Source organism: Polypterus senegalus, chromosome 11 (assembly GCF_016835505.1).
Source record: "Polypterus senegalus isolate Bchr_013 chromosome 11, ASM1683550v1, whole genome shotgun sequence".
NCBI classification, from domain to species: Eukaryota; Metazoa; Chordata; class Cladistia; order Polypteriformes; family Polypteridae; genus Polypterus; species Polypterus senegalus.
In genome coordinates, this window is record NC_053164.1 from 38,868,306 (window position 1) to 39,012,484 (window position 144,179).

Below are 144,179 nucleotides of genomic sequence, written 5' to 3' on the forward strand. Positions count from 1 at the left end.
CAGGTGAACGCATTAAAAAGGAAATGAAAGCAATCAGCATCTAACACAGTTGCGTCACGCCACTTATTTGCATTGTTGCCATTTTAATTTCTTACTGAGATAGATTCTGTAATGTTACCTTACAACAGCGGCTGTATTCTACGCACATCACAATATGAACATTTAATTTCGTAACTTAAAGCCACATTATAAATGTACCCTAAAAATATTCGGACAACACTATGTACTATAACGTCGCAAGTGCAGATGCTTAACGTCACTTTACAGTGATAACTTGAATCTATTTATGAGAAAGGCAGCGCCCTGATGAGGATTTTTTTTCTTTTAACATTATTCAAAAAAAAAGATGAGGGTTAGTTTTAAATACATTCCAATTTTCCAACGTGTTCAATATGTTCTAGAAAGTTCTAAACAAACGGTTTCCAGTTTTCGGTAAAATCTCTCCCTTACCTCGTCTTGCAGGAGATCGACTCCGACTTCTCCCCATAAGTAAACAAAATAACTGCGCAAGCTATTTCAAATAAATAATAAACACACAAAATATAAAAGGAGATGTAGCACAAATGCCACTCCTGCGCCACCGCTGCACCACCGTAAACAATCCCCACATATCCCTGCAACACCGCAATTAAAGTTCCGCCTGTAGCTAAGCGAGTTAGATTACGTTATGTATAAAAGAATCTGTATACTCCCATCTGCTGGACGGAGGATGTCAAAGTTATTCAACATCACAAATTTCCCATTGCGTCGATGCATTGACATTCCCGCTTAGTTCACGTTGCACGTTGAAGGCTGCTTCGGGGACAAGGAAGAAATAATTCACTGAATTATAGATATATGTATATAGCGTCCAAGATTGTCTCGACTACAACTGGGAAGCCTTCGGACTTCCTGGGCAACGCTTGCTAAAATTTAGGAATGTGTAAAACGCGACATAACATTTATCTTCAGGATGACATGAGCTGGGGCAGCTTTTCATTTTTGTTATAGCTAACCTGCAAACTCGTCGAAATGGCGGGGTGGTCTTCTCTCCCGGTTCGGTCATGCTGAGGTGGACAAGGGCACATCAGCAGGGTTTTGGGGCGATGTGTTACCAGATGGCGCAGCAGGGATGCTGCGTGTTACTGGAAGGTGATATAAGCGAGATGTTAACTGTTCGGTGTAGCGTGGCGTGTTCAGCGTTGGTCAGATGTAGGCAAACAAGCGAACCTCCTTGTGTGGGGATGCAGATACAGTATACAGTACCAGTTTCTTTGCTGCTTTGCTTTTTTGAAGTGGCGTAGCAAAAGTGATCCAGGTCTGGATCTCAGCTTTGAGACTCTCCCTTCACAACACCTCTACGATCTACCTTGTCTTTTACCTGCTCATTTTTACCACCGACCCTGCTTCTCACAGCTCACTTGGGGTCATTGGCAACTCGATCTGCCACACTTTTCTCCAGCTCCATTAGCCTGGAACTCCGCCGGTGTCCGTGCACCCGGTCTAATGGCCCTTAGCAGATGGAGAAGCGGTTGTGGAGCTGCAGATGTGTCTGTCTGTCAGCTGTCACCATCCCTGTACTGCTGCTGCACTCCAGATTATGGATGTAAACCAGGAGACTCTTCAGCACCTCCCCCGAAGTGCCAAGCAGGTTCGTTTTAGGTCTTCAAAGCATTCGACGCTCTGCTAAGTAGGATTCTAGGTCTCTCCATGTCTCACTTCTGACACCAATGTAGCTTCGGCGACGAGCACCGCAATGGATGGATTCTCTGCTTTTTACATGGCTCTTTGAGGTGACTCCCTATCTTTAAAAGGACTGCTTACATTTTGCCACACTCGTTGGAAAAAGTGCGTGCGACTGCGAGCTGCCGTTCATATAGGTGCTCTTGCTATTTATGTTGTAATGTCACAAGACTGTTAAGATTCTTTTGGTGACTCACCCTTGGCTGATGTATGGCCAGTGGTTTGCAAAATATTTATCTTCTTCTTTCAGCTGCTCCCATTAGGGGTCACCACAGTGCATAATCTTGTTCCAGTAGGAGTTCAAATTTGAGATGATATCATGAACTGAAAAAACGGCAGTCAGGATGACATTCTTTAGTTTCCACGGAAATCATGACACTTTGTAGTTTAGTGATACTAATGCTAAGGCTTCATTGCCATTACACCTAACCTGCACATATTTGGACTGTGGGAGGAAACCCATGCAGACATGGGGAGAACATGCAAACTCCACGTACGGAGGACCCGGGAAGCGAACCCAGGTCTCCTAACTGCAAAGCAGCAGCACTACCCACTACGCCACCGTGCCACCCACCAGAAAGATAATAATAATTAATAATAATATACAAAGGGATGTTCATCGATCCATCCTCTTCCGCTTATCTGAGGTCGGGTCGCGGGGGCAGCAGCTTGAGCAGAGATGCCCAGACTTCCCTCTCCCCAGCCACTTCTTCTAGCTCTTCCGGGAGAATCAAGGCTTCCCAGGCCAGCCTGGAGACGTAGTCCCTCCAGCGTGTCCTGGGTCTTCCCCGGGGCCTCCTCCCGGCTGGATGTGCCCGGAACACTTCACCAGGGAGGCGTCCAGGAGGCGTCCTGATCAGAAGCATCCTGATCAGATGCCCGAGCCACCTCATCTGACTCCTCTCGATGCGGAGGAGCAGCGGCTCTACTCTGAGCTCCTCCCGGATGACTGAGCTTCTCACTCTATCTTTAAGGGAAAGCCCAGACACCCTGCGGAGGAAACTCATTTCAGCCACTTGTATTCGCGATCTTGTTCTTTTAGTCACTACCTATAGCTCATGACCATAGGTGAGGGTAGGAACATAGATCGACTGGTAAATTGACAGCTTTGCCTTACGGCTCAGCTCCTTTTTCACCACGACAGACCGATGCAGAGCCCACATCACTGCGGATGCCGCACCAATCCGCCTGTCGATCTCACGCTCCATTCTTCCCTCAGTCGCGAACAAGACCCCAAGATACTTGATCAAAGGCATGTAAATACATTCAAACAGAAGGTTTATGCCACTCTTATGAAGTACTTTAGAGTCATGTGTGGAACAAGGCTATTTGCAATAATATCAAGAATAATACTGTATTGAGCACCAAAATAGAAAGATTTAAGCCTAATAATGGGCACATTTATTTTGCAATGAATGATCCACACCTGTACTTTCAGAAGAATCCGTTTCCCTCTATTATGGCCATGGAAAATGCCTCATAAAGTAATAGTTATACTTAAACTAGCCACATGTATTCCTTGTGCTGTTTCTGAAGTTGCATTCTCTCTTCCACTGTACTTTCCCATGTCCCTCTCCATGACCCTCCTTTAAATTTTGTGAGGCTCTGTTCCTTCAATGCCCCAAGAGCCTGACATATACATGCCTGTCCACATTTGGGGTAATGATTTTTATGTGCATCCCAATTTTCATGAAAGCAACTTGCTTTAACATTACCTGACATGGAGTGGTGGGGACATGTATACTGTAAATCTGTGCATCATTTCACGAATTGTAAGGGCATAAAACTAAACTGCTCTTCCCCTATGGTGATCTTTTTCCTTGTGTATATGCTGTCTAAAAGTGCTTTGATTTTAAGTTTGATCCATCTTTTAATTTTCTTAACTGCTTTCTTTAGTTATCATGCATATCATCTTTCCACGATTGGAGGCCAGTTGACTACAGTGTATAACCACTCAGATCAATCCAATTTGAATTGCCTCTTTAACAGTTTCGGTATACAGTATGTTTGAGAAGTGGGTGGAAATCTCAGTCACCAAGAAGAATTTAATGCAAGCAGAGGAAGAACTTTATAGTCCACATGGACAACAATGAGACATTGTGGGGTCAAAAATTAGAGTCATTTGGAATATTCTTCTCAGGTATCAAAGTAAAGCAACTATTATTTGACTTTTATTGAACAATTAATTTAAAACAAACATACAATGTGCTGTGCTATACTGAATCATACAGAACTCATTATATAGGATTGAACCCCCAGCCAAATGTAAATCACAGTTAAGGTCTGTTTACCTTACTTTACCAAAATTCAATCAATTAAAATTTTAACTATAATTGTATAAATAAATGGTAAGAAAAAAGCATGCATATTTGTACTTTATTTGTACTCAGTGTCCTCATTTTAGTTGGAATTCCCTAACAAAATTTATAGCCTGGAGCTTTGCACTGAATTTTATTTTCACAACTGTTTAACTGCATACATTATATTATGCAAGAAATGCTTTGTATTTGGCATTTTTAAAACTGTAAAACTGCATCTTACATAAAAACAATAGAAAATTATGTCTCTCAGAAACAGTTTAAATAATTAACAATAATGAATTTCCTACCCTTAGCAGAGGTTGATATCAGACAAACAGAGACAATAGCCATTACGTCTAAAGCTTAATATCAAGGCATGGGTATTAAACTCAGGACAGTGGGCCCAGGCATCAGTGCCACGTTGCTACCATGCTGCCTAGAACAAATTGTTGATTCTCAAATTTTTTTAAAGAAAACTGTACAGTGGTAATTCACTTACACAAAAAAGAAAGTTCTGAAAACCTGGTCACTGTGTGAAGTGCAGGCAAATAATGAGCAGTTGCCGAGCCTTGGTCTTTGGAGTTCATGATGCAGTAGTGCTAACCATTGTGTCACTATGCCACCCTCACTTTTACTTCATAATTTGCCACAGTATTTTTTGTTGTCAAGTCACTTTTCTGTTCAGGTCAACCTGACACTTTTAGGCATTTTTATGAACATACTGCATAGCTGTTACAATAACAGATCAATATCATCCACATAGTCAATTCAACTGAAAACAAGAACAAGCCGTCATGTCTTTCAAATAAAAGAGTGGAGGCGGATACCTGGAGAGAGTGAGCCAGAGGCACTGTGGAGGCGCACTTCAATTAATGACCTAGCTTGAGTGCAAAAAATAAAAAATAAAGACAATGAAAGCAAAAATCCTATGTTAGAATCACAGCCCCCACAGTTTACTTATAGGTGGTGGCCTATGAATTTTTAAAATGATTAAACCAAAATGTAAAATTCAAAACTGGGCAAATTGAAATAACAATTTACCACAGGCAAGTACTACATGCAAGTTAAAGGGAGACTAATTAGAAACTCAAAACAGGCAACAAACCTACAGGCAGGAAAGAACTAGTCGTTCTCAAAAACTGTGTCACCCCAGGGCTGGAACCAGTATCCATGGTTACATTTGCTGGCGGCAAAAACATATGAGTAAGGAAAGTCATAATCAAATAGTGACATGTCATGTCAGGAGCAGAGGTACCTTTGGAGAAGGCATGGATTTCACCTTGTGATACACTCTAGTATGACATGGAGCTGGCTAGAGATCGGTAGTCCTAAGCAATTTACTTGACTGTGCTGCTGGCAGAGAGCACTACACATGGTGGAGAAGTTACACTTCCATTGGCATGAGTATGTGACATTGGTTTTTATACCATGAAAGAAAGTTTACGGGTTTCTCTCAGCACACTTGAATTAGTGGAAGGGCCCACCTCGGGAATGGTGGCTGTCTGCTGACTGAAGGCAGGTAATTGAGGTATACGTCGTGAGAGAGAAATAGTTAGGCTATTTGGGTTCACAGGAGTCCAGTTAAAAGTCTGGAGTAGCAGGTGGTGGTAGGTGGTTCTCTGCTATCTGAGATAGCTGGGACTTTGATTGAGAGAGAAAGAAACAACGTTACCTGTAGGCAATCTGGGGAACCATTCCTTGAAAGGAAAATAATGTCTGTGGGTTTGGAGACACTTGCACCAGCTTGACCCTGAAAGATAACCTGAGGCGTGGCTGGAAGTGACACCAGGAATTGAAACACCCAGTTGGCCTGCAGCAGGAATAACCTCCTTAAACCTGGACATCGATAGTCATAACTAGGACACAAAACAGCAAAGGCTGGTACAAATCAGTGCATTGAGCAGTTTTCTTTAAACTATATCTGTCCAATAAATAAATAAATTGTGGCACAGTTAAATTGTGACAAGAATAAATAATACAAATAAAACACGCTTCATCAATCAGAGTAAATTTCAGTCAATAAATCCATAAATAAATTCCAATAAGGCCTAAAATCAAGCAAAAAACCAAGGAGATAAAGTTGATTTAAATTTCTTTCCCCATGAGCCTCAGTGACTTTTCTTTCTGTTATTATGTGGTCAACCATTAAAACAGCTTGCATCCCAGCCACCTCAGCGGGTCACCACTGGGACGCCCAAGCCTGATTCCATCATCCCACCATCTTCTCTCTCAGGTACTGTATCAGTAGGGCAATCTCTTGAAACCCATTGGTTGCTTCTGCTGCACATCCTACCCAATGAGTGCCATCTCTCTTCCTCACAGCGAGGCCAATTCCTAACCACCAAGCTTCCTGATTTTTGTTCCAGCTTACATGCCTGATCTTTCTCTTTAGGTCTCTCTTACACCAAACTAACTCTCATCCTTAATTTATATCCCACCTCTTTTCTTTACCTTTTTAATTTCTTGTCTATCCTGCTCAGGCTCCTTTATACCATGTAGGTGCAGGTGCTTTGCTTAATGACCCATAGAGTGTCAATGGAGAACAGCTACACACTAACAAGCAATCAGTTCACCTCCCATTGAACACACCTGAGCCTGAGTCATACCATTTTTATTTTAAAATTCTTCACCACCATGGACCCCATACTTGCTTTGCCACAAGAAGCAATTTATGTGTGCCCTATAGCATAGAGTTCGTTAATTTTGAAGCAGAAAGAAGAATCAAGAGGTAGGAGGAGTAGTGGGGCTTCTGTATTAAGAGCCAGGTGCAAAGTAAGTAGTAAGCTTGCCTCATAAATTTTACTTATTATTAAAATGTTTATCTCCTCCTTGAACCGTCACCTTATCGTGGTGGAGGGGTTTGCGTGTCCCAATGATCCTAGGAGCTATGTTGTCCGGGGCTTTATGCCTGGTAGAACCACCCAAGGCAAACTGGTCCTAGGTGAGGGATGAGACAAAGAGCGGTTCAACAAACCTCCAATGATGAGCGAAACCTTTGGACGACGTTTTCCCTTGCCCGGACGCGGGTCACGGGCCCCCTCTGGAGCCAGGCCTGGAGGTGGGGCTCGATGGCGAGCGCCTGGTGGCCGGGCCTGCACCCATGGGGCTCGGCCGGGCACAGCCGAAGAGGTAACGTGGGTCCTCCTCCCCATGGGCTCAACACCTATGGGAGGGGCCAAGGAGGTGGGGTGCAGTGTGAGTTGGGTGGTGGCCGAAGGCGGGGACCTTGGCGGTCTGATCCTCGGCTACAGAAACTGGCTCTTGGGGCGTGGAATGTCACCTCTCTGAAGGGAAGGAGCCTGAGCTAGTGCGAGGTCGAGAGGTTCGGCTAGATATAGTCGGACTCACCTCGGCGCACAGCTTGGACTCTGGAACCAATCTTCTTGAGAGGGGCTGGACTCTCTACCACTCTGGAGTTGCCCCCGGTGAGAGGCGCTGAGCAGGTGTGGGCATACTTATTGCCCCCGACTGGAGCCTGTGCATTGGGGTTTACCCGTGGGCGAGAGGGTGGCTTCCTCCGCCTTCGGGTGGGGAAGGGTCCTGACTGTTGTTTGTGCGTATCGCCCGAACAGCAGTTTGGAGTATCCACCCTTTTTGGAGTCTCTGGAGGGGTTGCTAGAGGGCATACCTTCTGGGGATTCCCTCGTTTTGCTGGGAGACTTCAATGCTCACGTGGGCAATGACAGTGAGACCTGGAAGGGCGTGATTGGGAGGAATGACCCCCCCGATCTGAACCCGAGCGGTGTTTTGTTATTGGACTTCTGTGCTCGTCACAGATTGTCCATAACGAACACCATGTTCAAGCATAAGGGTGTTCATATGTGCACTTGGCACCAGGACACCCTAGGCCTCAGGTCGATGATCGACTTTGTGGTCGTGTCGTCGGACTTGCGGCCATATGTCTTGGACACTCGGGTGAAGAGAGGGGCGAAGCTGTCAACTGATCACCACCTGGTGGTGAGTTGGCTTCAATGGTGGGGAAGATGCGGTCAGACCTGGTAGGCCCAAGCGTGTTGTGAGGGTCTGCTGGGAACGGCTGGCAGAGTCCCCTGTCAGAAGTAGCTTCAACTCCCACCTCCGGCAGAACTTCAACCACGTCCCGAGGGAGGTGGGGGACATTGAGTCCGAATGGGCCATGTTCCGTGCCTCTATTGTTGAGGCGGCTGACCGGAGCTGTGGCCGCAAGGTGGTGGTGCCTGTCGTGGTGGCAATCCCGAACCCGTTGGTGGACACCAGCGGTGAGGATGCCGTCAAGCTGAAGAAGGAGTCCTATAGGACTTTTTGTCCTGTGGGTCTCTGGAGGCAGCTGATAGGTACCGCAGGCCAAGCGAACGCGGCCGGTTGTTGCTGAGGCAAAACTTCGGGCATGGGAGGAGTTTGAGAGGCCATGGAGAGCGACTTTCGGACGGCCGAGGAGATTCTGGTCCACCGTCCGGCGTCTCAGGAGGGAAGCAGTGCAGTGTCAACACCGTATATGGTGGGGATGGTGCGCTGCTGACCTCACTTCGAGGCGTTATGGGTCGGTGGGGGGAGTACCGAAGACCTCCTCAATCCCACTAACATGCCTTCCAATGAGGAAGCAGAGCCTGGGGACTCTGAGGTGGGCTCTCCCATCTCTGGGACTGAAGTCACTGAGGTGGTCAAAAAACTCCTTGGTGGCAGGGCCCCGGGGTGGATGAGATCGCCGGAGTTCCTTAAGGCTCTGGATGTTGTAGGACTGTCTTGGTTGACCCGTCTCTGCAACATCGCATGGACATCGGGGACAGTGCCTCTGGATTGGCAGACCGGGGTGGTGGTCCCCCTCTTTAAAAAGGGGGACCGGAGGGTGTGTTCCAACTATAGAGGGATCACACTCCTCAGCCTCCCTGGAAAAGTCTATTCGGGGGTTCTGGAGAGGAGGAACCGTCGGATAGTCGAACCTCAGATTCAGGAGGAACAGTGTGGTTTTCGTCCTGGTCGCGGAACAGTGGACCAGCTCTTCACACTTAGCAGAGTCTTGGAGGGTGCATGGGAGTTTGCCTGACCGGTCTACGTGTGTTTTGTGGACTTGGAAAAGGCATTCGACCGTGTCCCTCGGGGAATCCTGTGGGGGGTGCTCCGGGAGTATGGGGTACCGGACCCCTGATAAGAGCTGTTAGGTCTCTGTACAACCGGTGTCAGAGCTTGGTCCGCATTGCCGGCAGTAAGTCGAGCCCGTTTCCAGTGAGAGTTGGACTCCGCCAGGGCTGCCCTTTGTCACCGATTCTGTTCATAACTTTTATGGACAGAATTTCTAGGCGCAGCCAGGGTGTTGAAGGGGTCCGGTTTGGTGGACTCAGGATTGGGTCACTGCTTTTGCAGATGATGTTGTCCTGTTTGCTTCATCAGGCCGTGATCTTCAGCTCTCTCTGGATCGGTTCGCAGCTGAGTGTGAAACGGCTGGGATGAGAATCAGCACCTCCAAGGGGAAGACCAGGACACGCTGGAGGGACTATGTCTCCCGGCTGGCCTGGGAACGCCTTGGGATTCTCCGGAAGAGCTGGAAGAAGTGGCGGGGAGAGGGAAGTCTGGGCCTCTCTGCTTAAGCTGCTACCCCCGCGACCCGACCTCGGATAAGCGGAAGAGGATGGATGGATGGATGGATAAAATGTTTATAACATTCTTCAACTTTATTTTTTGTCATGTACTCAATTTAATTTCTTATCTAGAAGAATTTTGTTTTTTTAGGTATATCTGCATAAAAAATTAAAAGCAACTACTGTGATAGCCATGTCTGTCTGTCCATCTGTCTGCATGTCATCTCTGATGGAGGATTGCAGGAATCGTTCGGTAGAGGGGTCCTTTCATCGGATTGGCTGGCCCAGCGCTGACTCACCTATGGAATGGCCATCATGGGGAGGTAGCTTGATGGCTGAGGTCTCCAGGGCGCTAAACAACCCCAAATCATATTATGCAAAAATTAAGCAAAATACCCGCGCTTTGCAGCGGAGAGGTAGTGTGTTAAAGAAGTAATGAAAAAGAAAAGGAAACATTTTAAAAATAACATAACATGATTGTCAATGTAATTGTTTTGTCACTGTTATGAGTGTTGCTGTCATATACAGTATATATACAGTACAGGCCAAAAGTTTGGACACACCTCCTCATTCAATGTGTTTTCTTTATTTTCATGACCATTTACATTGGTAGATTCTCACTGAAGGCATCAGAACTATGAATGAACAAATGTGGAGTTATGTACTTAACAAAAAAAGGTGAAATAACCTGTGAATCTAAGATGTTTAAGAGGCATTGGCTTGTTGGTTGTCAAAAGGTATAAAATATTTGGCCATTTCGGTACACTTGAAAGCGACAACCGAACAATTCAGCGGCAGCCATCAACTCACATGCAGATGCATAGGTGAAGGGCTTAAGCATTTCACTCTTATAGTGCTCCTGTGTATAATTATCTCCTGTACCGTCATCAGTCCACACCTTGAACCTGTCCCAGTCATTCAATACATAAGGCACAATGTTCCTCCAATTATCAAGAGTGAGCCTGATATGGCCGTGCAATATGTAACACAGAGAATGGAAAAGGCAGGTGCCATCTCCGGGCATGGAAACCACTCGGTAAGTGACAGTTCTTTGATCGATGGTGATCACCTCGATAGACATGTTAATGGGGGTACGGTTGGAATGATAAAGGAAATAGGTACCTGAACAATGTAAAGTAAGTCAAAAATACCTACATAATAACTATAATCGTAATAAACGAACAATAAAACAGCGGAGAAGCCGTGGATTAAATAAAAAGGCTGCAGTTATCAGCAGGGAGACGTGAATTCCGTGGCGAAGCAAGGAAGGGAATGTAGAGACCGGAGCGACGGACGGCCTTATATAGGCAGGCAGCCAACAACGTGGGAGGCACTGGGATGGGGGACCCAACGCCACCTCACATGGTGACCAAGCTGCAGGCTATGGACGTATATATGTATGTAAGTAGGATTCGGTTAGCGTTGGGAACCCGCGTACCAAATTTCTTGAAGATGGGCCCATAAGTAACAAAGACCGTTGGAAAGTTCAATATGGCAGCTGATAGTGGCATCATATCACTGAAATAACTACGTACATTGGTTTCGGTTAGCGTAGGGAAGCCGCCTACCAAATTTCGTGAAGATGGGGCCATAAATAAGAAAGTTAAACATGATGGATGTTGTCGGCTGTTATGACCGTTACGCGTAGAATTTCGAAATGAAACCTGCTTACCTTTTGTAAGTAAGCTGTAAGGAATGAGCCTGCCAAATTTCAGCCATCTATCTACACGGGAAGTTGGAGAATTAGTGACGTTGGAAAGTTCAATATCGCGGCCGACAGTGGCATCATACCACCGAAATAAGTACGTACATTGGTTTTGGTTAGCGCAGGGAAGCCACCTACCAAATTACGTGAAGATGGGGCCATAAATAAGAAAGTTCAATATGGCGGACGTTGTCGACCATTATAACCATTATGCATGAAATTTCTAAATGAAACCTGCTTAACCTTTGTAAGTAAGCTGTAAGGAATAAGCCTGCCAAATTTCAGCCTTCTACCCACATGGGAAGTTGGAGAATTAGTGATGAGTGAGTGAGTGAGTGAGTGAGTCAGTCAGTCAGTGAGGGCTTTGCCTTTTATTAGTAAAGATAGCAAAATACCCACGCTTCGCAGCGGAGAAGAAAAGGAAACATTTTAAAAATAACGTAACATGATTGTCAATGTAATTGTTTTGTGTATTTGGCGGCAGCGTCACAAAGTTGTTTTTGTCTAGCTGCATCAGAAAATGTACCATGACATCTGACACGCCTTCTTTTTAGTGTTTTCTCACAGCTTGGATTGCTACTGTCATAATCAGTTGGGGTCTACACATACATATACATATATATATATATATGTATATATACTGTATATATACAATACAGGCCAAAGGTTTGGACACACCTCCTCATTCAATGTGTTTTCTTTATTTTCATGACCATTTACATTGGTAGATTCTCACTGAAGGCATCAAAACTATGAATGAACACATGTGGAGTTATGTACTTAACAAAAAAGGTGAAATAACTGAAAACATGTTTTATATTCTAGTTTCTTCAAAATAGCCACCCTTTGCTCTGATTACTGCTTTGCACACTCTTGGCATTCTCTAAATGAGCTTTGTAACAAGAAGAGACTCGAGGCAGGGCAAGGTTTGGGGCAGCCACCTGTTTAATTCGGTTTCCTGGCTGCAAAAGCAAATGATTCATGTAGACAAGTTTACACGACAGAGTCCAAAACAGAACTGCCTCCCAGAGCAAAGGCGGGAGGCTTTATTGGACGTTGGGCAGAAGTGACGTCGTCCTCAGGGTCGGGACCGGAAGTGATGTCGTCTTCGGGGCCGGGACCGGAAGTGATGTCGTCCTTGGTGCCGGGACCAGAAATGATGTGTCCCGCTTCGAGGTGGTGGCTCCTGGTGGGATTTCCCGGGAAAGACCTGTAGGGAACTTAGAAAGAGTGTCAGCGTACCCCTCCCCTCCCTGGGCAAATGTATAATCAGTCCTCTCTAAGCCCTTCAGCTGCTTCCTATGCACACGTGTTTGACAAGACTCTCCCCTCAGCCCAGACCCGTCGGGTCGAGCGTCCTGCACCGAGAGGTCGTGGGCCCGGGAGAGGGCATCAGCGTTGGCATGAAGAGACCCCTGCCGATGAACGAGCGAAAACTTGTACTGCTGCAGGTCAAGAAACCACCTTGTGACCCGTGGATTCGACACCCTGTGAAGAGCCATCCACTTTAGAGGTGCATGATCCGTCACCAGAGCGAACACCCGACCCAAGAGGTAGTACCGCAGCTGATCACTGCCCATGTGATAGCCAGAGCTTCCTTCTCCACCGCTGCATACCTGGTTTCCCGGTCCAACAGTTTCCGGCTCAGGTACATTATGGGGTGTTCAACACCGTCGACGCTTTGGCTCAACACGGCTCCCAAGCCTGTGTACGAAGCGTCTGTCTGGAGGACAAATGGAAGAGAGAAGTTAGGGGAGATTAATACAGGTGCTGAAGTCAGAGCCCTTTTCAAGTCACTGAATGCAGCCCCCGCTTTGTCAGACCATACCACTATGTTAGGAGCTCTTTTCTTCGTCAAGTTGGTCAAGGGCGCCGCTCTCTCGGAGAAGCGAGGCACAAACCGGCGGTAGTACCCAGCCAAACTGAGAAAGGATCGGACCTGCTGCTTGGTCTGCGGACGGGGCCAGGTCAGTATGGCTTGTAATTTGGAACACTGTGGCCTCACAGTACCCCAGCCCACCAGGTAGCCCAAATATTTGGCTTCTCTCAATCCGAAGAAACATTTCTTGGGGTTGATTCGAAGCCCGGCCTCCCCTAATGCCCACAATACTGCTGTGACCTGCTGTATGTGTTCCTTCCATGTGCTGGAATGGATGACGATGTCATTCAGGTAGGCAGCACAAAACGAGTTATGGGGTCGGAGCACTTTGTCCACCAGACGCTGGAAAGTCGCAGGCTCCCCGTGTAACCCGAATGGAAGGACACGATACTGCCAGTGTCCGCTAGGAGTTGCTAAACGTGTTTTTTTCCTTCGCGGACTCCGTTAAAGGAACCTGCCAGTACCCCTTTGTCATGTCAAGTGTGGTCAGGAATTTGGCTGGTCCCAGCCTCTCGAGGAGGTCGTCCACGCGAGGCATGGGATAAGCATCAAACCGGGAAACCTGGTTAAGCCGACAGAAGTCATTGCAAAACCTCCAACTGCCGTCGGGCTTAGCAATCAAGACGATGGGACTGGACTCCTAGTTCCAGCATACACTTGATTTCCAGTTCCACCTCCACTTTCTTTGCCTCCGGGAGTCTGTAGGGCCGCTCTCGGACTATCACCCCCGGGTCAGTCAATATGTCATGTGCAATCAGAGAGGTCCGACCGGGCTGTTCACTCACCACCTCTGGGACGGAACGGATAGCTGCTTCGAGCTCCTGCCTCTGTCTGAGGTGTGGCAGAAAAGTAATGAGACTGATTTTTTATTTACCAAAGTTTTTATTTTGTGCAAACATCAATGTTATCCCCTTCAAAGTAGTTCCCTTGGGCAGCTACACAACGATGAAGAAGTTGTTCCCACTGTTGGTAGCAGCGCTGGAAGTCTTCAACCGGCATGGTCTTCAGCATGTCCGTTACACTCTTTTGGATGTTTTCTAAAGTCCCGAAATGACGTCCTTTGAGGACATTTTTCAGTTTAGGAAAAAGGAAAAAGTCACACGGACTGAGGTCAGGTGAATAAGGGGGCTGGGGAACCACAGGAATGCCTTTTGAGGTCAAAAAATTCTGTTATGGAGAGGGTAGTTTTTCGGCACCATTTTGGCACAGACCTTTCGCATGTGCAAATGTTCAGTCAAAATTTGATGAACGGTAAATCTGTTCAAATTTAATTGTTCATTCAACATTCTTAATGTTAAACGACGGTCTGATCTCACAAGAGTGTTCACACGTTCGATATTTTCATTGGTTTTCGAAGTTGAAGTCCTCCGTGAACGGTGTTCATCTTCAACGTGTTTTCTGCCTTCTAAAAATGATTTGTGCCAGCAAAAAACTTGAGCTCGGGATAAAGAATGTTCCCCATAGGCCTGTTTTAACTTTTCAAACGTCAAACTTGCCGTTTAATGGCACAACATTGCTCCAAATTCTGCTGTTCCATTATGCATGACACACAACCAAAAACACAACTTCGCTAATAGCAGTCACAAAAATCACGTAGTTAACGGAAGGAGTTGAAACTCGCACTGAGCTATGGGAGGGTACTGATACACGTGCTCTATCAAGGACAACAGCGCAGCGTTGCCAGATCGTGTGCAGTGTTGCCAGTCTCATTACTTTTCTGCCACACCCCTGTTCGCTGCTCGCCAAAATTAAGGGAACTTACTTGAGCGAAGAGAGAGCGGGACTGACCTGAGGAGGGATCGGGGTCCCTCTCCTTCCACGGTTTCAGCAGGTTTACATGATACACCCGCTCGCTTGCTCGACGATTGGGTTGTTTCACCAAATAGTCGACCAAACCTTTCCTCTCCTTAATTTCATAAGGGCCCAGCCAATGTGCGAGCAACTTGGAGTGAGAAGTAGGCACCAACACCATGACGCGATCCCCCGGGCGGAACTCCCGGAGAGTGGTGCCACGTAAAGGCGGGGCTGTGCTGCTTGCGCCTCCTCCATATGACTTTTTAGAATGGCTCTAATTGCATCAAATCTATCACACAATTGGGCGATATATTTTAGAATATTTGTTGAGGGAAGTGCCTCTCCTTCCCAGCCCTCTTTTAAGATATCTAATATACCCCGGGGCTGTCGTCCGTACAACAATTCAAACGGAGAGAAGCCTGTAGAGGCTTGGGGAACTTCCCGGTAGGCAAAGAGGACGAGGGGGAGGAGTTGGTCCCAATTTCTCCCATCCTCGCTGACCACCTTACGTAGCATCTGCTTGAGAGTTTGGTTAAATCTCTCCACTAACCCATCGGTTTGAGGATGATATACCAAGGTCTTTAAAAGCTTTATCTTCAGTAACTTGGCAGTCTCCTTGAATGTTTCCGAGGTAAAAGGCGTCCCTTGGTCCGTTAGGACTTCTCTAGGAACGCCCACTCGCACAAAGACTCCTACTAGTTCCCGTGCGATTACTTTAGAAGTAGCCGAGCGCAATGGAATGGCTTCCGGGTATCGGGTTGCATAATCCACGAGGACGAGTATATATTTATGTCCTCGGGTTGAGGGTTCTAGGGGTCCTACTATGTCGACCCCAATCCGGTCAAAAGGAACGTCAATCAGGGGGAGGGGGACAAGAGGAGCACGGTCCCTCCTGGGAATTTGCCGCAGTTGACACTCTGGACAGGAAATGCAAAAGTGGCGAACCTCCTCATTAATCCCCGGCCAAAAAAAACGGAGCTTGATTCGCTCCAGTGTCTTGTCGGAGCCGAGATGGCCTCCAAGAAGGTGGGAGTGTGCTAACTTCGCAGACCTGCCGCCGGTAGGTTCGCGGGACTAGCAACAACTTCCGGACCTTCCCCTCATGCTCAGCGACCCGATATAATAAATCATTATCAATGACGAAGCGAGGTCTCTGTGGCATGGGCTGATGGGTGCGTTGGCCGTTAACGAGGACCACTGCATTCTTTGCGTGTTTCATAGAGTTGTCATTCCATTGTTCCCTCGCTGCCGGGTCGCTGGTAGATGACGTAGCACCCTCGACGGTCTGGGAGTGCCTGTGTCACTCTCTTGGCCCTCCGCCCCACTCGCTGTCGGCTGATTACACGGCGTGGAAGCAGCTTGAGATGAATCTTTGTCACCTATAACGAGGCCCAAAGCTTTTCCAGGAATGCTCTCTAGTCTACCGCTGTTACTTTCAGACCAGTCCCACTCGAGGATTACTGGAAACGGAAGATCTGGGTGAATCCGCTACGGTGAGTTTTCGAATGGTCCCTCCGAGACACATATAACACCGGGAGGATTTGAACATGTGGATGTCTCCGTGTATACATTTTAGGCTGGTCTTTCTTTTAGTCCACTGTTGCGGTAGAACAAAACGGCGAGCAACGACAGACACGTTACTGCCGGAGTCAAACAGGGCCATCACTTTATGACCGTTAATGAGAAGCTCCCCCGTATGGTTGTCTGTCAGAGGATTGCTAAGGGCCCACAAACAACACTGCCACGGCCCCCTACAGTCTGCCTTGTTCCCTGACAGGTCGCAGGCCAGATGGTCCGGCGACTTCGGAACAGGCTCTGGAGTGCGTGGCAGGGACTTCCTCAGTGGGACATAGCTCCCGTGTAGTCCACCAAGGGGCTGTTCTTCCCTCCCAGGTTTCAAAGCCTGCCTTGGGGTCTTTAGGAGCTGTAGGAACTCCTGCATGGAATGAAATTCACCCCAGGCCAGCTGGGCAAAGTCCTGGGGTAGGTGCTGCAACAGCAGAAAAGAGGCAACCTGCTGCACGATTTGTAGTGAGGTCAACTCAAATGGCCGTAGCCACAGACCCACCTGCTGCCAGAGAGCCATAGCTTGTTCTGGGAGCCCTTTATTTGGGTTAAACAACCAAGTTTGTAACTCCTTCACCTGCTGGCCTGGGGAAAGCCCATCCTTATCAGGGACCTTGGTCCTGATGGGCGGCTCGGCTCTCCTGCCCAGGAGAGCATAATGAGCCCCTTTAGTGTCCTCCCCAGAAACCAGCCCATGCCTGTGGGTCCCTTCCACCTTCTCCATCAGATAGGGCTTCAGCCCAGGGTTGCCCTCGTGGAGCAGAGCCTGCACCGGGTCCTTCTTGACCCCCCAGCGCACTCCCCGCTCTGAAACTCGGCCGCAGTACTTTCCTACCTGGTTCTTTCTAGGGTTGTGTCCCGGGTTCTTCAGGGACATCATCCTGCCGACTACGCCACTGTAACAAGAAGAGACTCGAGGCAGGGCAAGGTTTGGTGCAGCCACCCGTTTAATGCAGTTTCCTGGCTGCAAAAGCAAATGATTCATGCAGACAAGTTTACACAACAGAGTCCAAAACAGAACTGCCTCCCAGAGCAAAGGCGGGAGGTTTTATAGGACGTTTGGGCGGAAGTGACGTCGTCCTCGGGGCCTGGACTGGACATGATGTTGTCCTCGGGGCCGGGACCGGAAATGATGTGTCCCGCTTCGAGGTGGTGGCTCCTGGTGGGATTTCCCTGGAAAGACCTGTAGGGAACTTAGAAAGAGCATCAGCGTACCCCGCCCCCCCCGGGCAGATGTATAATCAGTCCTCTCTAAGCCCTTCAGCTGCCTCCTATGCACACGTGTGTGACAGCTTCAAGAGGTAGTCATCTGAAATGGTTTTATTTCAGGTGACTACCTGTTGAAGCTCATCGAGAGAATGCCAAGAGTGTGCATAGCAGTAATCAGAGCAAAGGGTGGCTATTTTGAAGAAACTAGAATATAAAACATGTTTTCGGTTATTTCACCTTTTTTTGATAAGTACATAACTCCACATGTGTTCATTCATAGTTTTGATGCCTTCAGTGAGAATCTACCAATGTAAATGGTCATGAAAATAAAGAAAACACAGTGAATGAGGAGGTGTGTCCAAACTTTTGGCCTGTACTGTATGTATGTGTCTATATGTGTGGCTTTGGTCACTGAGTGCAAGGAAAAAAAAATAAAATGTAGTCTATAAGTTATTAAACAGTAAAACATTAACGTTTTAAGAAGTAAAGATACATTGAGCACTACTGGAGTGGTTTCGAGTAAACTACATTTTAAAGACAGTATAACATAACAGTCAAGTAGTACTAACAGCAGCTAAAATGTATATGGATCATCTCTCAGTAGTTGATCCCTTTTGAAAGATGCTACATGATGACTATGGTATAGAAATTAAATTTTTTATGTGAACGTCCAAATTTCTGCCTGTGGTAATGTGCCTTACCGGCATTACCAGCAATTAAAGAAAATTATTTTTGTGTCCTCTGCAGTGTTAAGAGAGAAAGGCTTTGGTTTGGGATAAAAGGAAAAAAGGTGTAAAGAAAGAAAACTTGCCTTTTTCTTTTATATAGTGTAGAGAGACGTCTTCACTGACGATATGAGTGTTGCAGCGGGTCTCGTGTAGTCTGGAAAGACGACCCTGCCATTAACTGGCTGGGATGGCACTGTCGGTCCTCCACTCCTGTGCGTGTCTTCATAATCCAACCTGACGACCTAATAATCGTATACGTGCAAAAGAAAGTGTGAAGCGCCTTAATATTAGTTTGCAGCGGTCTAGAAATGGGATCCCGTGTTTGCAGTTGTCTGGGCTATAGCTCAGGGGAAGGAGGAAATAAATTAAAAGTGTTTACTTTCACTTAAGGCAGAAGCGCAGTCAACGTCTCAAAGGCCGGCACAGCTACGCGCGTGCGCGCCGGATGCCTGACTTTTATAGTATTTTTGCAGTGCAGGAAACGCCACTTTTTGCAGACACGTTGACGTGATCAAAAGTGTCCGCGCTCTTTAGTAGTCTTGCTTGTTCTCTGCGTACTGCTTTCATAGTCAGTTCACGTGAGCCGCTCGGAGTACATGCATCGAAGCTTCTGAGCTGTCTCTGTGCTATCTCGTGCGATCTTGCGATGTTTACGGCTTTATTTAATGTTAGCTAAGACCTGGCACTTAAAAGTTTCTCTCACAGTTTCACTGAGTTTGTGTCAAACACCACCCTGACCATCTCATCTTCATCTGAATATTTAGTGGCAGAGTGTTTCTATTGGATTGCCTCTAAGGGACAGCCTTATATGAGCAGGCACTCAATTATGTGGGAGCCGTGATGATGCGAGACGCAAGACGCAACTCCGCCTCCCACGGCCATCGAGCTGCAGTCTATCTATACAAATAAAAGGCAAAGCCCTCACTGACTGACTGACTCATTCATCACTAATTCTCCAACTTCCTGTTTTGGTAGAAGGCTGAAATTTGGCAGGCTCATTCCTTACAGCTTACTTACAATAAGCTTACAGTAAGTTATACTTCATTTCAAAATTCTACGCATAATGGTCATAAGTGGAACCTATTTTTTCGTCCATATACTGTAATAGACTGCAGCTCGATGGCTGTGGGAGGAGGAGTTGCGTGTCGCGTCATCACGCCTCCCACATAATTGAGTGCCTGCCCATATAAGGTAAATATTCGCAGGTGAAGGACTGTGCTTAGCATATTCATAAGTAAAAATATCTGAATCACAAACTGATGTTAATTATATTTTGTCCATGAATACTTATTAAATAATTCCAAATAGTCTGTCCGCTTCCTTTCATAGCTTTTCTGATGGTTGTTCTGCTTCCAGGCATGTATTTTCGTATTAAAGCATTTAACCAATCACATTTCAGCCATCATTTGTTGCCAGGCAGAGAGGACTTTACAATCCGTTGTGCAGGCACTCTAACACAGAATAAATGTCGATTAACCTGTTGCTTCAATCAATCAGATTTTGAGTTGGTGTCAGTACGGCAGTGTAGCAGGCGTACGGCGACGTCACCGTATTCAGACCCATTGATTGGACAGAAGCCGCAGGTTCCATTTTCAGCATTAGCTTCGATGGAGATAGAAAGGGACTTTTTGATGGAACTGAGGCGCACGGATAATCCATACGACAGAGTGATTGAACTGTTTTTGAGGAAAGAGAGGAGGATGGATTTTGTTTACAAATAATCCGAATTTTTGGTGAGTAAAACGTTGAGATTCTATTTGTGATGCAGTGGCTCTTTATACTGTATTTCTGCATATTAAGATGGTTTTTATAACCATAAATTAGTTTCTTGCGGGGTGGGTTGGGCGGTCCTAGGTGTGAGATGCACGGTCCGCCAATGGATCAGATGATACGTAAAATTAATGAACATTACAACCCGAAAATAAAAAAAACTGTAGAGAGGCCCATGATTAAATGAAAGGTAAAATTGTAAGAGCGAAGCGATGGTGACTTATTCAAGCAGGTAGGCCAGAGCACAATAGCACGGGGCTCGATGTAGTGCGCATTAAGTCGATCTAAAATGCGCGCTCAGTTTTAAAAAAATATATCTTTTCAAGTTCTATTTGGATATAAGTAGGTTCTATTTAGTCGACAGAAATATCTTTGGTAGGAATGTAAGTTGAATTTAGTCTTTACATTTCTATGGTAAAAAAAAAATGACTAATGGATGGATTGATGACTAAATTTAACTTACATTCCTACCAAAGATATTTCTGTCGACAAAATAAAAATTACTTATATTTAAAATTTAAATAGAACTTGAACAGATATGATAGTTCATAATGCCCACGCAACACTACATGCACGTAAGAGCAGAAGTCATCCATTTTAACAAGCAGCATATTGCACTGATACAAAATAGCCTGCCCATTTAATTATTTAGGAATGGATAGATAAATTAAGAATTTGTATAAATAATGTTTTTCTGTTTTCTTCCTTGATGGATTCTGGCACACCCAGCAACAGCTGCTCGCACCCCAAAGGGTGTAATATATATATATCTGTGTGTGTATATGTATGTGTGAATATATGTAGATATGTGTGTATATATATGTGTATATGTATATATGTACATATGTATGTATATATGTATATGTGTATATGTATATATATGTTTATATGTGTGTGTGTGTGTATATATACAGTGACAAAATAATTACATTGACAATCATGTTACGTTATTTTCAAAATGTTTCCTTTTCTTTTTCATTACTTCTTTAACACACTACTTCTCTGCTGCGAAGCGCGGGTATTTTGCTAGTTACAGTATATGGACGAAAAAATAGGTTCCAGTTTATGACCATTACGCGTAATGAAACCTGCCTAACTTTTGTAAGTAAGCTGTAAGGAATGAGCCTGCCAAATTTCAGCCTTCTACCTACACGGGAAGTTGGAGAATTAGTGATGAGTGAGTGAGTGAGTGAGTGAGTGAGTGAGTGAGTCAGTGAGTCAGTCAGTCAGTCAGTCAGTCAGTGAGGGCTTTGCCTTTTATTAGTATAGATTTCATCTACTGTTAAATTCTGCTCTGTACTGTATAATATTTTTTATTTTACTATTATATTGTATTGAGGATTACTTTTGTTGTGTTCTGTATATTGTATTGTATTTAACCCCTTCTTTTTGACACTCACCCCAACCTACCTGGAAAGGTTTCTTCCATTTTATCCCTACTAAGGTTTTTTTTTGGGAGTGTTTCCTTGTCTTCTTGGAGAGTCATGGCTGGGGGGCTGTCAAAAGGCAGGTCCTGTTAAATCCCAATGTGGCACTTCTTGTGTGATTTTGGGCAATACAAAAATAAATTGTATTGTATTGTATTGTATGAAATAACACGGCTCCCCTTGGACTGACTTTGGCACACTTTTGAAGGAAAATTTTTAGGACAGTTTTATTTTCATTTTTTGAATTGACATCTCCCAAATCCAACATTAGTGATGAGTGAGGACCAAAGTGTTCCGGTGTCCGAACAAATCACGATGTTCTTGTGCTCTACCGGGCACACGAGTATAATGTAAGTCAATGGAAGACAACCAGGCACCCCCTGCTCTGAAGAGGGGAGGGTGTCTGGTCCATTGGAAAAGGTCAGAAAGTGACAGAAACACCACCCAAATAGACCGGGAACAGCATGGGGACGATGTGTGGATGCATCTTGGACTCCCAAGTCGCTGCTGGGAAACCAGTTTGTCCGAGTTGTATGGTACTTTTACAGATTAACAAAAACACGCCCAAAACCACCCAAAAAAATCAATTTTACAGGAAAAATGACGCTTTAAAACATTATATGCCAGTGCATGCAGGTGAGCTGACGCTCTAAAACATTATATGACAGTGCCTGCATATATAGCACCCGATGACGTGTTCCGGCCAGCCAATGACTGTAACATCAGCACCTGACATGGCTACTGGCTTTACAGTGAGGGCAGTACTTACCTGCCCCTTGATTGGCTGTCTCCAACCCGCGAAACATGTGGGGTAGAGACTTGAGCATGTGGTGCTTGTTCGAGTAGCGCCATGCTCCGAGCATAGCGATGCTCGAGCAGAACACATGTTCGGCCAAGCATGCTCGTGTGAGCGCTGAAGTCGGGAAAACAACTGAAGAACTTAAACCCAATTAAAAAAATAATTTCTTTACTCTTAATTCTTGGTGAGTAGAGAGAATGTGAGACTGCCTCTTTCCAACTCAGTCAACTGATTTGGATTTTGTCAGAATATCTAAAGTAAACCTGTTCTCTCTTTTATATATTAGAAAAGAAAAAAAAAAAACCCTAGCAGTTCATTCTGAGGTTATACATAGCTTAGGTTAAATCTTAATTTATGATATACTGGAATGTTCTTAAACCTGAAACAAACAGCCATTTGCATTCCTAAGGAATACACCCTTCTAATTATACACACTTAGAATCAATTTAAACATTCTTATAGTCCATAAAGATCTTACATTCTTCACAGGGTCCTCTGTTAGTATCAGAGGTCAGCATTTCTTATAAATGATAAAAGTTAGTCCCTTAATTCTGTGCACTCAGCCCAACTCCTTTTCTGCATAAATCAGGAACAAATCATATAGCTCTCTGCAGCATGATCAACTCAAAACACAGTCCTTGATATCTGTGAGTTAAATAGATAGATAGATAGATAGATAGATAGATAGATAGATAGATAGATAGATAGATACTTTATTAATCCCAATAATGTTTTCTCTTCCTCACTCGCTCATCACTATACAACATGCTTTACATTGTTTTTGAAATTTCCAGATTTTTCATTGAAAAGCATTGGCAAGTTTACAAATTCATCTGTCTTAAAACAAATAAATATGTTATGTTACTTCAAATACAGATCAGTTTACTTCAACTTGTGTATTTTTTTGAGATGTTTAAAAGCTGCTCCTCACAGTAGAACAGTGAAACACCTATAATTGTTCACACTGAAGTGATGGGGTGGAGTCAGATGTAGGCGGGGTTGGATGGCTGGATGTTGACATATAAAGAAAGCACAATGTGAGACTTGTATTTATTTTTTCAATTCATCAATAATGATACCCTTTATTGATTCTGTATGATAGTAATGATATTGTTTATTTATTCATCACCATACAAAATACTGTCCCTCATTGTACCAGAATGCAGTGGTAGGTCTTGTTATCTGCTAATAGTCTGCCCATCTTCCTCAACACCATCCTGTGCTCATCTCTGTGGGTACGTTGCATCTTGAGGGACCCTCAGTCATAGCAGCTGAATTCTCCTGCTCCTTGAAAGTGAAATGGTTCATGTTTATAGAAGTAAAAAACAAAACAACTAAACTCATGTAGAAATGCATGAAAGACACTCAGTGACATAACTCATACTCAGTATTTCACTAAAAATAAACTCATATCTGCATTGCCTAAATATTATAGTGATTCAATATTTCTCCATTATAAATGTAATCTATTTGCAAAGATCCACACTAATCTGCAGTCTACCATATTCTGATGCAGTCAACAGTTTTAGTTTGATGCTTCACAACAGATTTTAAATCTTCATCAGGTACTTCTTTGAAAAATGTTATGTTTAAGAAAACTGAACTCCAATTAGCCACAGGCCCTCCACAACCATCAGCAACTAACAAGAGCACAGGAACCTTTTCATCACTTGAGATGGAATCTGCGGTCTTTGAAATAATTTTCAGCTAACTGATAATGTAAAAAATATTTTATGTATCCTTATGCATTTAAATCACAGTCATTGCTTTTGAATAGGACACACTGTTATAAAAATATGTAATATAATTGTGATAACAAATTATATTATATTCTTCCATGAAATTAGTCAAAATGCTGTAACTAATATGAGCAAAGCAGTTCTCCAAACACACCTGAATGTTCAGCCATACGTACGTTTTCTTACTTTTTGCTTTACAGTATATGTTATTTAGCAAACTCCTGGCTGCAAGATGGACAGCCTCCGGCTCTTCAGTCTGAATTGTGCTGGGTTTTCCTTTTTGACCATCAAATGTCTTTTGATTCTAAACTTGATGTGTTGATGTTTCCACGTCTAGGCAGTTCAGAGCCAATAGGTCTTCCTGGACAGCATGTGGTTTACTTAATGTTTACATTTTTACATCTGTACTTGTCAAATGATGGTGACATCAGAGGGTATCACAATGACCTGATGCCAGGCAGTTGATTTTATGTGATTCGAACTTGATTTGTGAACTTACATGTCGCACAAGTCAACTGCAACAGAGGAACAGATTTTTTTAGTTAGGTAAGTTAATAATCCCTTCAAGAAGTCAATGCAGATAAAGAAAAAATCTGGTATGGATAAACACTGCAGGAGAGGAGAGTAAAATTTCAAACTCACTTAATCCAGACCAGGGCTGCTAGGGCTGCTGTAGCCTATCACAGCTAGAACAGGGCACAAGGCAAGAACAAACTCTGGACAAGGCACCAGTCCACTGCAGGACAAACACACACAAGAGCCAATTTAGTGTCTCCAATTCAACTAACCAGCATGTCTTTGGACAGTGGGAGGTAACCCACGCACACATGGGGAGAACTTGCAAAGTTTATGCAGGGGTGACCCGGGCTACCAATGCTGGCCTACTTACTGCACTACCGTGAACAGAGCAAAAGGATAGAATTTGATAGGAAGGTTAACAAGTGTGCACGCTACCAGTATACTACTGGCAGGAGAGACGTCTCAGACCTGAAAGGAACCGCTAGGTCTTTATTGTTTTGTGGTGTTTTTTTTTTTCATCATCCATTATTTTGACTATTAAAGGCACTTAAGTGGAGATATTTCTGGGGAACGTGCCCATTTACAGTCGTGGTGAACTAATCCAGGCAATTTTAAAATGGAATTAAGAAGGCAAATCAAATTATCGTTTACTCACTTCCTGGACCCTTATGAGTGTTCTCCTGCTTTTTTCATGTGGAGTAGTGTCATCATGCATAAAGATGCATAGCATCTCCGTGCCTGTTGGCACATACCTAGTGAAGATTTAAGCTAGATCAAGATTTTTAAATCAACTGATTGGTCTGTGTGAGAATGAGATGTTTGGGAGTAGTTGGGATACTCAGGTCTATATAGAAAGTTCTATGGTGAGATGGTGAGGATAGGATCACCATCAAACTCTTTCACAGCTAAAAACTGATGTGTTTCTTTCCTCTGTTTCCATACCCTTATTCAGTTATGCTCCCAGTTCCTGAACCCTGCTGGAAGAAAACCCAAGTATCATGGTTTTTGTGATATAACTTTAAAATTTTACATGCCCTGTGCAAGTTAATGACTATTTCATGTGAAACAAGCATTACGATTAAGGAACAATGTCTAATCAAACACGTAGGAGGAACTGTGAGTAGTCTGACACTTAATATTTGTATGCTAGGAATTCTCTGAAGCTAATAAAAATGTAAAACCATTTAAATATTGACACAAAGTGAAAGCTGAGAATGTGATTAAGAAACTGTTCAACAGCCTGAACTTCTTTAAACATATTAAGTCAACAAGTCAAGCTGTTTGTTCATGAATTTAACAAAACATTGGCACTTATAAAGGAGAAATCTTTTTTTTCATCTATAAGATCCAAGAGACACTATAAACAATTGTCTTCCTGTTTGAGTTTAAGCATTTAGACAACTAACCCAGCTGAAGCCTCCTTACAGTGCTTTGGTGTTACATTTGCCATGTAGGAGATGCCATCTTGCTTACATTTAAAACCAATCAATGAATAGAATGGCAACATGCAGTAGCTAAGAATGTCTGAAGCATTTATCTCTTTAAAGTTTTTTCTCGCTTACCAGTTTTTTTAATTAATATATTTGATTTTCCATGCTGTACTTAAGGCCTTGGAACATCTGCAGATTTTTTTTTTTTCTTCAACTTCTTCCGGGTTTTTATTTTATTTTATTATCATCAGACTTATCTTTAGAGTCTTCGTATACACTACCATATAAAGACACTGCCTTTCTACCAATTATATTTCTACTTTGTGTGTATTGATGTTTTTTATATTTTTTAATCATTATTATTCTTATCTAATATTTGTTTTTTTTCTTTTCTTGCATCTATTTCTTTCTGACATTTTGTAAAGCATTTTGAGCCACCCCTTCGGTATGAAAATGTGCCATAGAAATAAATGTTATTATTTGCTGGAAGCCTCCAAATAAACCATTAAAGAGATGCCTGTCCATTTTTCCCCTTTCACACACATCGACATGCACCACTTCCTTGTACTAGACAAATATTGTTTAAAAATGACACACGTGGATGCTATCCAGCTCTCTGCTACTTAAGGGTTTCTTATAGTGCCTCACTTTAGCAGTTATGTGACAATACTACACAGACTGAACCCAAATAAATAACACTTTGACAGGCTTGGGTGACACCTGCAGTATCCCCTTGAAATAAACCTCCAGTTTATTATTATACTATAGTTCTCATTACAGACAAAAATAAGTTTAATGCTCAGCCTTCATCACACACTGGTGCACATAGCATCATGTTAGTCACTTTGCTGAGGCCAAGAAGATGGAAAAAGTGTAAACAGGCTGAATAAGGTCAGTGCTTGCTTTAACAAAAATTATTTTTATTGATTAATAGACAAAGCCAACAAGTTAAGTTCTGGGTGGAGAGTTACTGTATTATATAGTTAAAGGAGGAAACAGGGTGGTCAGAATGATAAGGCTGTACAAGTGGAGCCATCTCAGTTAGCATTTATTGGTATGAGAAGAATTTAGATGAATTTAAAGCAAGAAATGATCAATCATGTACAACCTAGAATTAAGTGCATGTGAACAACTGTGTATAATCCGGCAGCCGTGTATGTTTTAAGAATGCGTGTTAGTCACCTCCAGAGATGCATTGAGATTTGGGTGACCATGCTGGCGTATTCTCATTTCAAAAACACTTCTATTTGCCACAGTATCAACTTGTTTTTCTAATTATCTACTTAACAGCTATTACATATTTATTTCAACTTACTTGTATTTACAGCTGGCAGTGTGGCTTGGCGGTGTAGAGCTAACTACAGACTGATCCCATGACTGACCGGAACACAGGGTTTTGTATTTTCTTCTGTTAGATATCACAGTAGCATTTGATTATTAATTTGGTCTGTTTTATTCAATGTCAAGTGTCTTTTAAGATAGCAAATTGAATAACTTAATACAGTGCCTTTATATCCCTGCACCTTTGGGTGATTTTTTTGCTAAATAATTTCTAATGTTAATAGTGCACTTTAACAAAGCCCAAGCAAATTTTCACCCATTTCCCTATACAGCACTATATTACATTCTGTGCGAGTATATTATTTAGACACAGAATTCAATAATGTCACTCCACAAAAAGTATTACAGAAAGAAAAAAAAAATTACATACAGTTAAATTGTTTTTACATGACCTCCAAGCAGGTTCTATGATACACCATAGAAGACCGTGATAGACAGTGCACTGCCCAACTCCATGTAAAGACAGCAGTTATATACAGTGTTATAAAATGATCCAATCGGCAGATATGGTGGAGTGCTGTGTAATAACTGCATCAATTTATAGCAAAAGGGTAAAATGCAAATTCCATACAAATCATCATATCCATCCATCTTTCATACCCACTTATCCACAAATTTTCACATGACTGGTGGAATCTACTAAAATGCAAAAGAGCAGTAGGTCTGCTTCTTCTGAAGAGACACGCCATTGAGATATACAGTTTAATGGGTTAATGTTCCTTTGAAAATGATGAGAAAAAAAAAAAAAAAAACTACTTATTTAACCACATCAGCTTGCCTCAAAATCCAACTTACACACATCATTTACAGCATCACAATCCACTCTAGCAAAGCAAATGGGAATTAAGGCCAGCACTTCCACCTTTGTAGGGCCAGCAGAAGGATCCATTTCAATCCAATAATTTCCAGGATCAAGAATGTCTACATTGGACAACTGCTGAACTCCCTTGTTAGTATAACCTTTGTGTGCACAGCAGATGAAGACAGGTACTTGACTGATGAAAATTAGACATCTTAGTAGCTGTAAATGTTACCCAGGGCTTTTCAGATATGGGGATTTTAACAGCCTACACCTTATCTCAACTGATGACGAACCTACAAGAAATGTTGCTTCTCTTGTATTCTAGCAGGAAGTGATGGGCCTTATTGGACATTATTCCATTATTCAGTATACAAATCTAACAGGGAGGTGGTTTCCAAACCATTGTATGAAAAGAATAAAAGCAATCCAACGCTAAGAATCTGGCATGTATTGCAAAAAGGATGAGCAAGTGTAAGGATTTTATATTCCAAAATATGTGTGAAACAGAAAAAGGCTGATGAAATTATTTCAGCAATTCATACCTAGTATAACATAAAAGAATAAGCATTAAGATAACAATTATATCAAAACATTATTTAAAAAGTTTACTACAAAAAAATTGCTTTTTCCTATGATTTTTGTGAAATATTTTCCCTGATCAAATGAATAAGCAAAAGTTGTCCTTATAATGATTAGAAATAAGAAAGAAAAGGCGAAGGAGACAAAATTGTAGACACTGTGTAAGGACAAATCTGTAAATAAATTAGCTTTTGTGTATAATTTAACAAACAGAAAAGGAGTTGCAAGAGTGTGTGTATATTGTATATACTTAGCGGTCCTACAATTTCACAAACCCCCTGTTAAGTATGGATATCCTGCATTAAATGCATATTTGAACAAGTGATTCTGGGTATTTACATCCACTAATCAGTTTTCTGCACTCATTTTTTCCAGGTCACGCTCTGAGCAGCAAATGGCGCAAGACGGGAGTCAACCCCAGTCAAGCAAAAGCCAATTCGCTCACATCAGGCCAGTTTAGAGGCTCCAGTCTATCCAATAAAAAGGATTTGGGCTGAAGGGGAAAGCAACAACATTTGTGAAAACCACAAAGACATAGGGAGGAAAGAAAAACTTCACGCAGAAGTCACCCTACTGGGAATCACAATTCCAAGGGATGGTATGTGTACTAGTATGTCTATATATATTCACTTTATATTTTATATATAAACACACATTGATATAAAAAGTGCAGTGCTCTCCGTGGCTGTTAACAGGTTTATGGCAGTGCTCTTCAAAGCCATTTAAGCAGGTTAGATAGCTAAAATGAAACCAAGGGTTCAGGCATGACACCCAACAGCTTGTTTTTTCTCTTGACATCACTAGTCTGGTTTAAGTTCAAAGTGTGCAAGTTTCCATGTTAAACCCTCCCGCCCCAAAAGTTAGGTTTGACCAGTTTCAGGGTGCTCATAAGTGAAGTACTGCCTAACTAATCATCTCAAATATGCAATTGCTTGTATTTCTTTCAGATTTTTAGGAACTTTAAGGGCCCATAGCTACAGTGTAAACAGCTCTTAGGTATAGGCCCCAGATATGGACGAAATCCGCCAGTGGTCCCTGTTCAATTCATGACTCAGTCTCCTTTTTTTTTTTGCTCTTCTTTAGGAATGATGGCGCTTTGAACTTTTTCTTTTTCTTGGACGGAGACTTCGATGGAGAGCCTTCGGGGGATAGTGGGCCACTGGTTACGGATTCAGTTTTGTTCTTGGTCTGTTCATTTTCATTTTCACTTTGTGTTGAAAGTTGCCTCATGCCTTTGGACAGTTCTTCATCTACAGCCTGGTCCTCTTCCTTTCCATTAAATACTGCTGGCTGTTGCTCTTTTAATGGTTTAGTGGAAACATCTGTCATCTTGGAGTCTTTGTCTAAATAATGGAGTTTCAAAAAGAGAGAAAACCATTACAATATTATACACATAATGATGGTAAATGGAATTGGACAGATAACTTCAATAATTAACTGTCTGCATCAAAGCAAATTAGTTAGAAGTTAGGTATTACAATGCAACAAATTGCCTGTACACAAATATTTCTAAAGATTGTTACCTGCCAGGACCGTATGAATGCTGAAACACATAAAAATAGTACAAATATAAAAACCTAGAGCTTGCATCAAACCGAAGAATTCATCTCTCAATGGCCAGATAGAATAGATTTGTCTAGATGTTCTTCAGTGGAAAAACTGCTCCGCACAGCAAGAACTTTGAACACAACCAGCAGCCAACAGGCTTTAAGGTGTATGAGAGCATAAAACATTTGAACGTTATGTTTTGTTACAGGTAGTTTTTCATATTTTCTTTTCTATATACAACTGTTCAGACATTTACATCTTAGATACTTCTGTGAGCATGGATGTTGATAATCAACTAAATATTTGTTAAACAGACCTTCAAACTTTCCTGGCAGGAAATTCTTTAGACAATGTTGGCAACCTTTCATATAATTAGTAAAAGAAAATTACATACCAAGATATTTTACCACATACACACATATTAATAGTGGTTAGCAAAGGGAAAAGCAGCCCAAGAAGCCAAAATAATGAACAAAATCTTTAGTCCGCTGAATCTTATTATTCTAATATAGAGGTTTATTTCATTCTTATAACATGCAGAATATTACGTTTTCATTTTCTCTCACTTCAGTCTTTACACATTCATTTCTTCTTCCCATATGCCTAATGCAATGTGCAACTACTACCAACAAACTCCAGTTTCAACTTGCCTGCACCTGACCGTGTTTCCTTAAGCCAGACTTTCATGAATAGAGTGGTAATTACAAAGTATACTTTGTCCTGCACACTGATGTTCAATTTCACAGAGCGTATCCCCAAAGGAAAGGTCTCACACATTTGATTCCGAGTGTTCCTTTAGATTCAGGTAAGTTATTAAAACAGGAACATTACACGGAAGGAACATCTATAAAAATGCTACTTATAAACGTGTTTTGTTTGTTAGAATAACGGAACCCGCAATGTTACCTGAAGAAAAAAAAACCTGAGAGTGCTGATCAGTGAATTTGCAGTTTACTTATTGTAATCTGCTAGTCGATTCCATGGTAATATACTGTACATTGCTTATAAAAACGCCCAGCAAGAAAGACACTGCTTTAATGACTGGCTTGAAACTTACTATGAAAGGATACATTCTAGAATTTAGTTGCATTTAACAATTTTAGGATGGCAAAAGTAATCGTCTTACAGACTCTCCTTTTATCCTGAAGATGAAGATTTACTTGGAAGATCTTCATAAAGATTTTACCTGTAACTTTTATTTGAACTCTAACTTCAAATTGTCAAAAAGATAATGCATGTTCAATCATTCTGGAGTCCTCATCCTTTTAAAACTGATCTACTTCTTCCTTGTCATTCTCTCTTTTATAGTTAGTAATATTATTCAATAATAAAAGCATGCAGATAAAAATACGTTAAGAGGAAATGCATAGGAAAATGTAGCAATATGACATGCACTTTAGTATTTGACACAAAAAAAAAAACAATATTGGAAGAAATCTGTGCTGCTCTGATTCTGCTACACAACAGCAAGAAAGAGAAAAGAATTAACTGAAGCTAAGTCATGTTTAAATATGCTGGATAGATATTAAATGTACCTAAAAGGAAGTGAACTAAATTGGACTAGATTCACACAAAAAATAGAAAATGTGAGTCTTGCTTTACTTAATCTGACATTAGTTTATATTTTTTGAGAAACATACTTTAGATCTGTCTTATGTGTGGAAGTAAGAAACAGGGTAGTGGAGCCATAAAAATTCTTCTGCAAGCAAGCGCTCTAGAATATTTCATAAAAGGTCCTTCATACTTACTACAATGACAAGAACTCAGTGTCAGAAGAAACTCCTAACAGTAAAGTCAGGAAGGAAGGAAGAAAGAGAGGTGGAAACAAATGGAAGACAAAACAAGACAAAACAATGAAGACAGGAGAACACAGATATGCACTCTAAATTATAATTGGGAATCCCCCTCCTGCACCAAAATGATTATAAATGTTTGTACTGAATGGTTAAGAAATTGGTCAAACTGGAAGAACAATCTTATTTTATGGTACTTCCAGCACTAAAGATTTGATAGTGCACTTTGACACCTGACTATAAACTATGAGGTTGCAGGTCACACAAAACAGACTCATGGTCTAATCCTGAATGAGTCAAAAAGGACGCTAATGTTCAAAATGTGAAATTACTGTTAGTCAATCAGCAATTCTCAAACCTGCTTAATCCAAGGTAGGGTCGAAGGGCTTAAGTCCATCCCAGGTGTAAGGCAGGAAACAGTCCTCAGCATGGTGGCAGACCATTATAGTGTCCACTTACACATATATTGGGGACTATTTGGAAATGCCAATTAACCAGACCTGAATGTGTTTGGGAATGTAGGCAATGTGCAAACTCTACATGGACAACATCCAGGAATTGAAGTAGAAAACTGCATCTATAAAGCAGCAGTGCTAACCATTGTGCTACTGTGCAACACGTAAGTAACTGTATGATTGTGACTTGTAACTTTCTTTGGTCTATCTCAGTCTTGGACCGTGGGGTAAATAGTCATGATATTTTCTAACCTGGGGTTGTGTGTAGTTGGAAGACTGACGCTAATCCCAGATATCATAGGGCACAAGGAAGGAACAAACCCTGGACTATCCATTTGAGGGGGAACACACATAAATGACATAAAACACCATCGTTCATTATATATAAATTGAATGATCTATTCTTCATTTTCATAGAAATCACCATGGCAACCTATTTTCAGTGCATTGCACAGTATTTGCAGCTCAAAGTGTGTCAAGGAAGAGAACAGAACTTGCAGCTTAGACATTTACAGTTCAGCCCCTAAGCTACAGGGCTTCTCCGTCTGCCAGCACCTTACTGCAGCTAGGAATCCTACACAAGCATAAAAAATAACATGCAAGTTTAAGGGTAAACCACTGGAATATAAAATATTTTGATCTAATCTTCTATTGAAATGTGGTTTATTTTTCTCTCTCTTTCTTATTGGTTTTTTAAGTAATTAAAATCAAAATCTCGTTTTTTTTCCCCCCCCATTTACACTTTACATGAATTTAATCTGTTTTCTTAGGACTGTGCAATCTTATATAATCATCACCTTTACGTACCTCCATTTGACTTTGTTGGTGAAGGAATCGGGCTCTTAGACACCACAGCTGATGGACTTTTTGTAGGAGAGGTAACACCTTCATCCATTGACTGATCCTCCTCTCCTGGTTTAAAAAATAGCAAAATAAACTAGAAACTAGGCAGCAACCATGCCTATTACAATGTACCTTTAGAAAACATTAATAGCCAAGTATCATTACTGTAAAACCCTCAAAAGTACAAGATGCAACATACAAACATACTTTTGTATCACTTTGTGTAGTGAAAGCAGATCTCCCAAAATGTATATATACAGTACATACATATACAAATACTTAAAGCTTGATAGATAGTGTCAGTCCATCGGATCACATATCATTAGCCTTTAGTGCATCAACAGATATCACAGAAAAGGCACAACTGTGTTGCCCAAAATTTTGATGGAGCAGAATTCAAAGTGGAAATGCAGGCATGTGTGGAGATGTGAGGGATGTTAAGAGTGCCTGCACACCTGCCCACTTTGTTCTAACTGCTACTTTCAAGGCCTGTTTTTGAAGGTGAGAATTAGCACTTCTTGCCTCCGACTTCATTGGTGACAGAGGGAGGATTCCTGCATAGTACTTCTAAAGAATGATATGATCATCATGGACTACCCTTATTTACCTTACCAATTGCATTTGCTAAATGTATTCAATTGGATTTTCTCTTCAGTAACCAAACAATACATACAATACATACGATACTTATAATCAATGCTAAAAAATAAAAATGTAAACATATTATAAAGTGCAACATAAAGTGGTGAATACAAAGATTGTTCAGGATATGTTCATTTATGCAACTCTTTAAAGCTTTTTAACATCATAACTGTCAAACCAAGTTTGTCAGAAAATCACACAGTCAGATTTGTGTTATTTGCTGTTGTGAAATTGATGTTTGTGTTTGCATCAGTCTATAGTAGAAGGAAATATTAGTTGGATAAAATTACTTAGTATTGAGTAACATTTAATTGGCAAGTCCATCTGATCACATATCAATGCAAATTTCAAGTGTCAAATTCCAAATGTCATGATCTCTTGATACTTCAATGTTATGTCTCCTTCCTTTTTTTTTTTAATTTATTTTTTTTATTTATAAATGTGTTCCAACTTTGAGATAAGTATTAAGACATTATTGCTTAGCTTACATACTAAACCAGAAGTAGATATTTAACTGGACTGCCAGTTCTTTCTGTGATTACTTAAAACTGGAGATGGCAGTGTAGCAACTAAAAGCAATATTCCTTTGGCTTCAAAATTCCAATAAACACAAATTTAGTGCTTGCTGATTGAAGTATGTAGTTTTAATACTGTAAGCCTACTAACCACGCGACTCCATGATATAGGCACTTCCCTTAACAAATTTAAAAATCATATCCTCAGAGTGGTTCACCTTGTGCTACAAAGTATTATGAGCTGAGACACATCATTGTCTGGCCAATGTGGATATTTTGAAACAATAACTAAAGAGATTATATTTTTCAACAAACATATGGAGCAAATTATTTGTTAATTTTATACATGAGTCACTGGTATAGATAAGCCAGTAAAAATATGGATGACTGTTTGATGGAAAAGTGTAGCCATGTCCATTACATTCTGAAAATGAATGCAAAATTTCCAATTCTTTATTGAGTCTACTGTATACAAGAAGTGACATTAAAAAGCAATTAAGTTTGCTATCATTGCTAACTAACTTATTTAGGTGCATGAGAAAAGTTAAAATGATTACAGCTCAGCTGATTGGTAACAAAGTCACATCATTATGCTCTCAAAGAAAATGGAAATCTTGCATTTTTTATTTCAGAACGAAATCCATAATAGAGTGAAAGGAGCAATAACAAAAGACGTTTCTGCCTTAAAGGAGCAGCAGGATTTTACCTTAATTAAGTTAAACCAGGAAGAATTTTAAAATAATCAATGCAATACTTGCAGTTGTGCTCAGAAATGCAAGCTCTATCTAACTGAAGTTGCAAGCCTGCAGTGAATTATTTAATTTCCTTATGAACCCGGGCCTTGTGGGTCTTGTTATCCTGACTGTAGCACCTGCTCCTGCCCCTTTCAAACTCTCTGTGCATGCCAGATTTTATAGATACAATATCCACAGAATGTACAGTTTCACCAGCACCCTGTAACTCTAAAATTGGATAAAGCAGGCTCAGTAAATAGATGAAGAGTTTATATTAATAAAACACTGCAACTAAGTTTTTAAATAGAATCATGGTGTGTATATATATATATATATATATATATATATATATATATATATATATATATATATATATATATACACACACACACAAACTATATATATATATATGTGTGTGTATATGAATCATGCATATGTTTCAGCCATAAACAAAATGAGTGGAACTTCATCACATTCCCTATGAATGTAAATGGGATGAGGTTTTCTTTGTTCTAATCTATATGTTTAAGAATTGTACCCTTGTTCCAACTAGCTTCTGTATTTAATCGGAATCCTAGTCTTAATAAGAAAGCTATTATTTTCCAGTTTCTGTGTTTTTGGATCATAGTAGAAATTAGACGTTTGTTAAATTTCTATTAGAATCTACCAAACATTTATGTTGTTTTACCTGGTTTTTAAAATTTTCAGCTGCTTTTCTAGGTTTTTGGGTTATTTAATTTATTATTTACTAATTTGCTATCAGACACACTAACATACTCATTAGTAAAAAGTTAACAGTCTTTCTGCATTTTTACAATTTGCTGTGGTATCTGCTCTACAACAATTAAATGAGCAAACTACAAAGAAAACATGGAAAAGTTAACAGAAATAATCATGGTGGATATTCATTTACCACATAAATTGTGTTTTAAAATGAAGCATTTTTTATAGGTTTTACAAAATCTTTATCTGTTCTTCCAGCATACAATGGGGCTAAAAGGAACAAAGTGAATAAGTAAAAACCTTAAAACGTACTGAATACACTCATTGTTCAAGCCAAAAATAACAGTATTGATCTATGTTTTGAGATTCCATACATATTTCCATGTCATTTTAACAAGGGAAAAAAAATAATCACAAACCAAAATATTGTTGTGCCATTCAGTCATTTTAAAAGAAGACTGTGCAGTTTACTCAGCTTCCTCTGTGACATCTTTTAAAGCTGGGGCATGGATTCACCTCGGAAAGTCATCGCCAACCATTGTTAATGACCTAATTCAATGTTGATGATCTGTTGTGAATTTCTTTATCTGTTCTGTACACAACTAGGCAATAATAACTGAAAAAGTTACAATTGCCTATATTCTTGACTATATGGAAGCTGGATCGATAATGTATGTCTCACTGAGAGAATATTGTAATAACTCGGGGCCTGAGAAATGGAATTAGTGACTTTACGCTGACTGCTGGTGTGGTGGCCCTAAATCTACTTTGTGGTTCATCTTTTTGCACGCTCATGTATGCTACCTGGCTATGCAACTCTTTACTTTAGCTCCTTCCCAAAGGCTATACATCTGGGCTGATGGACTCTAGCAAACGAAAAATGTATCTGAAGTAGTCTGTAGTTCTGTGTCTTTGCGCACCCCCTCCACTGTCAATGCTGCTTGCTAAGCTCTTTTCATGCTGACTTCACCAGGTCATGCAGAGCTGTCATTCCTGCATCACAGCGCCAGGATCTGCACGAGTTTTACATATTCACCCCATACATGTATGGGGTAATTGATATCAGTGAATGTCAGTGAGCTTACTCACTCAAACACATTGTTTGAAGTTCTTGTATTATGATAAAAGCAGCAAGAGTGACTCCTCATGCGTTCAAAAAGTCAATGATTTCTTTGTGTTGATTCAATCTGCTCCACTGCACACCCTTGCCTCTTTCTTTTTAATCATGCATGTGCTGACCATGAAAACTGATGTGCAGGTGGTTTGGCTCCTTTAAAAATTTAAGGCTTTTCTTAAAAGTGCAGTGTAATCAGTTTACTTCAGATGTATTGTTGTTTGTACAAAAAATACAATGACACGCCTATGTGCTCTTTTTACTGTGCTATCACCTGGCATAAATCTCTCTCTGAAGACTTTGTAAAACAGCACAAAATGTAATTAGCTAAAAGTAAGCACCATTTGGAAAAAATAAGCATATGATGTGAGAGTACATCTGTCTGTTATTACTTGCTATGGCCGAACATGACTGTTGAAAAAAATAACTGCAGAAGCAGAAATAGCATAACAAGTGGCCTATAGGTTGGCACAGGGGGTTTGTTGGGGTTGTCAATTCCACACAAAGTCTGTGAGCAGACACAGCAAAGAGAAATTATATTCTTAATTTATAGTTCCAAGAATCCATGATAAAATAATTATTTCTAGTTTCCTTTTGTTATCACAAGAATGCCTCATAAATGCGGAAAGCACATTTTCTTAAATTGAAGCATTTGCTGCTTCAAAGTGGACATATTTGGTAAGTTTCAAGGTTTTTTTCATTCACCTATGGACCCATGTACCATTTACCACCATTCTAAACTGCAAGAACAGATGAAGTATTTTTGAAATTTATATTAAAAAAAACAAACTTTATATACCATGATTGTAAAGAAATACAAAAAAAATACTGAACTTATCCTTTAAGCATTTAAAGCAATGGCAAGCTTACAAATATTTCTAAAATGTTTTCTTAATGTAAAAAAGCACACAGTGGTGCTTTTCTGATTACACATCAAGAGGGAAAAAAACAGCAAATTAAATTAGATCATCTAGAGATAAAATAACTCTCCACGTGCCTGACTGGTTGGAACAAAAAACCTGCAGGCACATGGGATTCCCAGGGCTTATTTTAAGACTAACTGTATTTTATCAAAAGGTACTGTTATTTACGGAATGTATTAAGGACACAAATGTTAAATCTTTACAAATTTGGTGTAAAAAAATTCAAGCATTTAAAAAGAAAAAAAATTAAGAGCATCACTTCAGCAACTTGCTAAAAAAGTACGACCTAGCTCTTGAATTGATGTTAGTTTTACTGTGCATTTTTCTAACACAGAGGATTAAACATGCAAGTCCATCAGAAATAGCAAACTGAAGCAATCATTTGCAAATGTAACATTTAGGAGCAGCAATGGACATTTTCACAACATATTATTTTGGCATTTAAATATAACTTTATAACTTTTAAATAGGAACAGACTTACTCCGATATCATGTGTTCTGTTTCAAAGTGAATTTGGGTCTATGGCTATAATTAATACCATCAGGCATACAATATAATAAAGGCTAAAAGTCCATTTTTAAAATTGACTCTTCATCTACTAGTTCTGAAGTAATAGATCTTATTCTGGCAGCACCAAAAACTATTCTGATTAACTAAATAGGACTTTGGGATGAAGGAGCAATCCAGAGCTCTTCATAATATAAAAGCTCCATACTTAGAGACCAGGCCTGGATTTTAACCAAATTATACTGTGCCAGGACCACATCCTAAATGCCAAACAGTTTCCCATTATTTCATTAGACTGTTTTATTTTCTTCACTTAACACTTTTGAAAATTCCTGTACTATGAGAAAAGATATTTTTTTTCCTATGTAATTCTATGTTAATTTATTATAATTACAACCACAGCAATTTGCCTGCCTGATTCTTATACACTAGTCACCATATGTAAACCTAATATCTGAAAATGTTCAGCTACTGCATATTTTATTCAATCAAAATTTGATTATGTATTTGCAACAGTATATGTCACAACTGGGCTTCTCACCCTCTATGCCAAGTTGTTTCCTTTGCACTTCCTTCTTGTATTCCTCCAGTTCCTGGTCAGTAAGTTGGCTAAAAGGGTTTGGTGGTTCTGGTTCAGGTGTTGTTACTGTGTCTGGCTCCTCAACAGCTTCCTTCTTTCCTCCAGACTCTCCCAATTCACTGTCTGCAGACTGACCCATGGTAGAAACAGAAGGAAAACAAGGAAAGGGGAATGTTAACAAAATAATACCAAGGAACTCTTTCTGTTGTTAAAAATGTCAAATGCAAAAAAAAACAAAAATCTTTTGAAAATGATAAAGTAAGATGATTAAGTGTCCATTGATAAGCACAGATCAGATTTTAAGTACCTACAATATTTGGACATAGACTTTTGTTTTTGCTGTTACCATAAAGGGTTGTTGTTTCCTGGATTCTGGAAACCTCAGGTCTGACACAAGCACTCATATCTCATTCGCACAGGCCATGCGCTCCGCCCAGTATAACATCTGTTTAAGAAAGTAAACCTGTTCATCATGTATGCTGTATGATATATTGAGTGGCATATGAATGGCTGTTTCAAGGAGTAGACTATCTGTGTTGACCAATACATACATAACAAACAGACATTCAAAGGCTGTTGAAAAGTTTTACACCAAGCAAGTAAGGCCAATGATTACCATGAAGAGTGCTACATGAATGAAACAAAAAGCATAGTTGATAAAGGATTACCACACAATGAAACACCTGAAAGGTTTCTTGTTTAGTCCATTTTTCAGTTCTATGTTGTACAGCATGTCTTTTTCGTAACACAGTAGGCAGGTTAGGCTTCACCCAATTGTACCAAATGAGACAATAAGCTGGTAGCATAGAAAAAATTATAATGTTAGAGTGCCAATTAAGTAATGGTGTGCCATTTTAGGAAATGGATTCATATAGACCTGATGTTGCTTGATAAGTAGGCAAGAAGTTTAGTGCAGTAAGTTACAACCAAACGCAATGGCAGAGGGAAGTGGGATTATGAAGCCATCTCTCCCAGAAGCAGAGTCTAATCCAATGTAATTTCTTGTCAGTCCAAATTAAAGAGATATATACAATGTACAGTTTTGAATTAGACCATCTACAGTACAAAATTAAAGAACATTGTATTCTACCTAGCCTAAACTTGCATTCATTTTGAAAATGTAATTGAAAGCATTGGTTTCCAGTACTGATTCTCAAAGGGGTTATTACTTTGAAGTCTGCTATACAGTTTAACAGTTGCATTTAGAAACTTAAAAAAAAAAATTACAGTTCTCTTAATTATGTAGCTATTGAATATAAGAGTGCATTATTTATTTGTTGTATACTATTTATTCATTATTATTTAATTTTAATTTTTTTCTTTACCATTTTACAAAGCACTTTGAGCTACACCCTTTTGAAAATGGGCTCTAGAAATAAATGTTGTGAAAAAATTCAATATATTGTCAATATACAAGTCTGTAAAAGTTTTGATAATGTGTCATATATTGAATGTTGTTTATTATTTGCTTGTAGCAGATGACAGTAACACAAAGGTTTTGCCTTCAGATATCACAAGCATCAATACCAAATCTGAACTGCTGAACTGCAGTATTTTTACTACGTTTAGTTTGTTATTACATTTGCATGTGTTCTGTATGTAGTACAGTACATGGAAATACATACAGAAACATACAAGTTTCAGCATTGTCTTACATGTAAGCCACATGTAGTATTAGGGTGTTGTACTGTGTTAGCCATTATGAATCTAGTGAAAAGTCAAGCAAAATGACATATTGGAATCTTTTTAGGTGGCCAATAAAAGATGTCATTTTGCTCCACTTTTTACTACATGTAAGACACTTGTTATCCAGAGCCAGAACATTGTAAAATCTACTCACATTAGAAAGTAAATTTAAAATGTAACTGCATGTTTTAATACATTCCTAAAATGTTTTGCACAAATATACATTGTCTGCATCAACTAGCCAAACCATACACAGATATAATGTGAATACATTAATATTACAGTAGATCCCAGCTTGTATCCAATTGAGAAACAACACTCTATGAAAATGTGATATAAAAAAAGAGGAACCTCAGAGAAACTCTGATTTTCATAGGGTTCTGCATTTTTCATTACAATGGCAACATCTGGCACAAAGTGAGAAACTGGTCTGAGCGGGTCAGCTGCTTGGCATAGGGCACAATGCAAAACATATCTATACTCACTCATGCTGAGCCATTTAGAGTTGGCAATCAAAATAAGTCAACTGATTTAATGTGTTATGTCTTTTAAAGTTAGTCAGAGAGAGAATTCAGCAAGAAGTGCAACTCTCCTAAGGCTGGCATCACACTACAGGAGGTGGAGAGCAGGTCACCAGACATTCAATAATGCAGCAGAACAAGTAATTGGCAGATGACAATTAACAGCTCAAAGGGATCTTCATAAAGTATATGGACAGTAAGAGCAATATACATATTAAGCTGAACAATAACAACCAGCAGCTATGGAAGATAGCAACTCCAACCTCTGTCAAACCTATAGAGAAGCAACTCCTAGTACTTTTACTACTGAACACTAACTTGAAATTAAACTAACTAACTAAAACAAAATACCACAAAGTCATCTGCAGTTTGTTACTGATGTCCACCTGTCAGTGTGTTCAGCAGTCCTCTTATTCAAAACCTTACTCAGTGCTACCTCACCCTCTCCTGAATCCTCCATTATTCTCATCAGTTTTGCCTGTGTCCCTAAAAGACTGTTTTGTGTGTTCTAATGGTGTTAATCAGGTGGTTTCCAAAGTTGTGCCTAATCTGTCTCATATTATGACCAAGTTTCCCTCTTGTTTTTATGTACTTAAATAATACTGCTGTAAAAATTATACATAAGGCTGCATCAGACAAAAACATATCCCAGCAGTACTGAGCCCAAATCAGGTCTCCATTCCACTGCAGGGCATACTACTTACTGTATATGCCCATACACTAACAACCAATGCTCACCTACTGAGCACTACTTTAATTGAAGCCACAATGGAGCTCTAAATTCAAAACTGAAAACTCTTTATTTAAACAGTCATTCACAATAACACTGTATGGGTGACATGGTCAAAACCCTTTCAATCTAATAAATGCAAATTGGGGATCATGTACAAACGTCTCACAGGTGCCTGGGTGTTTTGTCTTGTTTCACTGTATTTGGAGCAATGCAGTACTTTCTTTATTTTCACTTAAAAAAACATTAATAAAATATTCATTTTGAATTAGTTTTTAGATCATAATATTAATATATAAAAGAAAAAAATTGAAACATAGTGAATCTTATGTATGGGATTTTTATTTTTCTTAATTAGCACTGTGCTGCTTAGCATCTCGCACGAGTGTCCGAGCATTCTAGGCCCTCCATTGGAGAGAGTCCTGTAATACAGGTAAAATGATCAGTGTTGCTTACTGATAATAAGAACAATTTACATAATTACTTTCTTTTAATGATAAATATTTTAACTGAGAGACAATTTGGGTGCCGATCAACTAAGTTAGACACTACTGGCCAAAAATTGTACACACCTTTTCTCCATACCCTTCTTTTATAGTAATTAAGGTCACTAATTTTTACTTATTACTGTAAAAGCACACATATACAGCAGAACCTCTTTGATTATATTATGCAATTTACTGCTGATAAGCATATGGAAAGTAATGAAGCCTGTTTAAAGATGATGCTTTCAAAGGACCATAAGATAGGACTTTTGGGTAATGTTGTAAATGACAATTTGACAAGCTACGTAGACATGTATGACTTACTGTATTAACATCATCAGATAATTTTATAATTTTTTCTAATTTTAAGCAGTGTAGGGGAAAGTAAAATAAACCATATTCAGCTGGCTTAACTCTGGCTACTTCCATATATACATACCATTAACTAGATTAAATATTTTAAAGTTTGGTTTGTGCTATGCATTTTGTATGATCACAGCTTTATGCATATCACTACAATATGTATCCATTTTTAAACGACTGGATTATTAAACATGTAAAATGAAAAAAAGTCAAATAAAAGATTCTTCCTAGGAATATGCACTGTATGATTATTATTTCTTAAAAAATTATAAAAGACTGGAGGTGCTAAAGATTTCAGGGAGGTGTAGGATCAAAACAGACAAATCTAAAACAGATCCTAATCTCACCGGACTCCGACTCTTTTCTGTAATGACACTGGCCAGAAGCTGTGACTGTGGTCCTGCTGACTTTACATCCTGACGATTCTGTTCTCGGATCTGTAAGTAAAGAGAAGGAGGAAATCTGACTTTCAGGATAGAGTTAAATTTAAATCTGTGCACAATAATTAAGCAGAATAGGAAAGCAGGTAGAAAGAGAGAGAGTTTGAATAAAACAGTTCAAATAGGATTGGCTAACAATGACTGCAAAGCAGACAGGTAGAAGTCTCATTGTACCTTGTTTCTTGTCTCCAACACCTCTCGAGGATCTGTGAAGAGGGGTACAAACTGGTTTGGGTTTTCAATCTTAATGGCAGATCCACTAGTCATCTTAACCTCTTCTGCTTTCAGCCACTATACCGAGAAATAAGCATAGTTAAAAATAATCAATAGCTTCGGTTACCAGGTATTTATATTACATTTACTTATTTGGCCGATCCCTTTATCCAAGGTGACTTATAACATTTATGATATAGTTGGTTACATTTCTTTTTGGTTTTCCAATTACAGCACTTGCTTATGATCACACAGCGTCAGTAGCAGGATTCCAACACATAACCTCAGGATTTGAGATCCAAAGCCTCAACCACTACACCACACAGGCTGCCTACCAGGCAGCTCCATTAAAATTAAATACTAAAGACCTGAAACTATTTTTAATCTTATTACTTTAAACTAGTGTATCAGCTGGTTTCAGGTCAGATAAAAAAGGGAAAAAATTGGGAATATTTTAGCCTATTCACAAAATGGCATTGTTAACTTGTGTTTTTATGACAGCTAAAATCAACTATCTGGCAAGTATATGCTTGTGTATTCTATATGCAAGCCAACGAACTAATACATTTCTGTTTTGTCAGTCAATTAATATTTGTAATATCTTGTGTCTTTCACGGAACACATCATTGCAATACGCTATGCAAATCACAAAAAATACATTCTAGTGCAACAAAATAATGTGGTAACGGATCATGGTTCTCTCTCAGGCACTTTACTTTTATCCAATTTCCCAGCTAGCAGTCCAAACCACATAAGACCTATATTTAGAAATATGTTTAACATTAAAGTGTCTGTCAAGTAAATATAAGTAACATAAGTTCATTTGTCAGCTTTATGGGCTGTAAATATATATAGCAGCAAAACTGTTTTAGGTTATTATGCCTTACATTCTGTTTAAATGTTTATCTTTAGGAAAATTACTTTTTCTGCTTATTTTATTTTACTGATTGATTGATCGATTGCGCACATGTTTGTATAAATCATCCAGTTTTCTGAAACTGATCAGCTTTGATGCGAGTTGTTATAAAACTATATGAGGCGCATGAAGAATAAAGAAAAAAAAAATCTGTAGTGCGGTGCCTGCCAGTAGATGGCAGCAAAGGGCTCCGTTACCCCTCTCTGCAATGCAGACAAAATACAGTGTGACGTTCAGTAACGCTGGGCAGCTTCTCCATTCTAGAATTGGAGAATGAGCTGGAAATATGGTGTATGATACAAATTCCAGATATGAAATAGTAAAAATTTATAAATAAAGATGTCCAAAAAATGGGCGATCAATACAAGAAAACGCGCTCACTCTTCACCTTGTTTTTTCTGCCTGTATATGCTTTAATTATGCAAGCAGGTTCTTTTTCTCAGTATTGACACATTTGCCCTCACTAAGTCATTCTGTTATTTAGGCACATCAATTACGCAGCCCTTTGTCCTTCACTGCATTAAAAGTTAACCTATAATTCACTATTGAAGCAGTTGCTTCTCTGCCACTGATAACTCACTGTGGTTTTAGTGCTGGGGCTGCCTTCTGACTGGCTCACACGCATGTATGTGTTAGGTGTATTTAGCCAGCGAGTTTTCTCTTGTTGTTGTCGATGTGCATGCTGCTTCAGAGCTGACCGGGGAATTGGGATATCTTCAAAGGTGAATGCTGTAACTGTAGCAGGAATTTCCACTTCACTGCGTGGCTTTGTTCTCTCTTGCATGAAAGGGTGGCGGTAGGCATATCCTGTCCGATATCCCTAATAATAATAATAATAATAAAATCATCAAAAGTATTTTAATACATTTTAGATTTTAATAAATTCATAAATGATTCCATACATAAAAACATTGACAAACAAGACCCAATATTTAAATACAGCTCACCAAATTATCTAACATCCTCATAAGTGCCTCAAACTCATGTTCACCAAGACGACTCTTCTGCATGGGTCCAAAGGTAGATCCTGCCCACCCCACTGAGCCAGCCTGATAAGGGCGATGTTTCTCCCTGTCCAGAAGAATAAGATCCTCTACTTTTCCTACACTGCAGAGACTTGAGACCTGGAATGACAAACAGTATTAGGAGAAGTACTGGATGCAATTTTCTTTGAAAGGGTTCCTGCGTCTTTCAAAATACACCACTAAATTACTAAACCTGTTTTGAGGTGATTGTCTCACAGCTTACCTGGATCTCACAAGCGGACTGGATGTGATATACACGGTAGAAAGCTTCCTCCACAGTATCGCCCAGTGCTAAAATCCCATGGTTCCTCAGTACCAGCACCTGAGAACAAGAGCACAGAAAGAAACGTTTCCAGCACTGGTGAGATGAGCAAGCATTACTCTTTATTAATCTGTGCACATATTTCCATAAATCGTACTTGGCACTGAGCCAGGTTTATACAACTCCAATGTACTTAATGAGATGTTTATTTTATTCTAGCTTTTCAAAAGCAGCACACTTGTTTGTCATTTTACAAGCATGAAGTAAGATGTTTGATATTTTGCATTGTCAAGGCATTTTAGATGCCTAACTACACACACTTGAAATATATGATTGTATATCAAGAGTCAATTCTTCTTTCTTCTGAAAGAGTACATATAGTCCTTCAACCAAACTGGAATACATTTGTAAAATATTTGAATACAAAAATGTCATTCAAGACAAAAAGTGGAGAATAAGCCATTGGATCTTTAGTTGCACTTCTTTGATAAATCAAAATGCAAATGCAGTCAAGATTTCTTTGAGAAAGATGGGGGCTTTTAACAGCAATGCTGGTCAGAATGGAAGAAAGAGGTGAAGATTTACTAGAAAAACAATAAATCTTAAAAAAATAACAAACATTGTATGAGCAAGACAAAGGAAAACTGAGGAGATTAAGACGTGGGGAATTATTTGAGGAAGTGGGTGTATACCCCTAAATAAAAAGTATCACATTAGCCAGCATCATTATATGTAAGATATATTTTATGTACTGTATGTATGTATGTATATGTGTATATATATATATATATATATATATATATATATATATATATATATATATATATATATATATATATATATATATATATATATACAGTATATAATCTCTTTTAAGCTGTTGTGTTATTTCACTGATTAATAATTTGTTTGTGCTAATGCGATCTTTACTATCATTTTTTTGAGACTTTTAAATTTTTGTACTTCCATTAGTTCTAGCCTGCTTTGCATGTGTACCTTGCCAATGTTTTTGAATTCTTCACGACATTCTACTTTGTCATCTACTCTGTCTTTTATTTCCGGCCCCAGGCATGGTTAAATCTTTTGGCACAAAGACTCATTTCACGGGACATGAAAGTGTCTCTGCAAGAAAATCACATCTTGTCTCCTTCCAAGATTTTTTATAATAGAGATATATTATTATATATAACTATTATAAAAAATGACTATTATATATAATCTTATCTCTCTGCTTAGATTGAAAATGTGTACACTGGGGTTAAACTGATATTTTACATTATTTACAGCATAATGTATTCTTAGGGGACGGCACGGTGGCGCAGTGGTAGCGCTGCTGCCTCGCAGTTAGGAGACCCGGGTTCGCTTCCCGGGTCCTCCCTGCGTGGAGTTTGCATGTTCTCCCGTGTCTGCGTGGGTTTCCTCCGGGCTCGGTTTCCTCCCACAATCCAAAGACATGCAGGTTAGGTGGATTGGCGATTCTAAATTGGCCCTAGTGTGTGCTTGGTGTGTGGGTGTGTTTGTGTGTGTCCTGTGGTGGGTTGGCACCCTGCCCAGGATTGGTTCCTGCCTTGTGCCCTGTGTTGGCTGGGATTGGCTCCAGCAGACCCCCGTGACCCTGTATTCGGATTCAGCGGGTTGGAAAATGGATGGATGGATGGATGTATTCTTATGGAAGCAAAATTGATTTAAAGATTAATTATTTTTATTTTATGAATTGTGCAAAAAATAATTTTTCTTTTATGCAGTGTCTTCAAGGTAGGCATTTAAAACTTTAGATGTTAGCTCTTTTGTCTGATTGAAAGAGCACAGTGGTCTGGAGTATATACAGTACAGCACGTGGATATGCAAAACAGCAGCCTGATAGGCAAAACATAAGCAAAATATATGATAAATGAGGTGCAGACCTATAAATATCTGGGAGTGCAGCTGGATGACAAATTGGACTGGACTGCCAATACTGATGCTCTATGTAAGAAAGGTCAGAGCAGACTATACTTTCTGAGAAGGTTGGCATCCTTCAACATCTACAATAAGATGCTGCAGATATTCTACCAGACGGTTGTGGCGAGTGCCCTCTTCTACACGGTGGTGTGCTGGGGTGGCCGCATAAAGATGAAAGACGCCTCACGCCTGGACAAACTTGTTAAGAAGGCAGGCACTATTGTAGGAGTAAAGTTGGACAGTTTAACATCTGTGGCAGAGCGACGGGCACTAAGCAAACTCCTGTCAATCATGAAGAATCCACTGCATCCACTGAACAGTGTCATCTCCAGACAGAGGAGTAGCTTCAGTGACAGACTGAGGAGATCGTTCCTCCCCCACACTATGCGACTCTTCAATTCCACCCGGGGGAGTAAATGCTAACATTACCCAATGTTATTGTCTGCTTTTTTATTTATTTATTTATTTTTTCATTTTTATTACTATTTAATTTAATATTGTTTCTTTGTATCAGTATACTGCTGCTGGATTATGTGAATTTCCCCTTGGGATTAATAAAGTATCTGTCTATCTATCTATCTATTGTCACACACGTGTGCATGGGAAGCAGCTGAAGGGCTTAGGAAATACTGTTTATACATCTGCCCAGGGGGGGTGCACTGACGCTCTTTCTGAGTTCTCTGCAGGTCTTACCCGGGAAATCCCACCAGGAGCCGCCATTTCCAGGAAGGACACATCACTTCGGTTCCGGCCCCAAGAATGAGGTCACTTCCGGTTCCGGCCCCAAGGATGATGTCACTTCCAGTTCCGGCCCAGAGGACGACATCATTTCCGCCCTCTGTGCTATAAAGCTCACTGCCTTTGCTTAGGCAGGCAGTTCTGTTTTGGACTCTGTTGTGTAAACAACTGTTACAATGCCTCAAAGACTTTTGCAGCCGGGAAACCGTAATAAACGGGTGGCTGCCCCAAACCTTTCCACGTCTCTGGTCTCCACTTATTACAGTGGCGTAGTCGGCAGGATGGTGTCCCGATGAACCGGGACACGAACTATCACGGAACCAGGTGGGTGAGTACCGGGGCGAGTTTCGGGGCGGGGAGTGCGCCAGAGGGTCAGGAAGGACGCGGTGCAGGCTCTGCTCCATGAGCATAACTCGGTGGGGACCACCCATCTCGTGGAGAACGTAGAGGGGACCCACAGGCGTGGGCTGGCTTCTGGGGAACACACACGAGTGGCTCAGTATGCTCTCCTTGGCAGGAAAGCCGAGCTGCCCATCGGGACCAAGGTCCCAGTTAACGATGGGTTGTCCCCAGGCCGGCAGGTGAAGGAAATCATAAACTGGGAGTTTAACCCAAGCAAAGGGCTGTCAGAGCAGGCTATGGCTCTCTGGCAACAGGTGGGTGAGTGGCTACGCCATTCGAGTTAACCCCTTACAAATAGTGCAGCAAGTGGCCTGTTTTTGCTGCTAAAAGACTCCCCCAGGAATTTGCCCAGCCGGCCTGGGGCGAATTCCATTCTATGGACGAGCTGCTGCAGCTCTTGCAAACCCAGAGGCCGGCTGTGAAACCTGGGAGGGCAGAACAGCCGCTCTGTGGACTACCGGGAGCTATGTCCCACTAAAGCAGTCCCTTCCACGCATTCCAGAGCTTGTTCCAAAGTCGCCGGGCCGTCTGGCTTGCGACCTGTCGGGGAACAAGGCGGACCGTAGGGGACAATGGCGGGGTTGTTTGTGTGCCCTTAGCAATCCCTGGCGGATAAACATACGGGGAGCTTCTTATTAATGGACATAAGATAACAGCGCTGTTCGATTCCGGCAGTAGCGTGTCTGTCGTTGCTCGCCGTTTTATTCTACCGCAACAGTGGATTAAAAGAAGACCAGTCTAAAATGTATACACGGAGATATCCGCATACAATACCGCCCGGTGTTACGTATGTCTCGGAGGAACCCTTCGACAGCTTACCGTGGCGGTGCATCCGGATCCTCCGTTTCCCGTAATCCTCGGGCGAGACTGGTCTGATAGTAACGCGTAGTTTAGAAAGCATTCCCGAAAAACTTATGGCCTCGTTATAGATGACAACGATTCATCTCAAGTTGCTTCCACACCGTGTAATCAGCCGACAGGGAGTGGGGCGGTAGGCCAAGAGAGTGACGAAGACACTCCCGGACCGTCCGGGCTACTACGTCATCCACTAGCGCCCGCAGCGAGGAGGAATCTCCGCCCCTTGAGGTCAGACCGACCCGCTCTCTGAGTTGCACTTTCAGTTTAGAGCGACGCCGGCTTCTTTCAAGAGAGAACAGTGGAATGACGACTCTCTGAAACACATAAAGAATGCAGTGGTTCTCGTTAACGGCCAACGCACGCATTTGCCCATGCCACAGGGACCTCACTTTGTCGTTGATAATGATTTGTTGTATCGGGTCGCTGAACATGAGGGAAGGTCCGGAAGTTGTTGCTAATCCCGCGGACCTACGGCGGCAGGTTTGCGAGTTAGCACACTCCCACCTTCTTGGAGGCCATCTCGGCTCCGATAAAACATTAGAGCGAATTAAGCTCCGTTTTTCTGGCGGGGATTAATGAGGAGGTTAGCGCTTTTGCATTTCCTGTCCGGAATGTCAACTGCGGCAAATTCCTAGGAGGACCGTGCTCCTCTGGTTCCCCTTCCCCTTATTGCGTTCCCTTTGATAGGATTGGGGTTGACATAGTAGGACCCTAGAACCCTCAGCCGAGGATATAAATATATACTCGTCCTCGTGGATTATGCTACCCGATTCCCTGAAGCCGTTCCGTTGCTCGGCTACCACAAAAATATTGCACGGAACTAGTAGGAGTCTTTTCAGTAGGCATTCCTAGAGAAGTCCTGACGGACCAAGGAACGCCTTTTACCTCGGAAACGTTCAAGGAGACTGCCAAGTTACTGAAAATAAAGCATTTAAAGACCTCGTGTATCATCCTCAAACCGATGGCCTAGTGGAGAGATTTAATCAAACTCTCAAGCAAATGCTACGTAAGGTAGTCAGCAAGGATGGGAGGGATTGGGACCAACTCCTCCCCCTTGTCCTCTTTGCATATCGGGAAGTTCCTCAAGCCTCTACGGGTTCTCTCCATTTGAATTACTGTACGGAAGACAACCCGGGGTTTATTGGATATTTTAAAGAGGGCTGGGAAGGGAGGCACAGCCCTCCACTAATATTTTGGAATATATCGCCCAATTGCGCGTAGATTTGATGCAATAAGACCGATTCTAAAAGTCATATAGAGGAGGCGCAATCAGCACAGGCCGCCTTTATGACCGTGGTACGACTCTCCGGGAGTTCCAACCGGGGATCGCGTCATGGTATTGGTACCAACTTCTCACTCTAAACTGCTCGCCATTGGCTAGGCCCCTCGAAATTAAGGAAAGGAAGGGATTGGTTGACTATTTGGTGAAACAGCCCAATCGCCGACCAGCTGAGCGAATATATCATGTAAACCTGCTGAAACCGTGGAAGGAGAGGGGTCCCGATCCCTCCTCCGGACAGCCCTGCTCTCTCTTCGCTGAAGTAAGTTCCCTTAATTTCGGCGAGCAGCTATCCCCCAGACAGAAACAAGAGCTCGAAGCAGCTATCCGCTCTGTCCCAGAGGTGGTAAGTGAAAAACCCGGTCGGACCTCTCTGATTGCGCATGACATATTGACTGACCCGGGGGTGATCGTCCGTGAGCGACCCTACAGACTCCCGGAGGCAAAGAAAGTAGAAGTGGAACTGGAAATCAAGCGAATGCTGGCACTAGGAGTAATCGAGGAAAGTAGTAGTCCCTGGTCCAGTCCCATCGTCTTGATTGCTAAGCCTGACGGCAGTTGGAGGTTTTGCAATGACTTCCGTCGGCTTAACCAAGTTTCCAGATTCATGCTTATCCCATGCCTCGCGTGGATGACCTCCTCGAGACTGGGACCAGCCAAATTCTTGACTACACTTGACATGACAAAGGGGTACTGGCAGGTTCCTTTAACGGAGTTCGCGAAGGAAAAAACCGCGTTTAGCACTCCTAGCGGACACTGGCAGTATCGTGTCCTTCCATTCGGGTTACACGGGGCGCCTGCGACTTTTCAGCGTCTGGTGGACAAAGTGCTCCGGCCCCATAACTCGTTCTGTGCTGCCTATCTGGATGACGCGTCATCTATTCCAGCACCTGGAAGGAACACATACAGCAGGTCACAGCAGTATTACGGACACTGGGAGAGGCCGGGCTCGAATCAACCCCAAGAAATGTTTCTTTGGATTGAGGGAAGCCAAATATTTGGGCTACCTAGTGGGCCGGGGTACTGTGAGGCCACAGTGTTCCAAGTTGCAAGCCATAATGGCCTGGCCCGTCCCAAACCAAGCGGCAAGTCCAATCCTTTCTCGGTTTGGCCGGGTACTACCGCCGGTTTGTGCCTCGCTTCTCCGAGAGAGCGGCGCCCTTGACCGATTTGACAAAGAAAAGAGCTCCTAATACGGTGGTATGGTCTGATAAAGCGGGGGCTGCATTCAGTGACTTAAAAAGGGCTCTGACTTCAGCACCTATCTTGATCTCCCCTAACTTCTCTCCCTTTTATCCTCCAGGCGGACGCCGGACACAGGCTTGGGTGCCGTGTTGAGCCAAAGCGTCGACGGTGTTGAACACCCCGTTATGTACCTGAGCCGGAAACTGTTGGACAGGGAGACCAGGTACACGGCGGTGGAGAAAGAGGCTCTGGCGATCAAATGGGCGGTAACTCAGCTGCGGTACTACCTCTTGGGTCGCGTGTTCACTCTGGTGACGGATCATGCACCTCTGAAGTGGATGGCCCTTCACAGGGAGTCGAATCCACGGGTCACGAGGTGGTTTCTTGACCTGCAGCAGTACAAGTATACGCTCGTTCATCGACAGGGGTCTCTTCATGCCAACGCCGATGCCCTCTCCCGGGCCCACGACCTCTCGGTGCAGGTCGCCCGACCCGACGGGTCTGGGCTGAGGGGAGTCTTGTCACACACGTGTGCATGGGAAGCAGCTGAAGGGCTTAGGAAATACTGTTTATACATCTGCCCAGGGGCGGGTGCACTGACGCTCTTTCTGAGTTCTCTGCAGGTCTTACCCGGGAAATCCCACCAGGAGCCGCCATTTCCAGGAAGGACACATCACTTCCGGTTCCGCCCCAAGAATGAGGTCACTTCGGTTCCGCCCCAAGGATGATGTCACTTCCAGTTCCGCCCAGAGGACGACATCATTTCCGCCCTCTGTGCTATAAAGCTCACTGCCTTTGCTTAGGCAGGCAGTTCTGTTTTGGACTCTGTTGTGTAAACAACTGTTACAATGCCTCAAAGACTTTTGCAGCCGGGAAACCGTAATAAACGGGTGGCTGCCCCAAACCTTTCCACGTCTCTGGTCTCCACTTATTACACTATCTAAACAACTGAAGGCATTTAGAAAATAGGCATTTCTTTAAGAAGGCATATGAATATTGAAATTAATCCAATCTAGAAATAATGATCAACTGTATTAGAACCATTTAATTACTTCAGTAGCTGATTGTGATTTGAGCCCTTTAACAGAGATTTGATCATTTAATTTAAATGAGACACATATGAGCTAGGATACCCTACTTTCCCTTTTTGTATTGCCATTTCTTAAAATAGCCAGTGACGGCCTCTTGATTTTTTGCAGTATAATTATATCCAGCGACTGTCTGCTTCGATTTTATTCAATTCAGTGTCACATTCCGGAGTTGGAGACTATCCTAGCAAGAACAGATAAAAAGCAGCAGCAAAAATTTTAAAATAAGTTAACTCACACAAATACAAGTTTCATTATCAGGTCAACCTAGCATCACATTTTTTTGGACAGAGGGAGAAAAATGTCATGTATATAAAGAAATGCATAGGAAAACAGAGAATAGTGGAATTCTAACTAAAAGAAACTCCAACAGCACCTGTGATGCAAAAATTCATTTTGTTTAAGAACATGATTTGACTACACGGAATACACTGAATAGGTAGGCAAATCAGGCCCACAACAGAAAGCTTTAAAAAGTTAAGTTGGAAACTGTTTCATTTGGTGTTCTACTCAAACAAATGAAAATCTGAGGTTAATTACTGCTAAATGAAATTACTGTTTATAGCAAGGATTGACAGTTTTTTGCAGTATTACTTTAAGGTTTGCAGCAGCTTAATTAGTCTTAATTGTTTTGCTTTTGCTTCTGTGGACTGGCGCTCTGCCCGGGGTTTGTTTCCTGCCTTGCACCCTGTGTTGGCTGGGATTGGCTCCAGCAGACCCCTGTGACCCTGTAGTTAGGATATAGCAGGTTGGATGATGGATGTTTTGCTTTTGATTTAGTGATGGTTTGGCTAACGGGGAATGTATTGCCTGGCAGGAGAAGGTGGCATGGACCAAGGCCAGGATCCAGCAGAGCTTAAAAAGAGAGCGGGACATGATCCATTGTCTGGGGAAGCACATGTTGTGAAGGGATTGGTTGGAAGGGAACCATCAAAGGCTGGTGTGTTAGAGTAAGAGGTGTCCCAGATGGGCGTAGACACAAAGGGGTGATCAACAGAGAGAGATGTGTGATAGAAGGAATTATTCCCTTAGAATAAGACAACAAGGAGACCTGGCAAGTATTGGAGGTTGGCAGGAGGGCAGTTCACCTACTGCACCCTCAATTGAAGAGCCCATCAGGCTTAAAGTTAGGTAATAAGCTGGGGCAAATGTTCAATGGTGACAGAAAGAGACCAGGATAGGAAGAATCTGTGTGTGGAAAGACAGGAGGTGAAGAGAGTGCTTTATGGAGCTTTGAGGTAAGCAAGTGTGTGAGTCGTAACATCAGTAAACAGGGTTTAAGACTCATATAGACAGTAGAGTTCATTTCTGCATTGAGCATTATTTTCAACCAAAATTTGAATTTTGTTAAGTGGTTTGTAGACAACAAATAAACAAAGAGTGGCATATCTGACTTTAACCAAATAAATCTCTTAAGACTAAAACAAACTTATTTTATAGTTGTGGTCTGATTTCTATTTTGGAAATATTCTGGAAAACTGTTTTTGTCAGTAACTGCATTTTTTTTTTTTATGTCACATCCAAAATGGTGGAAATAAATATATAGAGACAAACTGTAAATCTGTTGTTCTCATGTAGGACAGAGACATTGTCCTGATAGTTAAAAGTGGGAGAGATCAGTTAAGGTCTTTTTTTAAAGGATTTTCAAAAGAACAATTAGGCCGGTAAAAGCAAAGGTTTAAACAAACAAATTTGTCAAGTCTCCTGTGAAGTTCAAGGGGAACTTGAAGTCAAAGCTGAAACATAACTTTAGAATTCTACTCCTAAATAATATATTTGTTTGCACTTCTTTAATGTCTTAATGTTCAGACACGTCTCTTTGTGCACAGTCTTGCTTTATAATCTAGCAGTGATGATGTCCGACAACATGCAAAGACCAAACAGGGCACCAGGCAAGTGCGCTGCATCCACAGAAATAACACAAAATGATGCCACAAGAGTAATGCTAAATATATAAATGAAAAATAAAAGATATGACAAAAATGACAACACGGTACTGACATGTACACTGAAATGTTTGTTTTAATATGATGCCATTATAGATTTCCAGAATTGTAAGGTAATAATTTCTCTTTGCATAAGTGCCACCATGACTGCCTGAGACAGTTAAAATATTTAATTAGTTTACTTTTATATTTCCATTTAATTTTAAACAACTACTCCACAACTAACTAACAGGGTCATCTGTCGGAGAGGCTATGTGACATTAGCTGTCATTTTAGACTTTTGGTGTGCTTCACGACGGACTCTTTCTGAATAAGATGCAGCACAGTAGAGAGATACATTTACTGCACTTGTAGGGTGTGTAGTGCTTTATTGTTCATAACAACAACAACAACAACATTTATTTATATACTGTAGCTCATTTTCATACAAACAGTAGCTCAAAGTGCTTTACATATTAAAGAATAGAAAAATGAAAGACATAATTATAAAACAAAATAAATCAACATTAACATCGAATAAGAGTAAGGTTCAATGGCCAGGGGACAGAAAAACAAAAACTCCAGACGGCTGGAGAAAAAATAAAATCTGTAGGGATTCCAGACCATGAGACCGCCCAGTCCCCTCTGGGCATTCTACCTAAAATAAATGAAACAGTCCTCTATACTATCTAGTACCTTTCTGAACCAGCTTATTTCAATACAGGAACACATTGGCCATCATGTTTTCTGGAAGAATTAGGTGCTAAGCAGGAATCAACCATGGATATTTATGATCACTTAATATGAATCAACACCACACATTTTAAATGTTTTACAATTTTTAAGTGAGTGTTTGACAGCTGAAGAAATTTCTGATCTGACAGGACGCAAACTGGAACAAGCCATCTAATTACATAACATGTCCTTTTAACAGCACATAATGACTTGCTTTATTTGACTGGATTGACAACCTGCAAAAACAGCTTCTTGGGTAGTTTCATAAATCATCTATTTTGTGATAAAACATATGTTATTGTATGAGAATTAGGTCATATGGGAGAATATTTCCTAAAGCTGGCAAACAATACGAAAGACACGATAAATGAATGCATGACATAACTCAAAGCATATTATTTGTTTTAATCACGATGCCCAAGACAAAAAAAAATATTTCTTTGTACTGTAAAATAATGGAAAAACACAAAGACACTGCCAAACAGAAATAAATAAAATATACAAAACACACAGGCTAGTTTCACATTTGCACTCTCAGCTTTTAAAGCAGTAAACATTACTGGTCCATTAAATATTGCCAAATGTACCAGTCAAGGCAGATTCATGTGCCATTTTCCCTCTCTGGTATTAAATTTAAGATGCTGACACAAAGTGGGAAAGTTTTTATTTTTCTTTTAAATGTATTCGTCAAAATTAGGGAACATTTTTTTTTTGACAATTTCACTATAAAAAAGTTAAATCTAGATTTTTATAGTCTTTAAACTATATATTAAATTCTGCTTGTGAGCTGCATTTTAAGTGATCCTATATAAATAAGGTACGTTTATGGTCTTACACTGATACATCAATATAAGAAGCGATAAATGTACTGTCAAGAAAGATTGAGGACAAAGCAGAAGATAAAATTGACTGCATTACAAGGGTCCATCCATTTTTGATTAAAACCATTTAATAACTTGGAATATATTATGCTACTTTACAAGTCTACAAAGTACAATTTACTAAATGATATTAAAACGTAAGGTATGTCCAAGAAACAGAAAAGGGAAAAAAGGTAAAAAGGGCTATAAAACCTGCATTATACTTATATGAGGTATTGAATGGTATGTAAATTACAACATTTTGCCACAATGAGAAATATTTTTATCCAGATTTGTGGAAAGCACTGCATTTTATAAACTGACAGAATCAAATTAAACTTTCAAGATGCATGAACAGTTTTGCACAAATCATTTTAATAAATATTTTTTAAATTCACATTAGCTTTTACATTGAAATCAAAAAGCTTCTGCCTCCACAGTGAATATTTCCTTTGATTGGAGCCTTACCTTAGCTGTGGGCCCTAAGCTCTTCTGGAGCTCCACTCTGTCATTCTCATCTTCCATAGAGCCATTGTAGTCAAAATAGGCCACATCTCCAATCAGCAAGGCTTCATGCGAAAGGGGTAGGATTCCACACTTCATAGAGGATACCTGTCAATGAATTAAACTTTAAAATTTATGAAGGGATATTTTATAATGGGTACTTTGCAAATCGAATAGCAAAATTTAATTAAATGAAGGTACAAATGACTAGATAAAAAGGTACACTGCCATATTTGGAGAGTATTAGAGGGGATTTGGCTCCTCAATATGTATGTAAAAATAACATAAAATTACACAGGAAACTGAGTAGGACTACAAAGCAGAAACATTAAACATTTGGATAATCAAGATTTTTGCTTTTATGCTAGTAACGGTGTCCAGTATGTTGTAATCATACCGCTGCAGTAGCAGGTGTTTGTAGGTGAAGAACACAGCGCACATCTGGCCTTGCTGAGTAGATGGCAGAATGGAGGTGAAAGCCATTGGTATCCACAGAGAATGTGGTGCTGCCTTTCTCCACCAACTCACCAAGAATATTGACCTTAACCTAGGAAAGTAGGAAGAAAACACAAACAAGTCGGAACTAAAATCAAACTATTAAGACATACCCTTCACAGCATAAAGTCAAGTAAACAAGTATAGTAATGGTAACCCCTACATGGTTTTCTTCAGGAAAGGCTGTTAACTTTAGTTTTTGTTTTGCTCTTCTCCGCTGTAATCTGATCATGTTTTGTTAGCTGAAAACTCTATTAGCATAACTTTAATAACATTTGGATCTCTATATTATTGCTTATCTAACTTGGTATGTATGTTTATGTCTAAATATTTTTAATAATGAGCATTTCACTTTTTCTTTATTATAGTATATTTGGAGATTTGCGGACCGGTACTCTTGGTGAAGAGGACTATATGAGAAGAAAGCAAACCGATGTAGCAATTGCTCACTGTGGAAGTGGATAAAGAAGGAATAGCTTTGTTGGATATTCTAGAGTACAAGCCATACAAACTGAAATTCAGGACTACCAATAATGTAGGAGCTAAATGTGCTTCTGTGCTGCTTTAACTGACAACAGAGTGTATGCCTTAAGCTGGTAAGATAACAACCGCTTATCTTATCAAGTCCACCCTCCCAGACCTCCCTTTTGATGCGAGAAACCAAGCACAGACACTCTTGTTTCATTTGTCTTGAGAAGCTAATACTGGCCATCTTCAAGATGATTTGTGCTGTATGGTTCAAATGATCGGTTGCCTCATTCAGTTGGTATGGAACAGACAAGTCAAGTAGGGAAAATTCACATGAAAGTCTCACATCCACAGCAATAATTGGAATTAGCCAAGTGATTACACAATGTTGACCTCTTATCTCTGTCAATAATCTATATAAATTAAATCATAATACCCTTTGTCTATGTTGTGAATCTCCCACTTAATGTAATGATATTTATACATTTTACACACTAAGGGCTTCATTTTAGCCTTAAGATCACATCTTTTCTGTTTGTTTGTTAGTCGGTCAATCACTTAAAAATGGATTAATTGATTTTCAAGAAGCTTTGCAAGTAAGTTGGATCACGGTGGCGAGCTGAAGTGGGGCAGGCACTTTTCAAAATAGTGTCAATCTTCATGAAATATTGCATATATAATAAAGCTGAACCAACTTAAAAACCAGTCCGCATGGTGCTTCAAAAATGTAATCACGAAGGGTAATTGAAATGTATGGTGGGGGTCCGGGAAGGAGGGGCTCGACAGGGTGAATGCATCAAACAAAAACAGTTGAGTCAAACGTTCATGAAAGTTTACAAGTATATTAATGTGGATACAACTTAAAATCTACACTTTAAGATCTTTGAAAAGTTCCATCAAGAAACAGGGTTTCAATAAGTGTGGTGCAAATCCAAAGCTGCCATTATTAAACCAGAATGGTTCAGTTGATGTTAACAGACTTGGTATATTATTGTATACTGGCTCAACTTACTGCGAGGGCTACATTGCAACTGGGTGATTCAATGGCAACAATGGTTTGGGGTGTGATGGGAGACCAATTGCATCACTCAAACACAGCTATGTCTGCTTTCACAAAAGTCTGTGTTTACATCAGTGTTCATGACATTCAAAATATAGACTTCATAGGGTTTAAAGAATTTCTTTGAGTTGCCATAGTGGGAAGGCCAAACACCACAAAAAACGCGCCTTTCTTCAAAACACATAAGTACTGAGCAGATATTTATGGAATTTTGTATGACTATTGTGACAGATGGCCGGCCAATCCCGGCCAATTCCCCCACGCCACCAGGTGGAGCCCTCCCTGCAGCATGGAGGTGCCCCGAATGCCAGCAGGGAATTATGGACATTGGAGTTTTCTTTTACAGCCCTGCTGGATACAATGGGGGCCACTAGAAGGCGTTGCAGGGAGGAGCAGTGACTATTTTCCCTATGCCCTGGAAGTGCATATGGACAAGGGGAATGACGTGCTTCCGGGGTAAAGAAAAATGATTTTTATTTGACCTGTAAGTGTTCCTAGTCACGTGGACAGAGAGGGCAAAACACTTCTGGGACAAGGACTATAAAAGACTGAGAGAGACACCAGAGCGTTAAGCTGAGCTGGGTGGTAGGAGGGCAAAGCGTCTGGGAGTGGTGGATTGTTTATTGTATTTGTGATTAGTGATTATTGATTTGTGTAAGAGTATTGTGGAGGAGAGGGTGCTTTCTGCACTTTATTGTCCTAGTAAATCAAGTATTTGGACTTTTACCTGGTGTCTGAGGAGTGGTCTGAGGGTAAAAGGGGTCAAGAGAGCCCCAATTTGTCACACTATTAAAGTCAACCCAACTTAACCTCTAGAGTTTCTGGAGTTTCAAAAGCTTCATCCTGAATAAGATATTCAACAAAAGGAACAACGCAAAAAAAGCAGTAGTTCTGCTCAACTTACAGGTCTTATCAAAGATTTGGTTATTCAAAAAGCCTTCCCATGTAGATGTATAATCCACTGTTAATACTTATGAAACCACAGTAAACCAGGAAATACAAACAAGTAGTGCTCATCATTCCATTGAGTTATCGCAAGTATGAATTATATATTATATAATGAATTGATTAAGAAGGAGTGTAGATGACAAGTGGGACACTTGCATTTCAGAAAGTAATAACAGCACAATCACACAAAAAAAACCCCAAAAACATAAGCATTTGCTTTCTTACTTTAAACAATTATACAGAAAAAAACTGGGAACCGTTACTGTAGATACTTTGGCTAATATGAAATAAAAAAAAAAAACGACCAGATCAGCAAGAAATTGAATTTTTCTAGCTAAACTGAATTTGAAGCAATGTGATACACACCTAATGTATTTGCGTTTATTTCTATAATCACTGTTTGTGCCGACCATTTGGCATTTCAGCAGCAACTTTAATGCAACAAAGTGGAAAAGTGAGATGTCACAAGTGGGAACACTGAAAATAATTACATTATATGAACACAGCATACCCTTACATTGTTCAAATCAAACTTCCCAGTCATGACAGGAAGAGAACTACACTCAAAATTATGCATAACTGACATAAATTAAGACATGTGTGTGTGTCCTGTGTCCTGCAAGAAAATCTCATCTGAATTTGTTACTGCCGGACAAACCAACTGTGAAACTTTCTCAGTATCAATTCAAACTCCATAGGGAAGAATTATCTATCCCAACAACCAATTGTTTGCAGCACAAACCATCACACTAGAATATTTTACACAGCACACATTAACAAAGCAAACAAGAATGGAATTCAAAGTGGCAAGTGTATTGCTTCATTCATTACTCAAACGCAATCATTCATACAGTGTCACAGGAAAAGTAAGGTTCAGTGGAATAGAATTCCATACCTTATGGACAGGTTACTGCAGAACAAGGCTTAGAGGGGGAAATGTTTCATGATGGCTTAAATACATTATAAAGCATACCAGTGTTTCAATTCCATGATTGTTCGGAGTATAACCTTTTAGCTGAAGTATAAACAGATTCTCATGGATTGTAATATCTGTAGGCTAGTTGGACAGTAAATGGCCATAGTCAGAAAGGTTGTAGAGTGATATGCTCAACAGAAAAGGATTGTAGGCAAGAAGGAAATATCAATTGTTATATGATGTGCAAGTAGAGAACCTATCTTGTCCAGGATTGTGGTAAGGTTAGGGTTATTATTAAGCACAAGGCTACACTACATATACAGTATACTACCCTTCATGACAGTGCAGACCAAGTGGAAGAGAACAGTCTTAAAAAATGCTGTGTGACAGAAGAGTGAGACCTTAAATTGCTTAAGCAGATGCTTATTGAATATCACAATATATACAGCATAATACCAAACAGGAAAACTGAACAGATATTCATGTTTTAAGGGAAACTTTGCATGCCCTCGTACCTCTGTCAGTCGCTAGAATATGCCAGACTGGCCCAGTTTTCAGCCCAACAAAAAGAGAAAATGAAATTAAGTAAATAAAATCTGCAATTTGCATTAAACTTAATTTATTCTTAGTGTATTGCATGAATAGACCCACACTGCTGTACATATTTACAAATACACTAAAAGTACAATAACACATAATCTATAATCACACCTATACAATGCAAAATTGACCGACTCGTTTAGTCACTCAACAACAAAACACTGTTTTAGGTTTAGTTAAAATGCTGAAATTTGGCAGGATGGTGCATCTAGTGCACTAGGTAACCACTAAGAAAGGACGTTTCGATATATAAATATTTAGGGGTAAATTCCTCCCTCCAAATAAAAAAATCTAAATACCCCAAAATCTTAAAAAAGCATTGATGTAGTTGAATAAAATTTGGTGACATTGTAGAAAAAGGAAAATTAGCTAACACTGTGCTCTTTTATTTGTCGATACTTAGTAATACTATGCTAACTTCTGTGCTCTTTACTGCACTGAAAGTGTGCGTTGTGCTAATAAAGAATGTAGCAGAAGTGTTTGATAGGCCACACGAATAGCATCAGTAACCAATATGGTAGATGGACAACTGCAGATAGGACAGTGTCCTGGACAGGAAAAAGGAGATGTGATCTCGATGTTATTTAAGGGGGGTGGAGTTTGGTGAAACTCAAGGAAAATACCAAGCACAGTGGTTTGCAAGCACTGTTTTTTGCTGTTGACTACCAGCACTCATCTTTGTTATCAGTTCTGCTTTGTTGACTCCATGTGAGTGGTAGATCTGGTAGGGAGATAGTTGATTCCCACTTGGGTAGATTGCACAGCACTGTGAGGTGTTGTGGCAGACATTGTTGGTTTCAGCACATATCAGTAACTGAAAGAGCATTTTTTCTTTCCCTCATGTGCTGACACCCCAGCAATGGTCACTCATGGCACACACTGACATAGGGTATCGCAACTTCTGTATATCCACTTCAAACACTGCTTTGCATATAAATGCACATTTGAAAATGTACAACTGACAAAATAAATACATAATACTGTACTTGAGTAAATTGCATAAACAAATGAAAATAATCAATAATCTAATAATGATAATAATGAATACTTTAATTTCACATTATTTGACTTCCAAAAATGCCAGAAATGACTACACCATTGGGCCCCTGAGCAAGGCCTTTAACCTGCAAATGCTCTGTCCTGTGTATGACGTTAATCTTCACCCAACCCTACAAGCAGGTCCTCCTACTTGGGGGTTGGTGGCAGGATTGACACTCCAGCCACTGTTTTAAAAAAAAAAAACCCTCACACTGTTGTTCAGTATGATTCTGAGGTGTCACTTGTTGCACGGCTGCATTCAGATCTCAAACTGGGCAGTTTGCTGTGTGCGGCAACATGATGTAATCAGCGCATGCTCCCAAAGTCCTCCTCCTCCTACTGATTACCCATTTCATTAACAAAATACACTTTCCTGTAAAATGGTGTTTTACAGTGACCATCAACAAAAGCAGTAACTAATCTAATACAGAAACGTTTTAATCATGTGAAATTATGTATAGTATGTTCAAGAGTAAGCAGCTCCTGTGACTTTGTAATATCATTAATTAATGCTTATTTGACTGATGCCATTTTCCAAGGTCATTTACAACATATCAGTGAAGTGATTTGATCATGATCACACAGTGTTAGTAGCAGGATTGAATCCACAACCTCAGGGTTTAAGGTATTATACATAAACTGCTCAAAAATATTAAAGGAGCCCTTTCTAATCAGAGAATTTCATCAAGTCAATGAAATTTCTGGGATATTGAACTGGACAGTTAAGTAGCAGAGGGGGTTGTTAATCAGTTCCAGCTGCTTTGTGTTAATGAAACCACAGGTGCACTAGAGGGGCAACAATGAGACGACTCCCAAAACAGGAATGGTTTAACACGCGGGTCCACTGACATTTTTCCCTCCTGATATTTCCTGACTGTTTTTAGCTAGTTTTGCATTTGGCTATGGTCAGTGTCACTACTGGTAGCATGAGGTGATACCTGGACCCTACAGAGGTGGCACAGGTAGTCCAACTTCTCCAAGATGGCACATCAACACGTGCCATTGCCAGAAGGTTTGCTGCATCTCTCAGAACAGTCTTAAGGGCTTGGAGGAGATTCCAGGAAACAGGCTGCTACTCTTAAGACAGGTATCTACTCCTTTGGGCAGGGAGGAACAGGATGAGCAATGCCAGAGCCCTACAAAATGACCTCCAGCAGGCCACTGGTGTGAACGTCTCTGACCAAACAATCAGAAACAGACTTCATGAGGGGGACCCGAGGGCCCAACGTCCTCTAGTGGTCCCTGTGCTCACTAGCTGGCACTATGGAGCTCGATTGCCATTTGCCATAGAATACCAGAATTGGCAGGTGCATCACTGGCACCCTGTGCTTTTCACAAATGAGAGCAGGTTCAACCTGAGCACACGTGACAGACGTGAAAGGGTCTGGAGAAGCCATGAAGAATGTTATGCTGCCTTTAACATCGTTCAGCAGAACGGTTTTGGTGGTGGGTCAGTGGTGGTCTGGGGAGGCATATCAATGGAGGGACACACAGACCTCTACAAGCTAGACAACGGCATCTTGACTGCCATTAGATCATGAGAGTTGAAATCTTTGGACCCATTGTCAGACCCTATGCTGGTGCAGTGGGTTCTGGGTTCCTCCTGGTGCACAACAATGCCTGGCCTCATGTGGCGAGAGTATGAAGGAATTGATACCATTGACTGGTCCCCACGCTTGCATGACCTCAATCCAATAGAACACCTCTGGGACATTATGTTTTGGTCCATCTGACACCGCCAGGTTGTACCTCAAGCTGTCCAGGGCCTTAGTGGTGCCCATGTCCAGATCTGGGAGGAGATCCCCCAGGATACCATCTGTCGTCTCATTAGGCAAAAAGTTGTCAGGCATGCATACAAGCATGTGGGGGCCATACAAACTACTGAGTACGATTTGGAGTTGCTGCAATGAAATTTCGGTAAAATAGACTAGCCTGCCGCATCATTTTTTTCACTTTGATTTTCAGCGTGCCTTTGAATTCAGCCCTCTGCAAGTTAATAATTTTAATTTCCATCAAATGATGTGGCATCCTTTTGTTCCTAACACATTATCCAGTCCATATCAATAAAGATGTTCAGCAGGATTGTTTTTCCCTTTAGGTGTTCCTTAAATTTTTTTGAGCAGTTTACAATATATATAAAAAAAATCAGCCTTTTTAAGTGTGCCTAAACAATAATTAAATGCAATAAATAAAAATTAACTTAAGACTAGCTGGCAAAAGAGAAAAGAAAAAAATCATTCCACATATGTTCCATTTACACTTGCCCTCTACTCTTAAATGGATCTCATCCTCTCTCACCAGAAACATGCCTCTTGGCATCTTAATATGTTGTAAGTATGACATTTTAAAAATCTGGTCAACCTATAATCCCAGGGTCATGAACTTGAATATCAAATGAACTAATCAGAAAAGCAATAACTTCCATGATAATATTAATTAAGCTTTCAGACTTCATTAAATTCTAATTTGTGTTTTGGGAAGGAAATATTTTATTTTAACTTAGTGTTCAGGTTTTAAAAGAATTCAGTAGCAGAGTAGTTAACGTTGCTGCCTCACAGCCACAGATGAGTGAGATCAAATCCCAGGTCAGTTGCTGTCTGCATGTCGTTTGCATTTTCAGAGTTGCATCCTCCGATATTCCAAAACCACGCTTGTTAGGTTAATCTGCCATTTTAAAACGAGTCCTGTACTTTTGTAAATGAATGTGCCCAACAACAAACTAGTTTCCTGTACAGAAATCTCTTTCCTTGTCTCTGGTACTATGGAAAAGCCTTTATATATAGTAGAGAAAAATGGATGGAAGGATAGTTTAAAAAGCACTTTAAAACAGAGGTGCCTACAATTTTTGGAGCTCTCTGGTAGCCCCTCAAACAAGGATAGTTTTATAGGTAAGACCACAATGTAATGTTTTTCTAACACAAGACTGTTTAGATGTTAGTCCAAAGTATGGTTACCCCTACCCTATCCCTAGTTTTTGTTGCTTATGATTTAAAGATACTTACAAGGCTTGAAGCAGTGACCTCACTGTAACAGAGTCCTTGAGGAATGATCAAAAAGTGGTCTTGTTCTTTATTAACTCGTAGCTGTGAACACAAAGAATCTAGGCTAGTAATGTATGTATAAAACAGTAATAATAGTCTCAAAAAATAAAAGAAATGAACATGAAATAAACTTTTTGGCAAATAATAGAGTATTTCAAACTGTTGAACAGACATTAAAACATTTAATGAAAATCAGCAGCCACAAGTGAAATACAGAAGTGGTTCAGACTGCCTGGACCTTAGGGATTAACTTCAAGAGGGTTCATTGACTTTACAGCTACTTACAGAATTTCAGACAAAATTTGGACAGAACTTTCACTATAAGTGGAACTTGTTTAATCTGATCAATTCAGGCATTGAAGAATTAATCAATATTGAGAATGTCTGTGGTGTTACTATAGATTTTCCTATATTTTTCACATGTTGTGCACTTTTTCCATTTTCTTTTGATTTATTTAGATGAATAAATGTCAATTTTCACATTCTTTGCTAATTTATGTTAGTTCTTGAGTGACACCTCATGACTACATGTTGTAACAATATTGCTTAGTTATTATTTGTAACAGTGTAACTACACTGACACGTTCCTGGCTTAAAATTGGTTTGTTGCTGAATTTCAGACTCAAATGTACAATAAAACTGAAATGATCTGTTGCCATTTTAAGCAGCATTGGGAAACCATCACAAAGACAGAAAGCAAGCTAATGTGAGTAATTAAATGTTTTTTAACATGCTTATTTGTATAAACAAGGAATTCAGACAGAAAACAAAAGAATAACTACAAATGTTTAAGCTGAAAAAAGTAGTCTATACCCAACAAATCTGTCGAATATATAGACCCTGGGACGGGTGGCCTGTCTAACTGCTGTCAAGCACCCATTTCTCTTGATTTTGCACTGTGAACAAGTCTCTCTCTGTACCCAATTGTCCCAGTTCAACTACGTAACGTGATGATCTTATCTTTGGTTTTGCTGTCCTAAATGTTCTACTCTGAATGCTTCAAAGCAAATCAACCAGGAAAATATCTCAAAGTAAATGTTCTTTGACATGTATTTATACAGGATTCATTAACACATTTCAATCTTGATTTAAATCAATCACAGGACACACTGCTAGACTACAATGTTTTCTGCCCTAATAGTAAACCATTCTTAATACTTGATTACTGTTTTTAAGTACTTTAATCTCTAAAGCTTGTAGTTAAACCCCTTCTTAAGAAACATAATCTCGACCCCTCGGCTCTTGAAAATTTTAGACCCATCTCTAACCTGCCTTTCTTAAGTAAAGTTTTGGAGAAGGCAGCCATTATGCAGTTAAATGACCACCTCAATAAACATGCTATTCTTGATAAGTTTCAGTCGGGTTTTAGAACAAATCACAGCACAGAAACGGCACTCGTTAAAGTAGTAAATGATTTGCGAGTAAAAGCAGACAGAGGCCATTTATCTGTTCACATCCTCTTAGATCCGAGTGCTGCATTTGACACCATTGATCACAACATTCTTAGAAATCGCCTTAGTCAATGGGTGGGCCTCTCTGGCAGTGTCTTAAATTGGTTTGAATCCTACCTGACAGGGAGAACATTTTTTGTTAGTTGTGGGAATCACATCTCAAAGACACATGATATCCGATATGGTGTTCCACAAGGCTCTATCCTGGGTCCGCTACTTTTCTCAATCTACATGCTTCCGTTCGGTCAGATTATCTCAGGGCACAACGTGAGCTACCACAGCTATGCTGATGACACACAGTTGTACTTATCAATAGCACCTGATGACCCTGATTCTCTTGATTCACTAACAAGATGTCTGACTAGTATCTCAGAATGGATGAATAGTAACTTTCTCAAGTTAAATAAAGAGAAAACTGAAATCTTAGTGATTGGCAATAATGGATACAATGAGGCTATTAGAAATAAACTGGACACATTAGGATTAAAAGTCAAGACGGATGTAAAAAGCTTAGGGGTAATTGTTGACTGTAATCTGAATTTTAAATCGCATATTCAGGAGACCACTAGGACAGCTTTTTTTCACTTAAGAAACATAAGTAAAGTTAGACCTCTTATATCACTGAAAGATGCTGAGAAATTAGTTCACACACTTGTTTTCAGTCGACTAGATTACTGTAACACACTCCTCTCAGGACTACCCAAAAAAGATATAAATCGTTTGCAACTAGTGCAGAATGCAGCTGCTAGAATCCTAACTAGGAAAAGAAAATCCAAACACATTACTCCAGTTTTAATGTCACTACACTGGTTACCTGTGTCTTTCAGAATTGACTTTAAAATTCTGATTATGGTTTATAAAGCCTTAAATAATCTCACCCCATCTTATATATCGGAATGTCTGACACCTTATATTCCAAATCGTAACCTCAGATCCTCAAATGAGTGTCTCCTTAGAATTCCAAGAACAAAACTTAAAAGAAGTGGTGAGGCGGCCTTCTGCTGCTATGCACCTAAAATCTGGAATAGCCTGCCAATAGGAATTCGCCAGGCTGATACAGTAGAGCACTTTAAAAAACTGCTGAAAACACATTACTTTAACATGGCCTTTTTATAACTTCATTTTAATCGTAATTTAACTTAATCCTGATACTCTATATGTTCAATTCATAATAATAACTATTCATAGTGGCTCTAAAATCCGTACTGACCCCTACTCTCTTCTGTTTCTTTTTCCGTTTCTTTGTGGTGGTGGCCTGCGCCACCTCCACCTACTCAAAGCTTCATGATGCTCCAACAATGATGGACGGATTAAAAGGCAGAACTCTACGTGACCATCATTTTCAAGCCCTTCCGTGAGAACCCTAAATCCAAAGAGGACTGTTTCATTTATGTTAGGTAGAATGCCCAGAGGGGACTGGGCGGTCTCATGGTCTGGAATCCCTACAGATTTTATTTTTTCTCCAGCCGCCTGGAGTTTTTTTGTTTTTCTGTTCCCCCCTGGCCATTGAACCTTACTCTTATTCGATGTTAATTAATGTTGATTTATTTTGTTTTCTGATTGTGTCTTTTATTTTTCTATTCTTTATTATGTAAAGCACTTTGAGCTACTGTTTGTATGAAAATGTGCTATATAAATAAATGTTGTTGTTGTTGAAAGCGTCTGTATATGTGGACAATTTTCTATATAAATCTGCTAAATGTCCGATGATCCACTGATCCTAACTTTCGTACTCTTATAAACCTACTTGTTGCATGTTCTTTTTTGGGAAGTATTGTTATTCTCATCTACATTAACATTCAAAGTAAGACTGAAATCCCATCCATTCTCATATTATATTACAAACAAAAAGTATTAACCCCACCCCCAAACACTACAAGTTATTACATCTGTGAGAGACGGCCGGCAGCTCAATCCAGCCGGGACATCCCAGGAAGGGAAGAATGGAGAAGGGTAGCCTTTCCAGGACACTGCCTCTCCCACGACGCTAGATGGCAGATCACATGGATGGTAAATGTACCCCAGATTTCCCCAGGGCATCATGGGACGTGGAGTCCATTTTCTCAGCCCTGTTGGGTGCCATGGGTGCCGCCAGGGGGAGCCAATAAAGGACCTGGGGACTCATACTGTTCTTACAACCTGGAAGTACTTCGGAATCATGAGGATGGAAGCCCTGAGGATGTGGCGTTTGACCCGGAAGAAGAGGAGAAACATTTCCGGGTCATGGAATATATAAAGAACTGTTGGAGACCCAGCATGCGGAGCCAGAGTTGGGAGGCTGGGTGACGAAGCTGCTGGGAGTGGAGGATTGTTGTATTGTTTTTATTGATTAGTGTATAAGTTTTGGAGTATTGTGGAGTGTGTGGTGTTTTGTGCACTGTATTGAAGAAAATATTAAAGAATTCTTCTTGGTGCTGTTAAATGTGTGTCCTGGACGTCTGTCTATGGGGTTTCACGGGGCAACAGCACCCTTATTGTCTACACATTTTATTGTTCTACAACGTTAAATCAAAGTGGCTTTTTTACACTGACATTAAAGTATTTTCTGTTCATCAGGAGAAAAAAAAAAAAGATATATTCAAAGTGGACTAAATTAAACACAAAAACTAAATATAAATCATTGTACAAGTATTCACCCTTTTTTAATATCACACATAAATCACCACTGGTGCAGCCAGTCGGCATTAGAAGTCACATCATTAGTTCAATGGACATTTCCTGTCTGAAATCAATGGGTATTGTAGTATTAATGCACCTTATCTGAAAGGTCTAACTTGTGGTGAGTCAGAATCACACAGTCGATATCTCACAACTACAGTAGAGCATGGCGTCCATAAAAAAATGAGTGATCATGCAAAAAAATAACTAGTGAAGGAGGCAAAAAAACACTTATGGGAACTCTGAAGGAGTCGCAAACTAAAAAGGCCAAGACTGGAGAAGCTGCAAAGACAGCAACTGTTACCCGAGTGCTTCACCAGTCACAGCTTTGTTGAAGAGTTGCAAAGAGAAAGCCAATATTAAAGAAAACACACACAACGTCTTGACTAGAGTTTGGCAAAAGGCATATTGAAGACTCTGAAGTCAGCTGGAAGAAGGTTCCAAGGTCAGTACAATTTGGCATTCAGACTAAAGGACATGTCTGAAGACTGCATGTTGCCAAAAACACACCAGCAGAGCGTGGAAAGCTTGTAGGAGTAAAGGGTAAAATTAACAGAGCAAAATACAAGGAAATCCTGGAGGAAAACCTGATGCAGTTTGCAAGAAACCTGCACCTTGGGAGATTTTTTTTCCACCAGGACAGCAACCCCAAGCCTAAAGCCAAAGCAACATGGGAATGGCTTAAAAACAGCAATGTTACTGTCTAGGAGTGGTGAGTCAGAGTCCAGAGGTTTCAATCCATTTGAGAATTTCTGGCTGGAATTGAAAATGGCTGCTCCCTCATGATTCCCACACAACCTCAACAACAGTTTGAGCGGGCTCAAAGAAGAATGGGGAAAAATGGCAGTGTCCTGATGTGCAATGCTGACAGAGACCTCAGCATACAGGTTCAAGGTTTGACATGGCTGCCAAAAGGTGTGTCTACTAAATCTGACTTGAAGAAGGTGAATACTAATACAACCAATTACTTGTTGTTTTATATATGTAATTAAGTTAGGTCATTTTGAAGAGATCTGTTTTCACTTAATATTAGATGCTCAGATTCAAAAAAGGCAAATTAAATCCGACTAGATTCAACATTGTATAACAATAAAAGGTAAAACTTCCAAAGGGGTGAATACTTTTTATAGGCATTGTATTCCACTTGTCCTCCTCCCTGTGGACTCTTTCCACCTCTCACTTTACCAGGCTGTTGCTATTAATGCTCCATCCTGGTTTGTTCTTCAGAGCCTTTCAATCTGGTAACAGACTACTGGGCACTTTACATCTTTGATCCTGGACATTCATAGTAAAAAGGACTATGCAACTTTTCATCTGGCTACACAAAACTGGGCTAATACCGCTGAGAATCCAAGGCACTATAAAATAAATAGTTAATGATTAAAAAACTTTAGATAGCAATAACTAGGTTGTTGTGTTATTATTACTATTTAGTATTTGTTATAGCAAATCTTTTCAGATTAATTTTTTATTTTATATGGCTCTTTAATCCAAATAGGTAGTGCATAATGTAACATTTTTATATTTTTCCATCTGAAACATTAGTAACTTAAGTGACATCATTACAACCTAATACATTATCAACTAGACAATTGTTTCATACAAAATAAACATTTAAAGACCAGTATATCTTTTCTATAATTTACCTTTATCAATTTAACACATTTTAAATAACCATTTGACCTCAGGTGTAGGTTGCCTAATTCTATGCATCATTCTGAACCAAGAAGCTTAAAATATCAGTGCTGAATTTTCACTCACAGTCAGATAGGCAGAAGTCAACTGAACCCATCCATGTAGGTCTAGCAGTCGGTAAACACTGGTTAACTTGCAACGCATTAGTCTCTCTCCTTTTGCTAGGGTCCCAGGTTCAGAACCATGTAGATCATTGATGGGGGTCACCATGGTCATACCTTGGATGAGGGGGAAAAAAAAAAGCCAGAAATGAACATTAATTTCATACCTGAAATTAAGCCACCTGTAGTTAGCAACTGTAAAATAGGTTTCTGGAGCACACATCTTACTAGCGGGCGGCATGGTGGCGCAGTGGGTAGAGCTGCTGCCTCGCAGTTAGGAGACCCGGGTTGGCTTCCCAGGTCCTCCCTGCGTGGAGTTTGCATGTCTGCGTGGGTTTCCTCTCACAGTCCAAAGACATGCAGGTTAGGTGCGTTGGTGATTCTAAATTGTGTGTGAGTGCCCTGCGGTGGGCTGGCACCCTGCCCGGGGTTCGTTTCCTGCCTTGCACCCTATGTTGGCTGGGACTGGCTCCAGCAGACCCCTGTGACCCTGTAGTTAGGGTATAGCGAGTTGGATAATGGATAGACATCTTACTAGCATACCATTCAACAGTTGAGAAGATTAGTTTCAGAAACTTGTTTCTGTTCAAATGATCTTATACAGTACCTTACCTTGGAAAAGATTTATACAATTAGAAAAAAAGTTTAAAAAATTTTCATCTGAAATAAATCAAAACTAAAAGTGTTTTATGCCATGTGTGTTTGTGTACCTACTAGAAGAGTAGATAGGTAGGCTGGCTGGTGCACCATGCAAGGCCATGAAGTCTGCAATCTGTTGAAGTGCCAGTAAATTGGAAGAATTGTTCCCTTTCTTCATTTGCTCCTGAATCAAGCTCTCCAGCTCTTCTCTGAAAGACTAAATACAGGTATAAAAAATATTAATAATGTCTAAAAAATATATAAAATATATAAAACATTTAAACATGCAGGAAAGTTAATATAGAGAAGCTGTATGGGCCCGTCCTTGCTTGGGGTGATTTACGACTTGCCAGATCAGATAAGACCTTTTGTTAGGGGGAAAGGTGACCTGGGGTGTAGTTACACTTTTCATTCTATGAGACATCACACTCCAGGAAGAAAGTTTGGAGAATGTGATATAGATTTTTCAATTTATGAAGCTGTCAGATGTGACTTGGACAGGCCACTGAAGAAGGAAGTTGTACAGAGTAACACAATGAGCTGGCTAAAAAGAGAGCAGACCAGATGACCAGAGAGACCCAAGTGTAACTATGAGCTTAAGCGCTGTCTGAAACTACACATTTAGCACAAGAACCTTATATGGTTTGCAAAGCCACGTTTTATTTGCTTTTATTTATGGCTGTACTTGTAATTTTTAAAGATGACAAATTACTATCCATAATACATAAATACAGTGGGATGCAAACGTTTGGGCAACCTTGTTAATAGTCATTATTTTCCTGTATAAATCGTTGGTTATTACGATAAAAAATGTCAGTTAAATATATCATATAGGAGACACACACAGTGATATTTGAGAAGTGAAATGAAGTTTATTGGATTTACAGAAAGTGTGCAATAATTGTTCAAACAAAATCAGTCAGGTGCATAAATTTGGGCACCACAAAAAAGAAATGAAATCAATATTTAGTAGATCCGCCTTTTGCAGAAATTACAGCCTCTAAACGCTTCCTGTAGGTTCCAATTTACAAAACATCTCTAGTTCTTTCAGGTTTGATGGCTTCCGAGCATGGACAGCTCTCTTTAACTCACACCACAGATTTTCAATTATATTCAGGTCTGGGGACTGAGATGGCCATTCCAGAACGTTGTACTTGTTCCTCTGCACGAATACCTTAGTGGATTTTGAGCAGTGTTTCGGGTCGTTGTCTTGTTGAAAGATTCAGCCCCGGCGCAGCTTCAGCTTTGTCACTGATTCCTGGACATTGGTCTCCATAATCTGCTGATACTGAGTGGAATCCATGTGTCCCTCAACTTTGACAAGATTCCCAGTCCCTGCACTGGCCATACAGCCCCACAGCATGATGGAACCACCACCATATTTTACTGTAGGTAGCAGGTGTTTTTCTTGGAATGCTGTGTTCTTTTTCCTCCATGCATAACGCCCCTTGTTATGCCCAAATAACTCAATTTTAGTTTCATCAGTCCACAGCACCTTATTCCAAAATGAAGCTGGCTTGTCTAAATGTGCTTGAGCAGACCTCAAGCGGCTCTGTTTGTGCTGTGGGCGGAGAAAAGGCTTCCTCTGCATCACTCTCGCATACAGCATCTCCTTGTGTAAAGTGCGTCGAATGGTTGAACGATGCACAGTGACTCCATCTGCTGCAAGATGATGTTGTAGGTCTTTGGTGCTGGTCTGTGGGTTGACTCTGACTGTTCTCACCATTCGTCGCTTCTGTCTATCCGAAATCTTTCTTGGTCTGCCACTTCAAGCCTTAACTTGAACTGAGCCTGTGGTCTTCCATTTCCTCAGTATGTTCCTAACTGTGGAAACAGACAGCTTAAATCTCTGGGACAGCTTTCTGTATCCTTCCCCTAAACCATGATGGTGAACAATCTTTGTCTTCAGGTCATTTGAGAGTTGTTTTGTGACCCCCATGTTGCTACTCATCAGAGAAAATTAAAGGAGGAGGGAAACTTACAATTGACCCCCTTAAATACTCTTTCTCATTATAGGATTCACCTGTGTATGTAGGTCAGGGGTCCCTGAGCTTACCAAGCCAATTTGAGTTCCAATAATTAGTTCTAAAAGTTTTGGAATCAATAAAATGACAACGGTGCCCAAATTTATGCACCTGCCTGATTTTGTTTGAACAATTATTGCACACTTTCTGTAAATCCAATAAACTTCATTTCACTTCTCAAATATCACTGTGTGTGTCTCCTATATGATATCTTTAACTGACATTTTTTATCGTAACAACCAACGATTTATACAGGAAAATAATGACTATTAACAAGGTAGCCCAAACTTTTGCATCCCACTGTACATTTATAACTTTTTCTCCTGCCTTTTGAAGTACTCTAATTTTACTCTAATTGCCTAAGGTTACAGATGTGAAAGGAAGGGGGAAATGCTGAATGACAGTACCCAACAGTATGGTAAAAGTATAGAATTTGGGCCCTTCTGTTAAGGTCTACGTAATGAAGAGTATAAAGGGAAACCTACCACTCCAAAACAGAATATACTGTAGTTCAGTAAGAAAGGTGTCTAACATTTTTTTCTGTTTCAAATATGCAATAAAAGATTTGTAAGAACACACTTACTGGACTCTGCAGAATTACTGATACTCGTTTCTTCTGTTCCATCATGTTGAAGTCCTGTCTTAGGTGTGGGGCCATGTTGCGCAGGCGAAGGTATTCAGGGTCATCCTCGCTGATTTGCTCAAAGTACCGCTCCTTGTGTGGGGATGGAGAAAGAGAAGGGGTGGAAACCCCTTCAATGGGGCCATCACTGCTCATCTCCTCTGGCAGAGGACTGAGAGATGGTCCGCTGTGTTTAGCTATGAAAGAGAATAAAAAGACTGAGGGCGTCACCTGTTTGTTGTAAGCTTTTTAACAAACGTGCATATATTGAAGTGCAGGATGTCACGTGCTTCACATTGCTTTTTTAATGTATAATTCTTAACTTTACCATCTAAACATGAAATCTCACTACAGGCATTGACTTGGTTCAAAATCAAACACAGCCATCCAAGTACATTTAAAGTTATCATTTAAGGTGTGAGCCATTTCATTTTGGAGACTTTTTTTAACAATTAAAAAATATATATGCTCTAAATTAAAATAAAGTAACTGAAATATACAGTATAATAAAAATGTCAGTATAAGAATAATTCAGAACAATAATTTACAAAATCACCTCAACATCAGCCTTAACAGTCTCAGTCATTCTCATTGAAGGGAGCATTGCAGTGTTTCTATGATTATTACTTAGCTTTATCCAAGGCAACTTACAACATTAAAGGGATACAACGATTTACATTTTTTTAATATTTTTTTACAAATGGAGAATGAGCAGATAAATGAAGTTCCTCATGGTCACAGAATATTATTGGCAGGACTTGAACCTACAACCTTGGGGTTTGAAGTCCAGAACCTTAACCACCATGTCACACTGCCAGTTACTGTAATAATAGTCATAAAATATTTCAGGATGTGATATCAATGAACATTTACTCTATATTCAAATAAACGGTGCATCATGTTTTAGCACTTTATTCTGTAACCCCTGGTCTATACGTAATTGTTAAATAGTACAGACAAATAAATCAAAAGCAGACAAAGTCTATTCAAAACTTTGTATGTGCCTTGAAGTCCCCAAACCAAGCGATATATAGACAGGTGTAAACAAATCCAATGTTCTTGTATTCCATCTGCCGTGCTGAACAAAACAATAGACTAAGTGGATACCCCAAAAAGTTGTACAGTATGTGTGACTGGCCTGAATTAAACCGTAACTTGCAGCTTGAAGCAAACGCATGAGGTACCTTTTGGATAAAACTTTTTTTTGCTGGCTTATATATTTGACAGGAAATTCACTCCACAAATTGTCTTTGCCCTTTCAACTGGCATATGTTTTCTGTTACTGGGTGAAATACGTGCCTTGAACAGTTATGTGCCATCTGTTGTGTTTCCCTTTAACTGCAAGGCCACGGGTAAATGACAATTACTAGCAAAGCTAGTATTTAACAAAGCATGATGATTACCCTTAGCAGTGCATCACAAGGAGCTGTAAAAAAAAAATGCTCAAAAAATTAAAGGAACCCTTTGAAAACACGTCAGATCTCAAAGAAGAAACAAAAATCCAAGTGGATATCAATACTGATAGGGACAGGGGAATGTGTTAGGAATGAAAGGATACCACGTCGTTTGATGGAAATGAAAATTATCAACCTACAGAGGGCTGAAGTCAAAGACACTCCGAAAATCAAAGTGAAAAAATGATGCAGCAGGCTAGTCCATTTTGCCAAAATTTCATTGCAGCAACTCAAAATCATACTCAGTAGTTTGTTTGGCCCCCATGTTCTTATATACATGCCTGACAACATCCCTTAGAGGAGAATAATACTCCTAATGAGACGACGGATGGTGTCCTGGGGGATCTCCTCCCAGATCTGGACATGGGCACCACTAAGCCCCTGGACAGTCTGAGGTACAACCTGGCGGCGTCAGATGGACTGAAACATAATGTCCCAGAGGTGTTCTATTGGATTTAGGTCAGGCAAGTGTGGGGGCCAGTCATTGGTATCAATACCTTCATCCTCCGGGAACTGCCTGCATACTCTCTCCACATCAGTCCCTCCATGGATATGCCTCCCCAGACCATCACTGACCCACCACCAAACTGGTCATGCTGAACGATGATACAGGCAGCATAATGTTCTCCAGACCCTTTCATGTCTCTCACATGTGCTCTGGGTGAACCTGCTCTCATCTGTGAAATGCACAGGGCACCAGTGGTGGACCTGCCAATTCTGGTATTTTTGGGTAAATGCCAATCGAGGTCCACAGTGCCAGGCAGTGAGCACAGGGCCCACTAGAGGAAACTAGTGAAAAAACAGTCAGAAAAGATGAGGAGGGAAAAATGGCAGTGGCCTCCACCTGTTAAACCATTCCTGGTTTGGGGGTCGTCTCATTGTTGCCCCTCTTGTTAATTTCATTAACACCAAAGCAGCTGAAACTGATTAACAGCCCCCTCTGCTACTTAACTGACCAGATCAATAGCCCAGAAGATTCATTCACTTGATGCTATACTCTGATTCAAAAGTGGTGTTTAATTTTTTGAGCAGTTTATAATGCATTGCACAGCCCTAGAAAAGCACAAAACAGTTAAGCAATTTAGTAAAACAACACTTGGAAAAAAAAATAAATAAATCCAGATGTCAATGAATCTAAATTGTTTCCACAAGAGTATAGGTATGTCCAGGGGGGCTCCATACAATAGACTAGTAATGGATTGTGCTATAAAATTTTAAGAACTTTTTAAATAGGTTAAACTTAAACACTAAGCAAATTGTATTAAGCATATAGAACATAGAAAAGAACACAAAATTAAAAAAAAAAATTAAAATGTATGAGCAGTACTGAGATCCACACAATTACCCAGAACAGCAAATATTTTTAAAAATTAAAAAGGGTGGCCAAAATTTTCAACAGTCTTACTGTCACGAGTACTGAATATTTACTTCAACAAATGCTAAATATTCACCAGAAAGAGGAATCCAAACTTCTTAAACTATATTGAGAATAATAAAGTTTGGCAAAGATGACATACATTAAAGTGTTCAGGCAACACCAAGGACTAAAAATATGACAACAATCCACCACTGATCCAGTGTAGAACTATGGAGAAGAAAAAAAAAATGATACTGTACTTATATATACAACTGTTTTCATTTCTATTTTGCTGTTACTGGTGTATCAGATATGTAGGTTATTACACTGAGGATGTTCATTTCCTTAAATTAGTAAAGGCATACAAATCCTCCAAGAACAATGACCCTATTATGAATAAAAAACAGCAGTATTAGTAATAGGGAATGTTCAACAATATACATTAAAAGTAAGAACTATTCTCAAAAATGTTTCATTCCATTCAGAATAACAGGTGACTGGAGGATCTTTACAACAATTTTCACTCATACTAGCTTATCAGACGTATTTACTACTTTAAATCTGAATGTGACAGCTGTTAAAGCAACTGCAAAAAAAAAAGAAAATCACACTCTAATGCAGATGATTTGTTTGCCTTACTATTTAATGGGCATGTACAGTACTTAATTAGGGGGTCTTCAAATGTGAGTGCTGGTCTTCTTTCACTGCTGTGTTGGGTATATTTATTTTTTTAATAAATGTCACACCATCAAAACAGGGGGAAAAAAACGCTAAAAATTCTGGCTGAAAAATAAGATGCTTAGTAAGCTGTATGTTGAGTATATGAACTTCACTACACTGTTAGTTCAGCATCATTTCTTACTTAGATGGAAAAATTCCCCAATGCACTCTAGTATAATCAGGAGGGGACTTTCTCTACTAATTAAAAATAAATAAATACTTTTGTTCAATGGAGAGTGTCACAGAAAATATTTCATATGCTGCATCACTTTATCATTAAATTCCTCATCCAACATCATTTGGCTAATCCAGTTTAAATACCATGAAGTTTATATTTATATAATATATATATATATATATCCCCACCACCACCCCCTCCTAATTTTGCTATATACATTTTGATTAATAAATATGCTTATATATATATATATATATATATATATATATATATTATATATATAAAATCCTAAGCCTAAAAGGGCAGCATTTTTGGGCAACGATTTTATTTGACTTTTTAGGTCACGTTTTCTGTCACACTTTAAATTGGGCTTATTTTAAAACCAGAGTTTGTTGAACTTTAATGTGATGTTGTCAGATTTTCAGATTCTTATTCCGTTTTTAAATTATAAACTAACAAATATCAAGAACTTGCGTCCCATGAGACAAGACTTTGTGCCAAGAGATTTAACCACGCCTGGTGCCGAAAATAAAAGACAAAGAGTAGGACAGCTGCTGTACAGGCTTTTAAATGTTTGAAGTGCAGCAAGCCAGCAGCTGATCGAGCGCAGAGGTGGTAAAAAAAAAAAAAGCTGCATTTGTTTCCCATTGTATCACCGTTTAAGAGTGGGTTTCAGAGGAGCAACCACATGTCCTTGGAGTGTGTTCAGTCCGCCTCTTCACAACACGAGCAGCAGAGACACGAAGTAGCTGGTACATAGCGCAGACAAGGAGATTGACGAAGCGAGCAGGGGGCAAGCCCACTAGTGTATGTGTGTGTGTGTATATATATATATATATATATATATATATATATATATATATATATATATATATAAACTGCTCAAAAAAATTAAAGGAACACTTTGAAAACACATCAGATCTCAATGGGAAAAAGAAATCCTCCTGGATATGTATACTGATATAGACTGGGTAATGTGTTAGGAACGAAAGGATGCCACATCGTTTGATGGAAATGAAAATGATCAACCTACAGAGCCCTGAATTCAAAAACGTCCCAAAAATCAGAGTGAAAAAAATTATGTGGCATGCTAGTCCATTTTGCCAAAATTTAATTGCAGCAACTCAAAATTGTACGCAGCACTTTGTATGGCCCCTGTGTTCTTGTATACATGCCTGACAACATCGGTGCATGCTTCTAATGAGATGACAGAAGGTGTTGTGGGGGATCTCCTCTCAGATCTGGACCAGGGCATCACTGAGCTCCTGGACAGTCTGAGGTGCAACCTGGTGGCATTGGATGGACCAAAACATAATGTCCCAGAGGTGTTCTATTGGATTTATGTCAGGAAAGTGTGGTGGCCAGTCAATGGTATCAATTCCTTCATCCCCCAGGAACTGCCTGCATACTCTCGCCACATGAGGCCAGGAATTGTTGTGCACCAGGAGCCACTGTACCAGCATAGGGTCTGACAATGGGTCCAAGGATTTCATCCTGATACCTAATGGCAGCCAAGGTGCCTTTGTCAAGCCTGTAGCGGTCTGTGTGACCCTCCATGGATATGACTCCCCAGACAATTATTAACCCACCACCAAACTGCTCATGCTGAATGATGTTACAGGCAGCATAATGTTCTCCATGGCTTCTCCAGACCCTTTCACTTCTGTCACATGCTCAGGGTGAACCTGCTCTCATCTGTAAAAAGCACAGGGCACCAGCGGTGCAGCTGCCAATTCTGGTATTCTATGGCGAATGCCAATCGATCTGCATGCTGCTGGGCAGTGAGCTTAGGGCCCATTAGAGGACATGGGGCCCTTGGGTCACCCTCATGAAGTCTTTCTGGTTGTTTGGTCAGAGACATTCACACCAGTGGCCTGCTGGAGGTCATTTTGTAGGGCTCTGGCAGTGCTCATCCTGTTCCTCCTTGCCCAAAGGAGCAGATACTGGTCCTGCTGATGGGTTATGGACCTTCTATGGCCCTCTCCAGCTCTCCTAGAGTAACTGCTTGTCTCCTAGAATCTCCTCCATGCCCTTGAGACTGTCCTAGAAGACACAGCAAACCTTCTGGCAATGACACGTATTGATGTGCCATCCTGGAGAAGTTGGACTACCTGTGCAACCTCTGTAGGGTCCAGGTATCGCCTCATGCTACCAGTAGTGACACTGACTGTAGCCAAATGCAAAACTAGTGAAGAAACAGTCAGAAAAGATGAGGAGGGAAAAATGTCAGTGGCCTCCACCTGTTAAACCATTCCTGTTTTGGGGGTCATCTCATTGTTGCCCCTCTAGTGCACCTGTTGTTAATTTCATTAACACCAAAGCAGCTGAAACTGATTAACAACCCACTCTGCTACTTAACTGACCAGATTAATATCCCATAAGTTTCATTGACTTTATGCTATACTCTGATTAAAAAGTGTTCCTTTAATTCTTTTGAGCAGTATATATATATATATTTTTTGTCAGAGGTGCCAGTGGCGACGACCTGGCTGGGACACCTTGAGGGACTGGAAGAGGGTGTGCACCCACTTGGGATCACGTGGGGGCTGCCACCCTGGTTGTTTTGGGGGCCACAGGTTAAGGACTTGGAAGCCCAACCCTGTAGGAGCCCGTAGTCACCGCCAGGGGGTGCCCCGATGCCTTGAGAGCCCTGGACCTCAGCACTTCCGCCACACCAAGAAGTGCTGGGGCGGAAGAGAAGCAGGGACACCCGGAGTGCTTCCAGGAGGACAGCTGGCACTTCCACCACACAGGGGCGTGTCGGGTGATTGCCAGGGAGCACCTGGAGCACATCCGGGTGTGGATAAAAGGGGCCGCCTCCCTTCATTCGAGGCTGGAGTCGGGTGGAAGAAGGACAAGGTCAGAAACGAGAGAGAGTAGGAGACAACCCAAAGAAGAAGGCATTGTGTGGCCAAGACTTTGGGGGACTTGAAGGGGTTTGTGTGCACTTTGAATGGTAAATAATAGTTGTAAATAAACGTGTGGTGGTGGATTACAACATGTCTGCCTGTCTGTGTCAGGGTAACGTTCACTATATATATATATATATATATATAAAAACAATATTTAACTGGTTAATTGGTAATATAATATTTTTATTAGCATTCAAAAAAGATTAAACAAAAAACAACTCAATAAACTCAGACCCTTCTTCTCTTGAATCCAAACACTCCCACACTCTGTCTATACCTCTGTACATCTGCAATGTGTACTGTATTTGGACATTAATTAGACCCATGCAAGTGTGTGCCTTTTGTGAAAAAGAAATCACTGTAAATATTTTTATAAAATGATAACTTTTTACATTTATATCAGGCTTTTCTCACAGCTCAAAGAACTTTAAATAGACATTGGGACACGTAGCATTCATCTGGATGACAACGAAAGCCATTCCCGCACCATTTTGCTCACCACACATTAGCTATTAAGCGGTGAAGTGGTTAGAAACAGTAAGCCTGTCAAGAAATGGGGATGATCAGGGCCCAGAATGCGCAGTTTGTGGTTGGGTGGGGGGATTGACGGTAGACTGGGAGGGACAATGTATTGAGGACATCAGGATACACCCCACTGTTGTCCAGGTATCTTTTAAGACCACAAAGAGTCAGGACATTGGTTTTACATTCCATCCAAAGAATGGCACCATTTTTATAGCACAGCTTCCCCGTCACTGCAATGGGGCATTGGGATCCACACACAGACATGAGGGTGTGTGCCCTCTGATGGCCTCTCCAGTACCTCCTCCAGCAGCCATGCTTAGCTTCAGGTGGGTGACCTGTTCTGAAGTGCATGTGGTATGGCTGCTTAATTCTTAAGATCTTACTCTTTCTTCGGCTGCTCCTGTTAGGGGTTGCCACAGCAGATCATCTTCTTCCATATCTTTCTGTCCTCTGCATCTTGTTCTGTTACACCCATCATCTGCATGTCCTCCCTCACCACATCCATAAATCTTCGCTTAGGCCTTCCCCTTTTCCTCTTCCCTGGCAGCTCTATCCTTAGCATCCTTCTCCCAATATACCCCGCATCGCTCCTCTGCACACGTCCAAACCAATGCAATCTCGCCTCTCTGACTTTGTCTCCCAACCATCCAACTTGAGCTGACCCTCTAATGTACTCATTTCTAATCCTATCCTTTCTCGTCACACCTTGTGCATATTAGCGTCTTTAACTCTGCCACCTCCAGCTCTGTCTCCTGCTTTCTGGTCAGTGCCACCGTCTCCAACCCATATAACATAGCTGGTCTCACTACCGTCCTGTAGACCTTCCCTTTCACTCTTGCCGATACCTGTCTGTCACAAATCACTCTTGACACTCTTCTCCACCCATTTCACCCTGCCTGCACTCTCATTTTCACCTCTCTTCTACAATCCCCATTACTCTGTTCTGTTGATCCCAAGTATTTAAACTCCTCCACCTTCACCAAGCTCTACTCCTTGCATCATCACCATTCCACTGATCTCCCTCTCATTTACACACATGTATTCTGTCTTGTTCCTACTGACCTTCTTTCCTTTCCTCTCTAGAGCATTTCTCCACCTCTGCAGGGTCTCCTTAACCTGCTCCCTACTGTCGCTACAGATCACAATGCCATCAGCAAACATCATAGTCCACGGGGACTCTTGTTTAATCTCATCTGTCAACCTGTCCATCACCGTTGCAAATAATAAAGGGCTCAGAGCTGATCCCTGATGTAATCCCACCTCCACGTTGAAAGCATCCATCACTCCTACCGTAGACCTCACCATGGTCACACGTCCCTTGTACATATCCTGTACAACTCTTACATACTTCTCTGCCACTCCCGACTTCCTCATACAATACCACAGCTCCTCTTGAGGCACCCTGTCATATGCTTTCTTCAGGTCCACAAAGACGCAATGCAACTCCTTCTGGCCTTCTATAAACTTCTCCATCAACATCCTCAGAGCAAACATTGCATCTGTGGTGCTCGTTCTTGGCATGAAACCATACTGCTGCTCACTTATCATCACTTCACTTCTTAACCGAGCTTCCACTACTCTATCCCACAACTTCATGCTGTGGCTCAACAATTTTATTCCCCTGTAGTTACTGCAGTCCTGCACATCCCCCTTATTCTTAAATATTGGATAATGATGGCAAATGTTTCATGAAATGCACATTCAATTGACTTTTCCTAAATGGAGTAAATCAGCAATCAAAAGTATAAAGAATGGAAGAGTTAAATATTAAACATCTCTCTTGCAATCATTTGAAGACAACAAGGAAACCTTTACATAAACAGCTGGCCACACTGGATTTTTACTTTGCGTAGAAAGTGACATAATAAGAACATTTGACATACTGTACTACTAAAAGAGACATTATAAAGAAAGATCAAAACAATTCATCCAATATCATGAAAGCAGTAAAATTATTCATACTTTTTAATCATTCATAAATATCATTAAACTGTCTCTGCCTAATTTAAAAGTCTAAAATTATTTGTAAAAAAAAAAAAAAAATCCTTATTTTCATCATTGCAATCATACAGGGAAGGTTGCTTTGATCTGATGGATAATAATGCGATTCTGCTTTTTGCTTGTTATACATGTATTATTTATGGAATTTTTTTAAATTTGTGATAAATCTTAAATAAGGACAAGCAATGGATAAACACGGAGAAGGGGAGTGGAAGTGACTCGGTTTGGGTGACAAGGAGCAATTTTGCAGCTCACTGTGGTTTTCTTTAAACACCTACAATTACTTACAAATCTTAAAAGCACACATCCAGAAACTGTGCCAGAATTAAAAGCCTGCCAGAATGATGCAGGCAAGCACAGAATCACAACATACTGTATTTGCTCAGGAAGTAACCGCATACGGCCAACACATCACCAGAATATACTGCAATGTCTTAACACAATCAATGAACAGCTGCATGGAAGAAAGAAAAAGAAAAACACCAATAGGTGATCATGCCCAACGAAAGTGGACAACATATGTTGAATGTTTGCCAGATATGATGGTAAGAATTTCATTGTACATGTGACAATACAACTCTGAGCAGAACATAAATCTGAAGCGGTCGTAAAGTAGTGAGTTGGAAACCACTACATCCATAACTACTACTCACAACTGCTATTATTATAATGAAACTATAAATCCAAAAAAAATTAACAATATCATGATATAACCAAACTTTATTTGGTTATATTTAGATTATATTAGATTTAAAAAAAAATGCAATACTTTAATTTACGATTACATTTATGCAATAAATGTTAGCTAAACTGTACAATGTATATTCAGTAGTGAATTTTTACAAATGTACAGGGTATGTACACCATTTATATAATAAAAGACCTTTTCTTTCACAGGTGATTATCATCATGTAAATTCCTGGATAGCTATAATATTCTAGTAGAGGTAGATCTTATTACATGGCTACACTCAGCTGTTTGTCTCTTACTGTTTCGTTCTTCTCAAACTTCTAATCTGGGCAGTGGCATGGTGACCCAGATGAGGCCTTCCTCTGGGGTGTAGTACGTTTTCTTGTGTATTTGTTTCTGTGCAGAGTTTGGCTTCTTTGTACAACTCATATTCTGTATGGTTGATAGCAAAAATTAATGATCTTATTGTCCTGAAACACCCTCTCCACCGGTGTATGCTACTGAGAAGACAGCACTCTATATTTACATTAACCTATTTATTTATTTGACAGATCGGTTATCCAAAATGACTGACAAATACTTGGGGTGCATAACAACTGTTATAAAACCGAATAAACGCTAAACCACAGGCACTGCATCAAAATGTCATTTTTGGTATTAGTGAATATGGCGCAGCATACACACTCAAAGCTAAAAAAGATTTATATTTAGACATACATATGGTGAAGATCAGAGAATGAGGTGCACTTCAAAATGGTGTTAAACATTTCAAGAAAATACATGAATTGCTGGATAAAGCTGGGCTCTTCTTTTCTGTACATTAAAACAAAATTCAAATAACTTTTAGTAGCAAAATAAGCAGAAGACTGAATGAGGAGTTTATCATTTCTCCACCCTTTTGTGTGGGAAGCCTGTAAAAATCCATCCATCCCCACCCCCATATTCAGATCGAGTTTCAGAATTATCTCTGGCGCCCAGCTTGCAGTGCCAAACTGTTACAGTCAAGCACCCTGCATGCTACTGATAGTACCCAATGCCTGTGTCAGAAAGAGCATGCGACCAACTGCCACAAAAGGGAGGCTATTTTACTCCAGTCCCTTCTCTAACCAACAGAGATATCATTTCTACATTTTTAATTACTCGTATATCTATTCATCCATTTCATCACTCATTTTATCCAAAACAAGGACTCTCTCAAGACACTCAATGATGCACCCTCATTCACACAGGCACAAATTAAGAGTTGCTTGTAGTTGCGCAGAATTGGGGACTTCTGAGTTAGAAGACAAAAATGCTATCCACTGTGCCACCGAGATTACTGCAAGAGAAAATGTCACCAACACTGATGAAACAACTGGAATTTAATAAGCCAAAATACCATAAAAGATTAAGCGTTGTTTGTATAATATATCTATATGAACACAACACATGCCAGTGCACTAATATCCAGCGCTCTGCTCGGTTAGGTTGCCTTCTGTAAAGTGTTAGCATGGTTTAACCGAGAGTGTACAGGTAAAAGGCAAAACATATTAAAAGTAACAGCTGCGCAGTACAATTTTGATATTAGCAGAATAAATCTTTCCTTTCCTCAAGTTGACAACAAATTGGTTCATTCTAAAAATGAAGTCCCTTAAAATATTACTAAAGTCATTTCAAAAAAGGTGCACAATGGCAGTGTAGCAGATTCTCACATAGCCATGGAGCTGTCCATTAATACCATTTTGTTTCCTATGGATAAAACAGACATACACACCATGAACTTTGTGGCTGCAGTCCTTTTGCTTCATCTCCAAATAAAGCTCCTTTCGACACTTCTCTATTCTGCTTAAAGCTTACTTAACCTATACTCTCCAGCTGGATATTTGTTTTAATAACTCTCCATCTCTACTTCAAATATGATGTTCATTGACACTCTGTGACACTGAAAAGGATTATGTGCATCGATGCTTTGAGAGCCAATTCTTGCTAAGACTACACTGCTGCTGGCACTTTTTGACTTTCAGATAATGGGGGAAAATCAAAATCTGCCATGATCAGAGCACAGATGGGATCAGCTACAGTCGCCCTCTCACTCTGTGATGGTCAGGAACTTAAAATGTTGGTAGCTTCAATACCTGCTGCTTTTTAATGCAAACTATAAGTCTGGTAATGTTTAATCTAAATTACTTGCTTGACTTGGAATGAAGACTTTTCATTTCCCGTATGACCACCTATTACACAAATCAAGTTTACAATAACGGTACAACATTGACAGTTAACATACTTGAAAGCTAGAAGGCATCTTCTGAAGAAAAGTGTGCATAATCTGCTTAACACTGCATGCAGTCAAAGAGTCAGAGGAAAACATAACTGCTCCACAACAAAAACACTCCAATTTATTTAAATAACAGCAGCTAAATCAGTGACAGCACTTAACTCTACAAACCTTCTCAAACAGCTGTAGGAACATCTACCTTCACTGTATGTAAGTTACCGAAGAAATAGAGGAGCTGTTTTTGACAAACGCTGCTCCCTGCATCTACCATGTGACAGCATGTTACATTTATCTAAAGCAGATAACTCCATCAAGACCTTTTTCTGGTATATTATTTTTAATTTGACAATTGTGTACATGTAAAGAACTAAAGCTGAGAAAATGGTGGCATGGTAGTAAAAGTGTTAGCACTTCTTGCATTTGTTTTTCTCCAGATACTTTGCATTCCTTTAACATTCCAAAAACATTTATTTTTTTGGCAGTCCTAAAATTGGCCTTGAAAGATTGACTGTGGGTGTATTGCAATCAACTAACATCTCATTCAGGGCTGGTTCCATCCTTATGGCAAATCATACTATCATAGGCTCCGTGCTCCATACCTTTCATTGCAATAAACAGATTCAGAAAACGAATGCTGCCTGTAAGTCTCTGAACAACTTTATGACCCGAGATGTCAATGCTACACCTCTACAAAGTCCTAAACTAAATACTATATCAAAGTGGCATCCTGCAATCCAAAACATTCACGGCCACATATAAAGAATGGCCCAAGGAGATTTCACTCATTCCCTAGAAGGGCAAACCTTACTGCAAAAGAACTTCAGTTTTCTGTATTTAAATGTCACTCGTGTTACCTTCACATTATAGCATTGAATGAGAATGGCACCCTGGTGGGCCTCAGATGCATTGTTTGTGTAAAGTGTAACTTGTATTTTTATTTTATGTCAATATGTTCTTTTACAAATTCAGTTTCTGGTTTTACAATTGGACAATACAGTTGCAGGCCTTTTCCAGAAGCTCAGTATTTGAGAATATACCTTATAATATACATTTTGTACCTGTTTTGTATTGAATTTTTGCTTGGACATGCTTTTATGATATCCCCTACAGTCAAAAGTATTTATTAAATATTTGCTCATTAAATGTCATAAAGAAACCCTGTTGGCCTCAAACCCCCATGTTACAATCAGATCAAGCTCTCTCTCTACGTCCAAAATCAAAGTGATTCATTTTATTTATTATCGACTAAGTTTCTCCCCTAATGCTTGGCGAGATTATTTGCAAGTGACAGTAACGAAATGCTTACAATATTTTGGTTAGTGCAGTGTTGCCTCAAGGTGTTTGGACTCTAATGGGTAATTCTAGTCCCACAAAAAGCCTATATGGAAACGTATGAAAGGGCCATTTGACTTTCATGCTTAGCACCTCCTTTCCAAATCTAACAACGAGGTATTTGTTATCATTGAACAAATCTCTAAGGACAACTAAAGTATTGAACTTTGGATCTATACGAAGAAACATGATCCTGACGACTTGCTCAAAATACGTATTGACTCATGGCAGAACAATCCCAGCCCAACAGTGGTGAGGATGATTGCATTACAGATCTCTTCTTCAAACTACTGATCACTAATTAACAGGTCACGGTCATCAGAGGTAATGGGGAATTCTGTCATTTTGTCTTAAAACATGATCATTATATTCAGGCAGAACAAGAAAGAAAAAATAATAGAATTATTCTTTAAACCAAAAGGTAAATATTCCCTACAAATTAGACAATCCTAATTAAAGGATTCATTTGTTAAAATTAAATGTCAGTCTTGGTGAAAAGTCAAGCAAAATGACACCTTTTATTGGCTAATTGAAAAGATTACAATATGCAAGTTTTCGAGACAACTCAAGCCCCTTATGACAAGGCAAGATGTCATAAGATGTAATTATTACATCTTCCCTGAACAAGGAGCCCGAGTTGCGTCGAAAACTTGCATATTGTAATCTTTTCAATTAGCCAATAAAAGGTGTCATTTTGCTTGACTTTTCACTACATTCATAATGGCTAACACGCTACAACACCCTAGTACTAAATGTCAGTCTTGGGAAAGGGTTGTGAGGTTCCCAAAAGCAAAATAAAAATTATGTAACAAGTGAATAAAGTAATTAAACTTCAATAGTGCTGCACTTTTTCTTTTTGTAACAAGAGTCTAGTAAATGCCATAATAAGATAAAGAGTGCACCACACACTGCTACACGTTTCTCTTCCTAAGCATTACTCTCCGGTTACCACAGAGAAGTTACACGACAAATGCCATGTGACCTACACATCGTCACCTGGGGACAGGGCTGGCAGAAACAGCTTCTTCTGAGGCACGGTACTCGACTTTGAGCTCAGTCATGAATTAGACAGCCTTACAAATGTCTGTTTCAGCCGAGCCCTGTATTATAACGGTCTTTGGCAAATGTGAAGTAGATATCAGCAACTTGGAATAAAAGACAGCAGTATAGGATTTGCAACTGACTGGGAGGCCGGTGTGTGGACAAAAAAGGAAAAAATAAGACACAAACACAAGCAACTATAAATTGTGTGGAAATTCTCTCCTCACCCAGCTCGATGAAAATAAGCAATGATCAGCTCTCCAAAAATTGATTTGTGCAAGGCACCCCCCTCCTACGACCGAGTCTTGAGGCTTTTTTTTTTGGTTTCCGTTTATATTAAAGTTCTGGAAGATGACAGCTGCAGCATACAGAGAGATCAGCTGCCGCCTAGCTGAGTAGCTTTCTCTTGGGATGCAAGAAGCAGGATTGGAAGCCCATTCAGAGGCCAAGCTGATACCTCATCTTTGTTCAGTGGAAAACCCTACAAGGAAAAGAATAAAACAGAAACAGTTATCTGTGCTCTGCTTTTAAACGTGGTGCTTTCTCTCCCTCCGCAAATCTGATGCTTACAGGATCAGAGAGGCTAACATACTTCATGCCACACCCTGTGGTCCATTAATATTGGCAGCTTGCCGAATGCAGACAGAGCGAGTGCTGATTAAGTTACTAGGCATTGCGCATGTTCTCCAGCATGATGATGCCTGTGGTGAACTTCCCTTGCCATCAGCTACTACCTCCAGGTCAACTCCCATATATGTCAGCTAGAAAATGTCTTTGGGAGAGAACAAAGTTTAATGTATTGGGCATATAGGATTTAGATTTATTGAGACTTGGCAAACTCTTTGGACCATTTTAGAAAGTGAAAATTTGAGTTTGAAACGTGGAATATGGGATATGTAAATAGCTTAACAGGAACAGATGTTCCAGTCTGTGCCCCCAATGTGCACAATGACCCACATCTACAGCTTTAGGACAAGGGATGTAAATTTTTTTAAGACAAAGCTATAGCAATAGAGAGAGCAGTTGTAATCGGCCTTATGTTAAGACCACCATGTCCTATTTACAGAGTCAGAAATGAAGTGTTATGAAAACAAACCCATTTTACTCTTCAGTCCCCCTCCCACCCCGAAACCAATTGACATATTCAGTTGTGAAGACAAACAAGACACAAGGGATGCAGTACTGAGCTCCCAGCTCTCAGTGGGAATATTTGCAACCTCTTGAATTAAGTGTTATTTAAAGGTAGAGTACTCATTAAACACTGTACATGTATGGAGACAAAGGCAGAACATCCAATACCTAACACCCCAAAAAAAAGGTTTTTAGAGCAAACAGTTGGTGCTAACAGTGTAGTCTAGTGTCTGTCGTTGATTGCAAAGTATAAAGTTGCCTATTCAGTCACCATAATGATATATCAAGGCTCCAATTGTTACACTATTACATACGCTATTCACTATACATACAGTAGATATATGTACACACATACACACATGCATATACATATTATGCCATTCTTAGAAATGTGAAAGTAATTTGATAAAATTTCCAAATTAAAAATAGTATATGAAATAGATCCGAAAACAGAAGCTAAAGAGTGTGATAAATATTTAAAACAGGATAATAGGGTGGTAGGTGATTCGATGCGAGTAATAATACTCAATGCAATATGATTAAGATGGAACTGAGGAAATTACACTTGTAGCAGCATAAAGCAAAATTTAGAAATGAAATCCTGAAAAAAGTATAGGATATGTAATTTTTTCTAAAACAAATCAAGGAACATGTACACGTAAAATTAGACCCTCTGTAATTAGTCTGACACAGCTAGCAATGAAGATCTAACATGCAAAAATGAAGCCAAGCTGTGTAAGATTCAGAATTGAGTAAGGAGGCCCATATGGCTGCTGCTATGGGATTAATTATGGTGCAAAGTGCCAACCATGTTATTTGCCCCCTTTCCTTGTGTGTGTTTGGGCCACTTATGAGGCTCATTGTAGACTAATTCCCTAGTGTTTTCACACTATGCTGTTCTTAAGATACAATAACTTTTGTGAAGACAGGAAAGGCAACCTTCTGCTCTAGCAAATACATTTTCTGTTCCTATAACCAAAATGGAACAACTAGTTAAAGTAGAGAATTGGTTTTCTTACCAAATAATCCTTACTACTTTAGTACATAAAAATAGAAAGATGCTTTCATACAAGCAAGTCAAATTGTAGAACAAATATATTGTTTTCTTACACTGCAAATCAAGAAGAAAATCATTCAGCAGACGATCTGGCTTCTTTTCTGATAGGTCAATAAAACAGTCATGGAATGTGTACGTTATTTGTTGATGTTTGCTCCAATTCCCAGTCAGTTTTAAACGAAATATTTAACTAGGGTCCTGTAATCTTTCTTTACAGCAATTTGTTGAATCACATAGAAAGGGAAAATACCCATAAAAAGAAAATTAAACATAACATTCGAACGATAAGGGAAAATAAGCCAAGTATTTGTAAAAATATTATAAATTGCAACGAGAAATGACCAACAGTACAATACTGGCAAAAATGCTGTACGTTCACGTATTTACAATATTATATTAAAAAGAAAAAAAAAATTTAGACAAGAACTATTGGAACCTTTCAACCCCCACGCATGCCTCTCACAGCTCTGATCGCCCCCTCATCCTCTCGGATGCTATGGTAACAAGCCGCATCTGCAGCGGTGAGCTAGCACAGACCCAATTCAACATACGGTTTGCTGTCGGCAAATAAATTAATACATTTGTAATTTATAGGCGAAACGCCCAAGATTTACGTGCTGCCGCTTTAGGCTCCCCAATCGAGGAGGCTTGTCTCTGTCCATTAAGGTTCTGCAGGCCCCAGAATCCAATAAATCAAATGCTAAAATCATATTCGAACGGTCGCTCCAATTCGGACATAAATAACTATTATACAAAACAATCACAATGTCACAGAATTAATATGTATAGTTATGCTAATACACAAATGCATCTCTATTATCTACATTTAACATTCGAAATGTTTCAGAAATGAAACAATTTAGCACTACAGCATTATAAATGTCTGCGTCTCAACGTAAGTAGCCCATCGAAAATAAAACGACGAATACTGACAACATTCCTTTCCGTAAAAATTTAACATACGGTTTGTAATACATTTTGTATGCTTATCGCTTCACAAAAATTTCACTTTCATAAATGTTGGACAATTACACACGAATTTTCCATTTTTAGCCATTTGATAAGATAGATCATTGATGTACGGGTAATTTAAACTTGGCTTCCATTAAAATAGAAAGCGTACAAAACATGCCTCTTGAACGATGGCATTTCACGTTTGCAATTTACAGTGGTGTAAGAAAGGACTAGTGATAAGAAATAAAATAAAGCCTTCTGGCGTTCACGCCAATTGAGACAAAGAATAACGTAACAACAACGTTCCTACTGGCCGAAAAGCAGTGGCACTTTGTACGCCCCCCACTCCCCCATTACCAGCAATGGCATTATAAATCTAAAGAGCAATCAACAAAGCACTGGCATATTATTGTTTAATAATAAAAAGACTTTCATTACCAAGGACTAAAAAATTCACACACCATCTCATTTTATACGGTGCTCGATTTTAAGCATACAGAAGAAAATCAAACGTAACGGCATAATTAAAAAAAAAAACCAACAACACACGTTTATTGACGGCTTACCTACAGTACCGCCTTCATTATCCAACTCCAATTCAATCGATGCAATTGAAATAATGGAACCGGTGTGCTGCTGATTGTTAGCCTGGTCACTCCGTCCCAACTTGCACACTCCCATTGGTTTACTGTCACGATTGTCCGTCTTGCTTCCTCATCATCGCTAGTGTGGTTGCTACTGTACCTGCCACGCCTGCGAGGAGCTTACACCAAGCCGACTACAATTTATTGTGCGACTTTATCGAAGCAATTCTTCAGAGTTGACGGTAATGTTAGAATGGACTTTACACTGGCGTTTTGCCTTGATTAAAGTGTCTTCCCATCCAACTCCCCATTTGACTTAAATCTCACACCCACTATAACTCCTACGTACCCAGCTAACAGCTCTCAAAAGCCTAGAAATGCTTCATGGTTTGACACCCCCTACTGCTTAATGGTGGAAATACATAGTTTTCGAAATCATTCAGCTTGAGTTTTGCATTAAGCGGAGGAAATTAAAATATTGCATATGTTATACAAAAAAGCTTTTGCCCATCTTTAATACAAGTCAACTCTTACAGCAAATGAAGACCTCAAAGACCATATTGAACACAATTTATTAATATACTGTAAATAAACTTAAATTAGTTGCACTTTATTGAATACTCTGCATCTTTTTAGTTCAGGTTTAAAGTGGATGTTCATTCAGTTATATCCCTTCTTGCGCTCACTTAATCCACACGGTCTCTAAAAAGAAAGAAGACAAATTAAAAGATATCCCTCCACACATGCAAACAAAGTCCAAGTTCGGGCAAGTTTAATTGACGATTAACCATTTAAAAATATCCTAGATATTTCGGCGAACAACTCTTTATTTAAATAGTTTGGGGAATACTCTAGTTTAAATTTTGGTAAATTTGACACGTTAAATTCATTGAAAGTATATGAGCCACTGGGAAGTCTCAAGTCTACAGCTTTTAGTCAAGAGTAGATATACTGTAACTATACAAGTAGGATTCTTTTCAAGCTGAAAATTACATTCAATTGATTGAACCCGAGATAGTGAAAAAAATTGTATCAGTAAACTAGCTCTAAAAATAATGTTTACTTAAAAAAAAAAAAGGGGAAAAATACTCCAGAAGAAGCACATTAACAAGGCAAACCAATTTAAGCAAATAAAAACAAAAAGATTTAGATATACACTAATTTCAGAAGTTACTAGCTTTTCATCATTCCCAAATATGTTGCCAGAGTAAGTAACAAAAAGCAGTTTTGTTAATCACAGTAATGCAAAGTATGAAATTATGATTGTTAATACACAATTCTGTATCACGCCAGTAACTTCAGTCACCACATTAGTATCCGGTCAAGTTCAATTTATGACTATTCACTCAGTCTCTCACTCTGGTAAAGATTGCGTACATTCTTACCAGATTTCTGTTAGGCTGTAGTTGAATTATATAAGTAGGTAAAATGCATCTTCTCAGCATCATTGGTGGACCAGTGAGATCTGAAAGCTCTGGCTGAGCGCAAACAGCATTGGTCTGTATAAACATGCCTGACTGGACAGGGTCAGTGCCTCCAAAATTATCCCTTATCAACGATATAGGAACAGTCATTCCATCATTGAATTCTGCCTCCACAAAACCTTCCAACCTCTGCAGAAAAACAATCGTCAAGTTGGTTTTCAGGACAAATCAATTTAAAATAAATTCTGAAAAAAAAACCTCATGTGGCAGGTAATTTAGAATTCAAATGAAAGCTAAAACATTTTGCTAATCTTTCTATACATCTATAAAAAAAAAAAGGACTGATTTAGTAGCTGGGTCAATGGTACTTAATATCTGGAACCATACTACATAATACACATCACTGAAGACATGGTGCAATTACCCTTACTCAAACCCCAAGCCTATAAATACGGAGACACATGAAGTTAAACAGAATTGTAATGAACAAAAACATTCAAATTTAGGCCTACGCATTTAAAAAAAAAAAATAAAAAAAATAGAGTGCAGTTTGAGTACTGGGAATAAACAAAAATGTTTTTCTTCATTTGAAATAAACTTAAGTATTTATTAAAACATTCATGATATCAGAAAACTATCACAAGCAGATGGTTTAAACTTTAGTGGTTCTCAATTACAGTCATGGAGGTCCATAGTGACTACAGACTTCCATTCAAACCAGATTCCCAATTAGAAGCCAGTCTTTGCTGATAATGAAACTTGGTATTTAATTATGGACTTGTTGGTGCTTTTATATTTCCAGGATAAATCCTCTTCACATGGTAGATTTCACTTTTCTGAAAACCTGTTTTTTCCTTTTGGACCAGAAAAGGTTTGTACTCATTAGTCCTTTACTTTTCTGTCTACTAATAAACATTTAAAACTAATATTTCAAGATGTATACACAATATTTTAAAGGATCCAAGATAAGTGGAGAGCTAGTTGCTCCTTTATCATTTGTATCTCATTAACTAGTTGCTTAGAATAAGAATCAAGACCTAAATGTATTAAAACTAAAATAAGCAAATAAAGTGTCTGTATCATCATTGAAAAAAAGTTACATATGTAAACCCCAAAATAAGCATTTTGCTTTATCAGCAAACAGACTCAAATTAAGAAACTGGTAGAAGTGAAAACTTGCAATCACTACAGTCCATCAGGACTTAAGAACTCTGGTTTAGGGTGAAGCAATGTCTCCAACAAAAACCAAACAGCAGTGACTATCTGGAACTCTCTCCACAAAATGCTTATGCAAATTGTTGGCCAGTAAAGCATTAGATCTAGTATTTGCTGTATGGTTGCAACTTTAACTTTCTTTAAAGTACTAAAATTTACTACTGCACTTTCTTTATACAAATAAAAAAAATAAAACCATGTGATAGCATTGCGACCCTGTGTAAGGGATAAAGCTATTAAATGACCTAAAGTTAAAAGCTTAGAGTAAAAAACAATCCTAATGCAGTTAAAGTTTTTGGTCAAAGTTACCAAATTAGTAATCAATCCTTACTGTCACTGGGCATGCCAGTTTAGATACCCTCCTATGCTTACACTACCGGTTTAGCTTTTAATGTTCTGAAATTTAGAAGCATGCTTATTAGTCATAGAAATCCCACTTTGGGTTTCAGTATTCATTCATTTGCTTGTTAAGATGTGTGCTTACCTTTTATTATCAAGCTGAGGAGTCAAGATATAAAAAGCAAAATATCCAACAGTAGGGCCAATGATTTGATAATGAACCACCACTGGCATGGTCATTGTAAAGGCAGCTGAATAATATTTAGAAATATGGAAAGGGTGCAGTACAGTTAAAATTACATTTCTGCTGGCATTAGTTTTGGATGTTGACAAAATGAATAGGAATAAACCTGCTTGATTAAGAGGCACATTAACAATGAAAACTGGATTCTATTTAAGATGACGATAAATTGACCCTTCACAAATCGTCTGCTCAAAATATGCCGTTTTTTTTTTTTTTAGAAAAAACAAACTATACTTTTGAAATTCATGTTAATTTAGAAGCCTACAGGATAACTGATGCTGAACAAGATTATATGCTTAACTGAGAATGTTTGACCCTCCGGTCAGGGTATGTGAGAAAACAAAATTAAATTTAGCAATTTAAAAAGACCAGTTAGAATTCTGCAACATAATTCATAAACTGAAATATGACAAGTCAAATGACTTGTCTTGATAAAAAAAGGAAAAAATCCACAACAGTAATAGCTTTAACCTAAGTAAACACTTTCAAAGTTTCAACAGTTCTAATATAAACACCACCAAGTATAAAATTTCAACTTTCATATTAAATTGTTTATGTTGCATAGGTAAATAAACACTCCACTCCCCCACCACCCACCCCACCATTCCCAACAGGCACCTCTATATCTTCGGTCTCATCCAATACATGCTGCAACAGACGAATGTATTCTGCTGCAGCTTTCAAAGTGTCCACTTTACTTGGTTTGCGATCTCTTGGGATCAGGGGAACAAGAGTTTTCAATGTTGAGAAACCACTGTTCAGATTACGAATCTTAAAGGGGGGAAAAAAAAAATCATCTTATTAAAACATGGAAAGCCACGAGTTTGAAAGGTCAATCCAAAATTATTCAATACATTATACTATAAAGATTTAATGCAAGAACATCAGCATCTAAGGCATTGTCACAAAGTGAAATAAAAAAACCAAGGACAAATACACAAGTGGGAGACTGTTGCAAGATTTTTACCGATTAGCGATCATTGTACCACAATCTCCAAGCAATGTTTTCTCTGTCAATTGACACAAACATGCAAATAAATTTTAATTGGCTGCAATCAGTTGACCTAAAGTACATTCCTAAAACGCAACTTTATTTTCATACTAGTACTTTTAGGAAACATGAAAATACAGTATTAACACTATGACCTTCTGATTACTATATTGCTACTAATTAGGCCCCAAGGCAAACTTAAAGCATTAGTAAATGTAAAAGGAATATTTGAAATATCATAATTCAATCTTATTCAAAAGCAATTCATCTTTATTTTTCAAAAATCAACACCGATGTGAATGTATTCTTATGTTTAATAAACTTTTCCAAGACTTGATCACTAAAGGAATTATTGAAAACCTTAATTTTTCTTAAAATACTTGGATAAAGGCGTCTGTTGCTTATAGTTCAGACTCAAACACTAACAAATTACTATTCACTAATAAAAAAAAATCGGGGGTGTTGCACTTTGGGCAGGAGATGTGATTTGTGGAATCCTTTTCTAGTACTTTGTATAAATTAACACAAAAGGGAATTCATATTCAAGATATAAAAATGCAGTGTTTAAAATTAGATTGATTTAAGAACACACAAGTATCTCATCCATTTTCTGAACACTGCCATTGGCAGCCCAAGAACTTGCCACAGCAGCAGGTTCAAAACTTAAAACAAACAGAAACCAGTTTCAGGGCATGCCAATATTATTCACTCAAGCAAGAGTAAACTAGCTGTGTTACAGCAAGTAAATGATTAACACAATTTATTCTTAACCACTCTCCCATTTATGAAGCCATAGCATTATTTCATAGTTACAAATATGAAAAATGAAGTACAAAAACAAAAAACAGTAACAGCAGAACACAAAAACGCATAACAAAATTATACCTTCAAATACAGGTTAATTTCAACAGACATGGAACAAATTTGGAACTTTAAACTGGCAAGACATGAATATACTGCTGGAAAGGTGGACCTATTTCCAGCATGCACTGGACACAAGGCAGCAGCAATCCCTGGATAGGGTGCCAGTCTAGTAAAGGGTGAACACACACAGTGTATGTCACTTTAATAAAGCCACTCCACCTAACCTACATCTCTTGGAAAGGACCAAAATAATTGAGAGCGACAGCTACACTAAATATGCAATAGGGTTACGTTCACAATAGGATTTCTCAAGCTGTGCCCATTGTTTAATGTCACTAAACCGGTTTACCAAATGTTATAACCCTTTACAACTGTTGTAGGGAACTCCCAGTCCCTGGTAAACATCTAGTGAACACTCTTTTTAAAGATCTAGGCAATGTTAAAGTCTAGGGAAACATCTTTCAACCATAAATGCTTCTTAAAGCACTTAAGTGTAAAACTGGATAACTAAAGCTGTGCAAGGAGTTCTTATCCGGTATATATCATGCATCTTCATAAATGTAAGGAATTATTTTTATATCAATAAAAAATACATAGACACAAGGAAAGTATACTGTAACTTGTTCTAACTAAAATTGAAGGTAGTCCTCTTATAAACAAATTCGCAGTGCAGCCCTTAAACAGCTGCAATTAAAAAAAAAAAAGCTCTCGTGCATTCCAAAACAATTAAGCCGGGGCCTTTACTAGTCGCCATTTGGCGTAAAACAATTAAATAAGATTATGGCATACTAAACGACCACTAAAAACAACATATACAAACATCTCCCAAAGCACCCATAAAAGCAAAATTGTGTCCTCAGTACGAGATTGCACCAAATGATGCGTCGAAGAACAGCTACCCTCTCCCTCTCTTTAGCGTTGGCCATCTGCCTCTTCCTCACGATGTCGTCCCAGTCGTGGGTCGAGCGGTACACCCCATCCAGACCCCGCTTCAGTTTGGTGATGGGAGCCGGAGAAGGAATGACTCCAGTGCTATACACATGTATGACCACCTCCTCCATGAGCTCCGGTTCGGGGGCGAGCATCAGGGGTGGAAATAGAGCTTCCTCTAGGTCCATCCTGATAGCGCCAAATCATCAGGTAGACCGCGTCAGTTCAGCAGCAGCGTCGTCGTCGTCGTCGTCGGTCAAAACACCGCAGTTTTGCGCGCCAAACCAAACCAGCCCCAAAGCCGCGATTATTAAAGCCTCGCACCCGTAATTACCTCCTTCAATATGTCACCCACTTTCGGGAAATTCATTAAAAATCTGGTTTCTTTTAAAAGACCGAAGGTTCAAACGGGCACTATCAGAACTGATAATAAAAAATACTGGTAAGAAGTTGTTGAGAAAAATGCATAACATGATTAAGATGAGGAAAAGTGGGGTTTTAAAGATATTAGATTGGATAATTGAGAGCTGCTTATAAAACGAAAGATGTATGATGCAGATTTAGTACCTGATCTCGTGTGTGAGGCTTGTTGTTTCTAAAGAATACTACATTGCTTGGTTTATTATTATTATTATTATTATTATTATTATCACGCTTATTTTAACTTCACCAGTTTGTTGTCTGGTACAAATCTTGCAATCGATATTTAACCCACTTCCTATTGTCCAAAGGAGTTGACATTTTGCACACTTACTCACTTCCGATGACAATACATGAATCAATAATCAGTTTCACTAATTGATCAATTAATCCAAGTTAATCAAGAAATGAAATTTTAATATGAAGTACAGTTAAAGATTTCATCAATGGATGGCGCTAGTAACGGATAGAAATATTAAAGGAAGTGTTAAAATATTGATTACAAAAGTATACTAAAACAAACCCAAGACTAAAAAGATTAAAATAATATAAACTTTTTAAAAACCACGCTTATATTAAGTTAAAAAGTATACTAAAAAGTCAAAAATAAGTCTCTCATACATCACTCGTAAAATAAAAGCATGGGTGCTTTTCATTAATCAACATTCAAAAAAACACTTCTTAAAATCGTAGCAAAAGCGCCCACCTTTTATTTAACGAGTGATGTATGATGGACTTGTTTTTTACTTTTTAGTACCCTTTTCAATTTAATATAAGCGTGTTTTTTAAAGCAGTATATATATATATATATAAACTCCTCAAAAAAATTAAAGGAACACTTTGAAAACACATCAGATCTCAATGGGAAAAAGAAATCCTCCTGGATATGTATACTGATATAGACTGGGTAATGTGTTAGGAACGAAAGGATGCCACATCGTTTGATGGAAATGAAAATGATCAACCTACAGAGCCCTGAATTCAAAGACGCCCCAAAAATCAGAGTGAAAAAATTATGTGGCAGGCTAGTCCATTTTGCCAAAATTTAATTGCAGCAACTCAAAATTGTATGCAGCACTTTGTATGGCCCCTGTGTTCTTGTATACATGCCTGACAACATCGGTGCACGCTTCTAATGAGATGACAGATGGTGTTGTGGGAGATCTCCTCCCAGATCTGGACCAGGGTATCACTGAGCTCCTGGACAGTCTGAGGTGCAACCTGGTGGCATTGGATGGACCAAAACATAATGTCCCAGAGGTTTTCTATTGGATTTAGGTCAGGAAAGTGTGGTGGCCAGTCAATGGTATCAATTCCTTCATCCTCCAGGAACTGCCTGCATACTCTCACCACATGAGGCCAGGAATTGTCGTGCACCAGGAGCCACTGCAACAGCATAGGGTCTGACAATGGGTCCAAGGATTTCATCCTGATACCTAATGGCAGCCAAGGTGCCTTTGTCAAGCCTGTAGCGGTCTGTGTGACCCTCCATGGATATGCCTCCCCAGACAATCATTAACTCACCACCAAACTGCTCATGCTGAATGATGTTACAGGCAGCATAATGTTCTCCATGGCTTCTCCAGACCCTTTCACTTCTGTCACGTGCTCAGGGTGAACCTGCTCTCATCTGTAAAAAGCACAGGGCACCAGTGGTGCATCTGCCAATTCTGGTATTCTATGGCGAATGCCAATCGATCTGCATGCTGCTGGGCAGTGAGCTCAGGGCCCATTAGAGGACATGGGGCCCTTGGGTCACCCTCATGAAGTCTTTCTGGTTGTTTGGTCAGAGACATTCACACCAGTGGCCTACTGGAGGTCATTTTGTAGGGCTCTGGCAGTGCTCATCCTGTTCCTCCTTGCCCAAAGGAGCAGATACTGGTCCTGCTGATGGGTTATGGACCTTCTATGGCCCTCTCCAGCTCTCCTAGAGTAACTGCTTGTCTCCTAGAATCTCCTCCATGCCCTTGAGACTGTGCAGGGAGACACAGCAAACCTTCTGGCAATGACACGTATTGATGTGCCATCCTGGAGAAGTTGGACTACCTGTGCAACCTCTGTAGGGTCCAGGTATCGCCTCATGCTACCAGTAGTGACACTGACTGTAGCCAAATGTGAAACTAGTGAAAAAACAGTCAGAAAAGATGAGGAGGGAAAAATGTCAGTGGCCTCCACCTGTTAAACCATTCCTGTTTTGGGGTCATCTCATTGTTGCCCCTCTAGTGCATCTGTTGTTAATTTCATTAACACCACAGCAGCTGAAACTGATTAACAACCCCTCTGCTACTTAACTGACCAGATTAATATCCCATAAGTTTCATTGACTTTATGCTATACTCTGATTAAAAAGTGTTCCTTTAATTGTTTTGAGCAGTATATATATATATATATATATATATATATGTATGTATTGTGTAGATTTTATTTGGTTGTGCTCAATATTTTAGTAGGGTGTAAAGAAATGCTGATTTTTTTTTAGCAAAGTCAAAGATATTACATTACAGTTTATTTTAGAGTCTACCAAAAAATTTAATTCTAATAAATAGATCAGGGGTCCCCAATTCCATTCCTGGAGAGCTGCCGTGGTTGCAGGTTTTCATTCGAACCCTTTTCTCAATTAGTGATCTGTTTAAACTGCTAATTAACTTCTTCTGAGTTATTATAAATTACTTGCTCTAGAAGACTCAGACTACTTAATTGTTTCTTTTTCCTTAATTAGCAGCCAAACAATAATGAGACACAAACTGAGCCAAAACAGGACCAGCAAACTGTGATCATCATACAATATCTCAAAATAAAGAAAGATGGAGGTCTCGGGAATGTTTATCTGCTCTGGTCCCCAAAACATTTTAACATTACTTTTATAAATGAGAAAATCAACAATTTCAGAAATGTATGCTATTGCACAATGAGAGCAGCAACAAGCCATGTAATTATAGAACGGGTTTAATTAACAACAGGAATCGGTGACTAATTAAGCAACTGGTTGGAGTGAAATTGGTTGGAGTTTGAGCCCTTGACTTAGTTAATCTTCTATTGGCTCACTCATTTTACATCTCATTTCTGTTTGGGTACCATTTTAGGAAAGAATTTAAGCAATTCAGAGGAATGATGAAGAAATTTAGTGGAAAAAATCTTAAAAAAAACAGGTAAATTAAAATTAATTCAAATGAACTTAATTAGCAGCAAAAACAGGTCACTAGAAAAGGGTTAGAATAAAAACCTGCAGCTGCTGCAGCCCTCCAGGACTGGATTTGGGGACCCCTAAAATACAGTCTAACTGGGACCTGTGAATCCATTAGTGCACCTAAGTGCCAACTTTTTTGTGTCCCAAGTCTAGTATGTGGGACAAATCTCTTAAAAAAGATTTACAGAGTGCTTAACCAGAAAATAGTGTCCTGTTTTGTTGTAGTGACAGCATACCTTTCCTAGTTTGAAACCAAGTATGGTTGGTGCACCCATTTTTGCATTCCCTGATTCTAAATGATCTATTTCTTTTAGAAACAGATGTACATGATAAAAGGTAAAAGTAGTGTGTTGCTCATTTCGCTCAATTTTATGAGGTAAGTCATTACGTAGGCTCTAACAAGATGAAATTACCTATTCTGTTACCAGGAGATACGTTTGTGCTGTGGTAAATTTTACTGTCTTTTTCTTTAAACCTTTTCTAATGGGCAAGAAATTTGTCCCAGAATGACTATAGGTCATTGAGATAGTTGCACAATTGTAACCAACTGGTGTACAGTTAGTCTGGTGCCTGTACTCACCATGGACATGTTTATTGGGAAGTGACTTAAGGAGTAGTAGCAGCTGTAGGAAAAGTTTATTTTTTATAATGAAAAAGAAATTTGATTCAGGATGTGATATGTTGGATGAAGGTGGAGACCAGGGGCCTCATGTATAAATGGTGAGTATGCCCAAAAACATTGCGTACTGTTTCCATGCTCACAGCGAGATGTATAACAACTAAACTTGGCATAATCCATGTACATTTATGCAGCAGCCACAGACCACAGTTTTCATTTCTGTTTTAGATTTGCATACATGGCATGGGCTTTATCAAATAAATGGAAATTAATTGCATATCATTTATAAATTTAAGGCACTTGATTGTAATTAATGTGTAACAATATAATGGTGCATGAAATAGCCAAACTATTACAACTATCATGGCTGCTTCAAGCATTGTTAGAAGACAACGCAAATGGAAGAATTAGAAGAGGACGCGTATTTAGAGATCAAACTGATTTCTTGTCTCATAAAGATGTCTGGCTTCTAATTCAATTTATATTTCTAAGATCCATCCTCCTGGAGCTGTGTGCTGAACCGGGGCTGGCTTTACAAAGGCAGAATTTGAGGAATTGTGCTGTATACCACTTCATTGTCAGGTGTGTCCACCCTCGGGTATTTAACCACAGGAGCTTTTCAACGTGAACTGGATGACCAGTTGGATATTTCTCAGTCATCACTGAGTTGCACCATGCAAACTATATGGGATGGTATTATGCGCTAGTCATATATAAGATTTCCTTATACTGAGGTTAAACAGGCAAACACAAAAGCACAATCCATAACAATGTTCAGTTTTCCAGATGTAATCTGAGCGGTTGACTGCACGCACCTTGCTATAAAGGCACCTTCAGAGAATGCATTTGCTTATGTAAATAGAAAGCATTTCCACTGTAATAATGTGCCATTTATCTGTGATGTGAAAATGCATCTCTTTAGTGTTGTGGTGAGATAGCCTGGCTTAACTTATGATTCATTCATTCTGAGAAATAGTAATGCTGGGAACAAACTTGAAAATGGTGTTGTGTGTGATGGCTGACTTCTCGGTAAAATAAGACATTTAATTTTATCCCTTTGTTTAAAATTGTAAGTTATCTGTATGCTATAACAATAAAAGACAGTTACTTAGGTGACAGTGGGTACCCACTGAAGATGTGGCTTCTCAACCCTCCTCACCAACACACTGACTGAACAAGAGCAACATTATAATGGCCTCCACTCTCGGGCTCGGGCAGTGGTAGAATGCACTATTGGTTAGCTTAAGGGCTGTTGGATCTGCCTGGATAAGATTTGCGGAGTGCTGCTCTGTAGACCAAAGAAAGTGTGTCACATGATGCAAGCATGCAGCGTGCTGCCTAATGTGACACACAATCGTGGCTTGCCCATACATGAAAAGATGCGATATGACGAGCCTGACCCTGACCCACCAAATTATCAGCCAGATTGGACAGTGTTACAGCTTTGTTTGAATGTAATTAGTAGAATGTAAAAGCAGCATTTATTTTTTAACCAGTTCATTTAATTTATGGTCAATATGCCATAGTGCAGCATTTATATTCCTTAATTCTTTTCTCCACATCTGTTACAGCATTCACTATTTGATTTTGTGACTCCAGAAAAATGTACGTCAGCACACAGCCAGATTGTCGCCCAGCGGTTACCGAGGCAGAGGTGTGGGCACAGCTAGAACCCAAACATGTGCTTGGGACAGCAGCACTATCATTGCCTGGAGTTTTTTTTTTTACACATGCTTTTGCCATTTTAACAAAACACTGAATGGAAGGGGCTATTTATATTGATATTCAAATAGGTGAAATTCTGTGACGAGTCAAGTTGGGGTTGTAAGCTCATGCACATGCATTAAAATTCATGTTGATTAGGATTTATAAAGGGAAGGTGTGTAGAACTTTGCTTACACATAGTTTTATGTATCTGAATTTTTATGTGCATATGCACATTTCTAGTTTTGTCCATATGCCATATTCTAGTGTGTATTCTACGCAAGGTGCTATACAGTGCATCTGGAAAGTATTCACAGTGCATCACTTTTTCCACATTTTGTTAGGTTACAGCCTTATTCAAAATGGATTAAATTCATTTTTTTCCTCAGAATTCTACACACAACACCCCATAATGACAATGTGAAAAAAGTTTACTTGAGATTTTTGCAAACTTATTAAAAATAAAAAAATTGAGAAAGCACATATACATAAGTATTCACAGCCTTTGCCATGAAGCTCAAAATTGAGCTCCGGTGCATCCTGTTTCCCTTGATCATCCTTGAGATGTTTCTGCAGCTTAATTGGAGTCCACCTGTGGTAAATTCAGTTAATTGGACATGATTTGGAAAGGCACACACCTGTCTATATAAGGTCCCACAGTTGACAGTTCATGTCAGAGCACAAACCAAGCATGAAGTCAAAGGAATTGTCTGTAGACCTCTGAGACAGGATTGTCTTGAGGCACAAATCTGGGGAAGGTTTCAAAAATTTTCTGCAGCTTTGAAGGTCCCAATGAGCACAGTGGCCTTCATCATCCGTAAGCAGAAGAAGTTCGAAACCACCAGGACTCTTCCTAGAGCTGGCCAGCCACCTAAACTGAGCGATCCGGGGAGAAGGGCCTTAGTCAGGGAGGTGACCAAGAACCCAATGGTCACTCTGTCAGAGCTCCAGAGGTTCTCTGTGGATAGAGGAGAACCTTCCAGAAGGACAACCATCTCTGCAGCAATCTACCATCAGGCCTGTATGGTAGAGTGGCCAGACGGAAGCCACTCCTTAGTAAAAGGCACATGGCATGATGAGACAAAGATTGAACGTTTTGGTGTGAATGCCAGGCGTCACGTTTGGAGGAAACCAGGCACTGCTCATCACCAGGCCAATACAATCCCTACAGTGAAGCATGGTGGTGGCAGCATCATGTTGTGGGGATGTTTTTCAGCGGCAGGAACTTGGAGACTAGTCAGGATAAATTAAAAGATGACTGCAACAATGTACAGAGACATCCTGGATGAAAACCTGCTCCAGAGCGCTCTTGACTTCAGACTGGGGAGATGGTTCATCTTTCAGCAGGACAACGACCCTAAGCACACAGCCAATATATCAAAGGAGTGGCTTCAGGACAACTCTGTGAATGTCCTTGAGTGGCCCAGCCAGAGCCCAAACTTGAATTCGATTGAACATCTCTGGAGAGTTCTTAAAATGGCTGTGCACCGACGCTTCCCATCCAACCTGATGGAGCTTGAGAGGTGCTGCAAAGAGGAATGGGCGAAACCGGCCAAGGATAGGTGTGCCAAGCTTGTGGCATCATATTCAATAAGACTTGAGGCTGTAATTGCTGCCAAAGGTGCATCGACAAAGTATTGAGCTAAGGCTGTGAATACTTATGTACATGTGATTTCTCAGTTTTTTATTTTTAATACATTTGCAAAAACCTCAAGTAAACGTTTTTCACATAGTCATTATGGGGTGTTGTGTGTAGAATTCTGAGGAAAAAAATGAATTTAATCCATTTTGGAATAAGGCTGTAACATAACAAAATGTGGAAAAAGTGATGTGCTTTGAATACTTTCCGGATGCACTGTACACGAGGCCCCAGGTGTCTACTATTAAAGAGGAGGATTAAATTCAAGAGGAGGATTAGGACTTAACTGGACCTCAGAAGATTGATTTCCAATAAAAATTTAATTCTCTAAATTTTAAAAATTTTGGCCAAAGAAGACACTGAGGTAATGTAGAGACATTGCTTTTCATTGGACTAACAGAATTGTGGAAAGAGCTGTAATGTGATCTCTATTTTTAAAAATGTATTAAAATGTATGATACAAATTCTAGCAGTTCCTTGCTAACTGTCCATCGATTTATACAGATTTGGAAGGCAGAGATTCCAAATTTTAGTTGCATGCACCTTAAAGTTTATATATTTATATTTTCCATGACACAGTTTTGCGGATCCTGTTGTTATGATGTACCCTCTGGTTGCTGGGGGTGAGTTTAAAGGTCAGCTTGCACGACTGTGTTTTATGTGAGTTTGATGGATAAATCTTTGAATCACTTTTCAAATACTTTCTTTTTGATTATTTCCCGATTAACTAATCCTTGACCTTGTTTTCTCTCTATCTCTGAATTTTTGATCCTGTTTTGGTTCTGATGAAAGACCTCTGATTCTCAGTTTTTGACTTTTGCTTCATTCGCTGACTTAGATTCCTGTAATTATCTTTGATTCTGGCTAAAAGGTTGTTTTGTTCTCCCATCATCAAAATTGGTACAGATCTTATCTCCTGCTCCTCTCATTTAAAATTATATCTCTAGTCTTTAGAGTACTAACTAGAGGTGTTTCATGGCCTTGTGCTGAGCTCTTATGTGTGTGTTGGTTTACGGTTTTGTTTCTTTTGGTTTTTTATTTTAAGCATGTTTCACACAGGTGGTCTTGCCAAGTAATTGATGTTTTAAAGTCCTTGTATACCATTTGCAATACATTTTGTGTGGGACAGTTGGGAGTGAGTAAATAGAAGAAAAATGTATTTTGCCAGGTTGGCAGAAAGAGCCCGAAAAAAGTCACCCATAATATTACAGGGAAGAATTTGAATGCCCTAAATGTCGTCAACAATATCTTACAATTTCTAAATAGTTGCTGTATATCTTGTTAGGTTCCTTAGTTTTATTGCAGGTTATTTTTCAGTATGGGCAGATGCATTTTTCTTAGTTAAAGAAGAAGCAATAACAGTTGAAGAAGTCATGGTAGATTTTTTTTTTTTTTTAGAATGCAGAACACTTTGTGCAACATGCAAGAATTGTTTTGGTTGTGGTACAATGCCAACAAAGAATGACATTAGTACAGGATATAGTATAAACAATACACTCACTATAAAATATACATTAAGCTAAATAGCTCAGTAGGAATCAGAACTTTACTGACATACAGATCCTAAACATTTCCAATCAGCCACACAATGCCTAAACATTTTCAAATAACCAGTATTTATTAAGAGGAATAGTGGTGAATAGCTACAATGTGCAGAAGAATGTGCAGATTACATGAAAGAGCAAAAACAGATGAAAAAAATAGGTGAATTGGTTCTTTAAAGATGAAGCTGACAGCCAATGATCTTTTCAGCTGACTGGACCCCTTGCTCTGGCCTGGTCTTGGAAAGGAGGAGGCAGCAGCAAACCAGAATTTTGTTTGAGGTAGGGAGTCGTAGAATTTATACATACAGATCAGAATATAGAAAATTTGAGTCCCTTTTTGTTTAAGGTATTGTGTAGGTGTTGTGATATACATCTCCTTATCATCCACATCAGATATACAGTACTTGTTGAAAGGCTAAACTGTACAATTATTTTCATCTTTGTGAATTCTAATAGGAAGTATTTGGAAGAGTTATAGCCCTTTGTAATGATGGCTTGCTATAGCAGTATTCAAGTCAGTACAAAGTTTATTCCACATATGGTTCTTTGGGTTAGATTACATTGATGTTCAAAGGGAACACAGTAGATTTTTGTTATTATTTTTGGATAGCCATCTCCCGTGTCTCTGCCTAGTACAGGACAGAGGGGAAGGACCTGCCCAGCTCCCTACTCCTGACGTCACGCTTCCCCCTCCTCAGCCCATAGCCTCTGACTCGGATTAGCGTGAATATATATCGCTCCTGCAAGCGAACTATGATTCTTAGCATGATGCCAAATGTTCAAGCAAATTATAGGAAAAAAAAAACAATCTAAATCCGTTAAGTAGTTCTCTTGTGAAAAGCAGACAGACATACAGACAGATTTTATATGCAGTATGATAATTTTTGAGGAACTGCTCAATTCAAATTTTAACATGTGTCCTACAAGCTGCACCTGTCTTTCAAACTAAACATGTGGCGTCAAACTAAGAGACTTTAACAGTCATTGTGACTGACACTCTAATCAGATTCCAGAAATTAACAACAAAATGTTATCAGTATACTATAGCACCTTTGGATCCGGATCTGAGGAGTGCGTAATCCCCGGGCAATTACAAAACAATGCTCCGTGAATGGGCACCGACCCGTCATAAATGCGTGTATTGCAGGAGGGTACAAAAAAGTGTAAGTTACAACATAAATAATAATTCTGCAGCAACAACAATTTATCATAACAGTAATCCTGAAAGTGTCATAGCATGGGACAGCACTGACGTGGCAAAGTTAAATGAAATTATCACTACACTATCAGGACTGAGTTGTAGATGTTGAATAGGTTGATAAAAAGTTAATTGCAAATACTGTATAACATCTCTCTTACATTAAAACTTTAATTAAAACTCAATAAATATCCTCATCTGTTGATAACCATCAGTAAAGACTTCATAACTACATTCTTTACAATTGTTATAGTTGGATTTTTACCATCGTGACTTTCTCTAGCACCGTTCCATTATTTCTCACAAATTACTGTTTTATAATTTCGTAATGTTAAAAAAAAAAGTTATATAATGCCGCCCTTTCCAAAGTGCTGCCTGCGGCAACTGCCTCATCGCCTCATTCCAAGTGTAAGCCAAGATGGACTTAGTCTGGCATAATAACCTCCTGAAGCCGGGCTTGCAGCGTGTTGTTCTGCGCTTTCACGAGACGACCACTTAATGTTCACATATGAAACCTCATGGAAAACTAACTAACGGTCTTCGCGAGCGGCATGTAACATGTTTTCGATACTGATGAAATAGCCAAGGGCCAGTCCTTGAGTTTGACACCGCTGAACTATCCCATACATCTTTAGCTCATGTCCGAAGTACTTCTGCGAAAAGTACTGTTTTGGGACAGAGAGAGCTGTGGTTATACTTTACCGATCAATCCTCGGAGACTTGGCCATAAGCACGAAGTTACACCTTGCTTAAATGTATAAACTATCATTTCGTTCACCGGTAGGATCACTAGATTATAATTCCACGATACGATTTACTGACTTGCTAACGGTTGCTTTATGACCATCAGCAACAGACAGAAAGCTCTTCTCTGCCACTAGAGGTCAGGCAAGACGCGCGTGTGTGGATTTATTTATTTAGTCACGAAGGGCGGTGCTTATTCTACACACCTTTTTGTATAAAACTCACACTAGTTATTTAATCTTTAATTGTTTTCTCCCTATGCCAAGAGATTTCATTTGATACAATTGTTTAGGATGTCGTAATACAAATTGCCTAATATTTTTGCAGGGACAGTACGAGTATTTCATCACGCCATCCCGATCCCATCTCCGATGAAATGTACGTACTGTATTTGTGCGCATTGGAAACTCCAAGAGGGACTCCTGCCCTTCACATATGAGGTACATTTGAAAATAGATAAATAAATAAATATAGTGTCTATTACATCGTATTAAAAGGTCAAGCTTTAACTTTGCAATTGCAGGCGCTAGTTGAACCCACCTTAACATTCTGTACCACTATTTATACTATACGTGTAATATACTATACTTTATACTTTATTGGATTACGTCGTAAAAACAGAGGGGCTCAAATTTTATTTTCAGGAATTTTGTTTTTCTCTATAAGTGTCACCCATTGCAGGGCTTCACTCGGATCCCAATCTGGGCGGTTTGTTTTGTCGTGGGTGTGGCAACGTGCTACAATCAGCGCATGCTCCCAACCTCTCCTCTCCTCTCCTCTCCTCCACTGTATCATAAACAACAGTCTTATAGGAACATAAAAAAAGGCAAATTCTGGGCAGCTGCTAAATAAAATTCTTTCTGAGGTATGTTTTGTTTTTATTTTAAGAATGTAGTAGTCATTAACTTGAAGAAGTGTATTGTGTTACATTTAGATGCTTGCTAAGGGAGTTCATATTGATTAAAAATAGGCTCCACACACAGGCAGTTTCATTATTATTAACACTTGTTATTTGAAACCAGGTTGTCTTTCAAAGTCCCTTTACAAAAACATTATCCATCCATCCATCCATCCATCAATTACTCATTTTCAGAAACGTTTAGTTTCCATTACATTTCATGGTGATTAGAAGCAAAGAAAAAACCAGCAGGTCATGCACTCATGTTGCTTGGTTCCTCGACTTTGAGATTCTTGTGGACAAATGAGTTTGCTTCATTTGTGATTGACTTAAAACTGTACAACTATTACTTCCTTAAAATTTGAAAAATACAATATAACAGTACATATTTTCCTGTTATTGGTTTTAATCTGAATAACCACTTTTCTATTTTTTCTCTCCCTCTATGTATAAAATGTCATACTCTATTGGAACATTTCAGATAGAAGTGGCCCGATTATGACTGAGGAGGTGGCGCTCAATAGTATGTCTAAAAGATAACTGTCTAAATATTTGTTAGAAAAGACAAAGTCAAGGTGTTCATTTACAGTTTATGACTGTCAAATTGGCCAGAACAAATGCCTGCAATCACTTTTCAATATTTTCACTGCTACTCTAAGTTGTGTAGTATGAGCAATGATATGAATGAGCTACTGTATACATCAAAAGGAAGGAAGAAATGAGTCCTTTTCTTAAAGAAATCCATGAATCCATCTGTCCATTATCACACCTACTTTATCCAGGCATGAGTTGCAGGAGGCCAGTCTACCCTCTCAGATACAAGTCCAAACACACTGTAAACTAGAATAGTGTTGTGGTGTGGAGTTCCATCCTACATCTGGTGTTACCAGCATTCTGCAGTCCTTTGTGTCCCTATAACTTGTGTCAGAGGGCAACATTTTTTTTTGTACAATGGGTGATTTCTTTTTTCTTTTTCTCTTAGGCAAAAAAAAAACAAAACAAAGAAAAACAACATGTAAATATTAAATTTAAAGGGCAGTAGATGAAGTGGCAATAGGCGACCGTTGTTGGGACTGGGATGATGAGTTAAAAGGCACATTTCCTGAATATTACTGTTACTAATAATTGTGATGGATGTTTACAGGATATAGGTATTTGCTGTGTTGCAAAAGAGTCTTAACTCCTTAAACATACAAACAATACAAAATTGTGATAGCAGAACTACCCCTTCCTTGGAAAATGTTTGTATTTACCTGACTTGGAAACTAAAATGTCTGGGAATATTGGTTTCTAATCAGCATATGGGTACTCATTGATAGTTGACAACAATACTTTTTGTAAACCTGTGTTTACATTATTTGTTAAGCCCTGGAAATTTGGTATGTGCCATTGTTTAATCGATCGTCATGCTGATCAAGGCAGGGACTGAAGCAGATTTAAACTGGCAGGAGAAGGAAGAGGGTGAGAAATGGTCCACTGAGAATGCTGCTAAGTCCGCTCACACAGAGCACAGGGGCTCACAGGCAGACTAGGGTATGTGGCTGGAAAGAAGCAAGGCACACCGACAGTAACACCTACCTCCAGGGAGGAAGAGACAGTTCCACCAGAGAGAGGCTGGTTGTGAGTCCACCAAGAGAGAGAAGACTCCTGAAACAACCGAGTGAAGCTGGCAGCCGTGAAGCGAGGTGTGCCCAGGTCAACACAGGGAGAGCCCAGAGTGAATAAAAGAGGGCGCTAACACCACGAGGAAGAGTATGTTGACAGAATTTACAAAATTTAGCAAAACTTCTGTTGGGAAATGTGTGTCTGGTGAACAGAGTGCATCTGTGGACAGTTGGATGATTGACTGTTGGGGTAACATGGTGCGTAAACTGGACTGGGCAACACTAAAGGTTGTAGCCTTCACTTTATGTTTTTTAACAGACTTTTAGAGTGTGGACTGTGTGCTTTATTAAAAAAAAAAAATTTTTGTTCCAGATATTGTTAGATTTTCATGTTTGTTTATCTTTTTGATGTTCTTTACATTGTCTTGTGTAATAGAAGTTACTTTTGCTTTTCCTGAAGTTACTTCTGTGTCTTTCATTGTATTTATTCACCGCCCAATGTAGAGAAACCTGTGTGCTATTATTGGCAAATATCAACAGTCTCTTAATAAAACTGGGTGGCGTAGTTGGATATTTTAATGGTGTCTAGGTTATATTACCAGCAAGTGTGACCAGACACCTGTCACACTTGGGCTGAGAAGGTTCAGATGGCAGGTGGATGGAACTTTTTAAGGAGTAATTCAAATTCAACTTTGTTTCTGATACCTTTGCACAGCTGTTTGGTTTTCATATTAGTTAGTAAACTGATTATGTTACAAACTAAATAAGTAACAAAGCATCCATCCATCCTCTTCCGCTTATCCGAGGTCGGGTTGCGGGGGCAGCAGCTTAAGCAGAGAGGCCCAGACTTCCCTCTCCCCGGCCACTTCTTCCAGCTCTTCCGGGAGAATCCCATGGTTTTCCCAGGCCAGCCGGGAGACATAGTCCCTCCAGCATGTCCTGGGTCTTCCCCGGGCCTCCTCCCGGTTGGACGTGCCCGGAACACCTCACCAGGGAGGCGTCCAGGAGGCATCCTGATCAGATGCCCGAGCCACCTCATCTGACTCCTCTCGATGTGGAGGAGCAGCTCTACTCTGAGCCCCTCCCGGATGACTGAGCTTCTCACCCTATCTTTAAGGGAAAGCCCAGACACCCTGCGGAGGAAACTCATTTCAGCCGCTTGTATTTGCGATCTCGTTCTTTCGGTCACTACCCATAGCTCATGACCATAGGTGAGGGTAGGAGCGTAGATCGACTGGTAAATTGAGAGCTTTGCCTTACGGCTCAGCTCCTTTTCACCACGACAGACCGATGCAGAGCCCGCATCACTGCGGATGCCGCACCGATCCGCCTGTCGATCTCACGCTCCATTCTTCCCTCACTCGTGAACAAGACCCCGAGATACTTGAACTCCTCCACTTGGGGCAGGATCTCTCCCCCAACCCTGAGAGGGCACTCCACCCTTTTCCGGCTGAGGACCATGCTCTCGGATTTGGAGGTGCTGATTCTCATCCCAGCCGCTTCACACTCAGCTGCGAACCGATCCAGAGAGAGCTGAAGATCACGGCCTGATGAAGCAAACAGGACAACATCATCTGCAAAAGCAGTGACCCAATCCTGAGTCCACCAAACCGACCCCTTCAACACCCTGGTTGCGCCTAGAAATTCTGTCCATAAAAGTTATGAACAGAATCGGTGACAAAGGGCAGCCCTGGCGGAGTCCAACTCTCACTGGAAACGGGCTCGACTTACTGCCGGCAATGCGGACCAAGCTCTGACACCGGTTGTACAGAGACCAAACAGCTCTTATCAGGGGTCCGTACCCCATACTCCCGAGCACCCCCACAGGATTCCCGAGGGACACGGTCGAATGCCTTTTCCAAGTCCACAAAACACATGTAGACCGGTGGGCAAACTCCCATGCACCCTCCAGGACTCTGCTAAGGGTGAAGAGCTGGTCCACTGTTCCGCGACCAGGACTAAAACCACACTGTTCCTCCTGAATCCGAGGTTGACTATCCGACGGACCCTCCTCTCCAGAACCCCGAATAGACTTTTCCAGGGAGGCTGAGGAGGTGAGATAGTTGGAACACACCCTCCGTCCCCTTTTAAAGAGGGGACCACCACCCCGGTCTGCCAATCCAGAGGCACTGTTCCCGATGTCCATGCGATGTTGCAGAGACGTGTCAACCAAGACAGTCCTACAACATCCAGAGCCTTAAGGAACTCCGGCGATCTCATCCACCCCGGGCCCTGCCACCAAGGAGTTTTTGACCACCTCGGTGACTTCAGTCCCAGAGATGGGAGAGCCCACCTCAGAGTCCCCAGGCTCTGCTTCCTCATTGGAAGGCATGTTAGTGGGATTGAGGAGGTCTTCAAGTACTCCTCCCACCGACCCATAACGCCCGAAGTCGAGGTCAGCAGCGCACCATCCCCACCATATACGGTGTTGACACTGCACTGCTTCCCTCCTGAGACGCCGGACGGTGGACCAGAATCTCCTCGGCCGTCCAAAGTCGTTCTCCATGGCCTCCAAACTCCTCCCATGCCCGAAGTTTTGCCTCAGCAACAACCGAAGCCGCGCTCCGCTTGGCCTGCCGGTACCTATCAGCTGCCTCCAGAGACCCACAGGACAAAAAGTCCTATAGGACTCCTTCTTCAGCTTGACGGCATCCCTCACCGCCGTGTCCACCAACGGGTTCGGGATTGCCGCCACGACAGGCACCACCACCTTGCGGCCACAGCTCCGTCAGCCGCCTCAACAATAGAGGCACGGAACATGGCCCATTCGACTCAATGTCCCCACCTCCCTCGGGACGTGGTTGAAGTTCTGCCGGAGGTGGGAGTTGAAGCTACTTCTGACAGGGGACTCTGCCAGCCGTTCCCAGCAGACCCTCACAACACGCTTGGGCCTACCAGGTCTGACCGCATCTTCCCCACCATCGAAGCCAACTCACCACCAGGTGGTGATCAGTTGACAGCTCCGCCTCTCTTCACCCGAAAGTGTCCAAGACATATGGCCGCAAGTCCACGACACGACCACAAAGTCGATCATCGACCTGAGGCCTAGGGTGTCCTGGTGCCAAGTGCACATATGAACACCCTTATGCTTGAACATGGTGTTCGTTATGGACAATCCGTGATGAGCACAGAAGTCCAATAACAAAACACCGCTCGGGTTCAGATCGGGGGGGCCATTCCTCCCAATCACGCCCTTCCAGGTCTCACTGTCATTGCCCACGTGAGCATTGAAGTCTCCCAGCAAAACGAGGGAATCCCCAGAAGGTATGCCCTCTAGCACCCCCTCCAGAGACTCCAAAAAGGGTGGATACTCCAAACTGCTGTTCGGTGCATACGCACAAACAACAGTCAGGACCCTTCCCCACCCCGGCGGAGGGAGGCCACCCTCTCGCCCACCGGGTAAACCCCAATGCACAGGCTCCAGTCGGGGCAATAAGTATGCCCACACCTGCTCGGCGCCTCTCACTGGGGGCAACTTCAGAGTGGTAGAGAGTCCAGCCCCTCTCAAGGAGATTGGTTCCAGAGTCCAAGCCGGAACCTCTCGACCTCGCGCACTAGCTCAGGCTCCTTCCCCTTCAGAGAGGTGACATTCCACGTCCCAAGAGCCAGTTTCTGTAGCCGAGGATCAGACCGCCAAGGTCCCGCCCGCCACCACCCAACTCACACTGCACCCAACCTCCTTGGCCCCTCCCATAGGTGGTGAGCCCATGGGGAGGAGGACCCACGTTACCTCTTCGGCTGTGCCCGCCGAGCCCCATGGGTGCAGGCCCGCCACCAGGCGCCGCCATCGAGCCCCACCTCCAGGCCTGGCTCCAGAGGGGGGCCCCAGTGACCCGTGTCCGGGCAAGGGAAAACGTCGTCCAAGGTTTTTATTCTTCATCAGAGGTTTTTTGAACCGCTCTTTGTCTCATCCCTCACCTAGGACCAGTTTGCCTTGGGTGGTTCTACCAGGCATAAAGCCCCAGACAACATAGCTCCTAGGATCATTGGGACACGCAAACCCCTCCACCACGATAAGGTGACGGTTCAAGGAGGAAATTCTTTTAGAATATGTACATTTGTCAGTGGTGTTTTTGGCATGAAAATACGGTTAAGAGCACATGCATCCGTGAGACAGGACCTGCCAGAAGATAACATGCAGAGACTCCATGCAGAGTGTATGTGTTTCAATCTCTCTGTCGCACATGAAGAAAGAAATCTAACAAATCACTAGGTCTAGAGAATATTATACTTGAGTACTTGAGGAGGTTAGTAAGTTTATATATAAACTCTTTATGGCTGATGCATAATTTTATAAAGTCACTACACACTGGGGAAATTCTGAAAGATATCAAATGTAGTAAATGTCCCATTATAAAAGGACAATTGGGCACATCTAAGTAACTACGGGCCAGTAAGCTTAATGTGCATCCCTGAGAAATTAATGGAAGCATTTAACAATGTTAGTTGTTACATAAGATACAGCTCTATAGCCTTGTGGCGCAATTCCCAAGAGTGATCCTCATTGTTGAAGACCTGAGTGGCTGGATCAGGCCAAGGGGCCACCCATATTACACCTGGCTGTCACAGATAGATGGTCATTTCTGGAGGGTGGGACTTTACCACATGACTGCCTGGGGGCTTGCCATCTGGGATCTCGAGGTGTTTCATCGTGTGGTGGGTACGGCAATCCTCTGTATCAGTGCATGCTCCCCAACCTGACCTGACCTGAATTAACAGTGTTTATTTATAGCACATCTTCATACACACGATGTGGCCCAAAGTGCTTTTCAAAATGTCAAAGTAGCACTGTATTAGGGTGTTGTACCATGTTTGCTATTATGGATGTAAATAGAAGAAAAGAAAACACATTCAATTAGGTAATAATAATGAATAAATAACAAAGAATAAATCAATATAGGCTTATATACTTATATACTATATAACAGATATAGTAGATATAAGTAGAGTCCTTATATAAAACATTGTACTGTAAGTCTCTAAAGATGAGTATGATGTTAAGGTCAGATCACTGGAAAATGGGGTGGAGGGGCTGAGTGATAGAAAGGAAAATGTTGAGCATTACATGGCAAGAATGGGAGTGGTGCTGATCAGTCAACATGGGTTTGGAAGAGGGAGGTTGTGTGTTACTGATATGTTAGAATCAGGAGGGAACAAAAGTATAACGATTATTTTTGTTAATTTTCAGAATGTTTTTGATAAGGTCTCACATAACAGGTGCATCAAATTTAAAGGTGGAAATTCAGGGTGTGGTGTGTAATGAGTGCAAAAGAAGCAGAGGGTGATGTTAAGAGTGGTGTCCCTCTTTTGTCAGCGCCGGGGCTGTTGCTGTTTTTAACACACACACACACACACACACACACACACACACACACACACACACACACATATACGAGGGACGTTCAAAAGGTTTCCGCACTTTTATATTTTTGTTGGAAACGGTGAAGGCGGAAGGTGTAGTCATTGGGCATTAAAAAGTTGGGAAAATTGCATCGCAAACGAAGGTGACTGTAGAAAAGTGATGTCATTTATTTTTGAAATTCTTAATTGAGTTAAAAAAAACTGTGAAAACTTTTTGAACGTCTCTTGTATATGTATATAAAGGAGCAGTGTTAGGGGCAACACGTTAGAAGTAACGCGAGTTACGCAGTCAGGTCAACGAATAAAACGCAATACATAAAAATACCTGCAGTACTTAAAAAAGATATGCGTAACCAAGGAAAGATCCTCTAAAAAACAGTATCGGCTTTTGTCGGCTACGGCTGTTGGAGTAAAGCCTGCTCGATACTTGACTTCAGGTGATTAGATATGTTCTGTCGCGACGATGTGTATCCCAAAAGCGGCATTTCCAGAAGCGGCTGATTAAGTTGTTTGCCAGAATGCTGGACGCAGGGTTAAATATGACCTAGCAGGTCACCAAAGCGCAACGAACAGATGCCAAAATATCTGAAGTGCATCTTTTTATCATGTAGATCACCCACTTACACAAATATTATACTTGCCCTCCCTTCGCCGCTTTTGGTTAATCGTTTTGACCTTCTGTATTTTCCTGCTTTTTCCTCCTAAAGCCAGTAAAACCCGGCACGATTCTTTTTCTTCAGTCAGCAGAGTTTCGCTTCTTCTGCTGTGAAATATGTATGCGACTGTGATCAAACTGTCACCTGCTGACGTGCAGATCGAACGGGCCGCCACAAGTTCAAATTACGTTTTGGTCGCCAACAGCGGTACACATAAACAAGGCTTAAGGGTGACAGGGAGGCAGTGGTCATCGCAGAAGCGCCGAGAGTAAGAAAGAGCCGATAGTCTTTAGAAGCCGTTAAACGCTGTAAACCCTCATCCACCAACCCGCCCCAAGCGCCTGCAAAACCATCCACCACCCGGCAGGTGCCGCGCTGCTTATAGCTGATATCTCCAGACATTCCTTGAGAAAATTTTGTTCAAAGATGAAAAACTAATTTCTTTCTAGATATTGCAATATCGCAAATGGCTAGCATAATCCTTTAATATTGATTGGTCCTATTTGTCTTCTAAATGTATGAATGAATAAAGAAAACCCTAATCTGAGCAAATAATGCAAGTTAAAACAAATCAGGAATTTTAACAGAGTATACAGGAGTGTCCAAAAGTTTTGGTAGTGAGACAAATGTTGTGTTTTGCAAACTTTTCTGCTTCAGCAATTTTAGATTTTTGATTTTTTTTTAACGGTTTTATGGTATATTGAAGAGCAATTGTAAACATTTCATTTCAAGTTTCAAAGGCTTTTAATGGCAAATACCTAATATTTTTGCAGAGTCAATATTTACAGGGGCGGCACGGTGGCGCTGCTGCCTCGCAGTATGGAGACCTGGGTTCACTTCTCGGGTCCTCCCTGCGTGGAGTTTGCATGTTCTCCCCGTGGATTTGCTCCGGTTTCCACCCACAGCCCAAAGACATGCTGGTTAGGTGCATTGCGATCCAAAATTGTCCCTAGTGTGTGTTTGGTGTGTGTTTGTGTGTGTGCTCGCCCTGCCTGGGGTTTGTTCCTGCCTTGCGCCCTGTGGTGGCAGGGATGTGTAACACCCTGTGTTAGGATATAGTGGGTTGGATAATGACTGACTGACTGACAGTATTTACAGTGTTAACCATTTTTCTTTATAACTTCTGCAGTTTGCTCTGGCATGCTGGGCATCAGCTTCTAGGCAAAATCCTGATGGTGATCCATTCTTTACTTTTTAGTGTTTAGAGTTGATCACAATTTGTTTGCATGTGCTTGACCACCCACTTTTTGATAATTGACCACAGGCCCTAAATGGGATTACAGTAAGATCCTGTGAGTTTCCTGGCCATGGGTCCAAACTTTCAATGTTATGATCTCCAAGCCACTTCATTATCACTTTTACCTTGTGATATGGTTCTCCATCATGCTGGAAAATACACAGGTCATCACCAAATTGCGCCTGGATTGTTGGGAGCAGTTGCTCTTGGAGGACATTTTGTTACCATTCTTTATTTATAGCAGTGTTCTTGGGCAGAATTGTGTGTGGGCCCACATCCTTGGATGAGAAGCAACCCCACATATGAATTGTCTCAGGATGCATCACTGTTGGCACGACTCAGGACTCGTGGTAGAGTTCACCTTTTCCTTCTCCAGATAATTGATTTTCCAGATGTTCCAAACAGTCAGAAGGAGGATTCATCTGAAAAAAACACTTTGCACCAATCTGCTGCTGTCCAATCCTTCTACTTCCTGCAGAATTTCAGTCTGCCCTGGATGGTTTTCTTGACTTCTTTGCTGCCCTTCTTGACAAAAGGCCGTTGTCCAAAAGTCATCACCTCACTTTGCGTGCAGATGCAGTCACACCCACCTGCTGCCTATAACGTGCAAGCTCTGCACTGGTGGCAACACGATTCTGTAGCTGACTCTTCAGGAGGAGACAGACAGTCCTGGAGCTTGCTGGACACTTTTAGTTGATCAATTTGTGCTGCTGCCAAAATAAATGAAAACGTGTTTTTGTGATAAAGTAAACTTTTTATTCTAATAAAGCTCTTTGCAATGCATTAATATGCATTTGATCACTCTGCACAATAATTTAAAAACAATGTGAACTGCCACCACAAAACCTGAAGCTGCAGACTTAGCAAAACACAACACTTGTGTCACTGTCAAGACTTTTGACCACTACTGTAGTGATAAAGCTCAGCACCAGTCACACAAGGAGTTCTGCAAGGCTCTGTCCTCTGAACTCTGCTCTTCTGTACCTACATGCTTCCCCTTGGTCCTGAAAAATTCATAGATTTGGTCTGGGTTATTGTTTTTATGAAGATGATACTCATATCTAAGTGAAGCCTCATCAGAGTTTTTTCAAGTCACAGCTTGCCTCGGTGAAATTAAAATCTGAATGGAATATAACTCTTTAAAATTAAATGGAAACAAAAGCAAAGTCATGCTAATTGGTGCTAAGGATCAGCTTAAGAATCTTAGCTCCTTCTTGTTCACCTTTGGGGATGATATCATCAGATCGTCCTCTTCTCCTGAAAATCTTGGTGAAAGTTCTGATTGTTATCCTTCGTATTTTAGCCAGTTTTCATATTTTACCCAGGTTTTACTTCCACCTCCGTAACATTTCTCATCTTCTCTCATTCCTATCCTTTTATAAAGATAAAAAATAAATGATAAATGTGTCCATGCCTTAGTTACATTTGGCATCTACTTCTGTAAGTCCCTGCTGGCAGGTGGCCCTTCTACTACAAGTGTCTTTACACAGGCCTAAAACAGTGACAACATTACACTCGTCCTGCTCCACCTTTACTGGCTCCCTGTGTCTTACAGCATAGAGTGTAAAATTCTATTAACAATCTACAAAACTTTAAATGGCCTTGCACTGGACGACATTGGTAACCTCCTCCATCTCTATGCTCCTGTCTGCCCACTACGGTCCTCCGATTCTGTTAATGTCATTGTGCCCCACACTAATCTGCGCTCTACAGGACCTTCAGACTTTGGAACGACCTTCTCTAAATTTATGAGATCAGCATACTCTATTAATTCTTTCAAAAAACTACTTAAAACTAATTTATTCACAAAGGTACGTATTTACTGTAACTTATCCTGACCTCTCTGTCCAGATGACTACAAAAAATGTTTTGTTTGTATACAAAAAAAATTATGTGTTTGGGAATTTCTTGTAGTATTTATATTTTGTTTTTGTTTTTTTTTTTAATTCTGGTTTATAGTGTCTTATTCCATTTCAGTGCATTTATATCCTGTATTTATCTTTATTTGGTGTTTTATGCAGGTACTATTTGTACCCAATGTTGTGTATGCCCTGATGTCATTTCTGAATTTCTGTAAAGTGTTTTCAGCACAGGAAAGATTCTATATAAATAAAACGTATTATTATTATTACTTATCAAGGCTTAACATAACACTATAGCAGTTAATTTAACACTGGCGATTTTGCTGTGTAATTTTATGCGCAAATCTAATGTCACTCTATCCATAGATCTCACAACAGAGACGACCTATTTTATTAATAGCAGGCATTAGCTCAAAGTTACTTGAAATGAGAATCCGTCACACGATGTTTTAATTTACGCGGTTACACGTTACTTTTACAAACCGCTAGATGTCAGGCTTGAGCTAAGTCTGCTCAGTCGCCATTCAGTACGTGATTTGCAGACAGTACCAGATTTCTTCACCCAGTTAATGAATAGGAACGTATTGTATAAGCAACGTTATATGATACTTGTAAAAGAAAACTGGAAAACAGTTATGAGTATAAACATTTTTCTTCATATTAAAATATCAAAACCTGAAATTACAGACATTATTGTAAGATCCCTATTCCCCAAAACTGTATAATGAAATCTGAGTGTTAAAAATAAATGTGACTTGTCACACAATAATAGCAAAATATTAACATACGGTACATTTTGTAAAGGGAAGGCATTGTTTTGGACTAAATGTGAAATGTTAAAAATAATTACAAAAGCTACATATGTATTTGTAAATCACTCAATTCAGAGGTAGAGTAACTGAATGTATAAAGTCGAAGCAAGGAGTTTAGTCACAAACTGAAACTGACTCTGATTATAAAGTGTGTCAGTTGCACCTTCTGTAACATAAAGCTGGAGAAAAGAGAGACTTTGTTTGTGGTGGGTTCCTCCTTAGGTATCTTGGATAACATGCCACTTTATTACAATGGTGGTAAAGACTGATAGGAAAAATAAGACTTCCTCTTTATGCCTGGAAAATGAATTGCTTATTGTCCAAAAATACTGGGGAATTTATTAGCTGTCTTAACTTATTGTTATAAACTTCCTTTTCATTGCATCAGCATTTTTAAAAAATCATATTTGAATAAGGGAATAAACAGTATGCTTTACTCTGATCAGCATTAATTTAAGAGATGCTGAAGGACTGTACTTCCCTGACTTGCATTAAGCTGTGATAATTAATACATTCTGTGAACTAATTATTAAAGGTTGATTGGTTGATATGTTTTTTTTTTGCAATAAATGTATTCAACTGAAGTGACTACTTAGTTTATTTTACTTACAGTATTAATAGAAAAAAATATATTTCTGTTTAGATAATATATATGCAATAAATGCATATTTGATTTGGGATTCATTTTATAAACAATAAGAAATAAGACAAAGCAAAATGTAAATTATATACAGATACCATTGCCAGACCAACCTCATGCCATGCAAAGCCCAGTATATAATAACAATGGGATTGTACAGAGGCTTTGAAATCCTTTGAAATTCATCTGCTAATTTTCTTTTTCCTGTTCAGCAGTAGTGTCATAAATGCTGCAGCTCTCGTCTTCCAGCCACTAGACGCTGGTAGTTGAGTCTCTGTTACCGCAGACTGTGGTGGAATTGAGAGGTGATTGTGGTGTTCAAATTCTGAATAGGAGAGGAAGTAATAGAGCAAATAGGGACATGATCAGAAGGTGGTGTATAAGAGCCAAAAAAAAAGAGAGAACTTGCTACCAATCACAGTGTAAAGTTCGCACATGGTATATAAGGTGTAAAACAGTAGGAGAAGAGTTGCTTTGGGAGTAAGAGCAAAAAACATTAAAACCAAGCAAACATTATCTCCAGCCCTTATCTGAATCAAAATCAAAATGGTACTTGCTGCTGTGGAAAAATAATAAATAGTTTGATCAATCTGGTATACATGACAAAAGCCATGCAGACCCTGTCTTGTCTATAGTGCACATGACAAGTGCAACTTCTTGTTTCTCCTAACGAACAAAAAACCACAAGTGAACAACTGATGAACTTAAAGGATGTGGTAAATGCTGATCCAAGCAAAACGTTGTAAGATGTAACGGTTTGAAATTCTTGTGCAACTAAAGTTATAAGACAAAGGCCCTATAAAAGATTTGGGACACCGACCCTTGAGGCAGATGAAGGGCAGGTGTCCTAGGACTGTGCTTCTCTGTCATCTTACCCTTGCCTGGTGTGTATTAATAAAAGATTTTTTACTAACTTTAATTATATCTCTCTGTCTTCAGTCACAAGAAACGACACTATAGAAAAAGGGTCAACATTGCATATGTAGTATGGGAAAGCGTACTGTAATGAGGTCACAAACACAATATTCTGGACTGATGTTTTCTCATAAGAGCGTCCCTAAAGAAGATCAGAGTGGTGGCCTTTACATTGACATGACTGTGTTCTGGTAAGTGCAGCTTTCTAAATAGATTCAGTAGTTAGGTAGCAGGATTATAAAGAAATCATTGCAACTTGTGTGTGTGTGTGTGTTTAACTTGAAAAAGTAACAAAACCGGTGAATTAGGGAAGAATTGCTTGGGTTGATTTGTGTTTCATTATTCAGTAACACTTCAGTTTAGGCACATGTATTTCAAAAATGGCATCAATTACTCATTTACTCTTATGTAAGAAGACCGTAACAGAAACTTTATTGGGTATTCGTACCACTTCCAAAGGCATCCGTAAAGTGTTTATTCAGCTCTTCAATGCGACCTGCTAACAAAACATCACTTTGGAGTGGTCTGAGGTGGCTAAACTGAGACACATTTCTCCTGATTTTATGTATTTGGTATACGATTTGAGAATGCTTCATATTAACAAGTAATTTTACCATCTGGTCACACAGAGATGAATAACCTGTCTACTGGTGTTTCATAAGAGGTACGGAGACCACAAGAAGCCTTAATGAAGATCTTGTTACATAAGAGTAAATGAGTAATAGATGCAATTTTGCAGTAACCAAACTAAAGTGTTACCCATTTTTCTTTCTGATCCTGATTTAGTCCTTGTAACATGATGAATGAATAACCATTACTGTGTAGTGACTCTGCTAAATATCTCTGGATATGATCCTGCAGATGCAGTAAATAAACACCTTAAAATCTCTGTTATTTGTTACAGTGTTTTTCTTGAACTCTCTGTTTGTCTTATTAAATGCCATAAATTTGATACCACTCACAGATATACTGCAAAAATTGCTTTTGCTTACACCCAAAGAAGATATAGCATATATATTTTTTTTTTATTCTGTGCATAGACAATCTTTCTAATTAGTAAATATGAGAAAACATAGCCAATTGTTTTACAGTGCATTCTTACAAGCAAGTTGACACCTAATCCAGATAGGGATACTTCTAACGTAATTGTTTACTGAGCAAAAAGTACACTTCGATCAGATATGATTCTCTTATAATGTGGACATTTTTCTTTTGGAATGCCAAGTTGTACTGAGCAATCCAGAATAAATCATTTTCAGCAGTGACTCCTTTCACGTTCCTCTTTCCATATGTTGCGGCAGATTTTTGCTTCAACCCAAATTCTTAATGAGAGGTCAATTATTGCTGATGAAGCACTTATTGCTCAAGTGACATTTTTCTGCTTCATATTAGTGGTCTCGCGTGTTGTGGTTCCCCACACTTGCAGTAATTGCTTATTTCAGTCTTAAACAGCTGTGTTTGCTGTTTTTAATGGCTCTTTATTAGCAATAAGATGCAAACGATAAAGGAGCCAACAGTTCTCCATCTAACCTGTTTTATACCTGTGTGGATTCATCACCTAAGAGAAAAATGTGACAGACTGAAAATGTTCTATTTTAGGCTTCAGATCATTTAACTGATATCCTTGGAAAGGGAAAAAAATAATGATATAAGAACCTAACATTGCAGACTATCAAGCCATACAATTAAATAAGGTCTGAGGTTGACAAGGACTGGTGTCTAATTAGGCAACTGGGTTGCAATGAAAACCTGAAGCTACTGTGGCCCTCCAGCACTGACACTGCCAACCACTGGCATAAAGTCTAAACTCAATGCTATGTTAACTATACAAAAGAGTGGCATTCAAAGGGAACACAAAACAGTGTTGGAAACTAATGCCACTGCAAAGAAGCAGTGGCTGCCTGAAGTTTATGTTGTCCTCTGCTACTCAGCTAAACTGACTGCAACTGCTGCCTAATCAAGGTCCTCGACCCTCCACTACCGTAAAATATAATTCCATAATTAACAAAGCATGGACAGGAATAAACTAAAAGAAAATAAGATTATTAAAAAATTAAAACAAAAATAAAACAAAAGGAAAAAGGAAACTAAATATGAAAGAAATACAAAACAAAATCCAGGGGTGAGACCATACACTTGTGCAATTACATTTACAAATATTGTCTTTTAAGTCAATAAAATTATCTGAATATTGTCTGTTAGCTTTCATGTACTTTTGACATCAAGTTGTTCAGAGCATATCCTGAAATTCTGGGATACCCCAGCTGTACTGCAGCTTTACCTTTCAAGCTGTTATATTTCTAGAGACTCAAATTGTGCTGCTGAGTTAACTCAACTGACAATATCAGAAAAGCAGCACATGGTGTAAATCTCTAGAAATACTAACAGTGAAGTGAAAAAGAAAACTATTGTAGGTTTACTTCATTCACCAAAATGCATATAGTTAGACCAGATGTCATGATCAGTCTCCCAAAAAACTAAAAGGAAACTAAAGAGCTTATCATGTTACCTTTTATATATACTGTATATTAATAGCTGTGTAAGCCTGTGCTGTAAAAAGCCTGGGCTCCTAGAAACCATTGATTCTGTCTTCTGACGATCAATCAATCGCATCCATTGTGCATACATGGCTAAGTGAGTTTCTCTCTCCTTGGAGGTTTTGTTTTGCCAATGTGCTCGCCTCACTTGTGTATTAGCAACTAAGTGAGTTTCTCTTTTCTCAGCAGTTTTGTTTTTCCGATGTCCTTGTCTCCATTGTCTATTAGCAGCTAAGCGAGTTTCTCTCTCCTCAGAGGTTTTGTTTTGCCGATGTGCTCGCCTCGCTTGTATATTAGTGGCTAAGTGAGTTTCTCTTTTCTCAGCAGTTTTGTTTTTAAGATGTTCTTGTCTCCATTGTCTATTAGCAGCTAAGCGAATTTCTCTCTCCTCAGAGGTTTTGTTTTGCCGATGTGTTCGCCTCGCTTGTGTATTAGCGGTTAAGTGAGTTTCTCTTTTCTCAGTGGTTTCACTTTCGTGACAGAGTCAATTTCTTGTTTCATGTTGCAGCCTCGCACGTCTGGGCCAGACAGACAGACACACACACTTCCATGCATAGATGTTTACATATAAGATAATAGTGGTGGGGAAAGAAAATGTTCCATTACTAATTAGCACAAAATAAATCAATAAGAAAACAAATTCCATAAACAAAAAAAGCACAATTACAAAGAATAAACAGATCAATTAATTAATTATCACTGATATTGATATTGTAATTTGGTAATTCTTTATATAGTTTCTTTTGTCAATTTTGTTTATTTTTTGGGTCTCCGTATAATAATTTGAGTTCCCTCTATTTTGTAGAGGGTTCAGGGGACACCCATCGATCTTCCTCTAGCGGCCGCACCCAGTCCTATAACAGCAGACGAGAGGAGACAGACATTTAAATGCCGTATAGTGGATGATCTTGCGCTTGTTAGTTCTCTTGTGCATTTGCTTATTGTTGTATTTGAATTACTGAATTTTTCATCAGTCTATTCAAATTGTGTTTTGAGACTTTGCTTGTTTCTGTGTTACCTTTTTTAGGTAACAACTTTGTGCCTTCCTGCTCTTTGAGCATCCTTTTGTTGTATAGAGCATTTTTTCTAACAAATCTTTAAATTATTAAGATTCTTTTCATCTCCTTGGTAAGGGTTTACAGTCATTACTTTTCTAATTGAGTATTTTTGATATATCAGCACATTTTAAGAGTACATTTTTGAACTTTGATTTTGAAGCGTATTTTGGCCCTGGCATAGGCTGAAGCCAGTCAGGCTTAGTGGTCCTCAGGCTGCCTTTGTGTGTACCCCTCGGTGCAAACCAGTGGAAATTCTGGCCTCCTTTCCTGGTCCTTTTTGCATGCTTCGCAACTCTTTGTACATTTTGAGTGAGAGGACCACTACAATAGCTATTTAATTTATCACAGATATACTGGAATATTTGGAAAATTCTCCAGCATCAAAACTACAAAAGAAACTATGACTATTTTAAACAAGAAAAAAAAAAAAACTAAAGTGAGCCCACTGAGGAAGTATAAAACAAAGGCTAAATTCTCCAGGCACCAATCTGATGGCAGTAGTTTCACCTTCACATAGCATACCCCAGATGGGCAACACAAAGGAAAAATGGATACCAGGATCACTAGCAAGTTACATTAGGTAGAGCAAGAGTAGAAAATGCCACCACACAGTACCAACCCCACACAGGTGCGTTAAAATAGGGTAAGTCACAGTGGACATAATCTTAATTAGTAGTCATTATCATTGGACCAAATTAAAATAAAACGGGTAACGAAAAAAGAACTAATTAAACAGTATTGAAACAAAACGAGATAAGGACAACACCCTGACAAGAACTCAACATGAGTGCCTGTTTAAATATAATTAGCTTTTAAGGATTAGTAAAAATAATACTCAATGTTGGAAAAAGTTCCATGAAATAAGAAAACCACAAACACAAAATCTAATTAACTGAGCCACTCAATAACCACCACTCTTAAAAATGAGAAAAGTACACAAAACATCAGTCTACCTGTTATCGTTTTGACTTTTATGCTCAACTTTGTAAAGGTTTTGCCTTGTGACTTGCTATGTGCTTCTTCTCCTTTAAGTAACCATTTGCTCACCACTGGCAGTACTTTGACCACTGGAAACACACACAAAACATCCATCATCACGGCAAACAACAATCAAAGATGATGCCATGGTTATATTATTATCAATGATAAAAGTTGGAACCATCAAAACCATGCATCAGAATTATCCAGAATTGAAACAATATATGGATTTATAACTGCCATTTTTATATTTATCTTAAAGCAACAAACTGTGAGTGTTAAAGTATAAGAAAGCTCTGTACCTGGACTGCTATTAACCATTGTAATGGATGGCCGGCCATTTATCCCGGCCAATACCCCCAAGCCGCCAGGTGGAGCCCGCCTTGCAGCGTGGAGGTCCCCAGAAGACCAGCAGGGCATCATGGACATTGGAGTTTTTATGCAAAGCCCTGCTGGATGCCGTGGGGGCCACAGGAGGGAGCTGCAGGGAGGACCGAGGGCTTCTTCGTGCCCTGTGACCCGGAGGTTCGTCACAGGAAGAGCGACGGACTTCCAGGTTGAAGAAAAGAGCTTTTACCTGACCCGGGAGTGATTGAGGATCACATGGACAGGGGATTGAGAACACTTCCGGGTCAGGGAGTATAAAAGGACTTTGGGAACTCACAGACAATGAGCTGAGCTGGGTGGAAGGGTGGCAACGCGTCTGGGAGCTGGAGGATTGGTTATTTGTGTATTATTGTGGTTTATTAGTGATTTATATGAGTATTGTGGAGGAGAGTGTGCTTTGTGCACTGTGGCAAGAAAATAAAGTCAACTTGAGGACTTTTACCTGGTGTCTGGAGTCGTGGACAGGGGTTCAAGGGAGCGAGGACGCCCCCTATCGTTCACACCATGTTCTAAATGTTTTGTCATACTTTACTTATGTATAAATGTTGTTTCGTTCTATTTTATTTTATTTATCTCTGATACCTTTATCACAAAGCTTTAGGGGTTAAGGGGCTACTTATGTTGTACTTTTTATTATGAAATCTTTTTTATTTTAATGGGGTTATCGTGAGCACTGATTAGGACCTGAGTACCAAATTTCATTTCTGCATATGGATGTTGGAATGACAATTAAGATCCTTGATATTAGACAATTTATATATTGATTTTGGGAGGGTTGCATGGGGCAACATTACTTTCGTGGTTTTATTGCAGCACTATTTAAAGCATTCTTTTTAACCTAGATACAAGATATTACTTAAAGAAGATAACAACCAACTTTGTGATAGAAATTAAATGATTTGTTAGAAACCCTTCCCAAATAGCTTATAAACTGCATATTAATTCAAGTCAGTTTATTACTGTGTGAACTATTCACTGAATGCAGGCACAGAATGCTGTGACAAGTTCTCAGATAAAATTAGAGTATAAACACAAGTAAAAAAAAAAGCAAGTATACAATATCTAGTAGGTCTTGATGTCTGGCCCCTAGCTGGCACTGACATTTCAGATATGACAGCTTTTATTGTACTGTGCAGATTATGTGAGGACATTATGTGAGGACTGTTGAAGATGACACCACCAGAGTTTGACTGAGCTGGAAACCTCCTGTTTTAATTACATTCACCTTACCTACTAGACCATATTTATCCCTGCAATAACAATGTTACAGAAATTCAATGCAGTTTGCTATGCCAACAGATTCCTTCTTCTGTGTGAATAGACTCATGCACTTCAATTACTTGTAAGTCTCTGAAATCACAAACCTGCCACTGGTATAATCACATGTCTCATATTAACACGGCTGAAACATAATATTGGGGCGGTGTATGGTGTGTCAAGAAGATACAGAATGTATGACCTTTAGTTAGTTCTTTACCTTGGTTATTTCTTCCTCTTGGTTAGAACAAAAAAGCAAAATTGAATTAAACAAGCTATGATACTTACACTGCCCAGATAATTATACCAGAATTCTTTAATTTAACACAATTGTACCAGAATTCCTCCAAACTATACTACTATATGTATCAAAAAATTAATTTTGCATCTCTGACTTTGTTAGGAACAGATGCCTTAATGTGTGACAGCCAGGTCTGTCCTTAGTTATCCTATATACTCTCTCCATTACATTTCCCCCTTGGTACCAAGAACTGGACCTCCAGTGACATTCTAAGCATTCTAAAGTTGAAAGTTTTAAAAATATTAATAGATATCAGAAGACGTCACCAATTCCCCATTCCACACATTGAAACACTTAATAAATGTTTTTAAGTAATTCCGAATCATTAAAATTTTTGAAGACCCGTTTCCCACTGTCTGCATTAAGGTAAACCTAATACCTCTAAAAAGTGAAGGTTGACAAAATATATTTCTCTTCATGTTTTTAACATTTCATTTTAGGAATGATTAACAATTGGTTGTTAAACATTAGTTTAATTAAGTGTTATTTATCTCAGTCTGTACATGTTCAGTTTTGCAACACTGTCATTGGAAGCACCATTAAACTTCTGCTCCTGTTAGGGGTTTCCACAGGCGATCATCTTCTTCCATATCTTTCTGTCCTCTACATCTCACTGTGTTATACCCATCACCTTCATGTCCTCTCTCATCACATCCATAAACCTTCTCTTAGGCCTTCCTCTTTTCCTCTTCCCTGGCGGCTCTATCCTTAGCACCCTTCTCCCAATATACCCAGCATCTCTCCTCTGCACATGTCCAAACCAATGCAATCTCGCCTCTCTGACTTTGTCTTCCAACCGTCCAACTTGAGCTGACCCTCTAATGTAATAATTCTTTGCTTTTATATAGCGCTTTTCTCACTACTCAAAGCGCTCAGCAATTGCAGGTTAAGGGCCTTGCTGAAGGGCCCAACAGAGCAGAGTCCCTTTTGGCATTTGCGGGATTCGAACCAGCAACCTTCCGATTGCCAATGCAGATCTCTAGCCTCAAGCCTCTACTCCTAATTCTGTTCATACTCGTTACACCCAATGCAAATCTTAGCATCTTTAACTCTGCCAACTTCAGCTCTGTCTCCTGCTTTCTGGTCAGTGCCACTGTCTCCAACCCATATACCATAGCTGGTCTCACTACCATCCTGTAGACCTTTCCTCCTTTCACTCTTGCTGATACCTGTCACAAATCACACCTTCTCCACCCATTCCACCATTAAACTGTTCATAAAATTATGATTTGGCTGGATAGAAGGTCATTTATGGAGGGTGGGACTGGACTGTGTGTCTGCCTGGGTGTTTGCCAACCAGGATCCTGAGCTGTTTCTTCATGTGATGGATGCAGCAATATGCGCTACCAGTGTATGCTTCCCAACCTGACCTGACCTACTCACATAAAATGTCAAGTAGAAAATTGTAAGTTACCTTAATTGGGAGCATTAAACATTAACAAATCACAATTTCTTAATGTGTATCAATACGGCAAATGTCCATTAATCAGTGTTATAAACTTTATTTTCTCCATTGCAGAGCCTCAGCGAGTTGAAGCATATTCTAGCACTATTGAGTACAATACAGGAAATTTGGACAGAGAGCACTCATACAGGGTCAGTTTATATTTGCCATTTGTTAGAAAAACCTCAAAAAAGTCTCCATAAACTCAGAACATGCACGCTTACCACAGAAAAGATATTTGTGGAATCAACACAGATACAATACAATTTATTTTTGTAAAGCCCAAAGTCACACAAGAAGTGCCGCAATGGGCCTTAACAGGCCCTGCCTCTTGACAGCCCCCCAGCCTTGACTCTCTATTCCATCCATCCATCCATCCATTTTCCAACCCGCTGAATCCGAACACAGGGTCACGGGGGTCTGCTGGAGCCAATCCCAGCCAACACAGGGCACAAGGCAGGAACCAATCCTGGGCAGGGTGCCAACCCACCACAGGACACACACAAACACACCCACACACCAAGCACACACTAGGGCCAATTTAGAATTGCCAATCCACCTAACCTGCATGTCTTTGGACTGTGGGAGGAAACCGGAGCGCCCAGAGCAAACCCACACAGACACGGGGAGAACATGCAAACTCCACGCAGGGAGGACCCTGGAAGCGGGTCTCCTAACTGTGAGGCAGCAGCACTACCACTGCGCCACCGTGCCGCCCCTTGACTCTCTAAAAAGACAAAAAAAAAAAACTTCCAAAAAAAACACTTGTAGGGAAAAAATGGAAGAAACCTTGGGAAAGGCAGTTCAAAGAGAGACCCCTTTCCAGGTAGGTTGGGTATGCAGTTTGGTGTCAAAAAGAAGGGGGTCAATACAATACACAGAACAGAAAACAAGTAATCCTCAATACAATATAAAAATAAAAATATTACAAGTATGGAGCAGAATTTAACAGTAGATGATATGACATAATATGATTTGGATTTGTTTAGAGTCCTGGAGACCTCAGCCATCAAGCTGCCTCTCCCATTTGGCCATTCCACGCTGAAAGTGCTGCCAGCCAATCGATGAAAGGACCCTCTTTCCCATGATTCCTGTGATCCTCCATCAGGGATGACTTTACCATAGGCAGGCAAACAACTTGGCAGGTGGGCGTGGCACCAATGCCACATTTGAGTACCGAGAAGAGAAACAGAATAGATGAGGGTTAGTAACAAATTATAACTATCATGTTACTTATGTTTTAGTGCTAATGACTAACAACAGAGATGCAGCCTGTACAGTTAATCAGCAGCTCTAGTCAGGATATGCTAAACTGAAGTAGTGAGTCTTCAGCCGGGATTTAAAGGCTGAGACCGAAGGGGCATCTCTTATAGTAGCAGGCAGACCATTCCACAGTTTAGGGGCCCTGTAACTAAAAGCTCGACCTCCCACTGTTATTTTATTAATCCTTGGAATCATAAGCAGACCGGCATCTTGAGATCTTAATGTGCTCAGGTTTGTAAGTCATGATAAGTTCAGACAAGTAAGCGGACCTTGGCCATTTAATGCTTTATATGTTAAAAGGAGGATTTTGAAATCTGCCCTAAACTTAACTGGGAGCCAGTGTAAGGATTTAAGAACTGGAGTTATGTGTTCATATTTTCTTGTTCTTGTAATAATTCTTGCAGCAGCATTTTGGATTAACTGGAGGCTGTATAAAGAACAGTTTGAACAGCCAGTGAACACCGCATTGCAGTAGTCAATCCTACTAGAGATAAATGCATGAATTAATTTCTCAGAATCCTGTTTATTTAGAAAGCGCCTTAATTTCCTAACATTTTTAAGATGGAAGAAACATGTTTTGGACAACTTTGTAATATGCTTTAAATGACATGCTAGAGTCAAAGATAACTCCTAGATTGCGGGCTGATTCAGTAAAATTAATGGTGATTCCAACTGAGTTAAATGATGACAAAATATTTTTATTGTTGATCAGCGTCATTCCCTCCAACAATTAACATCTCTGTTTTATCTGTATTTAAAGACAAGTAGTTCTCATTCATCCATTCCTTTAATTCACTAACACAACTAATTAAAGACAACATCGGAGAAACTTCATTTGATTTAAATGAAAGGTATAACTGGGTGTCATCTGCATACGAGTGAAAATTAACATTATGTTTCCTAATGAGAGATCCCAGTGGAAGCATGTAAAGTGAAAACAGTAAAGGTCCAGTACTGAGCCCTGCGGACACCATATTGAACTTCTGTGTATAATGATGGAGTACTGTCAGCACATTTCTGTACATATTGGAATCGATTTGATAAATAAGAACTAAACCAAGTGAGCAGGCCTGTAAGCCCAACATCATTTTCTAGCCTGTGCAGTAAAATAGAATGGTCAATGGTGTCAAATGCTGCACTTAAGTCCAACAACATAATTACAGTGGAGTTTCCTTCATCAGAGGATATCAGAATGTCATTTACAACCCGTGTTAGTGCGTTTCTGTACTATGACCAGTGGAAACCAGACTGGAATTTCTCAAATAAATTGTAATGCGTAAGGCTGACTGGCTGACTACTTTTCTAGTATTTTAGAGAGAAAGGTAAATTTGAAATAGGCCTATAATTATTTAGTATGTGTGGGTCTAGGTCTGACTTTTTAAGTAATGGTTTAATGACTGACACTTTTAGTGCATCAGGTACGTGCCATGCAATAATGAACTATTGATAATGTTTAGAATAGGCGCTGCAAGAACATCCATTGCACTTTTTACTAGTTTTGTTGGCACTGGATCTAGGGAACAAGTAGTGGGCTTCATTTTAGAAATTAAAGTTAAGACTTCCTGCTCAGTTACAGGATTAAAATTACTAAAGTGCTGAATGCAATGTGCAGGGTCTGCTAAGCTAGTATTTGGTTTGTACTGTGATGCTGAGATCTGGGATCTTATATTTTTAATTTTCTCATTGAAGAAGTTCATAAAGTCTGTACTGCTAATATCTGTTGGTATTTTGCACTGTTGATCTGAATTCCCATTTGTTAATTTAGCCACTGTTCTAAACAGTACCGAGGATTTTTATTATTGCTATCTATTAATGTAGAATAGTATTCTGAGCGAGCTTTAAAGAGGGCTTTTTTATATTTATTAACACTCTCTGTCCATGCAATTTGAAAGACATGTAGCTTTGTTGTTCTCCATCTGCGCTCCAGTTTTCGACACTCTAATTTAAGAGCTCAAGTGTTTTCATTAAACCAGGGAGAGTTTCTATGTGCTTTGATCACTTTTGTTTTAAGGGGAGCCACTGTGTCCAGAGCATCTCTCAAGGTCACATTATAATGTGATGTTAGCTGATCTAAATTGTTTTCCACGTTTACATTTGATGTTAACTGATCTAAATGGTTTTCCACAATTACACTCGACTTACTCAAAGTATCTATAAATTTTGAAGCAGAATTACAATCTAGATGTCGCACTGTCTTTGTTTTAATCTGCGAGTGCGTTGGCAAGGGCAGAACTAAATCAAATGTAATTAAGTAGTGATCGGAAATAACTTCATTTAATGGAGTAATATTTAAATTTTGAATTTCAACTTTGTAAGTTATAATTAAATCTAATGTGTGGTTATGATTATGAGTTGGACCTTTGACAATCTGACAAAATCCTACTGAATTTAACAAATAAGTAAAACATTTGCTAAAAGTGTCAGTTTCCACATCAATGTGTACATTAAAATCCCCCAGCAATGCTACGTGATCATAATTTATAGCCAAATCAGATAAAAGGTTGCTAAATTCAGTCATGAACAATGAATATGGCCCTGGTGGTCTGTAGACTAGCACTATAATTGTGTTGGAATCTGTTTTAATATTTAAAATGAATGCCTCAAAGGATGTAAAGTCACCTAAATTTTTCACATACTTTGAGGCATTCATTTAAATATTAAAACAGATTCCAACACGATTATAGTGCTAGACGTTGTCAACACAACTGATGCTAACTGTTGTGACGGATGGCTGGGGATGCTGGACCATGAAAGGGCAGCCGCACTGGTCTGCATTGGGGCCACGGGATCAGAGCTTTGAAGCTCAACCCTGTTGGGGCCTATGGCAACCGCCAAGGAGTGCCCTTAGGATTATAGAGCCCTGGATTGCGGCACTTCCACCACACCAGGAAGTGCAGCTGGAAGATCGTCACGAAGCAACTGGAGCACATCTGGGTTATTATAAAATGGGCCATCTCACTCCAGTAGATTCAGAGATTCCGGAGTTGGGAGGAAGAGGACGGAGCTTGATTTGTGGAGGAGTAGAGGTGACAGAAGAGTTGAAAGGAAAGAAGGAACTGAGTCATTTGTGGCTGATATATGCGTTGTGTGGTGCTGTAAAGACCGCTTGTATTTTGGACATTTGGTGTCTGTCTGTGATTTAGGAGGCTGAGCTTCCACACTGTCTTAGAAAAAGCACTGAGCTACCATCACACTCCATTGCAGGGTAACTTCTCAGATTTCAAGTGCATTTACAGTGAACCACCAAGAACTGTAGGAGACCCTCTGAATTTAATGGATGGAGAGTAATACTTGGCAGTGATTGGCAGGTGGCCCCACCTCCTTGGGGACCACCCACAAAGCACTTGGAATATAACACAGGCAGCATACATACATAGAAAAAATCAAAAGCAAAGAATAATCAACAGAAGTAACATTAACATAAAATAAAGAATCAAAAATGAGCAAAACAGACATCCTGTAAAACATGAATTTGAACCCCATCTGGGGGAGATCCTGGCTGAAATATAACATTAAGTTTCAGTGATTCGCTGACACAATTTGTACAGGTTACAACAGTTCAGTGTGCTGTTGTTAGAGTCTGATTAGTAATGAACAATTAGTGCCTGAACTGGCTTAACTACATTTCCTTCCTGGATGATATTGATGAACTTTTAAAACACTATTTCGTTTTTATGGAAATATTAAGCACACCTGAGATTACTGGGTATTATTGCTGCCACTTAGCAACTTTCAAGACATATGAGATCCACTGACACCAGCCTTCTCACCTTTCAATAACTTTATTTACTACACTCTGGAACTCTTTCTGTCCATGAAGCTCTGTTTATGATTATTTTCAAACTAAACTTTAAAGCTACACTCACTTATCTTTATTAACCATGGTGAGTATACTACATTGTTCTTTTGTTGTGGTAGAGTCCTAAAGTGATCCTTTTCTCCCCTTTATACTGTTTATTTTCTAGACTGCCCCCAACTCCTTGCTAAAGCCCTCATATGTGCCACTCATATCTATGACCTCAGGTAATTACAGTATCAAAACACACAGGAGAAAATTTACACATTTACAGTATTCACACATTAGATTAAAGTAAGATTTCCGATTGTATCAAATTATACACAAAGTAAAAATGTCTGTGTGGCAATAATATCATTACTATCTAAATAGCAGTTCACCTTGCATCCATATGCTTACTATCAGGTGGCTGGCTGTCTTATTAATCACTGGTCTAGTTTGGTCTTTGATCCAGTATGCTGTCTGTATAGGGGCCAGGCAGCATGGCCTGTCTGAATATGGCCACCAAGAGAGGTCTCCTCAGGATGGAAAATGTCAAAAAGAGAGAGCTATACTTTGTTACTCCTTTTTTATGCTCATCCAGTTTCCTTCATGTACTTTCCAGACCAATGGGCTCTAATAGTGCAAGGTGTGAGGGACGGCTGGGATCTTTACCAGGCCAGGATGCTTCCTTAATAGAGGGACAGGAGGAAATGGCTTATGAAGGGAGATATCTCCCCGAGCTGTTATCTGGAAGCCCCTTTGGGGTGCAACGGCACCTCAGATTCCGACAGGGCTTTATGGAAATTGGTATTTGTTGCGTCAGCTGTGTTGGGTTCCGGGGATCCCACCAGGGGGTGATCCAGGAACAGCTGAGCCTTTTAATATAGGGCTGTGATGGAGAGATGATACAAAGTCATGTGATTTGTTATACTGTGCTTTATTCTGTACATCTGTACTGTGCTCAGTGCTGGTGGGAAACTAGGGAAACGTTTCCCACCTGTAAATAAAACGTGTGTGTTTCTGGACTTGTGCTTGTGTCTGTTGTGTCTGGTGTTGGTGAGCTGGCTCATAAACTCATCCTATCCCTTCCACTCCAAGCTAACCTCATTGTCGGTCTGTTGATTGCCTTTTTTATTATTGTTGTTATTATTATTATTAATAATAATATTATGAATATGTTTATTTGACAGGCAATAAAAAGTGAGCACAAGGGAATTAGAACAACTACAGAATTATACCTGTAGCTTGAATACTACTACAATCAGTATCCTAAACTCTTTGTCAGTGCAACAGCAGCTACCATATATAAGAAAGAAAATAAGCAGTTCCAAAATATTTGCATTTTCAAAAGACACCTAAGCATAAGTAAATTGGCTGCCACTCAAAAAGCCAAAGGGAGATCATTCCACAGCTTTGGTACAATAACAGAGAAGTACTGTCCAGGCTTAGCAGAGGCAGATCAGAGACCTCTTGAGGGAACATAAGCAGAGGCCAAGGATCACAGACATTGCCATGCAGAACGATTCAGAGAACTGTAGGTCAAGACAAGAGTTCTGAACAGGATCCTTGCAGCAACAGGAAGCCAATGGAGAGACCATAGAAGAGGAGTAGTAGGAGTGAAGTGAGGAAGAGAGAGCAAAAGTCGAAGAGCTGCATTCTGGAGCGGTCTGATTGCAGCTGAAGGAAGTCTCACCAGGACAGTTACAATAGTACAGCTGAGAGAGAACCAGTTCTTGAACAAGAGTTGCATGGCATAATTAGTGAGGGAGGGTTGAATCCTCGGAATATTATGAAATGGCAGGATTGGGTTTTATTTGATAAATGGACTGTCTTAAATATAATTTTATACCTAATGACAATATCCAAAAATATTTATCATGCTAGATGTTACTGATTTATTTTCTCTCTACTATATTTGTCAGTCCCTTTTGTCTGCTTATTTACATGCATCACATTCATTTTTTTAACCCATTTATTACCATGAAGGTTGCTGAGTGTTTAAACCTTATCAATCCACCACTGTGTCACTACCTTTTTACATTTTTATATTTTCAGAATCTTCAAAATGATTGTTTCCTAGTAATTTATCATATTTTGAATTGTGTTGCATTGTATGTCACTTTGAACTGTAATGTTCTTTGGGAGCTCGATAGATCTGTAAAGCCTGTTGTAATGGAGCTTTTGGCGGAAGGCTGTATGTAAAATATATCTTGATTTACGGGGCCCATATATCAAAAAGAATAAAAAAAAATGTACTATATGAATAGTGTCACTGGTTTAGTTCTGCAACCTCCTAATTTCAGAAATGTTGGCCCTATTCCCTCTGTAACCACTGTCTGTGTGTGGGAAGTTTGCTTAACTTCCAAGAATGTGAAAATTCGGTTCATCGGCCTACTCTGAATGATCCTGGGATGACTGTGTAAAGGTTTAGTTAGGCTGGGGACCCATCCAGTGCTGTTTTTTGGCATACCATGCTGCATGTGTAGGATCAATTCTGCATGACCTGTGGTTTATAAAATGAGTAGATAGAAATCTAATAATTCAGGAGAAGATACTTTTGAATGTTGTCAGCATTACATTGAGCAAAGTGTAGCCTATGGACAGGATAAATCATAAATATCAAAGTAGTTCTCTCAATGTCTTTAAACACTGCCTAAACAGAGAGAATTATATTCATCTTTAAAACCAAATGAAGATAAAAATGACATTTAGGGAAATTTTAGATTTATGAGCAAAAAAAAAAAAAAGTTAATCCATTTTAGTTTTTTGATTTTGCTTATCAACAATAGATATTTTGATGGTGTAGTACAGCTTAAGTGTCTGCAAAAGATTACTTTTAATTCCATTACCTTCAGAAAATAATAAAAAAAATAATGATATTGCACATCCTCTCAGATTCTGTAGTGGCCTGTGAATCAATGCATTGGTAATTTACATAAATTTTTCTAGTGAAATATTGGTAAAACTTATTTAAATGCAGAATAAGTGTCAGGAGCCTGCAACCTCTCAACTGACTGGTCAGCCCAGACCATGGCAGCCGCTGAAAGTGCTAGACCATGAAATAAGGTTAATGGCCGATGTGATCCGGGGACTATTCAAGGATTAGTCAAGCGAATGTATCCTTGGCAATGAGCCCAACAGCCTCTCTACTCAAGTGCCACTTCCACTCCAGTTTAATCATCAACCACTCTACAGACAAGTTCCCAGTCAATTAAGCTGAGATAGCTGTGTAATTGAAGTCTGTTTTTAAACTTGTGTGAGCCATTCCAAGAGGGGGAAAACAACTGTCTTCAAGATCAGCACATTCAAGTTAAAGCAGAGAAGCAGAGTTTCAAGTTTTCCAGAGAGTTGCCATTAATTTCAAATTATATGGAGTGTACAGTATATGCAAATCTGACCTTGTAACACTTTTACCTATTGCTGTGGGAAAGATAACAGCCTCCAGCTGCCCTGAAATTGCCAGGCAGGTTAAGACACACTGAAACCCTCACAAAAACATAGTAATTACTAAGAAGTATAATGACAAAGAAAACCACAGAATCTCAGGAGTTTGTGATTTTTTTAAGAAACGTTTTAAGTAATTTCAGTAAAGCAATACAGATTTTTTGTATTACTATAGAGCTCATCTCTTGTTCTCTCTTTCTTTCTTTCTGAAGTCTGAAAAGGCTGGATAGGTCCAGTTTTTGATCGAGCTCAATCACATGTCAAGAGAAATGAATTCACTGTTGTTCTTCTGACATACAATATACTTTCAAGGGTGTAGCCACAAAGCTCTTGAGTGTTTTTGCTGTTCTTTTTGGGCATTGTTCTTTATTATAAGATATTCAGGCTAAAGAGAGAGTGTTCGCCGTTAGAGATCTGTGCATTATTTGTTTTGGCTTTCTGCTTTATGTTAATGACACTGATGCTCATACACCTTAATGAAAGGATAAGTGTCTGTTTGTCTGTCCAGTTGTTATGTATCTGCGTTCCAACAGATGGTGCATCACAAACATTAACACTGCTTTCACGTATCACATACCAAACGGTTATGGCCTGCAGGAGAAGCACCAGCTCCTCAAACCCAACACAGATAGACACAGCCACAAGCTCAATGACACACAAAGTTTTCATTTTACTTTAGTCTGACATACCCTGACTAGAGCTGCTGATTAGCTGTGCAGACTTAATTTCGTTGTTAGTCATTTGTATCACAATATAAGCAATCAGGTCAGGTCAGGTTGGGGAGTATGCTCTAGTACGGCATGTTCCCGTACCCACCAAAGAACGAAACAGCTCAGGATCCTGGTGGGCAATCCTCCAGGCAGACATGCCCTGCAGAAATGTCCATCATTCTGCCGAAGCCAGGTATTACGTGGGCATCCCCTTAATATTTATAAACTGTGTGGCCACCAGGGAGCACACCAGCTCCCCACACCTGGCACAAAAGGACACCAGGCACAAGTCCAGTATCACACAGGCTTTATTTAGTGGGAAACACTTTTCAATCATTCCCCCCTGCACATCATCTTACAAGGCTGCACTTGGCAGGTGGCTCATAAGTGTGCCCCGGAAGCACTCCCAGGTGTGTCAGACAAAGTAGGTGACCCCCACTGAACCCAATATGGCTGTGCCAATCCCTGTGGAAATCCAAAGTGCTGCTGCAACCCAGGGGAGCTTCCATCTAGTGCTCCGGGGAAGGTAGAGTCTTGTGTAGGCTCTCTCCCCAGGTCCTTCCACTTTAGAGGTGTTCTGGCCAGGAAAGGACTTCGGCCATCTGCCACATGGCACATAACAGAAACATATGCATTGTTTGGTGCACCACAAATGTTAGCATTACTTAGAATTCAACCCGTCTTAGATGGTCATCACAGCTGGTCTAGTTACTAAACAAATTAATTAATTTGTAATTAATCAAAGCCTTATCAGTATAATATCGGATCATTGTAGACAAATATAATAACAGAAAACAGCATGTAGTATATATTTTAAAGCAGGGGAACTTATTCTGTGTTGCATTTGAACTGACAAGTCAGAATTTCCTAATTCCTTGATGGAAATTTCTACTGGAAGGCCGCTTAACTTTGTCCAACTTCAGATCATGATGTCAATCTAAAATGGAGATGCACACCCTTAATTTTAGTGAAAGCTGTGTTTTATGCTGTTTACTGACACTTCTGTCTATTTGTGTCTCATTAAATCAGTCGTATACACACAGCACTGTCAAACTTCTCTCTGTGGACATGTTGCTATGATGTTTGGATATGCAAAATGCTGCGTGTTATCAACTGCTATTTCTTCCGATTGAGCAAGCATAGCAATGGTTTTCCTGGATGTTTCAATATTGGTTTTCCAAATGTTTTACTGGAAAGCTGTCAACTAGGGTGTGATGTCATTCTCAAATCTGATATCAAATGGAACGCAGTATCAGTTATAATCCTGAAGGTCCAAAGTGGCTGAAGGTTTTCACTTTAACTTGTTTCTTAATTTAAACCTGATTATTTACTAATAACACAATATGTTTTTTGGGCTTAGTTTTAGTTAACTCGCTTGTTACTATTCAAAACCTTTACTTGCCTATTTCACTTTTAAATAGCTGCATTAAAGTTTTAATTGTTGACTGTTTTTCAACCAGCCATTACTTAATAATGAGGTGCAAATGACAAAGGAACCAGCAGTTCTCCAGCTAACGTGCTTCCATTTAAACTTGTGTAATGCATCATGAAGTATTTGTGCTAATAAAAGGTTTTGAAATAAGTTAGAGAGAAGGGAAGGATCACAAAACATAAGGATAAAGTTCTCATAAAATGAATGTATACAATTTGTGTCATGGAAGAATGATTAAACATCAAGTTTCATTATCTGTTAGGCCTGGCTTCTAATTATGAAACTGGTTGGAATGAAAACCTGCTGCCAGTGCAGACCTCTAGGACTGTAACTGAGTACCCCTGCTCTAAAGAAATTCAATTTTGTGGAAGGTAGGGGGTGATGTTGTGTCAAATATTTTCAAGGATGCCAAAGAAGTAAAAGGAAATGCTTTAGCATAACATGATATTTTCAAACATGTAAAGTCTAATTTAAGTTCACAGTGTTTAGAGCTTATGCAAGCAGCATTAAGGAGAAGGCAGGAACCAGCCATGTATGGTGCAGAACCCAGTCATGCATACTCATCCACACCAGCACTCTTTCTGGGCCCTCTACAATCACCAATTAACCAACACACATGTCTTTGGGAATGCACAAGGAAAGGAAGGAGTATCAGGAGAGGAAGACTGAGCAAACAGCGAGAGTAAGTGCATGTGAGGGTTTGAACTCAGGGCACTTGACCTGTACGACTAACTGCTGCACCACAATGTTCACCTAAGAGGGTGTTTAATTAACAAACTAAGACCGGGGTGGTGAACTCCAGGCCTTGAGTGCCTCTGTTGCTGCAGGTTTTCATTTTTACCATCTTCTTAATTAGTGACCAGTTTTTGCTGCTGATTACGTCTTTTAATTAACTAGACTCAGGCCCCATAGTTGTTTCTTCTTCTTTAATTAGCAGCCAAACAATAATGAGACACAAAACAAGCCGCCACATGACCAGCTCCCCTGTGCCCATCACACAATATCTGAAATTAAAGAGAGATGATGGTCTTGGTAAGGCTGATCTCTCAGGTCACCAAAATATTTTGATGGTGCTCTTAGAAAGAACAGAAAAACAATAGTTTTTGAAATGTGTGCTGTGGCAGAATGAGAGCAACAACAAGCCATAAATAAATAAATAACAGGTTTAATGAACAGGAAGAATTGGCTTCTCATTAAGA

General features: G+C 40.0%; 2 protein-coding genes across 3 annotated transcripts in view; both read right to left on the minus strand.

The window, feature by feature from the left end:
- The window catches only part of snrnp27 (small nuclear ribonucleoprotein 27 (U4/U6.U5)), a 25,311-nt gene extending 24,693 nt beyond the window's left edge, over window positions 1-618 (minus strand). The window contains exon 1 of the mRNA XM_039768428.1: window positions 451-618. Coding sequence (XP_039624362.1) covers window positions 451-487 — 37 coding nt within the window. The 5' untranslated portion in view covers window positions 488-618. The remainder of the gene's footprint in view (window positions 1-450) is intronic.
- A 26,257-nt stretch (window positions 619-26,875) lies between these two features.
- On the minus strand, window positions 26,876-93,691 carry add2 (adducin 2 (beta)). 2 transcript variants are annotated; one of them, XM_039768430.1, is made up of 17 exons: window positions 93,327-93,691; window positions 89,846-90,099; window positions 75,116-75,351; window positions 72,584-72,725; window positions 71,835-71,986; window positions 65,926-66,006; window positions 57,796-57,945; window positions 57,363-57,506; window positions 45,845-45,943; window positions 45,544-45,720; window positions 45,177-45,416; window positions 43,642-43,758; window positions 43,375-43,464; window positions 39,204-39,372; window positions 33,468-33,572; window positions 32,161-32,194; window positions 30,108-30,207 (listed from the first exon to the last, which is right to left on the minus strand). In XM_039768430.1, coding segments are annotated over exons 3-17 (1,896 nt in total). In that variant the 5' UTR covers window positions 75,311-75,351; window positions 89,846-90,099; window positions 93,327-93,691; the 3' UTR covers window positions 30,108-30,206. The 2 variants fall into 2 exon arrangements, with proteins under 2 accessions (XP_039624363.1, XP_039624364.1); XM_039768429.1 differs by lacking the exon at window positions 32,161-32,194 and having other exon boundaries at window positions 26,876-30,207; window positions 93,327-93,686.
- Window positions 93,692-144,179: the final 50,488 nt, after the last annotated feature.

Bases quoted from the DNA above. Each gene is read 5' to 3' on its own strand.
- add2 (XM_039768429.1), bottom strand. From the start codon at position 75,310: ATGAGCAGTGATGGCCCCATTGAAGGGGTTTCCACCCCTTCTCTTTCT. The intron at 71,987-72,583 runs GTAGGTACACAA...CCCTCATCCAAG, and splicing joins CCTACCTATCTACTCTTCTA to GTATGACCATGGTGACCCCC. The intron at 45,944-57,362 runs GTAAGGCTCCAA...TCTTGTTCTCAG, and splicing joins GCTTAGGGCCCACAGCTAAG to GTGCTGGTACTGAGGAACCA.